Source organism: Diplotaxodon limnothrissa, linkage group LG7 (assembly GCF_057381915.1).
Source record: "Diplotaxodon limnothrissa isolate DT_005_m linkage group LG7, D_limnothrissa_male_GT1.1, whole genome shotgun sequence".
Classification (NCBI taxonomy): Eukaryota; Metazoa; Chordata; class Actinopteri; order Cichliformes; family Cichlidae; genus Diplotaxodon; species Diplotaxodon limnothrissa.
In genome coordinates this window covers 21,750,582-21,876,062 of record NC_140602.1, presented here as the reverse complement: position 1 = coordinate 21,876,062, position 125,481 = coordinate 21,750,582, and the positions used below count along the sequence as shown (strand labels likewise).

Genomic DNA, 125,481 nt, shown 5'->3' with positions numbered 1-125,481 from the left:
GTTCCAAAGCTGCACGATAAGTTAAGTGAAAGACATTTCGCACAGATGACTGTTTCTTAATACGGATGTTTGACTTTGTGAGTTGTAGGAGCTCTGTGCTTTAGCTTCTTCCTCTGAAATACCAGATGGTGATTTTTCAGTAAGGAATGTGTCACTTGATTAAGGGGAAGAGGACGTATAAATCTTAATAAAAAGTCATGATGGTAATTGCTGTCTTGTTTTTGTCGTCCATTCAGAAGTCACGCCCTGCATTAACATTATTCTGCACGTATTTCATCTCCACTATTTAGCTGTTGTGTTTCTATTTATTCACAATGACCTCCTTTTTAAAGAAGCTGATAACTAAAGCCTGCATTGCTTGTCCTGTCTTCCTCCTCTCAGCCCCCAACCGGATGGCCGCCCCTCCCTGAGCCTGGTTCTGCTGGAGGCTTCTTCCTGTTAAAAGGGTGTTTTTCTTTCCCACTGTTGCCAAGTGCTTGCTCATAGGGTGTGTTTTGATTGTTGGGATTTTTTCCATATTTTTATAGGCTCTTTTTTTATTGTGTCCACTCTGTGCGTCAGGATATTGGTGATAACAGGATATTATAACACATGCAAACAGTTTTCCCCCCTAAAGTAACCAAAACAAGCACTGCCGGGAGCTGTTATCCCAATTTTCCAGTTTGCGTAAACATACATAGACAGTGAGATGATAACAAAATAAATAAGACTCAAAGAAATGTATGAACATCCTGGCTAACCATGTGAAAAACTGGGGTTGGGGAATCTTTTGATTCAACAGCTGCTGAAGGTCTACTTACGGTGGGGATCCCCTTAACCTTTTGCATTTACACACATTCTGATGAACATTTTATGGAAAGTTTTCTTTAAAGAATGAGGCTGTCCCGTGGAGTTGATTCTCTGAGACATAGTAAATGCCAAACTATCGCCTAAAGAAGTATTACAATATGTTCAAGTGAACCCAGGCTTTTCTCTTTAATGTGTTCCAGATGTTTTGGAAGCGAGCATTTCATTTGGACAGCTCAAATCAACATGTTGGGTTGTTAAAGTGAAGGAGTTGTTGGCATTAATCTTAACTTCTGTTTTAACCCCAACGGCAGGTGTCTTAATAGTGTCTTAATGACACTACTTTGTTAACCTTTAAGTTCCTCCGTGATGACATCCTGCAGAGTGATGCTAACAGATTGCAGATACACCTCTGGCTGTCAAAAGCAGAAAAAAAAACATCCAGATGTTAAACCCAGCGCATGGCTTGGAGGCTAGTGTTTCAGGCTTGTGGGATGATGTCACCGTCATGATACGTACCAGGAATAGACATCATCCAGGTTCACTGAGAAACCTAAGACTGACAGAAGGATGAAAACCTAAGCGCGAGGCATTAATCACTGCTCTATAATTCAAGTTGTGAAAGTAAAAGCATCTTCAGAACAGTTGAGTGCATCTTCCACACTCCTGATGGTTACCGCAACGCATTAGCGAAGCAAAAAGGCCTCAATGGCAGTAAAATGACACCGTGGAAAAAGTTCCAAACCCTATTGCCAGAGCAGTGCTAACAGTGCACTTCTCCAACGTGACTCAGTTTATGTGAGTTAGGAAGTGGGGTGAAGGAGAGAGGAGGGGGTGAAAACAAATTCAACTTTGCTCTCTTTGAGGTTTTTTCCGTCAGATGCAGCTGAAGCCTGGATGAAGCCTGGATGAGCTAACCACCTCTTTCCAAAGAGAAGGAAACATTCGAAGTAGATCCAGCTTTTTTTTTTTTTTTATCATAAAAATCTTAAAATGGTTGCAAACATAGCAGTGTTTCATTTTTCACATACCTGTTTCTACAGGTACATGCTTTTGGAATCATCAAGTCACCTTTACATTGCGGCTCATACGTTGTTGTTTTTTTTTCTTCTTTCTCTTAAAAATCCCAAAGCAGCTCGCTTGGCTCATCATTGGGAAAAGATTGGACCTCTTTAAGGTCCAGAGTGGTGCTGCAGGGGCACATGGTAAAAACGTTATGGCTTAAAGTGCCAGCAGATGTCTATTAAAAAAAGGGAAAAAAAAAAAGGGGGGGGGATGCTGAGTGAAGGAAAGGTTTCAGCGTGCAGAGTCTGGGGAAGAAAACTTCTCCTCCAGCCCCACAGACAGCATACCTCAGAGGACACTGCATGCCCAGAGTTCTCATTTGTTTCCCTTAATGAAAAAATCAGTCAGAGCTGCAGAGCACAGAAGCTAATGTGTTTTATGTCCCAGCAACAGCACAACCAAACGTATATCACACGTTTAATAAAAAATAATACAAAATCCGAGGTCTCACAGTGAGCCGGGAGTGAGTTTCCCTGGAGCTTGCAATCGTGTGCACAGCGCATTTCAAAGGGATACACTGAGGATGCTGCTGCTTTTGTGAATGAGCTGTTTGGCTTCTGCAGCCACTGCGATGACATGGACTTGACCTCTACGGTGCACAAGGATTACAGCGTTCTCCTCCTCCTCGAGCATCTGAAGGAAACAAAGGCAACAGATGGTCGAATCAAAATACATGGTGGGTCTGGTAATCCCTCTTCCGGCTCCTCCCGCTTGCTGCTGGGGCCAACGTCACAACTGGGCCAAGAAAAAAACAGAAGAAGCCAACTTTAAAGGCAGATTTGTGGCTCCATGTATTTTCGTTTTGGGAGGCAAATCCTGGATTACAGATTTAACTTTATAGCCAGATAAGTTTGCTCACATTCAGTTCTGGAATTCAAATATAGAGACTTTTTTTCTGTTCAGACTGATTGATTTTAATGCAAAAATCTTTTTTTAAAAATTAAATATTGACAGTTAAATTGATACCTTGGGATCTCTTTAGGGTTGTCCCAAACCCCTACAGTAGGACCCAGCAGCTTAGCACTGCTGAGGATTTCAGTGTGTTTAACACGGCCACCTTAAATGTGGAATCACATCTTTAACAAGTTGGTTCGAAACGGCTCCAGAAACTATATTTGTAAACTGACACGTGTGTGGGAGCCACGCTTCTCAGCAAATGATGACTTATGTATCGCGAGACTAAACAGTGTACAGATGTAGTCAGCAAAACTCGCCGTTTAAAGTCCTCCACTGTTTGACGCGTCAGCTAATAGTTTCATTAAGAGATGACGGTGAGATGTGTGCAGAGGCAGGTGTGGGTTGAGGCTGATGAAAATATGGTCACTGTAGTGTTTCTGAAACATATGGGAATTATTTTTGAAGTACTCGTCTTCTGGGAAATTCTCAGGATGCGTCAAAACAAAAGAGGACCTTAAAGGGTCACTCACTGATTTTACACAATCATTTCTGCTACTGTGGAACATAAGAGGGAACTTTATTTGTTCATTAGTGAGCATAAAAGTATCAATTAATGTAACAAAATGTTAATTACCTGCACTGACATATACTCACCGGACACTTTATTAGGTATACCTGTTCAACTGCACATTAACGCTAATATCTAATCAGCCAATCATATGGCAGCAACTGCATTTAAGCATGTAGACAGGGTGGAGATGACCTGCTGAACTGTTCAAAGACAGCATCAAATTGGGGCAGAAAAGTGATCTAACTAATGTGGTTATTGCTGGTGCCAGACTGGCTGGTCTGACTGTTTCAGAAATTGCTGAGATGGAATTTTGAGACGGGATCTGCTGGGAGTTTCTCACACAATCCCATCTCTAGGGTCTGAAAAAGAAAAAAAAATCCAGTGAGTGACAGTTTTCTGGTTGAAAATGCCTTGTTGATGTCAGAGGTCAGAGGAGAATGCAGAGACTGCTTTAAACTAATAGGAAGGCGACAGTAACTCAAATAGCGACTCGTTTCAACCAAGATGTGCAGCAGAGCGTCTCTGGTCACACACTGTGTCAAACCTGTTAAAACTCTGGCTGGTCTGACGAGCCATGATTTCCGCTATGACCATCTACATGGTGGGTCAGAGTTTGGCATATAATACATGAAAAAAACTACTTTGTATCAAACATTCAGGCCGCTGGTGGTGGTGGATGGTTAACCACCACAGCCTACCTGAGAAGTGTTGCTGACCATGTCCGCCCCTCTATGACCACAGGGTACTTATCATCTGATGCCTGCTTCCAGCAGGACAACACACTGTGTCACAATATTAAAATCATCTCAAACTGGTTTCTTGAGCACCACAATGGACCTCCACTGGGCTCCACAGTCTCCAGATCTCAAAGATTTGCATCATGGCAATCGGCAGCAACTGTGCAACACTATCAGGTTAATATGCACCAAAATCTCTGTGGAATTTCAGCATTTTGTTGAATCTATGCAATGAAAGCCTAAATAAAGGGTGTCCAACTTGGTACTGGCAAAGCGTACATAGTAAAGTGTCTGCTGTGTTTAGTTCATAGCATGGCTCTTTCTCAGGCTTAATCTTTACCTCTTTGTGCTAAATCTCTGTTTGCCTTTGGCTGCTGTTCTGTCTAGACCTTTGTCTTGTTATGTCTCTCTGTCTGCCCTCCTTCATCCCTCTGTCTTCTTGCCCTCCACTCAAATACTGATAAGGGGGTGGGGTGACCTAGACTTCAGCCTGACTGGTTCCAGATGCATCACTCAAACTCAAACTCAAAGGCCTACAGGCTGCCTCAATAATGTGTAATTGTTTTGTGTAATTTTAACTTTGTTTGTTCGTATGTATTTGTCTTGAAATGTGCTGCCTCTTGGCCAGGACTCCCTTGAAAAAGAGGTCTTTGATCTCAACGGGACATTCCTGGTTAAATAAAGGTTAAATAAAAAAAAAAATCACTGTGAGAAATCAAAGTGTTTCTCAGATGGTGAACGCGCTTTCTTCTACCTGGTAAGCCCTGCAGATTAGACGTGTAGCTTTGCCACCTATAACAGATGTCAAGTCTCCTCAAGCCAGTAGAAATCGAAGTCTTTGTCTCTGTTGCTGCACAGAACGTTAGCCTTGAAAACTCCAGTTTGCTCCCCCCCACCCCCGCCTCTCTCTCACACACACATTATAGATACCAACACTGAGATTAGAGGTCACGTCTCCGTTGGCTTCCACATTTACTCTTCTGGTCCTTTTTTAATACTTCTTACTAAAACAGCATAGACTAAAGGCTGGTTGAGAAAGGACATTCCAGTGGGCTGGACTCAAAAAGCTTCTACATTCTTCTGGAAAGTCCCATTAAAATCTTTTGCCTTGGTTTATTTTTTTCTTCTTTTTTTCTATGTGTGTTTTTGGTAAGCCATCTGACCAGTCAACACAGCCTTACCCTCGGTGTGACAGCGGTAATGTCCCAAAAGACGGGGTTTATCATCCAAACCCAGTATCTTTTCTTACTGACAGACATTTTAATATTTGACTTACTTGTTAGTCCACTCAGCAGTGATACACATGAACAGTACGCTGGCAAAAAAATGGAAAACCAGAAATCCAACGAGTCAGACTGATGTACAGCCTGGAGCAACTACACAAAGAAGAAGTGATTCTGCGAGCCAGCATCATATTTCATCTGTACTAATGGTCTGTAAATGTGTGCTAATGTGACATCAGAATGCAGTTTGTGACTGGGTTTTGGCTTCTGAAAGACACGTGTAGTAAATACTCATTGCCATGTACATCTCAGTACTGTCACATTAAGCTTTATACACTGTGTAACATCTATTTGCTTTCATTTGTAGATGGCAGAAAAAAATGTCATTGACTAATCTTGTTAATCGAAATGTTTAATTGAGCTGTTTGTGTGTGCTGCAGCTTTAAAATGATAAGAACCTTGTTCCTTTCCACAAGCCCAAATAAGTAACACTTGCTTTAATGGCGTCACATGGGAAAGACCTGTTTCTCAAGACATGACAAAAGATCCAAAGATCATTAGATAGCAAGCGAGTCGGGCATGAGGTAGTTCAGGAAACCAGAGGGACTGCTTGGGAAACGACAACTCAGGCTTAGGTCAGACAAATACAGGGCACATAAAATGTTCTGAGATCGGGCAAAAACACGCTGTTGCATCCAGACTGCTCTCTCTCTAATTCAAACAAAATGTAGACACAGGACTGCTGTGTCATCACATGGAAACTGCAGTGATGGTAGTTCTAATTTGGGTACTTCTGTATCTGTTTAAACCTTAACTCGTTATTTTAAATCCAGCACCAGATATTTCCCTGAGCTCTAATTTAGAATTTGGCCTGTTATTCAAGTTCATGTGAAATGTGCAGCAGTTTCTTACTGCCAGAGAGCTAAACTGCTAAACTTCAAGCAACAGTAGTTTGTAATAGTGAAATAAAAACAACAGCAGTTTTTTAGGTATCTTTGACTTGTGACTGTTTTGTCTTGTTGACTCAATCTTGGCCGTGTGGTTTCCTAATGCACTCTTTGGTTTTAATGAGTGCTTTAAGTTGAGGTAGGTAGACTATTTTTTTTTGGTCAGACTCAACTCCAGGGGCAGGCCTAAAGGGAGGGCCAGGGGTGGCCCTGTCCCACATGAAATTTGATTGGCTCATGTTGCCCCTCCTTTTAGTGATGTTGTCATGACAGTGAGGAGATTAGACATGGGTTCTTGTTCATGCCCCCCTTGATGTAGTGTTTAAGATAAGATAAGATAAGATAACCTTTATTAGTCCCACACGTGGGAAATTTGTTTTGTCACAGCAGGAAGTGGACAGTGCAAAAGTTGAGGCAAAAATTAGAATACAATAAGAATAAATACAGTACACAACTGTACAGAATAGAATAAAATAAAATACTATATACAGTAGAATAAAATAAAATAAATATACAATAAGATAAAAATAGAATACAAATACAAATACTATATACAACTGAGTAAAAATACAACGATGACAGAAAGGATTATTGCACTTAGTATTATTGCATATGTATGGATGTGTGTGCTTGATCAGTTAAAGTCTTTATTATGGAGTCTGACAGCAGTGGGGAGGAAAGACCTGCGAAATCTCTCCATCCCACACCGTGGGTGCCGCAGTCTCCCACTGAAGAAGCTGCTCAGTGCTGTTTAGTAATGTTACACGTGGTAAAAGCCTTTGTTTAACTGTAGTTGGAAATGAAAGCATTTGTGTGAGACACCCTTTCCTTTTTTGTTTTTACTTTATTTGTTATCTACTCCATCCATCCATTTTTTTCTCATGCTTATCCGACTCAACATTGGCAGAGCTTATACCAGCTGTCACATATAGCTAGGTTGCCAGCCTGTTGCAGGTTTAACACTCAAACACGCTCAAAAGCAAAAGACGTTCCATCAGAGAAAACTGAACAAAGCAACACAATATTGGTGCTCTTTATTTGGTGACTTTGTTGACTTGATTGCTCTCTTGAAACTGCCTGGAGTTCTTTAACTTGAACAATGTGTTTGGACCTTTCCCACACTTTTCGATATCTAGAGTGGGATGCATTTACTGGAGCTATATGGAAGCACATTTGTGTTTGGAGAATTTCATCTTGTGGAAAATTATCCTCATCACCTTCAACAGCTGCAAGAGATTGCCCATCTAACAAGCTGTCAAAGCGATAAAAAGTTTCAGGATCCTGCAGGAGTGCCAGACTGATTTTTAAAATAATATTCAATTCAAAAAGTATGTTTAAAAAATGACTTCTTGTCAGCTTGAAAGTCATAGTTGCCTGATGAGGCCCCAGTGTAGGTGTTTGATCACATGCAACAGGGCAGTGTTTCTTATAGCAGTAATAGCATAGTGGTTTGGTGGTTAGCACTGTCACCTCACAGCAAGAAGGTCCTGGGTTGGAATCCAGGGTGTCATTCGGGTTCTCTTTAAATGATAATAATCCCATATAGAGCTATTCAAAACTATGTTTCTCACTGCCATTGTTTGTATTGACAACACATATCAATAAGGGGAGTGGCATATGGGGATTCCCAAATATCATAATATTTTATGACTTTGTTATGTACATTACACCAGCAGCTGATAACCATTTAAATACATACAGTAACAATAACATATACTGTAGCCAGATAAATACAAAAACAACAAATGTGCAAAGAATTAAAACATTAAAATTGATCCCACTGACAGGCAACAAGCTATAAAGGATTTGGATATTTTAGGCACCATAGTTTGCACCTAATGAGCCTCAGAAAAACTGAAATCAGTGCTGCTCATTAAGAATAATTTTCTATCCACTTATTCTTCTCTGCACTCTATAAGAATGATCTAAAGGGAAAATTGAGTTAACCAGCCACCGCTTTCTTCTATCCGCAAACCCCCTCTGACTCAACGTCAGGTTAATGAGAATTATGTGTTTCCATCAAACAGGATGAAACACCCAGCCTACAGTTTAGCAACCTATAACTCTCAGTGGGCAGAAAAGCAAATAATCAACTCTTGTTTTCTGTACTTACACAAAACCAAACCTCTCTCTCGTCATACTGAAAAATGGCACAACTCACTGGGCTGTTACCACTCTTTGTTTTCAATTTCAAGGAGAGAAATTAAACGAAATGCCAAGTCACCTAATAATGGGGATGCCATTAAATCTGAGATTGTATTCCTTTTCCTAGGAAACCTTTGAATGTGCCATTAAAGTCTCTCCCTGTCAACCTTTCTCCCTCTGGATTTCCAGTCAGCCGGTAGAAGTTCCCTCTGGAGACAACAGTCATTTCCTCAGAACAGCCTGCATTCCTGAAACACTGCCCAATCCATGTAAACAACATTCCTGTTATGGGAAACAAAAACCACAAAAAAACATTATCTCATTGTCTGAACTAAGACTTCAACCATCCTCTTTTATTCTACAGATTATCTTATACACTAATCAGTTGCACGTGCTTTTGCCAACATTCTCCTGAAGTTGTCAGACAAGTTAGAGTGCAAAGACTGAAGTGATGTGCACACCACGTATAGCACAGATTCTCATAGAACTTCATTTTAAACATTAGATGACTAAACTGACAAAACTCCCACCATGGCAACAGAAATAAGTAGGCTAAAGGACACACTTAGTCTTTCCTGAAACTGTTGCAAGTTATCCTCAGTCTGAGCATTGGTGTTGCCGTTGATGAAAACTGAGTGCATTTTAGCGTAAAATGTTTTGAAATTCAAAAATTTCCTAATGATCTTGTTGCCTGTGATGCTTATCTAGCATTTCTATAAACTAATTTGAAAGTTAGCCGCAGCTTTCCAGAGAATTTGTGATTACACAGTGGACAGATGTGGGCAGACATTAATGTCTGCACCCACTGTATTTACAGGCGAGGGGAAACAAAGAGAGCGGCCTGGAAGAAAATGGAACGATTAGCTGGAATTCATGGCGAGACTGAGCCGACACACACAAATAAGCAAACAGACTTCACACAGGAGACATGTTGAGTGTGTATGAATTGCCGAGTCTGTATTACTGCATGCCTGATGTTTCTGGCATATAAAAGTAATTGCACTAACCTGACAGTGTCAAATTCACCAAAAAGCTTCTTTTTGCATATGAACACATTTGAAACCTGCAGAAACTACTGAAGGTAGGTCCTGAGAGGAATGTCTGTCTCTTCAGCTGCTGAGGGCTCCCAGAATAACTAGTCCCTACAGTTTCACACTAGAAATGAAATATATTTAGAATGGTTGTGATACTTTTGGACCATATGGAGTTAATACACATCATAAATCCTGGTTTAAATGCTTTGACTGTTTGTCCCTGTCCACCTGTGGCTGAGCAGGTACTGTGCAGCAGTTCTTATTTTCCAAAAATGACACAAAGTGAGAGGGAGTGAGAGCGCACACATTTTGATGGAACATGGTGGAAATTATTAAACATAATTTTCTGACTCATTTTGGGCCATTTTATTGCCAGGACAAACTGTTTTATATTACAGACATCCCCTCTCCAAGATATTTGTGCAACAATGGTGTAAAACAAAAGAGAAAATTATTAACTCGTAGATCATTACACAACTGTTAGAAAGCAATACAAATATCAGAAAGTCTTCCAAACATTTTGAAACAAAGAATTGAAAAACACTTGAAACGTATTTCCTTATATGACTTGATACGGACTTAGGTTTGAATTGTCTGATGTCATGTTTTATTTATTCTCATGTTGTAAGACGCTGCTGTCATTCTGTGTAAAACTTTCCAAAACAGTTCTTCTGTGCTGTAAAACAGAGGTACACATGCCCACAGGAACCCTGCATCTTGCCGTGTTCAATTCAATCCAGTTCTACTTATACTGTGCCAAATCAAAACAACAGTTTGCCTTAAGGTGGTCTATATTGTAATGTAATGAACCTAGAACACTACAGAGAATGCCCTTCCTGCTACAGCCAACTGCTGTAGCACTTGGCTACAGCAGGAAGGAAAAAATCCCCTTTTAACAGGAAGAAAGCTCCGGCAGAACCAGAATCAGGGAGGGGTGGCCATCTGCCACGACTAGCTGAGGTGATGTTGGCCAGAGTGATATATTATATTGTATTGTCCAAGATAAGATTTTGATCTGGAATGCGAGCTGTGGATCTCTGCTTTTTTCTCTTCTTTTCATACTTTTAAGATATCCCACCACTGGCTTGCCCTATCTTCTTGTTTTGTTTTTTGGGATTGCACAGACTTTGTGCAATTTTATATTTAGGACCACATTTCAACTTGCCCCTACACCTGGAAGTGGTGGTTGGACAGAAATGTGATACTTTCCCAAACACTCTGATTGGTTGGCATCATTTAAGTTCACATGTACTGTCTTAAAAAAACTTTCTGTTGCCCTGGGGCAGTGCTGTGCTGTACAGGGTTAAAGTTTAAGGCTATGGCGTAACAATAGCCCTATTTCACAGTATTGAGATTTCCTGCAGTAGGACAAGCCAAGGTGGGGCAAATGTATTAATGATTACTCAAGTCGTCAAAGGAGCTTGCAAAGAAAAGCGTCTGGACTTCTTTAAGTTGCTTGAAGACGTTTCACCTCTCATCCGAGAAGCTTCTTCAGTTCTAAGGTCAAATGGTGGAGAGTCCCAGATATAAACCTAGTGGGAGTATCCCCCCAAAGAGGGACAAAAGGACCCCCTGATGTTCCTCTAATCCCCTGAGCCAAGGTGTGAAACTGGGTGTGGGACCCAATCAGCCAGAGTTTCGGGTGTGTTCATTGTGAAACCTGGCCCCACCTTATCATGCGAATTCCTGAGATCAGGTGGCCCAGGATGTGAGTGGGCGTTAAGGCGTCTGGGAAGGGATCTCAAAACTGGGTTATAGATGGCAGAGAGTTGGTGTCGTAAACCCCCGCCTCTGTTCAAAGATGGTCGCTCACAGTGGACATAGATGGCTTCTTTCACTCCTCTTTCAAACCATCTGTCCTCTCTGTCCAAAATGTGAACATTGGCATCCTCGAAAGAGTATCCTTACGATGCAGATGGACTGCTGAGTCTTGTCCTGTGGAGGTGGCTCTTCTGTGTTGTGCCATGCGCTTGTGAAGTGGCTGTTTGGTCTCTCCAATGTAGAGGTCTGGGCATTCCTCGCTGCACTGTACAGCATACACCACATTGTTAAGTTTGTGTTATGGCGTTTTGTCTTTCGGGTGAACCAGTTTTTGTCTGAGCGTGTTGCTGGGTCTGAAATGCACCGGGATGTCGTGCTTGGAGAAAACTCTCCTGAGTTTCTCTGATACACCGGCTACATAGGGGATAACAATGTTGTTGCGTCTGTCTTTCTTATCCTCCCTCGCTGGTGTCAGGTCTTCTTTTCTGTGCCTCTTTGCTGACTTTAAGAACGCCCATTTAGGATAGCTGCACGTTTTGAGTGCTTCCTTTACATGTGTGTGTTCCTTCTTTTTTCCTTCAGGCTTAGAGGGAACATGTTCTGCCCAGTGGTGTAGGGTCCTAATTACTCCAAGTTTGTGTTCCAGAGGGTGATGGGAGTCGAACAGGAGGTACTCTCCACCATTTGACCTTAGAACTGAAGAAGCTTCTCGGATGAGAGGTGAAACGTCTTCAAGTAACTTAAAGAAGTCCAGACGCTTTTCTTTGCAAGCTCCTTTGACTACGATGACCTGGATGACTGAGAACCTTCACAGACAGATTACTCAAGTCCACTCAGCAGCTTTCTCAGTGAATCATAATAATCTAACAGACTCTGCATTACAAAATGGGATAGTCATTTTAATGTTAGCGATTGATCCACAGCTACACTTTTTCTTCTAAGCTAGACATGACTGCAGAAAAATATCAGACCAAGGAAGCTGCAGTTTTTGAATGCAGCTGATGAATTACACATTACTGTATTCAGTTTCATAGATATTGAAACTTCAAAGGCACAGCGTGTAAAATCTCACCGCTACATGTCACAAGATTGTTGATTGCAGTAAACTGAATTCAGTTTTCTTACCTCTCTCAGTTCAAGTGCATAACCCTAGCTACGTTAGCTGCTGTAGGACAAACAAGTCTGGCCACTGTTCTTCTTTGAGTATATTTTTGTTATATGAGTATATTTGATTATTTTTTTGAGTATATCTTGAACGTGTCTGCAGGTAAGTGCTGTGGTTTTCGCCCCTGTTAGCTGCTGTTAGCCTCAATTTGGTGCTTTTAGCTAACATTAAAAAACTTTCTTGGAAGTGGATTTAACATTGTTGTAATCAGAAACTATTTAGAAAGTGTGATTTTTAGGACACTTGAGCCTAACATTAGCTGGTGTAATTTTAACTTATAACCACATGTTGTTGTTGTTTAACTGGCTCACTGTCAGCTGTCCAGAGACAGGTTTGCATGTGTAATCTAGTGACAATAAGTAATTACAATAATATCTGGAATAAATGAGCATGTTTATGCATGTTTTCTCCTGGAGAGACCTATTTGTGGAATACGGTGAGCAGTGCTTTGTGTTTGAGTATGACTAACATTATTCTTGTGTTTTCGACTGTGCATCATTCACTGTAAATAAACTCACCAAACTGAACCTTCAGTGAGTCCACGTACAGTATCTGGTGGTTTCCATGACAGTGAATATTCTACCTTCGCTGTTTTTTGATTTTATCTTATAAATAAAAAAAAATAAAGGCATAGACCTCCATGAAAGTAAATGTCACTGCATGTAAATAAATATGAAAATACAATCCCCTCCCAAAAGACAAGCAAACAAGAAGACAGAAGACAGTTGTGTGGCTGTGCAAACACAACTGACTGCTGATAACTACTTCAAGGGAATGAGAGGCAGGTGTGTTTGCAGGTGAGGTTCAAGTGACTGCAGACGAGACCTTCATCGCATAGCAGGGATGGAGGCATGGACTCGTTTTTTTAATGATCTCATATAAGCCTAATGACAACAGGCATTTTTAATGTAGCAACTTTATCTCTGTACAACTAATGGGCTAGTACCAACATATCTGACTGCACTGAATCACAATGGTATGTGCTTGATCGTAACACTGAGTTCTGTAACTTTGAGTATTGTATGTATTTCAAATAGAGTGCAGGAAAGAAAAAATTGTTGACATCTAGAGGTTTAAGAACGGGCCAAAAGAAGAATTCAATTCAATTCAGTTTTATTTATAAAGCACCAAATCTCAACAACAGTCACCTCAAGGTGCTTTATAGAGTAAGGTAGACCTTACAATAATACAACCCCCCCCCCCAAAAAAAAAAAAAAAAATCATCAAAAATCAAGCACTTTGGCAACAATGGGAAGGAAAAACTCCCTTTTAAAAGGAAGAAATCTCCAGCGGATTCAGGCTCGGGGATGGGTGTCCATCTGCCGAGAATGATAATAACAATAAAAAAAATCTATCCAGTTAATGAATCAGATCCTGCAGATATATTTTTGAGGCCCAAACCACTTAAGAATCTTGCCTTCACTTTCATTTTGAGTGTAAGATGAAAAACAAAACAAAACAAAGAACCACAGGCTTCTTTTAGACAGGCACTGGAATGATGATTTTAACAGTGACAGCCATCTATACACACACTTTAGCAAAGCTATCTCATACCAAACTTGCTCCTCGCTGGTCTCCCTCGGGACAGATAATCTGTTTGAGAAACAGAGCAAACGTCAACACTGAAAAACTAACACTAGGCTATAGAAATGATACAGCCAAGCGTAACTAAAAGGTTTTATTCCAACAACACAGACGTCCACGCTTTGTGATTCACTGCTCTCTGATGTACAGTACTCATTGCTTGATGTTTCCACTTTAGTGTTATTGACCACACTGTTTTGGGAAGAGTGTTACTCAGTTGCTTGTTTTTAATGGTGAATATGTATTGTTGGAATGAAACACTGGAATGTTTTCATAGTCAACCCCTCCATCATTGAACACAAACTCTGAGAATGAAATACATCCAACTGGGACTGGTTAACTGGTATGAAAAAGTTTTGGGCATGAGTTTTTTCCCCCTGTTTTCTTAAATATTGCCGAGGGACAAGAAACACAATAGAGTGTTAGTATCTGAGATTTAATCTCCACCAAGGAGGTTATTTGTCTGGTTGCCTGTTTGCTAGAAGCAACCCTCAAAAACATTATGGATGAACTGGCATGAACGTTGTTAATGAAGGCGGGACTTTATTTTTAAATGAGCTTTTGATCTGGATCCCAGAATCTTTTAAGGACTCATTCACGCTGTGAGATTTGACATTTTGCAACATAGCTTCACAAATATCCTCTAGATGATATTGAACAGTGTGTGAGGACTTCATCCTTTGGGGTGTGGTGTGTGGTGGTCCCTGTACAAGTGTAGGAAGAGCCTGGCTCACATTCTCAGAAGTAATCCAGACTTATTCTTCTCAGACAGAGGCTACGTCCACACTAGCCCAGATAGATTTGAAAACTGCGTTTTCATCTGAAAATTCTCTGCGTCCACACTAACGTTTTTTTTAGTCGTTTTCACAGAGTTGCGCGTCCACATTGAAATGGCTGAAAACGCTTATGTTCCAGTACTGCGCATGCGTGAAACACAAGAAGATTCGACCTGCCTCATTTAGTCTGCCGCTTATTTACTCCGCTATCTTAGTTTAATTGGTCACATGACTGCATCATATGACTAACATATGTCATCGTTTTAGTCCACACTGCGACGTGACAGCACCATTTTCAAATGTATGCGTTTTCGAGAGCGTTTTGAAAACGCTGCGTTTTCCATGAGCGATTAGTGTGGACGGGAGGCCAAAACGGAGATAAAATGCATTAGTGTGGACGTAGCCAGAGTTTGTAGGGGCTGCCAAGTGCAGAGGGTCTGCTTTTTGCAAATGCTGTGTTTTTGCTGACTTCACCAAGTGATGACCTCCCGCTTGCACACTCTGCAAGTGTGAAACAGCTGGGATGAAAACTTAACACCACCTGAAGTTTTCTCTGCTGGAAAACCCCACTATGGGTTAGGAGTAGTAATGAGTTGTGCCCCAAGTGGAGGAGTTTACATAATTTTAAATCCTTGAAATCCTCACCTTAGGACACAGCTCATTTTTACGTATGAGGAAAGAAGGGAGTGCGAGATTAACAGACAGATTGATGCATAGTTTTAAGTAATGTGGACAGTGTACTATTCTGCTGTTGTGAAGCAAGAGCAAAGCTGTCTGTCTACCCACCTCACCCCTACGGCCATGAGGTCTTAGTAGTGACTGAAAGAAAAATACAGCATGAAAAGCACAGACAGTGACTGCCTGGACAGTGACTGTTATAACTTCGTTCCTCTCCAGGGTGACGAACCAACAAGAACACAACCAAAAGTGCCCCAGAGACCAGTTGTATGACATACTTTGCACTGCTTCCACCTGAAAACAGAGCTTACTGCAGGTAGATGGGCCATCCCCGGACAGCCAGCAGACTGCAAACACACTCTGCATGAATTCTGCTTTAGATTTAGGTTAAGTTAAGGAGCTCTGTCAGTTGGGAGGGGCTCAGAGTAGAGCTGTTCCTTCTTCACATCAAAACAAGTAAATTGAAGTGGCTTGGGCATCTGACTGCCTCCTGGATGTCTGCTAGGTGACATGTTTCGAGCATGTCTGACTGAGGAAGAGACCCTAGAACAGGTTGAGCATACGGTGGACAGATAATGTCTCCTGGTTGGTTTGGGACACCTTGGTGTCCCCCTAGAAGAGCAGGAAGAGGTGCCTCAGGGAAAGGAAGGTCTAGAGGTCTATGTTTAGAGTGCTGACCACATAACCCAGAGCAGGAATAGCGACAGAAAATGGAATAAAATGTTCACAAATAAATATCACATTCCCAAAACATGATCACAGACTTATCCTGATCCTTCTGGATTCACAGACTTAATACTCAATGGTAAACGGGGAAATTTCAGCTTCGGAGAAGACATGTTGCCTTGAACGGTTTATACTAGTGATCCCACTTTGAGTTCTTAAAAAGAATAAAAGTAAGAAAACGAACAAAAAGACCTCAGTAACTGCGACACTATCTAAGGACTTAACAGGACACTTAATAGTAGTTCGTCGTAGACCTCTAGTCCCTCAGTATCCGTTCAGTGTAACAGGCAGACTTTATAAAGTTTCTCAGTTACTCTTAGAGGTGAAATTCAAAGTGGGAAAATACAAATCCCAGAAAGAGTCTACATTAAGAGTGTGACCTACAACACAGGAGTGAATGAGCTGAGCCTGGTTATCTGGTAACCTCACGCTCTGTGCAAATGCTGGAGTTTAAGAATGGACCAAAGGGAAGACGATAAGAGGGGGAAAAAAGAGACAAAAACGCTAAATCTACCCTGGTTGCTCAGCCATGGAGGCATGCCAAGTTTGTTTTCCTGTAATGTTTGCAGCCCGTGATTTTTGTTGTCTTTGTCCTCCTCTGACTCAAGCATTCCTCAATGGTTTGAGACTAAACTGTGAACAGATAGTGCCAGAAATTAGCCACATCCCAGCAAATCTTCCTCACCAGCAATGAAAACACCCACTCACTTTGTAAACAAGTCACATTCCTGGTGTCTAAACTGTCAAGTGAACTCACAGGAGATGTGTTAGTATGATTCAGGCCTGTGCAAAGTGCACATTGTTTTCCTGTGCCAAAACAAAAACAACGCCATGGTAGAAGCGAGGACAGTACTGTTATGTATGCATTCATATTAGAGTGTAGGACACTGCATAGCTGTCATTGACTTTTTCTTGACATAGTCAAACAAGAAAAATGTTTGATCTTCTTTAAATCAAGTAAAGCTGCTGCACATGTACAACACCGCAAAGAAAATGCACTTTTTAAAGCATTTATTCTTCAGTGGATGATGTAAGTGCACCCTTGGTCTCAGAAACCAGGATTGCCCCCTGCAATTGAAATCATTTCACCTTTTCTGTTGCAAGTCGAGGTGACCATGGAATTTCACAAGCTTTCGTTTCTTCTTTTTGAGCCATTACTTTGAGGATTTTGCTACTGCTCACAATATGGCTTGAAGGTCGATGTTTGCTTCAACTGGTTTCACATCACCTTCACATCATCTGACAGAATGGCATTAAAAAAAATTATCCGTAAACGTTTCTCACATTCAAATGGGAAAAAACATGAACTACTAGTAGGGATGGGTATTGATAAGATTTTCATGATTCCAATTCCATTTTCGATTCTGTTTAACGATTCGATTCTTTATCGATTCTCTTATCGATTCTTTTTAAAAAAGGAGAACACTAAGGTCGATTAGCTTAGAACTTTGTTTTATATCTTCTCTTTGAACAAGATAGAAATTTAGGAGTAACATGGCCTTACAAACCCAACAGTGAGATCTTAAGAGATCCAGCCTATGGCTCTTCAATGGGGTGTCACAGGGTCCCCAGGAAAAAAAATTGTAAATGTAAAATAATAAAATAAATATTCTTCTGTAGCAATAACAAAGTATAACATAAATTATTCTGTAGCAATTGCACAAGAATATCCAGTAATGTCCCTGCCTACAATTAAACACATTCACTTACTGAAAATCGGGGCATCTGCTGTGGCAAGCCTTTGACCACAAACTTAGTCACTGCTCGGTGACATTTGTCTATCCTGGCCTGAAAGGAGACGCTACCGGTAGACTGCAGCGAGAACTGCCAGCATCTGAGCCAGACTCTGTCTCTCTCATCATGGTCACCTAAATGCACAGTAATGGCAGGTTTGTAATAAGCCAGATCGCGCTAACATAATATGCACTGTTAGTTGATTATTTACCTGCCGCATTAACGGGAGAGGACGTGCAAACGTTACCGCTGCTGCTGGGTTGAGATTCACGAGCTGAATTAAAACCACGACATTCATTTAAGGTCATCGTGTGTTTTGTGAGCAAATGCTTTTGCATATTCGTAGTGTTTCCTCCCTTAAATGAAATATCTACTTTGCAAGTATTGAAAGTTGCCCTGTTGTCATCCGCTCTCGTAAAGTATAACCAAACTTTTGAGCGTTTGAGCCGCCGTGTTTCCTGCCAGGTAAATGACGCTCCGCAACGTGGTGACGTCATTCGGGCGACTGGAATCGATAAGGGAATCGTTTGCAAAAATGGCAAACAATTCCAAGGAATTGAAACAGTGGGAACAGGTTCTCAACAAGAACCGGCTTTCGATACCCATCCCTAACTACTAGGCTGCACATTTAAAAGTTTGTTAAAGGTTTTTTTTTCCAAGGCACACCTACAATACTGTCATGATCACTTGATCTGTTCTCAGACTTGTCAAAGCTGGAGCTAAAAAACAACATTTTACAGCTGTTTTCACAGGAGAACTCCCCTTGAAAACCTTTTATATTTTGCACTGGTTGCAAACATAAAGCTCATTGTTTGGCAAACAGATATTCAGTCCACACTCTCGACTGCTTTAGAATTTGATTAAAGAGCAAAGTTTTTCCACCCACTGGATGGTTCACATTGTTACGTGGTGGCCTGCGGAGCGACGCCGGTGATGAACAGCAGTGGAAGCAGACATTGCTGTTGAATTTCCAGAAGGGTTCTTGCTTAAAATAACTTCTCACTTGGGTCCTGCATACCACGTCTGGGCCTCCACCCTGCTCCTGCACCTTCAGGTCCACCTCAGGACCGCACTTCCTCGGGTTGAGTTACAGATTGGTGCGTTTCATTTCCAAAATCGACACAGAGTTTGCACAGTATTTCTCTTCTACAAACCCACCTTTGACTCAGAAGCAAACCGTAAAAATTTGTAGAACAACATCAGGTAAAAAAATTTTTTTTTGTTCTCTGGTGAGGTAACCCCCCCCCCCCCCCCCCCCCCAAATTGTTTTCCATTTTATTTTAATGAGTGTGTCTTAAAACTGATGCAATTTGTTTTTCTTGCTCCATGCAGTGACACAATAAACCCTGGAGGGAGAGCTCCACCCCACCCCAACAATCACACAACCCAAATCAGATAACCTGAGTGACTGGGAGCCACCCCGATGACTCCCTGTTGGGGTTTTGGCCTCTGTTCGTGATTTCTGGGGTGGGACGAGGAGGTGAGGTGGACTGAAGATAAAAGGAGGCTTGGTTGGAGCTCTCTAGTCTATCCCACTCCACTGTGGGGTATTACACACACATGTGCACACTCTCACACACAAAACAAAACAGAGATTTCCATGACAATAGTGTTCCAGCCAAAGGGAGTAACAAAGCAGGACGACCACAGTGCCTTTCTCACAGGCCAGGGTACTTGCTCAGTCCTGGCTTGGAGGAATCATCTGTTTTTCTGGTCAGGCCATAAGCCAGAGAAGCCATTTGAGTGACTTCAGAGGGAAGCTGCCCTGCTGGTGGGGCTGTGTAGTCAGCTGAGGAATGAACTGTATGGGATTAGAAAAGACTGGAGGTCAGTTGCTAAAAACATGTTTGCAATATAGAGTAGGTTGTCCTTCCTGTTATTAACTTATTAACTACATTATATCCAATAAGCTAACTGCTAACGTCTTGGAGCTAAAAAGATACTGAGCAACAAAAGGTAGAATTATTCTGTTTACATGGACAGTCAGGGATCATGAATTACAGCGGCTTTGCCAACACAACTGGACAATTCCAATGTGCTGTTCCCAGTTATTCCCAAATTTTGACAGTGAGTCCAAGGATTAATCCTTGGATGAAATTTCTTATAGCGGTCAGGGTGCTGTTGCCTAGCCTGTGGAGGTCTGTGTGGCCCTGCATGGAAAAGCCTCCCCAAACCACCTACTGGTCTTTATGAACAATGTTCCAGGCAACATAATGTTCTCCAGCTTCTCCTGACACATGCAAATCTGTCTCATGTGCTCAGCATGAACCTGCTCTCATCTATGAAAAGCACAGGGCACCAGTGGTGAACTTGCCAGTTATGGTATTCTTTGGGAAATGCCAATGCCAGTGTTCATCCTTGCAAAAAGGAAGAGATCCTGGTCCTGCTGATGGGTTAAAGACCTTCTACAGCCCTGTCCAGCTCTATTGGCATAATTGCCTGTCTCCTGGAATCTCCTGTGCTGTGCTACTGTGCTGGGAGATACAGCAAACCTTCTGGCAATGGCATGTATTGATGTGTCATGCTGGAGGATTTGGACTACCCGTGTAACCTCAGTAGGGTTCAGGTGTTACCTCACGCTACCAGTCGTGACACCGATCCTCGGTAAATGCAAAACCAGTGAAAAAGAGACAGAAAAGATGAGCAGGGAAAAATGTCATTCCTGTTTTGCTGCCCCTCTAGTTCACCCATTCTGAATTTTAACTAACCAGATCGATATCCCAGAAGTTAAAGTGATTTGATGCTTTAATGTGATTAAAAGTGTCCCTTTACTATTTTTGAACACAATATTAAATCTGTTACTATCTCCAAAATCTAACCTTTGCATGTTTTCTTGGGCAGGTCTCTCTTGAAATAGAGATTCTAACCTCAGTGATTTTTATTAAACCTGGATAAATAAACCACAATTAATAAAATAAATAATAAGTATATAATTAACAGACCAGGCTGTAACTAAAACTTTAGGGAATTATCATCATAGCAGAATGAGTGCCAATTTCTAATTGATATCATCCGCACTGTTTATTGTCACACGCTGGGCAGCACTAAGCAACATAAAACTATCATCTGTTATCTACCAGCTGTTTGTGTGTGAATGAAAGGCCTTTCTACTCTCAGGACCAACTGCTACAACAGGGTTGTGTTTCACTCCTCTGGCCCCGGCCCAGCATGTATCGGCCATACACGTGGCCCACGGGGACCACCTCAAAACCTCCTCTGACATCTGTGGGCAAGTGCAGAGTTGCTGTTTGTGTGTTCAGACTGAATCTTAGGCGATACTTTTACAATACGGACACATGTATTAAGTATCATTTATTTTAGTGCCGCATGCATGCAGTTCATTCCTTCCATTTATCATTATCATTCCAGGAGAGATAAATAAGCAATAAATCAAAATATGACACGTTTGGTGTTTACAACTGCATCAGTACTGCAGGAACTCCCAAAGGAATTTGAATCTTTGCAATAACTCAGTGACTTTCAGTTCCATGTGCCAGGGTCTAAATTAGGTTCTAATGACCTTAAACAGTCCCTGCTTGGGGCCAGTATAAGTACAGAACTTGGAGTTTGGCGGGCAGTGCTGAACACTTCTGATTGGTCAGGTACACCTCTTTGTGTTTTTTCACCGCTTACTGGATTCAAGGGGAGCAGCTGCCTGTGAAAATGGCGGGTAAAACCAGCACGGACTAATTTTGACTAATCTTTGCAGGTCTTTGGACTTTTGGAAGGGAGGAGGATATGCAGACAATCATAGTTCTGCAGAACCCCTGCTTACAATTTCAGAGCACTGTGGATGGAAACACAGTGCATTTGTTTAATTTCTGTATCTGCAACCCTGAAGGGAACAAAAATGCTAATCTGACTGTTTAATCATGGCAACAGGGTATGAGCTGCAGAGTATTCGTTCAGAAGAGGTCAAAACTCCAGCAGCACACCTGCCAACAGGGTTATAGCTAATCACATCCACATTTATACCATATCCTAGTTTAAATCCTGTCTGGGTTTTATGCTGACGCTGATCAAAGCCACAAAGCTAAATGTGTTGGTGGATGAAGCTGTTCTTTGTACTGTACTGGAAGTTTGGCCTCTTCAAAGGCCGACGTGTGTCACAACTTTCAGCACTGGAGTGGGAGATGTCATGGGAAGGTGGGAACAGCACGCCCTGAAAGGCATTCAGTATCAATACTGAATGCTGGTATTGGTATCGGATCTATACTGGTGCAAGAGGGTCGATACCTTACAGTACCTACCGATTAAGTTCAGTACTTAGCCCACTGAACCGTGTTAATTATTGTTATTCTTTTGGAAATAAAAAAAATATCCCTCAAACATGAACTATGAAAAATGTCCGGCCCTTTTTGTGTTGACTGACCCCAAATCAGCTTCTGCACATTTACATTTCAGGCCTCCAAAAAATTAATTAAAAACTGAAAGGTGTGTTTTGTTGTATTAACTAATTATTGTGGAAATTACAATGATTTATTAGTCAGTGAAATGTGTTCAGAATTTTCAAATGAATGAGGATTCATCTCATAAATCATGACACGCTGCTCGCTCCTATATAAGCTGCCTTTATTTGTTAGAAGTATCGGCAACACTGGCTCTGTATTCCTTGGTATCAGATTGATACCAGAATGAGCATTACCACACAGCACTAGCATCCAGTTTAGGTAAGTTCCTTTGTTGTGTGCTCTTTGCTGTGTGTCGACAACTGCTGGAGTCTGTAGATATTGTAACCTGAATAAAATCCAAAGCAAACAAAGTGACTCAGAGCCTGCGTATAAGAACTAAAACCAATGTCAACACAGTCCAACTCAGTCCCTTATTGAAGGTTAACACACAACGTTATGCTGTTAAACTCAAAGAGGCTGGAAATAATGCTGACTTAACTAGTTGAAGCTTTCATTATGAATTCACTTTATCTACAAGTTTTTAATAAAAGACTGGTCAAGTTTTGGACAGAAAAGGAGAAGATCATTTCTCCTCAAACAAGCAATTTTGCCAAAAATTCAAGTCCATGTCTTTGCGTGTTTTTCAGATTTGGCAACTTTGACTGGAGGAAAAAGGGTGCGTGTGCGTGTGTTTGTTCTCCAACTCTGCATGCACAACAAAAATCTGATGTGCCCCGTGAAATCGCAGTTGAACTTCAAGCATTTCTTTTCTTTTTTTAATGGTATCTCAAGAATGGTAACGCCTTCCTCCCTCCTTCATGTGTTTTCATTCTTGTAGGGCTTTTGGGAGGGAGGAGGAGCCAGCTTGTTCCAAACCAAGCAATTCTTGGCTTACTTTCTTCAACCTGGTCAAAACTTAAAAAAAGGAGTCCTGCTTTAAGAAACATCTTTAGGTTAAGATTGTGAAGCAGGAAGAGGGGATCTTGTGGTTACAGAGAAACAGCCTCTGCTGGGATACAATCAGATCTGTGGGTGGTGTCCACTTAGCATCAGAAGAAGGAAATGATTTCTCCCACAAAGAGGGTTTGCATGTTTTGGCAGCAGTGCTGAGATCTACAACACCGCAACCTTTTTGGTGCCAGAACTAAAATTCCTTCTCCAACAAGTTTGTTATCAACACTACAGGGCAGCACATACCCCAGTTTGAACTTAGGGGTTGGCTCGACACACACACACCAATCCAGATTCCTTTTCATCATTTCCTTTTCAGTTTCTTCAAGTTTGTTTTCTAAACTTCTTTCGGTTTTGGGGAAGTTATTTAGCAGTCCTCATTTTTTTCTGTATTCCTTTAAAAAATACATTTATCTTGCCAGAGCGCGCGACTTGTCATGCGCGGCGCTCCTCTGAGTTATGACCTAAGAACACACATGTGGAGGGACAGCTGTGCCAGGTAGCTTATGAAACCTGCGTGACGTGAGCTCGAATCCGAGCTGCAGCGGACCAATGAGAAGCCGGGAGAAGACAGCAGAGCACATGAAACGTAAGGAGCTCGGAGAAAGCATGAATGCAAAGGCCATTCACTGGAAAGAGTGACGGATGGAGACAGAGCGGGATTTTGAATGTGAGCTCACAAATTCAGGAACACTTCAGCCCTCCACACTGGCCACCTGCACCGTAACGCCACCTGGTGGCCAAAAAGGGAAACATTTCAATTCAATTTTATTTATATGGGCCAAATCACAACAACATAAGGGATCAGTCAAGGAACTTCTCTCTGCGGTAATCTCGTTAAAAAGAAAGTCTCTTTGTAGAAATCACTTTGTTTATGCCTGTAAATATCAAAACAAGCACATGAGCAGCAATGCAGGATGATTTGATTTCACATTTGTAACTGGCAAACTACTTAGTGGGAAAGTGCAGACTTCCTCTATTCCAGCATGCAGCAGAGTCTGGTTGGCCAAAATGAAATTTAAAGGGCTCACTTCTGAAATTCAGAAACATCTGTCATAAACATTTATGTTTATAGTTTTGCTTTATGGTTCAGCTTAGAGCCCAGTGATCCAGTAGTGTCCAAGAGTGTAATAAGCACTAACTTAATATTAATGTTAACTAAATATTAACTAAAGCATGGAAGAAGTGGGGTTACTGGTAACTGTATTTTGCAGTCTTGGCACTTATAAAAGTCAGACAGATTAACGAACACAGGTTTTGTTGCGCAAACATTTTATTTCCATTAGTACTGAGAAATAAAGTCCGAGACATACTGAGGCTTTAAAGGACATTTCTACTGTTCCAGAAACAAGTTTTCTCCTAATAGTGCTATTTATTGTTGTGAATGCACCTGCAGTTTACAGATAAGTTTCATCTCTGACAAAATACACATAGCCTGAATATGAATTGATGCGTGGGGAATGACAGAAATAATAAATAATGAATGAGGAGAGGAGGTGGTGATGAAACCTGCAGTAAGCAGGAAACAGAGGAGTGACGGGCACCTGCACAAACACACACACACACACGCACACGTCATATCTATATCATTTCAGTCTAGCTGAATGTAGTTACATGTACATACAGAATACCTTATGATGCAAAACATGATATACACTCTCCCCTTGCCACTTTATTGGTTATATCTGTGAAATCTATCCATGCCACTGCAACAGCTGTGCCTATTTTTTTCAGTGTTTTTTGACCTCAAAGTATTATGAAAGCATGGGACAAATATCACCCCACAGTATGTGTGTGAGAGCTTTGTAAAAGTGTAAAAGAATCAAAGGCTGAAGTCTTTTACTGGACTGGAATAAATCTCACAGTGTAAATAAAGTGGTCCACGGGTTTAGATTTCAAAATGTTAATAGGGCCCAAAACCGTACTCTAAATCACAATATTTACACATAAAACAGGAAAAGATGCTGCAGGAGGGAAACTAACTTTTCATTTACTCAGTACGCTACAAAAATAGACGATCAATAGAAGAAGAATACTCCATTGTATATTCAGTATATGACTAGAAAAACAAAGCTGTCATTGGTAGACAGCATGAGGAAAAATGTACAGCAAATAATCAAACAGTTTTAAGAAAATAAGTTGTTTAAGTCTTTTTTTTCTTCCTTTTTTTAGTGGATCAAAAGTTGTATCCAGTATTTTTATTGTGCACTTTCACTTCCTCTTGCTGTGTTTCATTTACCTTAAAAAAAATAAGCGTCACAGGTCAGAGTGACCAAAAAAATGCACATTAAAAAGAAGTTTCCAGTTTACAGTAGCACTCCTCTTAGTTTTAGCATACATATATATATTTATAGATAAAAGTTGAAAATAACTTCTATGTATTCCACTTACATATGGAATGCTTAAAAGCGAAACTAGCTTCCAAAGACCTCCTGTCAGCTACCTCTTTAATCAGCATAACCTAACAAGTGGATTGTTATATTTATTATTCCCAGTACAGTACCAAATACACACTGTGTTCTGTTGATCTTATGTGACAGTAAATACTAAATGTTTAACATTTAGTATTTACTGTCATATTCCCATATATCATTGTGATGTTGTTTATTCTATTACTCTTGTTCTCTTCTGCTTGCTTTCTTTTTTCTTTCTCAGCAGGTGATCCAGGTGATTGATATATGCATTTTCTTTTCTCTGCCCGTTCTGTTGGTTTTTGTTTTTTGCCCTTCTCCCCCGTCCCTCTTCTCAGCTGTTTCTCTTTCCCTCTTTCTTTCTCCCCTTCTTTCCCCCAGTCAAGTCTGTCCCGTATTCAGTAAGTGAAAATAAAATAAACAATAAAAGGTGAATCAAATGGACCATTACGGCAAGGCTGGGATGGTCAGTTTGGTAAAGTAAATCCGTTGGGCATCTTTCTTTGCCTTTAGACAACAATTCTGATGGCAAAAGAGCCAAACGGGACAGGCCAAAAAAGAAAGAAAAAAAAAAAAAGAAAAAAAAAAGTACCAAATATTATTATAGCCAATATTTTATTCATTTCATAATTGCAAACCCAGGAACTGGAAACATCTCATTCTGAGATGACCTCACACCCGCCTGTCGGCCAATGCGGATGTCTTAAAGTCCAGCATCACTGAAATAACGTCCTGCCTGCGGTCTGCAGACTGTGTAGTGTGTATTTATGCGGTCAGTGCTGTGCCAGTCCAGTAAATATTTACAAGTATTTTGGAAGCATTTAGAAACAATAACATATGGCAGATGATGGCGTGACTCAGAGCTAAATCCAGTTCATTTTGTGTGCGCTGTCACAAGGGTTTGATTATAAACGCCTTTTAAATAAGCGTCTTTTCTCTGTAAAATTAAAGTCAAATCAAATCACAATGAGATTAAAGTTCTGCATTTCAGGGAAACACGTGTATTCAGTCACTAGATGGAAAGCTTGGTACAGCTTTTTTATTTGTGTATTCAGTACAGCAAGTAGACCATTAGCTTAGCTTTGCCTAACGTAGCATAAAGACTAAAAATGAGATGAAACTCGAGACTTTAGCTTTAGTTCGTGCTTTGATCATTGACATGCGATGTAGCGAAATGGTATCAGTCTTTTTATCTGTCTTTTTCAGTAAGAAAGTGAATGAAGGCGTGTTGGCCTTTAAACTAGATTTAGCCCTGAGGTGCAAGGACCTTTAAACAATTAAAACAAAGAGGCAGTTTTCCATCTTCTTGAAAATATTACATTTCATTTCATATTCATCACCTAACACGTTTAGCTTTCCTGAACCAAGAAAATAAATCTGACCAAATCCGGGACTTGAAAATTTCTAACCGCTCACTGAATAATGTCAGCTTACGATAAATATGGAATACACAGACAGAGCACAACCTAAATACTTCTTTTCAAACATATGGCATGTTTATGTCTTAACGTGCGACCTGTGACAAAGAGGAATGGTAAAACTAAAATAAATAGACATGGCCCGAGCACCTGTAGATAAGAAACTGCCTGTTTCTTTGCCAATAAGTATTCAGTGTTTCATTGCCTGAGAATCTGTCCAGAGTTATGCTGAGTTGAGTAAAGGGCTTAAACAAAATTAGCCTCGTATAAACTGCTGCTTTTAATACTGAGAGGAATGATTTGAGGAGACTTCCCAATACTCCCTCTGTGTCCGATCTCAGAGTGCTTCAGACCCAGTACTGGTTCTTTTTCAAGGCCGGGTTTGTTGTCCGACAGTGCTGCAACAGCTCAGGGTCTGCGTCTTTGGAGTCCATCTTGGACATTGGGATGTTATTGGCTGGGTCAGTTTTGCGAAAGGTCTCTGTGGTGGCCACCTCGCCGTTTTTGGGCTTGGATGCTGCCGTCTGGACATTGTGCTTACCCGTCTTGTTTTTGCGAATCAGATAGTAGGCCAAGACAGCCGCCAGTAGCAAGAGAATGAGGATTACCATGATAGGGATGATAATAGGCCAGATGTTACTGCGCTTGGCAGCTTGTGGTCTTCCATATGAGCCAGATCCAGAAGCTGTAGTGGCATCTCCGTGGGGCCAGAGAGGGCTAACTGGAGTGACTTGAGGGATCCCAGGAAGATGATCAATGTCTTTGGAGGGAATCCTCAACAGAGTGACAGGGTAAATTCCAGAGGCATTGTAGGGACCGGTTTGGAAGGAAAGCACACATTCTGCAGGAGGGACCCCGTGAGCTTTGAGCAGGAAGCGAGCCTCATCCTGAGTGGCACCACTAGGTGATCCAGAAGAGCCATTTAAGATTTCCATAGCTACACGACCCTCATCCAGGTCCTTTTGGCTAAACGACTTCACTGAGTCACCTGCGTTTGGGCCTCCAGACTTTACAAACCGAGCACCTCTCGGTTGCTGGATGACAGTGAACGTTGGGGTAACTTTAGTCTTGTTGGCGAGGGAAGTTGCATCTAGAAGCTTTTTATCCAGTTGGACAAGCGCACCCTGGGGTAAGAGAGGATCCCTAGCAATGTTGGCCAGAGGTTGCACAGTGATGTTGAGGACAGAGGAAATGTTAGCAGCCCGGCTGCGGGCTGTAAATGAAACACTGTCTCGGGGTGAAGTGGACTTGACAAAGCGGACACTGACTCGGCCTTCCTTAATCAGTTTCTGGGTAAAAGCAGATGTAGGCTGCCGGTCTACCATGACAGCGGCGTACTTGGGAGCACTTGTGATTTTATAAAGGATGTCCTCCTCAATAGGGCCACCAGTGCTGACCTTCAACATCTCTTCAGTCACTAAGGTCTCATCGTTGCCCTGCTTCACCTTGATCTCAGGGGCTATGTCAAGAAGCAGGGTGTGGGCCAGTACGACGATGTGCAGCATGTATGCTTCGGTTTGGTGTTCTCCATCTGATACTACGAATTCCATGACGCTATCTACAAGGCTGTTGTCACTGTAGAAGCCCACCTCTCCACGATTGACCATCTCTTGTGTGAATTCAGAGATTGCCTCCATTGTGCCTGAGTCAACTAGTCGACCATTGCTAGGTGCTTTGGTCACCTTGAAGTGCACCTCATCTGGAGGACTGTCCTCATCATGAGTGTTAAGTTGTCTCTGGGTCAAGAGGGTCATGGAGCCTTGAAGAACCTCAAAGAGTGTTTCTGTAGTGACTAGTTCAGGGGGGTCTGAGCCCCTCCGTTTGATTGAGATGTTAAAGACTTCCTCCAGGACCACAGACTTAGCAGGTGAGGCCAAACTACGGCCCTCAGACTTAAGACGGGCTCTGAAAGCAAAGCTGTCAGACGAGTCTGCCAGATCATCATGGACATACTCCACCTTTCCTTGAATGACATCTTCTTGCATGAAGGACGGGGTATTACGGGGCAGGTCCTGACCATCCAGCATGATACGACCACGACCGGGGAAACGCTTAATTTCAAAAATGACATCCACTTCCCCTCGGTTTTCTTCTGGTAGGCTAGCCAGAAGGTTTGAAGCATCAAGAATTGAATCATCGATGGTTTTTCTGTGACCCTGCACAATATCCAGACCTAAGCAGAAAAAACACAAACGAAGAGAAATGTTAAATTTAATCCAGTTGTTTTTTCCCCCCCAAAGATACCTACTATCTATTTTTGTCTCTCCTGTTGATATTTAATTATGCAGGAGATTGAATCTGGAATACATTTGGAGAGACAGATGGAGCAGGGGGCTTGTTGTTTTGGCAGCAACAGAAGTACGGCTGACAGGTCCCTTTGTGACTTCAGACTCTTAATAGTAAATTACTGTAAAGAATAAGGAAGAGAATCTAAAATGAAGAACAAGCTGCAACTCACCAGCACACTCCCCAGAAATAGAACTTTTTTTCTTCCCTACTCAGTAACAAACGCGTGGTTGCTGGGTGAATTACAGTATTTTTCCAAAATGTCTGAGCACAGTTTTAATTTGAATTTTTTAACCAAAAACAAAACAACATATCCTAGAAATAGCATCTCTTTTTTTGAAATGTATCACTAAACATTTATATGTAAAGTGTGAGAATGACAAACTGCATTCAAATCATCACTGATGCACATTATTTGAATCTTTGTGCTCTCTCCAAAGATATCAGCAATTACAGCATTGTGCTGTATTCACCAACATATTCAGTGACTCTTACAACACTTCGCAAAATGCCAGCTCCAGGATACAATAAAAAAGACAAAAACTATTTTAAAGTGCTGCAGGAACGCTCTGCACTCAAACACACAAAGTAACCCTTTTTACTTTTACAGCATACAACAATGTGTGGTAAGGATAAACTCAGCTAACTAACAGAAAAATACTTGAAATGTCTGTTTGAATAATGACTTCGCTGGAGTCTTCTAATGGTGCTTCACAGATGCAGACTCTCATCTCTGCTTCCTAACATCTGTGCACATGTATTCATAATATGTATGCTTTTGGTAAGTACCAGAGTGATCATTTAGGCAGGCTCTCATTTATCAGTGTGGCCTGTGAAAAAAAACATGCAATTTACTTAATTGAAAGTGTTGCATATGTCCCTCATTTCATCATTTACCTTTGTTCCTCCACAGCTGTGAGGAGATGTTGCTGTGAGCAGCATAATAAGACACGGTTATGGGCAGGATGTGATGGACGTCTGATGCTGACTGGGACAAGAGCTCGATGGTGTCCTTCACTGCCCAGAATGGTTTCTCGGGTAGCTGGTGCTCATAGTAGACCATTCCTGACTCCAGCTGTGCATCAGAGGAAGCGAAAACAGATGGTAAGTTGTTTCAAATAAAACCATTTCTTAATTTGGCGATCACTTCAAAGCAAGTTTTATTTTAGCAGATACTTTATTTATTTATTTCATTCCAACTAACTTTTGTAGAATCTGATAGAAATGTCGAGGATTCATTATCTGACATGTGGCTCACTGCAGTCAGTCACTTGTTTGCTTGACTAACTTTATAGGCAAAGACTGGTATTTTAGCTCGGTAAGATATTTTTATTTGGAGCAGTGGTTTGGCTCAGCTCAGCTGGATTGCCTGAAGTCACTGTTGCCTCTTCTCTCTCTCTCTCTCTCTCTCTCTCTCTCTCTCTCTCTCTCTCTCTCAAACAAACACAGAAAGGTGCACATATGAATTTCTGCATGCAGGAAAAAAGCAAACACACGCTGCCGAATAACTCAAATCATCAAATGCTTTCGGCTTGACGACGTGTTAGATTTTCTGTCACAGTCCAAAAGGAGCAGTTTTCGGGGAAAGAATTTGTTCTCATGCTCGTCCAAGCACGGTCAGATGTCAAGAATGGAAATGAACAGATAGTCTTGATCCGACTGTTGCCAACACAGCTGCACGTGCGGCGCTGCTAAACTATCGACGCCGTGTGCCTCATAGTCCTAAACCAAAGCCATTAAAAGCTAAAATTAGCATCAGTAAAGTTTCAATATTCTTTATTTTTTGTAATCTGAATATTTGGTTATATAATAATAATAATGCTAGACAAATAAACATAAACGTGGTTATGGAACAGCGGAGCTCTTTGGAATCAAGAACCCCACCCTGATGAAGGGTGTTGCCAAATTGGTTTTAGCCACAAAAAGCCACAGAGATTTTATTATACTCAGAAATCCTTACTTTCTGCCCTTTCCATCTCTGCCCATTGCATGTAGACTTAACAGTCATAAAGGTACAGGCAGAGCAAAGCTGCACACACCTACTCTTCAAACAATATTAAAAGGATTAAAAGGATATCAAAGAAACAAAAACTCCTAATACCAGTGAGACATCACTAGCAACGATGCCCCCTGGTGGGAAAGAAATGTTCATGCTTCACATGTTGTCAGTTTGAAAGAAAAATACATTCAGATTCAACAAACTGCAGTTACAGACATGAACGTGGAACAAACAAAAAAGGGAGTTTAGACAGCATTAGACAGTAAAGCTCATCATTCATGACTTTCAGGGCTAATAACTTTTGAGTTGCTTTCCTTATGAAAATACAGTTATTGCTATCATCATGAATATGCTTCCTATTTAAGTAGTAGATTACAATTAATTTTACAAAAAATACATATACATTTACAAATCATTCCTTATCTGGATCTGTGAAGATGCTGATAGGGAACGTAGGAAGGAAAGGAATGTGGATTGCAAAGTTATCTTCATATTCATTCATAAATATCTAAAAAGAGCATTATTAAATGCTACGTCCAGTTGAACAGAATCAACTTTTTGGGAGAGCGTTATTAAATTCTCCCCAAAACAGTCCAAATAAACCTTTGGAGACAAAGTTAGATCGGGAATCCTGAGGTGGAGAAGAGGGATAGTAGATTTATTGGACAAAGGATGTTGAACAGACAGGAGGAAAAGAAGGATACCATTCATGGATGGAGTGAAGGAGGACAGAGGGCTGGTGTGGCAGAAGAGGTGTTCTCAAATCTTGTTTGAACATTTGCTAAAACTGGACAGCATTGTTGCTTGGTTAACAGCAACCGACACCACTAATTTGTTCCTTGGAGCCAAAGTACAAACTGAAACATTTAGTGCCAGCAATCAGAGGGCTGTACAAGAGGCTGGTTTTCAGGAAGCAAAAACAACACCGAAAAATCAGCACTATTGATTGTCTGAGAACATTTAATACAGCAAGAAGACATTTTCTATCATGTCAAAAAGGTATGGGCGTATGCAGAGGAAATAAAACTGTACATAAAACTGCACAAGTTGATCCTGTGCTGCCAGCTTGTGCTGATAGGATTAGCTGTCTTACACGCATGGAAGCAGTTTTATGTCTTATATCTCCCATGTGCGCTTGATGGTCTGTGCAACAGATGAGTGACGTGCCTTTTACAGCTGTCACTTCTTAGACACGCGGACCTGCTATTAATAGTGATGTTAAATCTCAAAGTAAAGAGGATTTACTCTGCAAAAAAGAACAGAAACACATATTTTCACTGAACCCCGAAACTCTAAAAGTCATTATTAAAAGGAGATAACATTAAAGGATCTAACGTACATTTTTGTTTCAATTTCATTTCATGGTTTATTATGTCGATCTATATCTCCCTGCTAACATAAAATCATTTACAACTTCTGATAAACAGAAAGGAAAACGTGTTAAATGTCTCCTAAAGGAAACATATGCCAGAAATGCACATTTCGCAGCTCCTGCAGAAAAAGCAATCACCTGTGATTGTGAGAATTGACTAATTTCCTCGTACTGGTTCCTGTCATTGGCCAGGATGAGTCTTCCCAAACGAGGCGGGCGGAAAAGCGAGTAGCTTATCTCATTTCCATCCCCACTGGTTACAGCCCCCACATTGGCGCTTGTGATGGGCTGCCTTGTTCCTGTGAAAAGACAAACACACACACATAGACAAGCGGTCCTCTGATGAGTGCTGATGACTCTACTGAATGTGGCCTCTTTGCAGTCTAGTTCAGCTTGTAAAATTACAGCCCCAAACTTTAGAGGTTACTTTAACTCATGCACAGGGCAGATGAGCTTCCTGATGCGGAGAGCATGAAATGTGTCAGATGGAGCCACGTTTTAAATACACTATTGTCTGATTGTTTCATCTGCTCAGAAGCACAAACAAAGGAGAAAGGTGCCATATTTCTGGATTTTAATGTTCACAAATCATCATGACTACTCCTGTAGCCTCTCTGCTCTGTGTATGTGTGCAGCTCAGTCTGCTGTTGGTTAAAACCAGACTTTATAGAAGGGGTGTCAAACATGAGGCCCGGGGGCCAGAATTGGTTTGACAAAGACTCCAATAAGGCCCACTGGACGAATGTGGAAAATGTGAAAGAGTATACATTTTGGACTCTTAACTGTATTGTCAGATGTTTTTAGAGCCAAGCGATTCATACTACACCAAAGTAATTAAGTAACAAAAAAACAATGCCATGACAGAAATGTTGCTGTTTTTTCAGTCTGCTATTGAACAATCGACAACTTTTTTTCTTACGATTCGAGCACAAATAACCTACTACAGCAGCATTTCTTTGTCATGTATAAAAAGTGTAAACTGTATTGTTGAAACTGCAATGTCTCATGGATTAAATGCACTGATGAACTTCTTTATACTGACAGAAAGGGGTGTTTCACTGGCTCGATCCACTTAAGATCAATCATATGTGGCCCATGATGTAAAATGAATTTAACACAGACAGGAAGGCAAAGGAAATGGAAATAGCATGGACCCAGCAAGCTGTTACTGGCTGAGGGATTCACACACACCCACACACTTCCTAAAGAGTGTAAGCCCAGAAGCATCCCAAACAGCAAAATATGAAAAAAGTAAGAAGATTACACCTCAGAAGTTCATAATTGAAAAATGTTGTTTTTTAGGAACATCCTGTGTATTACACGTTAAATAAGTTTTCCACACACTTTTATTCTGTGTGTTATAAGTCTGACTAACAACCAGTTCTTAAAATAAAGGTTGTCGACGTAACTATACTGTGTGCGTGACTGTGCATTCATCATCATGGTTATCTTTCTATCATTGTCATCTTCAGAAGGTTTTTTTTTTTTTTTTTTTGGCATCTTACCTGGAAATACCATGAGGTTCGCCTGCGTTACCATGGTGATGGTGTGTGGCCTGGCTGTGACGACAAATTTGTAGAGAGGAGACGTGTGCTCGCCGTCTGTCACTGTGAAACTGAAGCTGCCAGAATCCTCACCTGGAGCAGAACAGATTGCACAGTTTTAACGGGTCACTTGTTAAGTTCGAGCTTTGAATCTGCTTTTGTTTGTTTCTGCCCCTTTTTTGTCTCTCTGAAACTTTATTGTCTTTACACTTGAAAAGGCAGAACATTGTTTAAAGCTTGCTACACCTTTATTGCCTTGTTAGAACGTAAAAAAAAACACCACGTATTTGTCACAATAAGGTACAAATAAATATTACATGTACTACTTATTTAATTATTTTTTTTACAACCTAGCCACAGTATATCTCTGGGGTTTAATTGGCCTATTGATCAATACCAGTGACATTCTGATTACATTACAAGTTTATTGAGATTTCTGCTTGGAGAAACATAAAGACCTGTGTTTCAGCTCGTCGTGTTAGCAACACTCTGAGGTAGACGCAAATAAAGGTCACAGAGTAATCAGCGTGTCAGCGGAGATACAGCGTGATCGAGCACTTAACCTCTAATTCTAATGATCTCACCCTCGTGGACGAAGACGACCTCGCCTTTGTTTACGTGAGCCTGCGTAAAATTTAGGATCTCATCATCAGGCGCCTCTTTCAGTGCAACCCTCCCATTGATCGGCATTTCAACGTTGTAAACCAGTTCCTCTGCGGGAGTGTCAGCGTCCTCAGTGCTCAGCATGCTGGAGGTGATATCAGCTTCCTCACCAGCAAAAACCTGTGAAATACCAAAGACAACAGGAGAGAGAAACACAGTTAAAGACACTTTAGGGGTTGGGGAAAAACATCAATACAGTATCATGATATTTTGTGCAGTATTTTTATTTAATATATGAAAATACATACATAAATAACAAATAAAAATAAGAGATGGATAGATGGATAGATAGATAGATAGATAGATAGATAGACAGACAGACAGACAGACAGACAGACAGACAGACAGACAGACAGACAGACAGACAGACAGACAGATTGATTGATGGTAAGTACAAAAAGAAAACCCAGCCTATCCGTGAAACATAAAGCAGCCAGCTCCAAAGTAAGAATTTAAAAGGTTAATTATTTCTCCATGGCAGTCTGCACACGCCTGTTATCAGAAGATGGAACACAGCAGTGCAGACTGAATGACTCTCCCTAGGTGGAGGGCCCTTAATGGACTTCTAATGGTCGGATGGCTGAAAAGAGCATTAATTGAAAGAAATGGGCCAGATCTCTAGAAAGACATTCCTAAATAGCTGGAATCAGTTGGGAGAGTGTGCTTAGGGTGCCTTGCAGTGAGAAGTAAATATCGATCTAGAAAGCCACTCACCCTTCAATACCACACTCCCTCTTTTTACAGACCCGGGATAAAGACCAGAAAGCCTCTGGGCAGAGGAAAAGAGGACACTTCGGTGGTAGATGTTAATGTGGTAAGTGTCAGTCAGTGGGAGACAGAAAGCGACAGATCCTAACAAAGCACAGACTCAGTGACCAGAAACTGGTAATCGAACTGGGGAGGACACAATTATTGCCCTCTGAGGACAAAACAGAACATGTGATCACTGTTTAATACGTGAGGTCAAACCAGATATGCATTTCCTCCTAAAACGAAAATCATTCAGTAACGCAAGGATCACTTACTTTAACTGATTCAATGCTGTAATTGCAAATTTCAGTGCGCTAAACAGCGTCTCTTAATAAAAAAAATTATCCATAGTAGAAGGAGACTGGGCACATCTGACTGGACCTGGTTTTTCAAATCTGTCTGTCAGTGTCACATAAAGTCTCAGTATGAATTTCTGGGTGGAAGTGCAGATTAAGACACACTGACAAGAACACAGCCAAAGCCTGGAGAGCGTTTTGGTGAAAAAAAAAAAAAAAAAAAGACAAACTATCTCGATGGGATTCTTTTCTAATGAGGATACTACCAAAGGAGAAAAAAAAGAAATAGTTGCTCAGCTTCTGTGACCGATTTCTCTGTACAGATTAATGGTGGCTGTTTATCAGAAACCCTGTTGCTAATGGACGATGTCTAAAGAGAAAACTGATGCTACTCTTTCTGCTATTATCACAGCCATGGTACTAAAATCTTTTAGTAAAGTGTCTACACTGCTTTCACATCTTCTGTTTTTTCACGAGGATTCAAAAACACACCACCAAATATTGTAAGTAAGGCATGGCACACAAACAGTTTCAGGTCTTAAAGTGGGATTTAGTTTTACTCTAATAGCAGGTGAAACTCCTAAATTAATAGTTAAGTTTATGCTGTAGGCAATTCACACATTTAAAACCAATACTGCTTTATGGTAGGAAACACTCTTAATGAAATATAAAGGATTATTTGCAACAAGATGAAGGGCCTGTGAGAGTGTAACTGGGTGCAGTAGTGCTTTTAGCATGCTCACACTGAATGTGGCAGACTACAGATGTTTAGCAGGTCTTCTGGTATAATACTGACTGTGCATGCTTACTAGGTTTGGTCTCAGGGTTTATGTGTTTCTCAATGGAGGGTCCTTTATGGGCTCATTTTAGTTTGGGTAACTGTTTGGATTTGATTCGTTACAGAGTTTGAAAATGTTGATTCCTTTTTTTGACTTAACATACTAATAGTGAGCTGGATTACTATGAATAGTCCTGAGTTTTCATTTATGTCTTTACTTCATCTACATGATTTTTGTAAACAGTTTCTGTTTTATGATGTTTTGGGTCATGATTTTATTGTTATTCTAACATGAAATAGATTTATTTGTACTGTTCAGGTTGGTGTCTCGGTTTCAAAGAGTTACTGATACAAGTTTACAATTTACTCTTGTGGTAAATTTTAGCATATAGGAAAGCTATATGCTAACAATGCCATACCGCTGTATTTAAAACTAGGTTCTTTACTGCTGTTGTTTGTATTGACAACATGTAAGCCTATGGGGAATAATATATAAGGATTCTTTTATTATGACTTTGTTACAGTAACAGGTCATAACCATTTAAATACAGAACAATTTCAGTAGCTGTACAATCTCCCAAAGTGTTTTTCTTTTCTTCTGGAAAACAAAATTAAATTAATATTCCCTAAATATTCGTTACAAAACATTCTAATGAATTCTGCTAAATAAAGAAATGAATTCCATATATGCACTACATAATTATGTCAAGTATATGGGTCTTGTCTCTTTGTCTAATATATGTATTTTGGCAACTTCCTGTTTTTATTTTGAAAGTTTTTTTTTATTTTTTTTATCATGTTCTGGGTTAGTTTTGCTTCCTGTCCTCCCATTTGCTGGAATTTACATTAAAGGCTTCTGTTACTGATGTCAAGCTAGCTCATGTGTTCACTGGACAAATTAAAATAATATGACTGTCAATAGAATTTAAGCAGTCACAGGCAGAAAATCATCTTTAGTAAGATGTGTACAAAATAATTTGCCAATTGAATCTATTTTTCTCCATATTCTCCAGAAATGTGGCGCTGCTGCAAATATCAGGGAATAGATGTTGAGGGAAAACCTTAAGACTCATCAAGCAATCAACATCCCCAGGGCCGCATTGTCTTCCATTTCCCTATTATAGACGCTTTCAGAGAAAGTTTAATCTTCAGTTCTGAAGCTTTTGTCTTTTTAAGTGCTTTATGTCACTTCTGGTTTTTCACATACCTCCAGAGTTCTGCAATATAACAAATGTTTTATGAAGTCTATAATTTAGTTGCCTTTCAGTCCAGTGCTTATAACATCCCACTCAATTTGACACTCCATCAAAGCCCTTTCAAAGCCCAGACTGCATCAAGAGTTCAAAGCTGTGATCCATCATTATACACTTACTGCTTTTTCTGTTGCTAGATTTTGTCTTTGTTGCTCTCAAACGATAACGCTTAAAAAATGGTGATGAGCGCAAAGATAAGTAGGCTTTGAGTCAAAGATAAATCAAGAGTCCCATTCATAACAAAAGCCCTATGTCTATATGTCTAATCTCAGTGTCGAGCGGCAGAAAAGACCAATATTTGTCGCTTGCATAATAAAAAACGCATTTAGAATATGCAGAAGTCTATTATTAACAAAGGAGACATAAGCAAGATATAAAAGAAGACTTATGTTTGCAACAGATAAAAAGGAAATAAGACGGGGGTCATTTCATGTGAAAGTTACCCATGTGTTGCGTATTTCTGCGCTGAAACATGTGCGTGTACAGTCAAACAGAATTAGCACCGACAAGTTCATGTGTAGTTCAAAAGACGTTTCGACACCTCAGTTAAAGAGAACCCAAATTTATTTGAATGGTAATGTTTTTGAAAGTCTAAGTTACACATAGTTATTGCTTCAAAGGCATCTATATGAGTATATGTCTACTCCTTGGAGAGCATAGTTGGTTGTTTTGAAGCAAATATGTGGCAAAATTTGGAATAATGCCCAAACTGTCAGCTTGAATTTCATGAATTTTGAGCCAAAAAAAAATCTACTAAACATGTATCTCACACTGTGGCACCACTGGCACTGCTGGCTGAAGTCCCTGCAGAGACTAAGATTGTGACTGGACCTGGTGATTTTTTTTGGTCTTTTCACCATAGAGGCTGTGGACTAAGAAAAAGGAGGGACAATAAGCTTACATGTGTCAAGTTCCTTCATGAGCAAAAACATGTGTCGCTAGGTAGGTGCTAGGTAGAATCGACAGCTCTATCACATCAGCCTACAACAACAAACAGGAAAGCGTTTTATCCTCGCTGTTGCAGAAACCTGCAGAGATCTTGTGATATGGGGCTTTAGAGGAGCTCGTTCTCCTTGGGGCAGTTTTCTTCTCGCGGCCTGCAAAAAAGCACAGTCTGATAGTTTGTCCAGGGGCACACCGATGGTGGGGGAGTGCAGACTAACCCAAACGTTCCCAGCCAAATCTGGACTCTATCAGAGAGGTTTGCAAGTGGATTGCCTTAAGGCAGAACACCCACTTTTCCTCTTTGCACCATGGATGAGACGGCTGCTCAGTGCATGCCCACCCCTCTATTTTAGCCCTATTCTCGCAGAAGCCTTCGGTGTACAGTATGCAGACATGACTCAGCTGAAAATAGCACCACCCACCTGGACAATTTCTCAGCTTTGAGCAGCACTGCAGACAAATTTGGTGTCCCATCGTTCAAGCTGAGGGGACAAGCTACTGGCAATTATCTGTGGGAATAATCATGTTAATGCTGAAAACTGTTTGCTCGACAGCAGCCTAACACATCCTCAAGAAAAGCTCTCAAGTCATCTAAAGCCCAGGATTTATTCACCTTTACAAAGAGATTGCTGTTAAATGCCAGCTCTTATAGGAACTAGGTTTAACTAAGGTTTTCCAGAGGCTGACATGAGAAGCTTTCCTGTTGGTCTCCAGCAGGATTTAGTACACAAACAGTTTTTTCCCTGTTTCCCATTCAAATGTTTTCTGGTGTTGTCCAAGAGCCATCAGATACTAATTAAATGCTGAAATGTGTACTGTACCTTTTTCACAAAAAGGCATATGTTTGCTAATGGCAAACAGAATTTACACTGTTAGAAGGCTGAGCGATGCTATTACAGAGCAATTCCCGGTCCTTTACACTAGATGGCCACATTAGCCCATTCTCAACCACAGCCAATCTAGGACAGGCAATCTGAAAATGGTCTCGCAAACTGATAGTTTATATAATAATCAATGCATTTAGCACCTAGGAGGACGGGCCGCAAATTCAATCTGATTGGAGATAATGGCTGGCATTTCATTTTGAGGGAGTAATGAAGTAGCTGCCATAGGCAAATGACTTTGTTTGCCAGTGACTCAACATCATCCTCTAAACGTCTGAGACTCTGAGGGGCGCCAGATGTTTGCAGCTGCATCCAAAACTGCCTAGGCATCATGTTTAAGTACAAATCCACCAGTGTGTTCGTAATTCTATACTCGGGAGCTAAAGTTGACAGCGGGAATAATGCTATTTAATTTCGATTTCTCCTCCCCTCGTCCAGCCCATTCCTCTCAGAGATACAGGTTAACTACATGCCCTCGCTCCTACTTTGTGTCGTAATGAGAGATTAAACAAAAGTACTTAGTGAGGGTAATGAGGCTATCACTCAAAGTCAAAGTAATCTTGTAAAATGTGAGAGATGCAAAAGCAAAATAGATTGGCAGGCTGTGTTTCTGCACAGAAACACAGCAAAGTCAGGCGGAAGCAGACAAAGACAGACAGGGTTTAAATTCTAATCAAGACCAGCTGTATCCTGCAACACCAGGCCAAATGTGATCAGACTGAGCAGAACCCGATCATGGTCGTGTTAGTCATCATGTCTACAGAGGTCACTACACACACACAGAACACACACACACTTCCTGCTCTAAATCAATCCAAGTGCCACTGGGCCAGCCCCTTGCTCTGTGCGGGTTAGACATCCACATATTATTATGTTACATTCTGCAGCCGCAGCAGAGGAGTCGCAGGGATTGGATGCTGGCCTCACTCTGCCAGAAAGCCGCGGTCTCATCGACCATCTTGGTTTTCCAAAAATACGGGTTGCCAGGGAGACGAGGAGCCACAGGCAGAGCGGGGAGGGCTGAATGACACAGTTGGTTTCCAGTTCTGTGAGCTGATTACTGTCAACTTTTTCCGACTGCGTGACTACTCCTGCTGTAGAATCTACGTTATTCATCCCCCTAAACGTTTCTTTCATGACTGACGTAAATCAGTTTAAAAGCTTGCCACAAACTCATTATAAGCCTTCAGCAGAGTCATTCAAATATACACCTTTCTTCTTACAACATAAAGTTCTAAGAATTCAGTGCGGAGGTGTTTCGTTCTTTGACAGTCTGCCACTACCAACTTATGAAACATTATCCAAATCGCCGGGGAGAAGCAAATATGCACATCCATCAAACTTCTGTGTTGTTATGCTGTGATTTCACTTGGAACCCAAGCACAACTTACCCCTCAGAAAAGTGACAGTACAGGATCAAAATGGAAAATCTAGACACATACTCAGAAATGTATACCTGAAATTCCGCCTGATGCTTTATAGTGGGCACAGTGGTGAATCACTGCCCTTCTATTGTAACGTGACTTTGCACAACTTACATTCTGAATTTTCACTTTATTAAAAAAGCAAATACTCTTAGGGAGACGGTGCATGTCTGAGATCTGTATAGTTCAGACTCGATGTACAAATTCCATGCATTCGTTTGCCTTACTGCGTGGAGAACATTTTATATGCAGGTCATACAAGATTCATGATTTTGGACTGTTACTGCGGCTGAAACTATAGTGTATGGATGTGAGAACTGTCAGCAAAGCATACACATTTCATTCAGAGAAGATTAATCTATCAGCTTCTATAGACAGATTGATCTGTCTGTTATTTTGTTGGAAAATCAAACTAAATGAAGACTAAAGCACAAAGCACTATGGGGTAATTCTGCTAAATTGACCGCCTTTCAGCACGCCAGAATCTCATCAACCGTTATAAAGCCATTAATCTGTCATTCTTTCATATTTTGCGCGGCTTGAGCATCAGACCAGAGTTTGAAGCAGGTGGTAATGCCTGTAGCCTGTCAATCACGCATGCACGAGTCAAACTAGGTCTCTCTTCCTGCATACTGCAGCAGAGAGACCAAATACATACACTTTCATCTAATAACTTGCTCCAATAATGTTTGAAATACTGCAATAAACATGTGCTCTTTTCTCTTTCACAGGGAATGAAAGCTGGTGGTCAGCTTGAATTGATATCGGGTAAAATATACAACACTTTATAAGCATAAGGGAGTTTCAATATGTTAACTTTTCTGGCTTGATGAGCATGTGGGAGAATTGGTCACCTATCACACATTCATAAGAGCAAAGTATTACCTCTGTTCCGGTGTTGCGCGTCAGTTTCGGGGGCTCGTCGTTGACAGGTATGACAGTAACCGAGATGGTGAAAGGGAGGCTCCTGCGGTCAATGTCATAAGCAGAGAGCGAGAGTGTAAAATTGTCCTCGGTGCTCTCTGTGCTGTCGTGCATGTAGTAGACTTCTCCACGTCTCATCTGCAAGAGACCAAAAGGATGCCAGTTGTTATATAGATCTCATCATGATTCATGAGTGGCAGAACACATAATAAAAGGTTAGATGAACTTCAAAGGTGGGATTCAATTTTACAGTGTGATTGTGTCTCTTAGCATCTGTACACAGTGGAAACCAGGGAGCCGTAACTTCTCTATAAACCTGGTTAAATCTTTTAGGAGGAATTCAAGATCATGACCTGCACACAGCATTATTCAAAAGTCTTGAGCCATTCCTCAAAGTGATCTTGAACAATAGCTTTCTCAAGGTATTTCAAAGACCTTAGCTACTGGCTCCAAACTTTGAACCAAAAATGTATCACTCCATATAATCTATTGCCACTCATTGTCAGACCAGTACTTATAGCTGTGCATTGTCAGAGGAATGCTTTTTCTTCTTTTTTGTTTTTGTTTGTTAAGCCACTTAACACCTATCATTTAATTATAACAAAATGCAGCTAACTCAAGGTGACAGGTCAACATATGACAGACAACAAAGAACCATTCTTAAGGAAGAGACACAGAGAAAAGGACAAGGAATGCAAAATTAGACAAGTACTGGAGTAAAAATCAGTGGCAACAGATTTGATGGAGTGATGAATTCAAATTTTTGGTTCCAATTGCTGGTATTGCTTCAGCAATTATCTCAGTATTTTCCTGACTGAAGTTTGGTCCATTTACAGCATCCTGCCATGCGATTGCATTTGTCCCTAACCACCAGGAACCCTCATGTTAACTTTTATTGAATGGAAAAAAGTTAGCTTTCATCCTCCAGCTTCAATGTGTTTGCATTATGCTAACCATAGCTGCGTAGCTAGCCACCATGTGGCACATCATTATATCAGCTAGCCCAAATTCAGTAACCATACAAACGTCACTGCTGTTTTCTGTCTTCATTTATGTCAGAAGTGATAGCCGAGCTGTACGTTTAAATTTTTCAGAAATCCCTCAATAAGAACATGCTATATTATTTAATCTTAATTTTTGGGGGGAGACTTCCCGCAAACCACTAGAGGGAGCCCACGTACCACCAGTGGTGCGCATACCACAGCTTGAAAATGACTGCGATACAGAAAATGACAGAAAATGTCTGATTGGCAACAACTTCATTCTTCATCATGACAGTGATCCCAAACACACTGGCAATGCAACAAATGATACCTGGAGAGAAAAACAGCAGTGTGGGATCATCTTTTTCAGAGAACAAAATTCAGAAACATCCAAAGAAGAGGTTTGAATGTCCTTCAAGAAATCTGGAGAACTATTCCTGACTACTGGTTAAATAAATTATAAGAAAGCTTGCTTGAGGGAGTTCAGATTGTGAATAATGGTAGTCATATCAAATACTGACTTTCAAGCTTACTGAAAACACTGTTTTTGCTTTGTATACTGCATTTCCATTTGTGTTTGCGCATTTCAACAAAATCGCTGCAGCTATTTCCCATTTTCGTAGAAAAATAAAACAAAATGAGGGTCGGCTCAAGAGTTTTGCGCAGGGCTGTAGTTTGAAACGTGGATGGATTCAACGTGTTCGTCACATATGAAGCACAATATGCTTATTCTTCACAGCAAGTGAGACAGTAAAACTACATCCACAATACTGTATTATTACAGTCAAGTGTAACGAAATCAAGGCACTGATAAGGGTAGTCCACCAAATTGAGCTTGGAACAATTTGCAACTGCACTTTGTTACAATGCTCTTTGTAACTTTTAAAAGCAGTCTACAAATAGGCTCTTTTGCTTTCTTGCCTGGAGTTACTGTAGATGAGAAGATAAATACTATTCTCTGGTCTGGGTCATAAATCAATTGGTTAAATATGCCAAATTTGCCAGGAGACAGTTTCCCCAGCTCAGCATAAAGATCGGTCTTTTGCATTGATTAATTAAACAACTTACCGTATGTAAGCGGGCAGTAGAGTTGCTGGTAAGTGGAGTTTTTGATAGACTTTTTTTTAATGTGAAGCCAGACCCACTGTCTTCTAGATGTAACCTAATATTCATTGGACACATCTTTGCAAAGAAAGTGTTTCAAAGTATAGTTTCAAACATTTTCTTTAAAAGGATTATATTTTAAAAGGATGAGAAGAATATATTGTTTATAGCGCACCCTGTATTATTTTTGTTTTTCTCCAATCAGATAATATGATACCAGCTTTCAAAGTCGAGAAAAGGCTATAATCAGGATTTAAATGTCTGTCTGATAGCAGCTCAGGAGCAAGTGAGCTGACACCTTGAGAGAAACCAGATGTAGAAAAGAGTCAGTCATCCATTGTTAAGGGAACTACATAGAAAACAGCGGCTGTGGCTGGGCCGAACAAAGAGCTTTACCTTTCTGCATTCCTGTTTAAAATCTTTGCCGAATGGCTCGAATAATTTAACTTAAACATCCGTTTTCGCTGATACTTTTTGACACATTTACAGATTCAGAACACTTCTCTGCAAAGAGAACAATTAGATCTTTGTCTAGACAAAAGCCAGAAAGCCACAGAGATGAAGGGACCTGCTTCAGAGAGCAGCAATTGGCGAATGGATTCCATATGACGGGCATCCTTTTGGAATAACAACCTTCATCATCATTACTGATCAGGGAAAGTCGGAGAGAAAATCAGTCTGCTTGCTGGAACAATAAACAGTTGCTGGTAATTGGACACTTGGCCAACTCAGCAAGGCTGATGTGTATGGTTGTGTTTATTACTAGCTGCAGACTTTATGTTAGTCTAATTTTAGGCCGATGAAAAGTCTCTTGGTCTGGTTGGCTATTGAACTATGGAGTATAAATGGCAAAGGCATGCTTGCAGCGTTCAGAAAACATGCACTGTGTGAAAATATAAAGAAGACAATGCAGACTTTAATAGGTTACTGCAGACCTAATGGAGACCTGATGGAAAGCTGAAACTGATTAAAACAAAGACATATTGGAACAAAGTGTTTCATGTTACTGGATGTTCATATGACAGATTCTGTGCTTATGTCCCATCTGGACCACATGGCACATAAAGTAAATTGAAATTATTGTGGCAGGCGTTCCTGTGAATCTGTATGAGTCACAATTTTTTCTCAAAGTAGACTCTTCTGTGTAACCGTAGGCTTACATAACCTCAGTGCCCAAACTGATGTCTTCATTGCAGCACTACTACTAATAAGTCCAGTGTGCATTCCCAAGTGACATCTGGGGACTTTCCTACTTGAGCTTCAAATAATATTGAACTTAGCAGAAAAAAAACACAGCTTTCCCATGTGGCACCTTTGGGATGGGAAAAATTAAGCCAGTGTACAAAGTCCCCAAAAAAATGCAATTTGTCTAATGGCCACTTGAGGCTGGCTCCAAAAGCTAGTCAGTCCTTGTCGACTGTAAATTTCCTAATTTATGTAGGAATGTTTAAAGCGTAGTACAAAAGCAGATTTGGTCATTAGTGTGTAATAAAAGCACGCCTGCTTAGAGTGAAAGGTGACTGTCGCTGCGAGCTGTCTACTGATCATCACCTCGTCTAATTCAAGTCATTCAGCTGGACTTCTTGACTTTATGTTTTGGATTATTTTACAATTATCTAACGAATAACATGACCTGCTGTGTGGCTAATTGTGCTAACAGATGGCCGAAGAAAACGGCACTAGTTTTTTTCCCCTCTAAGCTGTTTTCATTTATTATTTTATTTACCGTATATATTATAATGTTTATATATATATTTAAAATATTTATTTTATATTTATTTTATAATAATTGCGGGTTGACCCAAAAAATATTCAAAATTAGGCTTGAACCTGAATTCCTATTTGGGATAACTAACTGGACTGGATTCTCTGAGTATAACATTTGAAGAAAAATTAAAGAAAAAGTACAAATATGTCAAAAAAAGTATCACGATTTTTTTTTCTCCCAGCGTTCATTGCAGCAGACTCATTGGAGCTGCACATTAGACTCTTAAAGACACAACATGAGTGAGTCTAGTAAAGTGTGGGAGAGCTTGTGTGCACTCACATATTATTATAGGAATTTAGCAAGCCAGTTTATTTTGGCTGCAGGCGCTCCAAAGGCATCGTCAGTTTTTCCACAATGCTTCAGCAAAGTAGAGCAGAGCAGTGGGTTAGATGTAGGAGCTATAAGATATATGTCTAACTAGCTCCACTCAACTATGCGGTCCATTCAGAATGCATGAGGTTTTTCCACCGGTAACTACTCATGCATTTTTCATATTTTCCTAAAGCTGGGGTGTCTGAACCACATGGAGTGAGACGAGCTAGCTGTGCTGCAGAAGCTCCCACATTTTCTCTCCTCTCTCCATCTGGTGTAGCTACACAAATCCAAACAGCACCGAGTAGTAGCTGAGAAAAGTTCCAAAGTGACGCATTGTTGTGGTAATCCTCTTGAACAACTGCCCTTCCCTACTAGTGTGAGAAAGATGTTACACTGCCCATTGATGGCTTTTTTTTTCTTGTGAGAATATTTTTGGACCCAGTGTGACAAAAATATATGAATCTTTGTCCAAATGAAATTCAGGTTCCTTGTATGGACACAAGACACAAAGAAATCTGTTTAATCCTTACAATGTTATACCGAAAATCAAATGTTTTGGGCCACTTGGCACCACATGTGTTGCACATAAGCTAACCATTTGGTGCAAGCAGCCATTTGGTAAATAAAAAGTTTGCACTGCTTCTTCCTGCCAATTTGCAGGGCAACAACAAATGTCAGATTTTTAATAGAACTTCAAAACCCACTTTCCGAGTGGCTACAATAATGATTCTTCTTCCTACACGTGCTCGTTCCTCATGATGCTGGCAGGTTAGACATTTCTGGCAGGTAGTCACAGTTAATGGAAGTGTATCATTGGTATACGCATGTACTGCAAATAATGAACGTCAAAAATGACATGCATAGAGCAGAAGAGCTCATTAACGATGTGCTTTGTCTGCTTACCTCTTCTAATGAAAAGTAAGAAAGATCCTGTCCACTCAAGGAGCGGATATCCCCGTGTTTTGGTGGTTCATCCACAGAAATGTCAATGGTTGATGAGTTGTAGAAGGGGTCCAAGATGTTAATAATGTCTGCATTAATTACTCTGCTGAGGCCCTCCTTCACAGTAAAGTTGAGGGCTTGGACAGGGATTATCCGGGGCACGATGTTCACAAACATGCGCAGGTTCTCCACTGTGTTAAAACCATTACTGACATCCAGTGTGAAGACATCATGCCGCTGAAAGAGATAAATGTAGGAAATAATTTATTGATGTTCAGAGAAAAACCTTGTACCTTAAAACTGTCAGAAGCTGTGGTCGCCTTTCGTCTAGTTTTAGTTTCATTGTGAATATGAAAGGGAACGGGATTAAGAAGAAGTAATTGACTAGTTACAACTGAATATGTTTAGTGAAAGAAAGGAAAAAACAAAGCAAAACCTGGGTGGGTGCAGACACGTAGAGAATGTGTCCTTCATCAATATCTTCCTGAGTGAAAGAGTGGATGTAGTCGAGGACAGGTGAGGCCTCAGCGTCTGGACTGGTTGTCAGCTTGACCACATGACCGTGCTGAGGCGGTTCTTTGATTGTGAAGATCATTTCACTGGGCAAAATGTCAGCTTGCTCCACCTAACAAGTCAAAGGTATATCCTGTTAATTTAATATTCAAGATTTATATGTATCCTAAGTGTTTGGTAGCTTGACAATAATGCAGACTGTACATAGCGAGCATTGGAAGAACCCTGTACATTTGTAGCATTGCATGTGTAAGAAAAAATGTTGAAATCTTTTGCTGTTTCTAACTCTTTTGAAGTATGGTTTAGATATACTTTGTTCTGGGCAAAATGTAAAAAATATTGCACAACCTCAAGAGTTAGCAAAACCAAGAAATTAGCTACTTGTCTAAAATTCTGGAAAATCTAGATTGGAAGTGGCAGCACTGAAAAACTGCAGCTATTTTGTTGTTCCCCTGTTTGAACATCCACAATTGCGTACACAAATATACAGTACAGTTGTTCTCTGTAGCATTAAAACAGTTTAGTTGTATTTTTAGTTCACAATATATAATTAATAGCCCTGCTATAGTGTCTAATATAGACTTAAGACACATTGTTAGACAGCATTGTGAACAGAAACTTCAATAGACATTTGTGGCATTTGACAACAGTTAGAGCCGTGCTGCAGATTTACGCGCAGGCAGATTTATGGTCATCTCGCTTTGAGAAGTTTTAATCTCGAGCCTGCGCGGAGCCTTGGAGTCTGTAGGAGCCATGCTCACTTACGGCAATATTTCAAAAGATCATACCGCTTTTCATTTCATTGTACAGACACACACATTGGAAAAACTCCCAGAAATAAAGTCAATATTTTACCTCTTGTAAAGGCCATTCTGTCAAGGCTTTGTTCCATACATATTTCAGTACTGTGTATACTGTGCAGTCAGCACTGTATATTTAATATGCATCTCATACTGTAAAACCAGTGTATGTTCAGATTTATTATTTAGACCTTAGTCAAGGTCTTACATATAGCTTGCAATGAATGGATCAGCATTTTAAACTGCATTAATTGCTTCCATGATGAACTGCATGCAGGCTCATCTTATAAATTACAGTGGGATTCAGGAAGCTCCTCGGGGGATACTTAGTGCTCTGTTTTCTGCACTTAATAGAGTGCAATTTAGTACATAAACCAAATTAAAAGCAGCGACTGTAAAGTCATATTTAGCCCTGCTTTCATGTGGTTATAATATAGATTAAAAGCAGGGTCTGCTTGGTGACTCATGGGAAAGATCGTTTTCACAAAGAGAAAATATGTTTCTAAAGACGATATTTCTGTCATATGAAGATCATATCTACTACATAGTCTTTCTTATTTAATAAAAGCAAATACGTGCTGCACAACTTGAATGTCAGCAAAGCAAACTGTTGACTGTAGCTCTCTTAATACAAAAAAGTATTGTAATTACAGAATCAGTAAACAGTACCTTGAGATGATCATTGCTGATTACGGTGTGCTCTCCTTCGTAAGAAATGATGACCGCATTGACGACCACCTCAGGCTCAGACAAGTAACCTTGCTTAAATATTTTAATCCTGAACGTGCCCTCTTCGGAAAGTCCATTTGCCTGCACAGTGAAGCTGAAGGAGTCCTTGGACCTCAGACTCTCATAATTGTGCTCATATGAGACTACACCCTTTTTCAGGTCTTCCTCTGTGAAAACTGATGCCTCAATCCCACTCACAATAATTCTGCCATCCTTGGGTGGGGATGTAATCTGAAACGTAATCTCACTGTCATGTCTGATGTCCATGTTGGATTCTGCACTCAGCAGGGCGGTAGTAAGGGTTTTGGTGCTTCCGTGATCGATGACGATGATTGTGTTGTTCACCACTCGCAGGTAGGGTTCACCTGCCTGGATCTCAAGCACCGCAGTGGTCTTGTGGAAGCCATCTGACACCTGGAGTGAAAAGCGCTCCCGATCTGCTCCGTGGTGAATGAATAAGACTTTCTTATCTTTCAGGTCGGCTTGTGTAAAGCGGAAAAGGGGTTGTGATGGCTGTGATGTTGAGACAATATTGCCCGAAAGGATTCCCTCACGAGCGTAGACGATTTGACTGTCATTGAAACCCGAGTCATTGTCCTTGAACTGAATGACATCTGTTGTTAGCAGGCGCTGACTGTTACGGACCACATTGAAGACTTTATCCACTGTCCTCACAGGAGTATGCTCATTTTTGGGATGGATTGATATTCTGAAAACATCGCTCACAGTTCTCTCTGCATTTTCTTCATTTGCCAAAAAATGGAACTCATCACTGCTTGTCTTGGAGCCATCGTGCTTGTAAACGAGCCTTCCAAACTCAATATCTTCATTACTAAAAACTCTTATCGCCCCCTCAAATCTAGCAACTCCAGGTGGGGAATCCCTTATTAGCCGCCCATGCTTTGGCTCTTGAGTCACCCGATACAGGAAATTAACAGAACTTGAAGACTCCAGCCAAAGGTAGTTTTTGTTAAGACCATGCTCACTGCCCTCCAACACAACCAACTTCTTATTAGTCAAAACAGGGGCATCAGCGCTGGCAATGATATTGATCGGAAAGGTGTACAGAGGAGAGTGCTGATCCTCAGCAAAGACTTTGAACTGGAACTGATCTGTAGTATCCACAGCTCTTCGCACTCGGGCCCTGTAGCTAACGGCATTGTCTAAAATGTCTTTTTGGGTGAACATGTCACCCTCACCCAGCTCTCTGTCTGACAACAGGAGGCTTCCCAGTGTTGGGGGTGTAATGAGGATGTATTTAATTGTCCTGGGGTCTGGGGTTTTGTCAATGAATTCAGCTTGAAGGTCTGTGATTGTTTGCTCTTCACCAGCCTCCATTTCCAGTGGTACCAGCTGAGAAACCTTCACTTGAGCAGGGGCAATCATGACTGCAAAAGTATTGTTCCAGAGGGAGAACCGCCCCAGATGAGCGCTGAATTGGATCTGCTCCAACACAGTATTTTCCTGGTCACTTGAGTCTGTGCTGACATACCTAAGGCGCTTCTGATCTAAATCAGACTGATGAAAAGTTGTGACTTGTTTGTACACTCCGTCATTTGTCAGAATCTGCAGTTCTCCAAACACTAGAGGTTGTGTGATGTTATACACAATATCGCCAATACGAGGATGAGCGAGAGCAGCCAACTTGTGATTGTCTATGGATGCATTGCTTCCTTGTGACAAAAGAAGGCCAGAGTTAGTGACCATAGTTAAATCCGGTTGTATCACGGACAACTTAAAAGTAGTGAAAAGGCTTGATCCTTCAAAAGGCACGTCTAGGGTCATCATACCAGTACTACCACCTCTGTGTACAAAATAAATATTTCCATCTTCCAGGTCCTTACAAGCGAACTCTGAGATGCTTACTCCTGGTTTCTCTCTGTCTTCTAAGTAACCAAAATCCTTGGGAGGCTCTGAAGTAACAGTTATAATTAAGTCATCACAATTCAAGTCGAAATCCAACAACCTCATGATGCTGGTATTCAAATGAGTGCGGCCATTTTCAGCGATGGAGATTTCATTTATATCAAGTTGTGGTGTATCCTTAACTGGAAGAATTTCAATTGGGAGGACATAATTGTGAGGAGTTTTTAAACATTCTGGAAGGTAGAAATCACTTTGAGCAACCACCTGTAAATAGATTTGATCTGCAAGCCTTTCATTTCCATCATGCATATACTTGATTCTCTTATTGACAATATCAAGAAGAGTAAACTTTTGAATGTGTTGTCTGTTAATGTTTATATCGACTAAGCCATATGAGGGAAGACTCTCGAGAGTAAAGGTAATCTGCGACTGTTGCATGTTTGCAGCACTGAGGTCAAATGTAGGGTTTAAGTTGTTGATATCAAGAAAAACCTCTCCACCTTCTGGCACTTGTAATGGGGTGACATCTAGAAGCTTGGTCACATTTCTAAATAACTCTGTCGTGTTTTCTGTTGGGTAGCAGTGCTGTTGTTGATTAAAGTCAATGTAAACATGTGGGGTACTGATTGTAGGGGAAGTTGAGGTTAATTCCCCGTCATAATTTGAGTAGTCATAGTCCTCTCCTTCACATTTAACATGAATATCTTTGGTCACCAGAGCATCCTGCAGGTTTCTGTCTTTCTGATTCACTTTAATTTCTCCCAAGCATCCAATGAAGGATTCGTCTGTCAAATCTTCCTGATAGATGCGACCTAATGAACCATTGCCATGGAAGAATTCCTTCCTTTTTGCCTGGATGCCCCCTAAATACAGGCTTCCGACCAAATCCAGTTTTTGTGATGGGTCAAGGGAAAGGGAGGAAGACTGGCTGTCTACATTAAGAACAAAAGAATCCTGACTGATCTCGATCTTAACTCTGTGCCACTGATCGTCATCCAGCCGCACTTGCATATTCTTCAGGGCCTCCATACCACTACCGAGGTCCAGTAAACCTTTGAGATAGCCTTTCACAACACCAACAGCAATGAAGTCCGAATCTTGGCCAGGATGGAAAACAAGTAAGGCATCTTCAATGGTGGTTTTCATTAGAAATTCCAAGGCCCTTCGAGAACCACTACCTCCACTCCAGGTGGAGAAGGATATAAAAGAATCAGGGGTGCTGAAACTGGTGGTCTCGCCATCTCCAGCCTCAAACTCATTGCTGCAGGCTTCCTTTGTGTCTTGGCATCGTTTAAATGTTGAAGTGAGAATATCAAATTGATGGGATTGAAATTTGACTTCAGTCATACAGCCACGAAAAGGAGTAATGGCATTGCTAAGGTACGAAGTATGCAGGTCTTCAGTTCCTCCAAGCCAAATGCCCTGGTCAATATTGAGCTGCCCCCCGTCATTGCTCACAGGAACATATGTTGAAAAGACATCATTAATTGTCATGGTAAGCCTGCCTTCTTTCAGTGTCAGTGAGACTTTGTGGTCCAGAAGATTGTTCAGGTATGCTCCTTCAGATGAGGACAGCGTGACCTCACCAGCCCCCATGTTCATCCGAGCCTACGTGGAAACAAACATCATTTATTTCATTTGAAAAATTACATTGCATTGCATCTTTTGTATATTGTGGAACACTGGGTATTTCTTTGTGTTCATTTAATTGGAGCTGCTATTATATGAATTTATCTCTGCACTCTTATCTGGACATGATACTTAACATTAATGACTTACTTCACTATGGTTTAACTAAAAAAGGTTATAAAAAACAACCCTATATACTGTGCAAAGGTTTTCAGTCACCCCTCGTTTTTGGTCTTGAGCAATCATTTTGTAGACTTTCTTTTTTGGCTGCGTTTTTTGGGTCATTTTCAGTCTAGTCCTTGTACCTGACCACTTTCAAAATAATGCTTTTTTATTATTTGTTTCTTGAGCTACTTAACACTAACCTATAACTCATTAAAGCATTAAAAAAAGCATCTAACTTAAGGAATGAGCCAGTACTGTGGCTACACAAAATACAAAAAATCCAGCAATGATCCTACACAGGACTTCAGAAATGCATCTAGTCCATCTACTGTTTGCTGAGGCATCATCAGAAATGGTCTTACTGGAATGTTGGGTGTCCTTAAGGAAAGGAAATGAGGAGAAAAGGTTGAGCTATGCCAAATCACACAAGAAATGGTTTGAAAATCAGTGGGAACAGTTCTTATGGAGGGATGAATCCAAATTTGTACATTTTGGTTTAAATCATCAGCATGGAGAGAGTCATGGCTTGGGGGCTGCATTTCAGTCAGCGGTGTTCGGGATCTTGTCAAAATTGATGAAATTAAGGAAGAAGAAAAGTACAGTCAGATTTGGCAGTTTACACCATGCAGTGACATCTTAAAGCTGTCTGTTTGGCAATGGCTTCGTTTTTCACCATGACTATGATACTGCCAGTTCACTAAAAGAATACCAGAACGGAAAAACACACAATGTGACACCGTCAGTCATGTATTGGCCTCCCCAAAGCCCAGACCTCAACGTTCTTTAAGCAGTGTGGGATCATCTTGTCAGAGTGAAAAGCAGTTTTTTTCCTTATATATTGTATTTTCATGTACGTTTGTATTTTCTGGGTTCAATAAGACACTCCACCAATTTCCCATTTTCCAAGAAATATAAAGAAATCAGTGGTTGCCTCAAACGTTTTGTCATAAATGAACTGTGGTCATTATCATTGCCAGATCCTGTCAGTTACAATTGATTGCAGGTTAATTATTTGGCTAATGAAAGACAAATTAAATTTTTTTTACAATATAGAACATTCAAGCAGTGTATGACAAAACCAAAGCAAATGACAAAGAAGTCATAATTAATAAGTAATTAACTCATTTAGAAAATGAATTAATTCCCAGAAGTTTCACTAATAAAATCAGAGATCTGAATGTTCTTTAAAAAAAATGTTGAACTACATGATTCTTTAACATCCCTCACAGAAAAGGCAATTTCATTTTTGTGGCACCTCGACTCTATTTGTTCAATGTATCTGATATCCCTGAAAAACGTCGACTAGTAATATTTCCTTTTATTACAAATAACCTTTGATTTCTCCTCACTGAAAATGAAGCAATATTGTCCCTTCTGGGAAAAGTCTGTATGTCTCGGTCGCACCGTAACTGATGAGAGTTTTACTGCTTTAATTTATTATTTATTTATTATAGACATAAACAGTTTTCATTTAAGTGAGAGAACTAGAGAAGACAAAACCCCCCAAAAGAATATAATCAATCCACCTGTTTTAGAGGGACTCACGATGAAGTAATCGTAGCTTATTGAATTGAAACAGAGTTCACGACTACTTTAAAGGTCACGTAGTTCATAACCCATTCATAACACATTCTGTTTCTTCTAGTAATTTCACTCGTGATCTCTTTGGGATTTTAATGTGTGACAAATTAAGCAAATTACCCTGATTAAATGACTATTTTGAGGTCATTTCTCCATGTAAATCACTTTAGCTGTTTATTATTTCACTATAACAAAACACTCTGAAACAGGACTCTCTGTACTATGCATAGGTGACTTTGACAATAACATATTTCGCACTGTAGCTGAAGTTGAAGTGTGGAACTACACTTCTCTACAAATACAATAAGTTATGCTGATTTCAAGGTGTTTTTGTTCTTTCTGAGTCCTTAGACTTGATTTTCCCGTAGAGCTGCAAATAGAAATGCAGTTGTCTGTTTTAGCCTCTTCTTTTGAACAACTGCTCTGTTTTTGAATTGGTTATCCAATGGGTGCCAACACTGCTTTGTTTAAAAAGAGTTTTAAGGGCTCAGATTATTGCCATTTCTAAATCCGCACCTGTATTTTCCCATTTTGGAGCTCAAGGAACAGGTAGTCCTCGTTCCCAGCAGCCAGGAGTAGCAGCCCACTTCGTCGACTTGTCTTGAACTTTAGTGACAACTGGAAGGTGGAGACATCTTGGAAGGCGTTTAAATGACAGAAGCTGTCCCCAAAGTAGGATTCTGTGAAGAGTGAATGTAGGTTATCTGAAAGTATAATATATGGATCATGTTATCCTATACATCAAAGACATTTCTGTTTTTATACCCCGGATACATACACGGACACTTATTTTCTTTCACTTTGCACCATATGTCTTGTTTGTCATTTCTCTAGGAAAAGGCACCAAAACTTTTGTAGCTAAACATAAAATAGCCTCATTTGCATGATCATTTGCATTGTCTGCACTGTGGAAGCATAACATGGCCTACTACAGTGGCCCACACAAAAAGACACCTGCACAGGATGACACATTATCAACTCATCCTACAGCTGTTGACTGGCAACTCCCTGAATTCTGATGTGGAAGTTTGGCGAAACCAATTAGAGGAGCATTTTTTAATACAGTCTCATTTTACAGTGCAACCTTCTCAGGCACTGATTTCTATATTATCAGGTGTCCTCCAGCTGCTCCTGGCTGAAGAGGAGCTCCTGTGGCCTCAAAGGGATTCTCTCACTGAGACATCAGTCATTACCCCTGCGGAGATTTTTCCGGGCACATAGAGTCATGGGGAGCAGGATTTCCCAGGCTTGAGCTGTCTCATTTTCAATGATATGCTAATTCAGCCACCTGCCCCGGACTGTGCTCTCTCGAGCCCTTGACAAAATGTAAACCGGGGAGGAAGTCAATTATTTTCCAGTGCACATGCTCTGAAATTAAACTGGACCACCTCCAACAACCCGTTTCCTCAGCCATGGGTTTTCCATGGCTTTAGCCAAGAGATATAGAATTAGTCGCCCACTTGCCATCACGAGGGTGATAGTCCAAGACACAGAAGCTCACAGTGAAGAAAGCAATGTTCTGATCGGCCAGTGCTAATGCTTTGGAATATTTGGAATAGTCCAGCAGCGAGATAGAGACAGTGTTGTGTCAAAGTTCATAAATTCCTGGGAGATCATGAGGGACAAAATGTTCCCTCAAAATCAGCAGCAGCATCAACTAACCTAGCAGGCTTCATGCGATAGGGCATTAAGGAGAGGAGAAGAAAATATGACAGGCTCGAGAATTCACATTCATAACTATAAATGGAAAAAAGTACTTTCTCAGGGCTGAAACAAATGAGTGTGTGTGTGTCTGTAAAGGACAGCCTATGTCTGGGTTGCGTCTACATTAATGTCATGCTGCCAACTTCAAAACACTGAAGGCTAACTTTGTCCTTTTGTCTCTCATCCTGTAAGTGAGCCTTTCCATTGCGGATCTGCAACAAACATTGAAAATGTAAACAAAGACAATCATTTTGATGTCAGCAAGAACGAAAGCAAAGCTTTTATCGTCACGCCCACGGTTCTGCGTTTTAGCTAAGAGGCATTTAGTTTTGGGTCCAGGGCTGCTCTGTCATGAACAAAGTCAGTGATGAATGGTCTAAGCACAAGGCCAAGCACACAGAGAGACTTTTTGCAGTCACAGAAACGCCACGGATATCACACGTGGATTTGACATTATCACATGTTAAACTTTGTAATACATACTGTGTGAATAACAACAAAGAAAAGTGAAAGAAATCACAATGACAATGAAACCAGCCCTGACAACTCAACAAGGAAATGTTACAGAACATGGAAATGTCATTTGTACAAGAGAGTTGGACGAAATTGTTGTAGTTACACATCATTCATTTGCAAAATGTCACTTTTTGGAGTCTATTGTCGTTAGCTGTTACTGACTGCGCCAGAGGCTATTATAGTACAGTTCAGAGAGTTTTTGGTAAAGCTAAGGTATTCTAAATGAAATACTAGTGCTAATTGCATAGGACCCTCTAGGCTGAAACTGAAAAATGGGGGAACAGAATCTTTTCTTACAGGCAATTGCAGTAACAAAGAAAATCGCAATGAGCTCCATGGTTCTTAAACCCGAGCTTTTGTTGGATTGTTCACTGAGCATGGGGATAAAAAGCTGAAGGAGAGAGCGATGCCAAGACAATTCTGCCTGGGGATTTTCTGGTTCAAATTCAGCTTGCTGCTGTTGCCTTCAGGAAAAAGGAGCACATTTTCTAATGATACACACAAAAGCTTTACTCTCTGCAGTGTACCTGGACTTCATTAGTTCTCCATCTAAGCTGTGTAAAGCTCTGTGTAGAATAGGCTTCACGTAGGAAAAGCACATTTTCAACATGCTATCTGTATAAATGTCTCGCTCTGTGGCACTTCTTTTGTCTCTGCACCCTTGGTGAAACCTGTTCAGTGTTAACAGTTCCTAATATGTTTGCAAAGAGATACCTCCAGGATGACAGAAAATGAATTGTACATCACACAAACCTCCTCTCTTCTCTTTTCCTGCAGTGTAAGACTAAGCCACAGTCTCCATCTTCCAGGCACTCAGTGCTGGATGTAGATGGGAACTAGCTGAGGGGATTTTGCTGACAAGGCATCATCATACAGAAAGGAACATCATTGCTCCCAAAGGATGTAAGCTGGAGCTGTGGCTCTTCTGCCACACTTGGTGTCAGTCTGTGTGTTGAAGTTTAACCACCCAAGAGCACAGTCTCTGATAAGCTTCAACTACCACACCTCCCCCTTAACACCACTTTAACACAAACCATTCTGTGTCAAGCAGAATCCTGGTCTCAGGCCAATGCAGATGGCTATAATTTGATGACTGACTGCTCTTGTATTTATAATGCTCGGAGGAAACTGAGTCTTCCTCCCTTTTAAGAATCGCTGGATGAATTACCCTTTTGTCTTCCTCTCCCTTTCCTCCTCCTCTTCTCTATCCTCTTTTGGTCCCAGGCTAGTGACACATGTCCGGAAAAGCTATAGGGAAGAGAGACACGCTGACCACAAGTGCCGGAGACAGTGAGAAGACTTTGTGTCCTGTGACATGTCCGTACTGATCAGTCAGAATCGCTTTAGTCCTACTTTAAGTGAGTGTGAAGATGTGGCAGATACACATGAACTAAGGATTCAGGGTGCTAAATGACTCATTACAGTCACTCAAGGAAATCTTTAAACTATATGCAGAAAATTGTGAAAACTGATATCCTTGAACTTTGTATTAACTGCATAAACAGAATAATGCTATTTTATTTATTGTACTTATTCTGTTTGTTTGAAATATTTAGCAGAAGAAAGGACCTTGTGTGTGGTTCTCTTCTCAAATTTTGTCATGGTAACACTGCTTGGAATCCAAACAAACCACCTACTTGCGTAACCCATGGTTAAGCTATGGTTAGATTGACTATAAATAGAGGTTATGTTTGCCATTTCTTTCCTTTGCTGGGTTTTGCCTACTGCAACAGGGCATGATGGCTCAAGGATATGAAAAATAGAGTCTGCTAACCACAGACAGAACCTGAGAGCTTATAAGTGCAATATTGTTTTTGCCACATGGCAACTCAGTCATTACCACGAAACAATTATAATCCTTTGCAAGGGTCAATAGCACTTAGACCTGTGGTAAACATTTGTTTTCTAATTGTGTCTGCAGACAGCTCAATGTACTGTTAGGGTTTGGAAGAGAACAGGAGAAGTTGCACATTACAACTAATCAGCTGAGTGAACAGCCTTGATAATTTATTGTTATTTATCAAACCAAAATGCCAAGTATCAGCTGTGAGTATTTCAAATATCATAGTGGAAGAGGATGGATGGCGTTTCAACACTGCACTAAAGCTGCAACCTTTCTTTAAATGGATTTCTTTACTATCCTTTACTACAGTTACAGAGCCTGTGTTTCATATGCCCACCATCCACCCCAGCCACCTCCCTCCAATTCTTTGCTTTGACAGATGCTAAATAAAATATGCTGCTGAGCATAATCAAAGCAGCATTAAATAATTAACATAATATTCTTAATATACCATAAGTTTGATATAGGGTGTGCTGTAAGTCATAACTATATGTCAGAACCAACTTGTTGGGAGCATCAAACTCCAGCTGTTGGCCCCACCCAGCCAGGAGGTTCAAATCAAGAATCTTCCTGTTGTAAGACAAGAGTGCTAACCACTGGATGACATTGTCATCCCTCAATAAACATTCAGATTCACTATATTAATACAGATTTCAAAAAAAAAAAAAATTTCCAACAGAAGAAAAATGTTCTTAAAATGTCTCCAAAAGTTCATTCTGTTCATCTGGACGTAACGTTTTCAGTGGGAGAAACGTTTCGTCACTCATCCAAGTAACTTCTTCAGTCTCAGCTGAGTGCAGGTTTCCCCAATCTTATAAACAGTACATTTGCATAATGACTGAAACCAGCCCACTGAAGGAACAAAACACTACGTCTAGATGAACAGAATCAACTTTTGGAGATTTACTTACCTGGATGATTGAGGATGCATCAAGACGTTCTTAAAATGTTCTCAGGAAGTGAGCATTTTGGCAAAAACATTTAGAGACTCTGAATACAGCACTCTCCATAAGACAATAGTCCTAGCTCCAGTGCTTTTAAACAGCAGAGAGCTGAGCCACAACTCTACATACTTTGACAGTGCTGCTTTATGAGGATCCCTTCCAGACTTTTCAGAAGTCACCAGGGACACACTTTTACAGGCTTTAAGGAGCCATTTCTCAGACCCAGCTATGCTAGTGTGAAAGCAGGCTGCATAATTCTAGCCCCCTCCCTCCCTTTCAAATCCCTATCCACTTCTGCATCCCTCTGAGACACTCCAATCACAGCCAGATTGAAGAGGTACAATACTTAAAAAAAGGCTTGTGGAGGCCACAGCTGGAAGCCTCCTCCCTGGCAATAACCTACAACTTTTCAGGCTGTCTCTCTATAAAACGCACGCTTACAAAACAGACAAGGGGTAGCGGCAGCAACGAAAAATTATGACCTTTCTCTGTGAAAAGAGAATGGAAGTGCAATGTAATTTTAGCTTAGGTAAATGGACTTGTGACAAAGCGTGGAGTGGAGGATGTGAAAGACTCATGCTGTCTGGATTTGTGCTCTGCTCTGAAAAGCTTGGTCTCCATGCAGAATGAAAGGAAAAGCACTCCCTTTGGAATGACATAAAAGTGGTAGTGTCTTTAATTAGTGTAACTGAAGACTTTCCAATATTCCAATAAACAAACAAACAAACAAACAAACAAACAAACAAACAAACAAACAAACAAACAAACAAACAAACAAACAAACAAATAAAAACACATAAAACTGACAGAGATATTTCTATCTGTCTTTTTATACCCATTTGTTTAGTTTAAGAAGGAAAAAAAGCAGGATAACTCAGGGCTTATAGGGGAGTACCCTACCACTGCGTAACATCCAATCCCATGACTGGAAAGCCAAAGAGCAGTCTTGTTGTATACTCCAGAAAGTTGCCACGAACGCCTTTTTACAGCATGTACACTCTCTTGCACAGCTTTCAGGGAAAATATCCCCTCAAAAGTTGGGCTTCATTACCCTGAAATGCTAACTGAACTCTTTCAGGCCACAGCAGACAAAGATATATTATGGTAGTTTAAAAGCACACAATGGGACATTCTCAAATTTTCAAGCTATGCTTTTCCTGAATTTCAATTTTCCAACCACTAAGGTGTTTGATTAATTTGCAGGCTCTTGGCTCCTAAAACTCTGCTAAAAGACTTGTGATCCTAATGACTTCAGTTGATGATCTCACTCACCAAACAGCATTGTAAGACAAACATAGCCATGAACGGATGCATTGTAGTGATTTGGGGCTCTGCTGTAGTTTATGACTGACTAATACAAAGCGTGCCACTGTCAGCCCAGCTGAGCTACGGAAACCATGGTCAAGGTCCCGCACAGTGAGTCCTGTTAAAATAATCTCTCCGTGACATCAGAGGAGTGGACCGCCCCATAGGATTTCAACCTGCAATCCCCCTAACAATAAATGGACCTCACTACGCCTGAGCACACACACTTTCTTTTGTCATGTTTTGAAAGAGATATTCTAATGTGTGATTATTTATACATGTAGCTATGCCTTTCTCTGTTTTCCCTCAGCTCCTGAAATTGTTTATGGAGCTGAAGGACATTTAATGAAGTCTCACATGTGAGAAGTGACTGCAACAGTGTGTCAAGGGAGCAGACAGGAAGGAAAAAATTGCACACAAACTATCAAATCTAAGACTTTTTTTTACAGTGATATCTTTCGCATCGTTCGGTAAAGAAAGTGTACTGTCCTTCTGTGCTTTCACATCTGAAATCTAATTAGAGGCCAACTGAGGATTTTCATTAACCTACAGTGCTTGATTGAAAAGAAGCTTAAAGGTGAAAAAAACAAACTGAGAGCGCAGCATGTAATGGATGGGTAGCTAGAATGGTTGGGCCTTTTTTCCCCCACAGCATTGATGGACCAAAGAGTAATAGCAGCAGGAAATTAGCACACAGTTAAGTACAGCCTCTTAAGTTTCTAACATTTACAATGTCAACACAAAATGGGAGCGCAAAGATGTTCTGTGTCCTGTTGTTGTGTCGTGATTAGCACGGATAATTAAACTAAATTATTTTAATGTCGGTTATTTTAAGCCCCTGTTTCAAAGTGTGATACCACATCATACCCAGGTTAAAGTCTGGATTTAATTAATAGACATCATAAACCCCTAATTTTCCCAAGATCACGGTTAATATTAAATGGAACCTTTTAGCAACTTTTCATCCACCTCTTGGGGAACTTCTCTTGGCAGAAGCCCTGAAGTGGGGCTTATGCTCGGTTTTGGACATACACAACTGCAGGCTCCATGGACCAGTAGCCATTCCTGTTATATTTCTTTTAAGTCCACTGGAAGACCAGCTGAAGGGTGCATGGGTAGTTGGCACATGGTAGTGCAGTCTCTGTGCAGATGAATCCAAAATTACCCAGTATGTGGCTGTCTGCTTGGAGCCTCCTGCTCATCATCTGGTGATGAAATTTGCATCACTGCACACTTGTTTTTTTACTTTTTATTTTTAATCTCTCTTGGGTTATCCTCAGAAACCAAAAAATCTACTGGAAGTACATGCATCAGCTTATTTCCTGAATGTACTGTGTTTACTTTAATGAGGCACAAGAGGTGTTTAGAAAGTATTTTTAAAAAAATATTTTTTATATACCGCTTTCTTTATTCTTTATCACACTTGCTATATATGTGTTTAAAAACAGTTAAATCGAAGTTTTAAATCTTAAACACACCTATTTGTTTTTTTTTGAGAGAAAGCTAATCTGCCTCTAAGTATGGTGGAGCTGGAGCCAGAGGTTAGTTAGCATAGCTTAGCATAAAAGCATGAAGCTGGAAAAAGTCATTAGTTTTGATAACAGTAAATGCCAACATATCTCTACCTCAGTGCTCCACAAACAAATTTTAGTTTGCATATAAATGCTACAAGTTGAAGGGCATATGGCTAATATATGTAGCAGCATAGCAGGCTAAGCTAAACAGCGCCTGCTCTCAGTTCATTTAGCTTACACAGAATTCAAATAGGCTCTTGCCCCCAATTTTTCACTTATATCAACTGAGTAGAGAGCATCTTGGTGAAAGGAGACATTTTGGCATTCTTTTCAGTTTGCAGGCTTTGTTAGATAAGTAGTCACAAGGGGCCTGTGTTTCTATGTTGCACCTCAACTCTCCCCCTACAGTTAATATTTCTCTTAATATCTCCAAACTATGCTCTTGAGGTTTGTGTCTTCTGTTGTGCCTTGGGTTTTAATGTTTTCACAATACATATGGCTGGTATGCTGTTGCACACTACTGAGAGTGCCTAAGGCACTTTTGGAACTGCCACAATTGAAGTATGAATAAGAAGAGAAGACGTGACAGCACCAGCGTTTGGTCGTGTAATTTCCACAGCCACACTTTTTTTGGGGGTATTGAAAGTACATGTCTGCGTGTTTGCTCTCATCCTAATTCTTTTATCGTTAACAGTCATTTCTGACAGTATCAATAGCTCCATTCAGCTTTCGCACTGAGTACCCTCGTGACTGCAGTTATGAGTACGATTGCATGCATCAGTCACTCCTCCACTAATTATCAGCATGACATTGGCTTTTCAGTGCCTTGGAACGTACTTTGCTGAATAGCAGTTCACTGTCATAAATCATTCCACTTATATGTCAGCACAGGGAATGAGATTTAGCACCTTAAACCAAGAAACCTTGCTCAGCTGGGGTCCAGTGCCTGGGAACACTAGATAGAAATGGCTTTATGTTCCAGACAGATCAGTTAAATTATTTTTATGTCTTTCTCTCATTTGGGTCTCACTGATTCAAAACAGAAAATGACTTGTCAATTTTATGTGGTCCTGGCTGCAACTTCACCTCATGCTATATAGCAGACAAGGTATGTCATTTTACATTGGGAGCCACATACTTTGATCTTAAGTGGGCCGGACCTAGGATGGGAAAAAGTGCAATTTCAAAAGAATGCCTTGTGTACATTAAAGAAGACGTCTTGGCTTGTTTTTGCCCAGGTTGTCCTGTAATTATAAAATATAAAGTTTTTGTTAATTAAAAAAAAAAGTTCTACAGGAACTTTTCTGTCATTTAATTATTTAATTATTATTTAATTATAATAGTGTGGTTATAAAAAACCATGGAGGAAGTCTTTATGTAAGGAAGAAATACAGTTAAAAGTGCAAAAATGTACAAATTCCTTCACAGGCCTTATGGTTGACACCCCTGTAACAGACAATACAAAATTGGATTTATTTAGTTGTAAGGTGGATAGTATTCAAACTCTTGGTACCTTTTAATTTTATGTCAGTTACCCAAAACGCCACATTTTTCTCTCCTCACAATAGTTAAATGTTGAAAGGAGCCTTTGTCACATCAGTTTCAACCTTCACAGCTACACACTCTTTCCATGACCAAATCTAAAGGTGAGGCTTATCTGTAAATGAGGCCTCTAGTCTCTAAAGAGGGGGAACTTGTGATACAGAGGTTGCAGTGTAGGGGCCTCTCAAAACCCATATCCGGCTTTAAACCAGGTCTGCAGACTCAGTGTGTGTTTGAGATCAGAGTGTCACATTAGCTCCATAATGAGAACCAGCTGAAGGCACACACCACCAGACTGACCCTTTCCAGCTCAGACTGCCCCCACCTTCATTTCCCTACCACCCTCGCAGCCGTACCCCAGATAAATGCTTTATCCAGATGCTTTCTCTGAAACCCTTCCATCAACTGGCGTTACTCTAAACCGTCTTAGTGCACACACCCAAAAACAGAAGTACACGGTGCAAACATAAACACCCATACTCACCCTTGCACCTATTAGTGGCTATGAGCACACGCACACACGCTTTCCCTCCCTTTGCCACGGGTTAAGGATCTCACAAGCTAACAGCCATTCCTTCTGTGCCCGCTGGCTGAGTCAGCCCTCCGTCTCCCGCCATTCAGATAAATGTTTTCCACCAGGCTACCGTTGAAGAGGCCCACCCTGCTCCACCCAGCTCCTTTTCTCCAACTGTCTTTTGGGAAAATGTTACTAGCGCTCCCTACCCCCCAACCCCAAACCTCTCTTTAGCATCCCTCTGTGCAGAACTCACTCTTCCTCAGCCCCACAGCCTTCAGTCCAAAGTAAACAGCATTTAACATGGAAAGCCCGGAAACGCTGCGCAACAACTTAAACAGCAGTCTAATGTCCCAGCTCCAACAAATACATCTATTTCATTTTTCCACAGTTCTGCAGGGTTTGGTTTTATTATTGAAGCACTGGCTTGAAGATGGATAATACTGGTTCTTAGTGGAAAAATTTTAGTAGCAGGCATAATAGACGAGGAGGAACGCACAGGGGATTTGGACTTTATACTCAACTACATACTACAGTACTGCTCAGCTGGTAAATTTGATTTGTAGAAAAAAAAAGAATACATTTTAGGATTTTATGTAATCCTAAGATTTATTGTGTCCTTACAGGATTATTTCAAGCAAATACAAATATGGCTGAAACCAAAATATTCAAAATAGACCAGTGTGAAAAATATATTTATTCAACCCTTTATTAGGGCTCCAGCAATGCTGAGCATAATTAGATACACACACCTAGAGGGTCTCTCTCTCTCACTCTCTCTCTCACACACACACACTTGCCCAGATCTGTCTTTGCGCACAAACCAGCAACCTTCTGATCACCTTCTTTTTCTCAGTGAGAACACTGACATCTGTCCAGTCACAGCACGCCTGCCTACACAAAACAGGGAAGGCTACGCATTAAAGGCAAACACTGGTTTTGCTGGATCTTAACATTCATGCCACATCAGTGGTAATGGTTTAAACATGTGGTGACAAAACTGACCCGGGGGAGGGGAAACAGAACCCGTGAGCTTGCCAAGTCAATCAATGACGGCGGCCACTCCGCGCACCGCAGTTAGCCTGAGGGGACGTCGTGGCAACATGCATCCTCTAACACAAGCCACTGTTTACTGTACATAACTCACACCCTTTGGCAGTTGTGTCGTGCGTGGATGTAGCAACAGTACAAGTCCAACACTATAATCTGTGATGACTATAACAACCCTTCATATTGCCCTTCTCTCATAGAGCCATCTGCCTTTCAAAGCAAAATCTTTAAGACCACTTTTAGTTGAAATATCTGCCGGCCATTTTTCTTCACCTCCAAATATTGTTATTCACATATAGGCTTGCAACATTTGACACTACAGTAAAGGATAAAAGCAGGGTGGCCACTGTGTCTTACCCATAATCCAAATGTGTTATTTGAGCAACAAACCACTACCATCTACTGTGTAACCAACATGCTATTCCTAAAAAGTTTTTATATTTAGACAATATAGAGGGCTGTCACAGAAACCAAAGAGTCTAAGAGAGAAAGACAAGTAGGCCAGTCAAACGATGTTGAGAGATCATGTTCAGGCAGGTGAAACAACCTAAGTTTGAAACAGAAAGACTGGCTTAAGAAAGACAAAAACGATACTAATGTTTAATGGAGTTTTTGATGCCATTCAAGATCCAAGATATTTTGCAGTTGCAAACAAAGTGACAAATTAAGTTTTCCTTTTAGAAATTTGAATGAAAAACCCATGCTACTTTTTTTTGTTATCAGTTGAATCTGTTTGGTTTCTTGTGTGAAAGGACTAACTTGTGACAAGGGTCATGAGTCAGAATTGACGCCACAGTGCCACGAGTTTGTAAGCAGCATAGCTCACCGCACCTCAGGGATGCCTTGCAGACAGAAAGCAGAAAAAAACAAAACAAAAAAACTTTAGAAAGACAAACGCTTTCAGAGGAAGAATATGATGAAAAAGAAACCGAGTGAATGTTGTATCTGGAAAACAAAACAAAAAGTCTTCAGAAATCCAAAGAGTGAGCACAGAAAGAGATACATCAGAGAGCTTTTTCTGTTTGCTGTTTCTTCAAGTTGGCATGGAACTTCAGCAGATTGACAGAGGTTCTTATTACCTATAATTTGCATTTAGATGACAACAAGAGCAGGGAGTTTGAATTGAGTGTTGTTCCAACAACTACTTCTCAGCTCCAACAGATGTAATTACAAGTAATGCACCTCATTGCATGTGTCTGATTACAATGCTATTTCTTCATTTTATCTGAGGGAAGTTGCTCATAAGCATCCTTTGTGCATCATCCCCCACCTCCCAACCGTGCACGGCTGATTGAGCTAAATGCTTTTCACTCTGTTAGAAACTACCATATGTATTGCAGATGACTGAGGAGAAATCAAACATCCTCCCATACTGTACCACCTACCTCTTGCATGACAGCAGATCACAGCAGTTACTGTTGGAGTTGACTGCTTTTTAACTTCAGAAATGATCTATGGTAGTGTGTGTCCTGAAAGTGAAACTCTTTTAGAGCAGTCAAAGATATGTCTGAATTGCCAGAACCCAGGATACAAAGTCTTACAGACTGTGACAGCTGAATGTAACCACAGGTAAGCTCAGAAGTGATCTTAAAAGAGACAAAAAAGCCTTTGTTGGTGCATGAGAAGTGAACATTTGAACCTTTTTTTATGGAATCATCCTGTGAAAACACTTATTAGAAAACTATTAAACATTAAGATGGCATTTATAAAGCATTTCTCCTCCCTAGTATGTAACTAATAGAATGGATATAAAGTGTTGCTTAATAAGCTTATAGACAAACAAATTATTTAGGCTATGTCAATGGTTCATCATATCTTTAATAACTAAAGTGTGAGATGACAGTTTGTTGGAAGTGTGTCTTGGTGAATTTAGCCCAGTTGAGCTGTGTTGAGCTAACCAGCTAATTAGCCTTGCAGCCCTGTTGTCCATTGTTGTGTTAGCACGGCGGCATCTATTTTCCCAATTTTGATAGGTGAAGTTGACTTTACATTATTGTCTTTAAATCTTTAGTTAATGTTGCATATTTCTGCCTTAATAAATTGAATGGGAATTTTAAATATGAATTGCAACTTTGTTTATTTGATGATTAAATAAAAGATCAAAAAATCATGACTGCTGCACTAAACACAAGTACTGTATCAATGTGTGGATTTACTAATCTATTAGAGTGGTATTTTGAGAGTTGATTTTATATTCCTTATGGCCATTTAATATAGGTAACTATTTATTTCATGCAGTAGTAAAACTGGGGTTTTGATATTCCATGCAAATACCATTTGTTTTGGGATTGTCTTTGACAAAGGAAATAGAAAGCCATACCTGAACTTGATCGATTTCTTACCCCGAGGAGCTGCTCTGATTTTTTATTATGCTGGAGAAGGAGACCATCCATTACTTTTTTACGCTTGAATTCACCTGTTTGAACACGACTGGACAACTTCACTTCTTTGTTTGATTTAGGAGCACTTTGGAACTGAACCATACAGGACACTGACTTGCCTCGCCAAAGCTGTCTACATATCAGAGGAAACTTGATGAATAAACTAATGATATTCCAAACACTTTACAGCACTTTGCATTTAATCAGACCTATTAATCTCTGACTCTCCTCCACAGTCTATATGTGCCCCGTCTTCGTCCCCTCATCCCCAACCGGTCGTGGCAGGTGGTTGTCCCTCCCTGAGCCTGGGTCTGCTGGAGGTTTCTTCTTCTTTTAAAAGGGAGTTCTTTCTTCCCACTGTGGCCAAGTGCTTGCTCACAGAGGGTCATCTGAGTGGGGAGTTTACTCCCATATTATTGTAGGGTCTTTAAGTTACAATGTAAAATACTGTGTATATAAAACAACAGTTGTTGTCATTTGGCACTGTACAAGTAAAACTAAGCTGAATTCAGTTGAGATCCAAGAGATATTTTCCCACACAGTTTATTACACCTACACTTGTGAAGGTCTGTGAAATATTCCCCATTGGTTTGGGATATTCTTATTCATGTTTACTTTAAATGAAGATGCTTCAATATATTTATGTCACGTTACCCTGGAGCTCTCATTGTACCTACAATTTACTATTGCAGCATTTTTGTATGTTCTGCATCACTTTGTACCTTGTCTGGTTCCTTTTTCAATTAGGAAGATAGCTGAGACTTGGCTGAAATTATTCAGATTTATGTATAAAAAGAATTGAAAAAAGAAGCAGTTCATGGTAATAAAATGGGTCAAAATATATAGTTGATGAAAGTTTTAAAAATCCTATGTTTAGTTTAATGAGGCACTCTTTTAGAGGTAAGAGTTCAATAAATAAAAGGATTTCATGTTTGTTTATTGTGCAGCGGAAGAGAGTTTGGTTGATATGAAAAGGTAAAGTTCATTCGTCTTTAAAGGTATAAAACTGGGCATACACTGTGCGATTTTTTTTCAGTCGCGTTATTCAGCTCCTGCTCAAACTGTACAATTGAATTGCAGGGGTGAGAAGTTCTAAGGTCACGATGCAGGGTCTCACACTATACGGCCCGACACTCTGATGTGACCTGAGTGCTCAAACTGTGCGTCCCCAACATGAAGCTTATAACACAAAATCTGTCTCTCGCTCTCCCTCTCTGTTTTTCACTCACACAGACACGCACACCACCACCATCAACTTTGCTAAATTGCTAATGAAAAACATTGACCAGGTAGCTGTGATTGAGCAGCAATGTCCATCCAACTCTTTTCACGGTTGTTGTGGTCGTGACAATTTTGTGAGGCCACATCGAAAAGGCTCTGATGAGCTTGCCAAAGTTCTCCAAGTTGTACCTCCATGGCTTGTGTCCAGATCACACGCTGCACTGCCGTGCTGCTCCATCTTTCTACTTCCATTTCTGTTTGCGCATGCGCAGTGTGAGAGGCTGCGTTGACACCCTCACGACGGCCGACAGGATTTCAAACAGGTTTGATTTTCTTAGGACCAAACGACTGATGATCGGGAGCCAGTCGTGAGGTGTATACCTCATGTATACTACATGATACACGACACAAGATTGAGGCGAAACTCGATCCCCAAAACGGTTGCACGACTGAAAAATCGGCTCAAAATGGGCCAATAATCGCACAGTGTATGCCCAGCTTAAGGAAAAGGTTTTGAACCTTAAGAAACCTGGTGTTTTATTTTGAAAATCTTTATTGCTATCCAGTGCATTAATTTTCACATTGGTTTCTTTTATTTTAAATTATTTCATAAGAGAGCGTAACTGTCTAACATTTCATTTGATTTATTTTTCTTTCATCAAACAAATACCTGTTGAGGGACAATTTTTGTGGTCCTCATTAATGTAATCAGAAATATACATAGTAATAATAATAGATACAATGCATGTATCTATATTGTATATTTAATATTGATATGCATCTGCAATTATGGGACATAACATTTTTAGTTGAAAGTTAAAAAACATAATCATTTATACAACCAGCAATTTAAACCAGTTCACATTTGGATTTGGGGTAAATGTTAATGAATTTCCAAGCGATCAATTGATGATTATTCTCATTATCAATCACTCTTGAAATGATTTTCTTGATACATTGTTTGGTCAATACGAAAAAGACAGAAAATTATGATGAATGACGATTATCTTCTCACACGGCCCAATCATTAATCAATTATTAAGATAAATTGTTTTATGTTTTGATGAATGACAAATCAATTAACCAGATTGCTGAAGGTCTTGAATTCCACACCCTGAAAAACTGAAGAAGAAGAACTGATGATTCTTTTAGCACAAAACAATAAGGTACGTGCTTTCGGCTGCTGGAGAGATTTCCGGTTATTATTTCTCGCTGTAGAAACAAGAAGACTTTAATCTACAGGTTTTGGCAAGAGCTTAATTATTTTGTTAGCTGTTCCAGTGCTTTTGCAATGATCCATTAGCAACTCTGAAAGCCTCATGAAACCTACTGTTGAAAGCAACAAATACTATAGCTGTATTTGAAACAAGTAGGTTAATCAATACCCATTTAACTCTTGACTGTAGCCAGAACATAAATTGGGGCAAATAAAAATAACAATGCACAGTGATGAGTTACAGATCAATTTGTTTTCATGTAAGCTGCTTTTAATACTAGAAACTTTTGGCTAGGGATTGTTTTTGTGTTTTCTGTACTTTGAATACACAGTAAAGTATAAAAGCATCCCTAAAAAGAGTCCTTAAAATTAACCAATTACACAGTCTATGTATCAGACTACATGTTCCTTAGACTTGTGTGGAAATGTATCTGCTAATCTAAATCTGGTTCATCTTCTGAGCCTTTCATCCATCATCACGTCGGCAAATCTTTAATCTTGGCAGAGCATAATTACGCGTACTGATGAAAGTGCCACACACGGGTGAGTAATTTGATGGCATAAGACATGCCCGGCCACAGATGGCTTGCACAGATTCCGTGCATAGTACCCACATCACTGCATATAGCTTTACATACAATCCTGACAACTCCTCATCCATATTTAGATTTATGACCACATTTGTTCCTCCCGTTGAGGCACAAGATGGCTTTTTTCACAGGATATTGACAAGGCTGTCAGACTTTGATGAATGCAAGGGTTGGAGGAGCGCATTGTTTGAAATAAGTGTCAACGGGAGCGAGTGAGAGCGAGATCATCAGTGGGGCTGTGCGAACGAGCGCAGGCAAAGGAGGAATATGTTTTTTATTCACCGCTGGAGGCGAAAGCTCCACCGAGACAGAGTCACTGTCTTGACTGAAGACCAAAGCGAAGCCCAGGACTAAAATCAATGCTCGCCTTCACAAAACCCTGCAGCTGTAAACAGAAAGGAACTTGAGAGGGGCAACCATTGTAAACTCTGACGTGGAAGATAAAACAAAACAAAACATAAATGAAAAAACAAAAAAACTAAAGCTCTTAAAAATCGTTCTGGATAGCTGGCGATGCTAAGTATTGATTGTATGAAAGGTTTTACTTGTTGTTTTTGTAATTTAAATCTGAGTATATACTTCAACTGTTGTCCAGCTTCACAGACACCGCTGGTAAGTGGAGATTTTAATTGCGTTGACGGCATGTTGTGGTTAGCACCACAGTAAGACGGTACTGGGTCAAGCCTATCGATTGGTTTGAGAGCCATTGTGTGAAGTTTTCCTGTTCTCCCCATGGGCTCCCAACTGGATACTCTGGGGTTTCCTCCGACAGTACATGCGAAAGACATGGATGTTAGTTTAATTGGTGAGGTGGCATTGCCCATGAGTATGAATAGTTGTCTGCCTCGCTCTTCTAGCCCTGCCAACCTGTGTAGGCTGTCACTCACCTTGTGTTTACACACCACTCTCCATTTAATTATGTGTTATTATTAATGTCTGACTCTCTTCCACAGCATGTCTTTTTTCCTGTCTTCCTCCCCTCACTGCAGATGGTTGCTCCTCCCTGAGCCTGGTTCTGTCTGAGGTTTCTTCCTGTTAAAGGGGAGTTTTTTTCTTCCCACTATAGCCAATGTGTGGGCCTACAGGGAGTTGTCTAAATGTTGGGGTTTCTCTGTATTATTGTAGGGTTGTTATCTTGCAATATTGAGGCGACTTTTGTAATTTGGTGCTATATAAATTAAATGCAATTGAATCTAGGGTTGGTGCAGTTAGTGGGGTTAATTGGTATATTGGTAAATCGAAATTGCCCATAGGTGTGAATGGTTGTCTATCTCTATGTGTTAGCCCTGCAGCAGACTGGCGATCTGTCCAGGGTGTACTCCACCTCTCGCCCTAAGACTGTTGGGATAATGTGGTGGCAGATTTCTTTTCTCATGTAGTAATCACATATTTAATCATATCACATTAGTTATAGTAATATCACTTTCTCACTTTACTATAGTAAGAGCACTCTTGTCACTAGTTTACATGCATGTGGAATGTTAACACAGTGAGGCCATTGTAATGGGAGACGTTAAACAGATAGTGGGACTCCCTCTGCTTATCAGGGATGTAAATCCTTAGGTGACAGCCAAGCAGAAAACAAGGTCATAATTCTCTCTATGAGGGAGGAGGTATAGCCCCCTGTGAGAGGGGCCAGCATGTAAGAGTTTGTGGAATGTTCTTTGTCTGTGTCTCTGTATATAAGATGTAAGGGTGGTGGCCACGATTCAGAGATGGTCCTAGGGTTTCACTGGGATGCTCTCTCCACATTGCAATGTGTTTATTAAACCCACTTCAAATCAAGCTCACTGGGTGTGTTGCAGGTTATCGTTAAATTTTCCACAACAATAGGCTCCAGCAGCACCCCCCCGCAACCCTGACAAGGGTAAGCAGAAGAGAATGGATGGATGCGTGTACCCTACCTCTCACTCCAGACTCCAGACCCTCCATGATCCTAAATTTGGATACATTTAAGAAAATGGTGGATGAACATTAAAAAAACAAAAACCCTAGAAAAACTCTTAAAGACCCCAAACTGTGGGTAAAATTTCAAAAAGTGACGAAAAAACGTTTCAGTTTGCACACCAAGTAAAAAAACATACTGTTTAGCATTCAGTATGCTAATAAGAAATGTGCTTTCTTTAAACTGTTTAAAGATTTAAGTTCTCACAAACTTTATTGGCATTGTGTAAGCACAATGGAATTGAAATGAGTTTCATTATAAGTCTGCTCACTCCTCCCTATGCTTGAGTGAAGGTATGCTATGATTATAGCTCCTTGTCGAGCAAGCGCTCTGTCCTTCACTCTTTTTCTGCACATCTTTCCTATTTTAGGTTTTATGAACATGTGCACAACATGCTGTCATCTGGCACACAGTGTTGCTAAACACATGTACTTCATGTTTATGGTTTTGTAGATCAGATATGTCATCCTGCATATATACTGGATCACCTTTATTCTTGCAAAGCAGACTTTCACTTTCTTATTCTTTCTTATTTTCTACTTTATAATTCAAGCTATGTAAACTCTGAAGTTATTATGTAGCCATAAATGGTAACAAGTAGTGCTTTCTACCTTAGATAGAATCAGTAAGCTGATTTCATCTAGTTTCTGTAGTTTCATATCAAAACTCTCATGTGGCCACAATTAGCTTTTCTACACAAACAGAGTGCTATGTTATTAAGACAACAACAGAATTCATTGCGACACACTCAGCAGATCTGGATGATCTGTCACGATGGAAACTAAAGCTTCATCACTAACCAGTAAATGTTGCTTAAAGCCAGTACGCAATTTTTTCTGTAATAGTTTTAATGTTTTACTGAACTCGCACATCAGAGTTAGATGGAAAACTCAGAAAAATTGATGTAGGAAGTTAAAACACAGGCTGCACTATTCAGAGGGTCCTGTAGTTTACCCGCTGCTTGGAAACATCTCTGTTTTTTATCATGTTAGTTATTGTTTTTACCAGTTTCTGAACAGCTCTGAGGAGGATCATGTTGTAGTCTTACAGCCCAAGGGGTGGGGCCAGTATACAGCATAAAAATCATTAACTGTAGTACTACAGCATTGATCCAGTGCTTTATCATACTTAGTGTGCACATTGGTAATGACTTCTTCAAGTTAATGCCTCTAAATTCCTGGCGTTCCAGCTCTGGGTAGGAGTCTTCCATTTCAATGATGTGTCTAATAGGTGCTGGGCTGCCTCAGTGACTGCTACTTTAGGCTAATACAATAGGAGCAAACAGTCTTGGCAGGTATTATGGGCTTCATTTAATAATGAGCGTCTCCAACACCAAAGAGCAGGCCCGTTAAATCGGTGTTGCCTGTGCGCTGCCTCTTGTTTACATAGAAACACACAACTCAACCTTTCCTCTTGTGTGAAGCCTCTGTGCGGTATAGTGCTGACACCTGCATTCAGCCAAGAATTGGTGAAGCACAGTACGGAGCAGTCTGCAATATCCTGTCAGCTGTTGATAAGCAATTCATCAAGCTTATTAACCAGGGAGGGTGCATAACACAGTAAAGTGCTTGATGTTTCCGTCTTAAAAGCAAAACAAGAGTGCCAGCTCTTTTGCCTCACTTTCTTGGCTGTAAATGGAATTTGGGGCTTATTTTGTGCCAGCTCTGGTATTCATGGATCCAACAACAAAGTCACTTGTAGAAAAGATAGTCACTGGTTGGTAATAGACCATGATGTCTCAGATATGTAGTAGAACCAGGTTTACATATTTGAACAAGCTTTCAGCATAGTCCACAATAACACAACAGACAGACTAAGAAACAAGGAAACATCTTGGTTCTCTAAGACGGTGCTGTGTTGAACACATGCGTTTCTGGGACTGTTTAGCCTGACCAAAAATGTATCGAAACATTTATTTAAAGGTGCAGGGTGTAATATCTCACTGCTAGATGCCAGTAGATTGCAGGCAGCTGAATACTGTTTTTTTAGTCCCTCCCAATTCAAGTGCGTAATCCTAGCTATGGTGGCCCCTGAAGGACAAACATGACTTTTTCAGTCAGTTAGCGCTGCTGTTTTTTCCACTGCTAGCTGCTGTTAGCCAGTGTTAGTGAAACTTTCTTTGAAGTGGCCCTAACATAGCTGCACTCTGACACTTAGTGAATAAACTCTCATACAATGTCAGAATATAATCAGAGTATTCATCAGTGGGACACTGTGACTCTTACGATGCTTGAGCCTAACATGAGGCAGGATTAATATTAGCTTTTAACCGGCTATTTTTATTGTTTAGCAGCAGTTGGTTGCAGAGATGGGAGGCTCGTATGTCTAATCTGCCTACAATAAGTAATTGTAAAAATATCTGGAATAATTAAGCATGTCTGTGCACGTTTCTGTGTTACAGCCCTGCCTTTAGTTCAGGTGATGAGGAAGACGATGACATTTTATTAAGATGCCATTCATGTTGTCTCTTTCTTGAAGGTGCAGACGCAAACTGAAATTTACCTTCACGACACACGAAAGCCTATGCGTGCTCTTCTCCTCTGCCTTTGGTGTAATATGTGGTCAATCTCTTGCCATGTACATAGAAGTCGATTAGGTTTGAACGGTAAATTTGTTTCTTTGCTGTGCATATAATAATACAAACAAACAAAAAAAACAAACAAACAAACAAACAAAATACTGACTCTACCTTTAAGTGTAAATGGTACAGTCAGTTTACACTGTAACATCACCAAACAAGACAAAATGTGCTTAAAAGCTAACTGCACAATGTTTCATGGAGACAGCATTTTCTAGTTGAAAGCACCCTTGGTGTTTTCACTCAGTTGATGAATCTTTTTGATTTTGACAAACAACCAAAACAACCAGTGTGGCAGTAAACACATTCGATTAATGTATAAATTATTCCTGGTTTGAGACCAGGAGAGGACAAAAGCCGCTGGAGGACTGTGTGACGGAGGGCTTCTGATGCAACAGTCGGCCAAAACCAGTACGCTGATCCATCTGCAGAAGCATTTTTGTCACATTATTTCGATTTACTATTTGTATACACACACTTACAATTGGCCTAATTTACCCTCAAACAATACACATATTTCATATTAACTAACTCTGATCCGTCTCTGCTGACATATGAGTTTCTGAGCTCATTCGAAATCACAATATGCCATTAAATCTCTCTTCCTGGGATACACAGAGGAAAATATCTATGGAGGGATTACAGTCCTAATCAAGCCAAACTTTCAAACTGCCAGAAAGCACAGAGTAAGCCTCTTTTTAAAACTTTTTTGTACTGACAAGGCTTTAGGTAGACTTTTCCTCATAGCCTTGCTCTTCTTCTGACCTCCTGCAGAAGTCCCTGTTGGACACCTGTATTTGGGATGTTCATTGTGATTCATTAATTGTTACCTGAGTTTCGATAATATAATGAAAATAAACTTTTTGAACTTTTTCCAAAAAAGTACATTAACATGCACAGTGGTCTGTCTGGATCATTTGGGAAGGGGGAGAGTTTGTGGTGATTAATATTATTCATTCTGCTTTTGGCTCGGGGAAACTAAAACTGACATTTCTGTTAAACAAAGAGGGAGGCAAAATAAGTCAGGAGGCCTCCTACAGCACAAAATCCAAACTCTAAACAATCTACAGATGTGCTTACCAGTGCTGAGTAAACAAACTCTGAGAATGCGTATATATGCGAATATATGTGAGAAGCGATGCACCACATGGGCTGAGGATGCACACATCTCATACCTCACAGGGAGATTAAATTCCATGTCAGTGGATATGATAATCATAAATCTGAGGATTAGCTTTTTGAGTATTTCACAGATCTGGATGATCTGTCAAGCTGGCAACCAGTTTTCTGTGGCAGCTCTCGCAAAGCTTCTGTTTCACACATCAGACAAACAAGTGATAAAATCACAAAGTTACTTTATCATGAAAAAAACATCTGCCACAACAAATCTAACCTCTGATGAATGGAGGATTTTGATGTTTTCTGAAATTTTATCCCGCGTTTTTTTGTTGTTTTTTTTAAAGTAAAATGAAATATGTGACTCATATCTGTCAAACACAGCTTGAAGACACAGAAATGCGCAGCGGCAGTGTCTCACGAAGACTGAAAACCTGACACAGACACAAGTTCTCGTGATGTGATATGTAGATTTACTCTAAGGCCGACAAATTGCTTTATATTTTTATCTGTTTTTTAAAATTATTAAAATAGTTTTATATCACCTGTGATGCTCTTTTGTACTTAATGTGCACTTTCAAGGAAATCACATGTAAAACCGTTAATTTGCCACCCAAACTAAACAAGCAAACCCAGCTGAAAGCCATCTGAGTGTAATTAAAATTTCTACAGATTTAAATACATTCTCGAGTGCGCATGCTAACAGCCCTTTTGGGAGCTTCTTGGACTAATCGGAGAGAGTGAGAAGTGTGTTCCTTTTACTAATGGGTGAGCACATGATTTCACAGCTCCCAATGCGATTATGCTCTTATTAGGGTCAGACATTCATAAAGGCTCATTAGCAGCTTTTTCCCCATCATGCGTGTGGGTGATATCATCTCTATCTCTTTTTGGTGTGTGCAATATTTTTGCTTTGATTTCAGTGACTCAATCCCTTTGAACGCATTTGTAAGCCACTTTGTTCTCACACCCAATCTTAATGCAGACTTAAGACAAAAAGACGAAGAGACACTCAGCTGGTTTGATCTCGCGAATGGCCTGATGGTTTGGCGTTTAGGTGACTTAAATAGAATAGAATAAACAAAAAAAAAAAAACACAGATCAATTAACATGCTTGCTCCACTTGGTGGCCGATTTGTTAGGTACTGCTAAGAAAGTGACCTGCGGTAAATCCATGTTGCAAATCTCCTATTAAACCACATCCCAAAGGTGCTCTATTGGATTTGGGCTCTGGTGACTTGGGAGGCCATGTTAGTACACAGAACTCAATGTCATGTTCAAGAGACCAGTTTGAGGTTATCGGAGCCTTGGCAACATTATTCTAGTCTTGTGTTGTCCAATTTTGATGAGTCAGTGTGAACTGTAGCCTCATTTTCCTGTTTTCTACTAATAGGAGTGGCACTTGGTGTGGTCTTCTGCAGCTATAGCTCATCTGCTTCAAAGATGTTTTGTGCATTCAGAGATGCTCTTCTGCATAACATGGTTAACGAGTGTTCGTACATAAATTATAAATGTTGCCTCCTACAAGCTCAACGCCATCTGGGCAGGCTCTTTTGACCTGAACCATATACAGTGGTAACTCGTTTATTGTGGGAGTTACGTTCTAAAAATGACATGCGATATGTGAAATCTGCGAAGTAGCCAACTTTATTTTTTTTTTTTACAATTATTATAGGTGTTTTAAGGCTGTAAAAGCCTTCACTACACACTTTATACACTTTTCTCAGACAGGCATGAAAACTTTTCTGTCTTGTTTAAACACTCTCAAAGTTCAAACCTTTGTAGAAAAATAAGTCCAGTATTACAGAATGAAACCAAAGTTTCAGTAACTAATTACTGATTACTTCCCCCCAACAGTAATCCCGTTACTTTACTGATTACTTATTTTCAAAAGTAATTAATTACTTAGTTACTTTTTAAAAACACAATTTACAGCCTGAATAGGTGATAAAGCGATAGATCTTTCAGCCCAATTCTACTTTTTCTACATAATCCATCATACAAAATGTAATCAAATGGAAAAGTCTCTTTTTAAAACTAGTTTTTTATGCATCAAGCAATAATTTAATTATATGCAACATTCTCTGACTGGAAGAAATTTGTTTAATATAAATTTTTTTGTGTGTTTACACTCAGTCTTTCAAATAGATGCAAGTAAAACACAGCAGAAAATAAATAAAGTCAAAGACTCAGCGGTCCTGTTGCTCTATTTTCACCTGTAAAGCAGGACCGCGGTAGGCGGAGGTTTACCCTGGTGCAGGTGTGCCGCGGCGGTCAGTGGAAGAATCCGTGAGTTTCTCTGTGAGTTTCCCATTACGTCATAGCGCACTCGGTGCTTGCTTGGAAGTTTTCACTATAAAACGAAGTTTTCTTCCCACGCACGATGGACGCTAATGTTTTTGTCACTTTTTATGGAATCAAACTCAAAGTAAGGTCAGTACTTCCACGCTTTAAACGCTGCACGCTCATACTCTCTCCCGCACTCGATATATGATCCATTGTTGATCTGCACACAGCTGTTGTCACGACCGGCGCACTCGCTTACGTCACTGTCATGAGACATTCTGCAAAAAAATCACGGTTTTAGTAACGCAGTAACGCAGCGTTCCTACGTTACGTTACAAGTAACGCGTTACTCCCCATCTCTGATCAGGACGCAGAACACAATACGCTGTAAAAAAACAAAACAAAAAAAGCATGCAAAATTGAACAAAAAAAAAATTTGTGAAACAGTGAGGCCGCGGAAGGTGAACCGCGTTATAGCGAAGGACCACTGTATTTTCACCCAGAAAACTGCTTTGTGGGACCATGCTCTATAAACATTAGGATGGTTTTGTGGGAAAATCTCAGTAGATCAGCAGTTTCTGAGAAAACAACCACATCACGTTCAAATTCACTTACATCTTCTTTCTTCCCCGTTCTGATTCTCAGTTTGAACTTCAGCAGTCTTGACCATGTCTACATGCCTAAAAGCACAGAGTTGCTGCCATGTTATTGACTGATTAGATATTTGCGTTAATAAGTAGTTGCACATGTATATCTATAATGAAGCGGCTGGTGAATGTAGTTATTTATGGCAACAGCAACACGTACCCACGTTTTCAAACAGGATTACTGCAGGCAGTGCTCTCCTGCTTTTGCTCTTTTTAAATAGAAAAAACTGCTAAGTATAAGGAGCCAAAGATTTGCAGAAAACTGGAAGCCCACCTGCTAAGATGGTTTACATTCAAGATAATTGAATAATGTGCATCTGCTCAGCAATGGCAGCATAATTAATGGTTAACAAGGCACTGCTGCAAATACTTGGCTGTGTATGTGGCTCCTTCTCAGACAAGTGGGGCTCTGTCGTTTAGACATGTTACGTGCAGCCGGGTCAGTAGTTTTGTAAAAGCTGCATGACATTTTGTTTCCTTTCTTTGAGTCACTTGCAGGGTGTGGTGCTGGGTTTTACCATTAGTTTTATACGTTTTTTTTAGTTCCCCATAAAGGTAATGTGTTCTTTTTGTAACCTTTTATAACCAGCCTTGGTATATGGCAACCATGTTTGTTTTTATTCTAGTAGTACAATGATGGGTAAACTCTTATGCTATGATTTATGAGAAGTTTAAAATAAATGAGTCATCTGTTTGTCTCATGCTACAGATAGACACACACATGAAGAAAAACATAAACACACAAACACACGAGGACTCCCATTTCCTCTTCTCACAGAGTCCGTCCAATGAACCACAGACACACTTAGTTCAATCCTCTCAAGCAAACACACACACATGCACACACATACACAGCTCTTGATACAGAGAAAGGACCACCTGATGTGAAGTGAAAAGCATATGCATGTGCTGATGGCATGAAGGTTATAGAGGAGGTTTTATGACTGCAGGGATGTCAGTTTGAATCTCCAAATGAACTCTGGGTTGAGTAATGCCGTTTCCTCCCACTAAACAGGTTCAATGAGGTGCCCTTGAGCAATACTTGTAAGCTGCAGTTACCAGCGGTGGCTCCCTGGTGCGAATATGCCTAATGATGTGAATATCAGGCACAGTGTTGCTAAAATGTTGAAAAATTCACCCGTCATCCTCGACGCACCTGCCATGCAGAGAATCCAGCAGCAGCTGCGAAAAAGCAAACTGTTGCGAAGATGCATCCTATAAATCCAGGCGGATTTATGTAATTATCAAATTAGCAGTTGAGGGTGAAGTGACACTAAACGACTGTGCAGCCTTCGCGTGGGGCTGCGGGTGGGCAGAAGCAAGGTGATCTTTGGAGAGCTTGAAAAAACTGTTTAGAAATGAACAACCTTTCGCCTGCACAGCCAACAGGGTTTTCTGTGGCTGATGACATGGAATGTGTTTGATACGTTTTTACTGCATTCGCCCTTTAACTCTGCCAGGCTTTGAGGTGGTTTTGGAGCGAGCAGAAGGAGGCTCTTTTTTTAAACATTTATAAGTTGCAGGGCGACTCGGTTGCAAAAAAGGGAGGAGCTGTCCAACCCGGGCTGTGGAGGAAACTGCCTCCTCCTCCAAAAAAAAGGGAAAACCAAACAAATGGCACAGAAAGTTATTTTTCAGATGGCTACTGTAAAAGGATCCTTTGTGTCCTCAAAAATCTGTTCCAACCGACACTTGACTAAATGCAGCGAGGGAAAGGACAAATGGAAAGAAAGACTCAAAGAGAAAGTACGCAGTGTACCCGATGGGAGGAGGGGATTCTGTTTTTCGGGGGGCAAAAGAGCTCGTTCTGGAGGCTTCTGAGCCGCTGTTTCACCAGAAGGCCTTGGCGTAGCATCAGGGTGTTGGTCTTATTTCCAATAACGTCACTCTCTGTGTGACAGCAGCTTCATAAGATCTTAATAATGTGTTTTATTTTTAACTGCTTCAGATATCTGATGTGGCAACAGTCATCCTCGGCAGGAAGCTCTAGTTCAGCCGGAGCATACACACACACAGAAATACAGAGGGTAGTTTTATCTTGACAAAGAACTTGCCAACATCAAGATCAATCACTCCAGCCATTTTTGACAAAATTATACTAATCTTAAAGTTAAGTCTTTAAGACTTTGGTGTTCTGAGCACCTAATAACATGCTTCACTCTTAGAGCTCTCAAGCTTCCCTTCCAACTGTGCCGAACACATGCAGACTGACTGAATTATACATGAAAATGAATACTGCTGACGCTGTAACTCAGTTCATTCACAGGTCTCCCATTTCTTCTTTCCATTATTGTCAAACCTAGACTTATCAGCGTCTCCTATGTTACCACCCTGGATACAATAATGGGTTCGAGGCATGCATGTAACACAACATATGTTGTTGAGAAGTTGTTCAGAATGCATGGCGCTGTCCCCATAGATCAAATGTAAATGAGTTCTGAAGTTAGTTATGAATATATTTACAGTTGTTTATAAGAATTTAAATGAGGTTGAAGAATTGAATTCCACAGGCTAAGAGAAGCGGCGCGTGTATTTCTGACTGCTAATGAATGCCGCTCCGTAGTGCACTGATTCTCGTTAATCCCGCCAAAGGCATCCACTACCATCCAGCTGGCATTCAGATGCTGTACAGATGTGCTCGATTCAACCAGAATAAGACCCATGGAAATAAACACATCCAGAACACTGAACTGCAAAGTACAAAACGGGACAATGCTGCTTTTTCATGAACATGCTTAACCGCTGAGCTTCCAAGCCAGCAGTGTGAATGTGAAGCAACACTGTGACGACACAATAGCTCATTTGTTATTGAGCGGGGCTTATTCACTCATTTAATGTTTTTTGCCCATGTGTTTTGATATATATACATCATCCATCCTTTCTGTTATTGCTGCACAAATTTAGATATTTGATTGCATATATTTTGTGATTTTGTTTTAGTCCTGATTTCTCCATTTTAAAAAGCAGAAAGCTAGCATATCGGAGTGAGGAAGGGTGAAGCAAAGCGGTACAGGACTTGCCTTAAAATGTCAAACTATAGTGTCCTCCTCACACAACATGTGTTCCATGTCTTCATATTGATTCCCTAAAATCATACCACATGCCCATATGAAACGATACTCATGAGGTTCTATGGTTTAACATTATTTATCTCTTTTTCACTCAACAAAGCATAGTACCACTTTTTCCCTCCCTTGACAATATACTTGTTGTAACTCAAGACTCACAGGAAAGACGTTTATTATATCGGTAACACTGGACACCTGCTCATAGTTAAAGCCTCATTCATAAATCCAATACAGTGGCCTCATGTGGTATAGCTCCCCTTTTCCCCCCCACACAGACTGACTATTTTGGGGCCACTAAGTTTGTTTCCAAATGACCTCACTCCTGAGTGATGTGATTCAGGAGTCAGCAGTAAGTTCAAATGCGGACCACCATCAATAGTTTATGACTAGCATTTGAAAGAGGCCCGAGGAGGTCTTTTCTGGTCAAGGAAAAAAAAAACCCCACCATTGTCTGTAAATGGATCATGCACTCCATAGTTACATTAAACATAACTGACAGCATAGCCCTTAAAACACATGACTTTGGAAAAAAAGAACTTATTGTCAGGGGGTCGAATGGAATATATGACACCATGTTCTTCATAACTCACAACATGGAGGTAACTGAAAAAAACAAACAACAAACAACAAATAATATATGAGCAGTTATGCATCTGTTCTAGAACTTTACCCATGAAGGGTTTAAAATGTCACTTACGTAACTTTCCCTGAAGAGTGGTGCTGCTCTAAAGAGTAGCACCTTTATGCTAACCCCACACCACCGCCACCAATTTTCTCATTAACACTGCAGCAATCAATGTTGCGCTTGATAAACATAGTACAACCTAGTAGTTATATTAAGGGAAAGACACAGAAAATAAGCCACGAATTTCACCGAATTTCAGCCATTAGAGTCTGAAATAACTTATCTTGACCAAAAATCCATAATAACCTTTCAGCATGTTGTAAATCAAATGGTCTGAGAGGGAACCCGACTTATGCACCTCCTATATTAAGATCAAGATTAAGAGGGTGGTGCGAAAGGTGTTAAAAAAAGGTTACACAACACAAAGTTAATAAAAGAGAAATGCATTTACCAACATTGGTGGAGACTTTTTGGAAGGGATCTAACAATAATCTGTAGTAGTCATCACATAATTGCAGTATAAATACACTAATATCCCAAACATGACCTAAAGTCTATTTCCAATTGAAAGGAAAGGAACAAAGGAAAGGAAAGCCTAGTCGTAGAGGGAGAGAGGTTGTCTGTCTCCCGAATCCAAATTGGGAGCTGAAGGTTCGGCCTCCCATTTTACTTTTAAATAGGAATCACAATTAAGGTAGTGACGATGTAGCTATAGACTGTAAATTTGGATATATTAACATGGGAGTAACTGACTTACATTTGGACCATTTGAGGCACTGCTGTTTTTGAAACTTAAGTGTTGGCTTCATTTTTCAGCTCCAACTTTCCTACTTGTTCACAGCATTTCCATAGTAGGACTGTCATCTATCATCTAGCTGTCATTTCTTTTTCACCTCTATTACATTTCTTCCGATCGCAGCCGTGTGCTGTGCACGGCAGAAACTCAGAGTTTGCTGATGCTTTAATGTAGCTTTTTTGCATTTGATTTCTAATGGCAGGTCCTGCAAAGGTAAAGCAAGGTTTGCTACATTAGCTCCAAAGTTTTGCGCACACAGCACATACAGAGACTCAGGAATGCTGATCTACATGCACAAAGACAGATGTCAGGTAATAAGTGAACATTCCCTGGCAGTAATTCAGTATTCCAAACTTCAAGAGACAGTACCGAATCATGTTGTTTCCAATCTGGACTGGATTTCACCTTCCAGCACAGAGCTGAGCTATGGATGTAATGTTGAAAACAGCCTCTTCTCCAGGAGCAGAGTGCGCCCGGTATGAAGAGTTGGCTGCTTGGGAGAGGCTTTTTTGCAGAGTTAGTCAATTTTGAGAAGCTGGAGGTTTCCCATTTGAGGTGAAGGGAAAGGTTAGAGCAATGCCAACATGTGTTTAACAAGCACAATCTGTAATATGGTATGGGCTCAAAGCTGCAGTGTTCATTAGTACACCTAATCAATGAGTCAGAATTTGAGTCTATACTTGAGTCTATACTTGAGTCTATACTTGAGTAGGTGCAATTTCAGTAATTATAACCTCAGTTTTTCTATCATGAGATGTTTCACTCACCAGTGCTGCTATCTCTGCTATTTACCATGTAAAACACTAAGAGCCTTTAACATGAAGCCATAGCTTTCCACATAACTGACTGTGTACCTTTACATCTCAAAAGAGATCCACATTGCCTTTGGCAAGACAGTGGGTTGAGTTTATTCCACTTTGAGCTGCCAGGAAAATATTTTTCCTCACAAGTAGCTTGCACGTTAGACGACAGTATGAGTTTGCTGCAGCAACAGCTGCTGAGCAAGTTAGTGTTGAGACCTCCACCAAAATAGACAATATGACAAATTACTGAAAGGAAATCTTCACTCCTGCAGAAAGATAAAAAGGTTTTTTTTTTGTTTTCTTGTTTTTTTCTAACTGTGATTGATTGTATCAAGCTCCATTTTTGTCCAGTCAGTTTTCGAAGATCGTCCCCTGTCAACAAACTGATTTACTGTCTGGGCTGATAATGTCTGGCTGCAAAGTGGAAAACATAAATTTTGTTTAGAGAAAGTTTATTGTGGCTGTGATACTGCTTTTCAGAATCACGGGGGGATATTCTTATTTTGGCCTACACTTTCCAGGGATCAGATATTTCAGTTTTAAACTCTTAAACTCTCCTTCACTGTCTGCTAAAGTATGGTAGTGCTTGTTTGTATGTGTGTGTGAAACCCAAGACACACCCTTCCTAATCATGCTTCCCCATCCATAATGTCTCACTTGGCTCATACTACAACTGTAACTCACCTTCACCTACTTATCTCATTTGAGACAGAACTCAGACTAATTACTCAGTAAATGATGATGATTGCTTTTTCACCTACTGATGTAGAAAGCTGATGTAACTGGTTGTATATTACAGATATATAGACATCCACAGATGGAAACCAGTGACCCAAATTATTAGTTCAACATTTAAAAGATCTAATCCTTTTCAAAGTTAGAAGGAACTACAGTCTTAAACTACACTCCAAAGCTTCCCTCCAGCCTGCTTCGACTAAATGGACATCTGTTTATATAACACAGTTTGTTTACTTGACCATTTTGCCTTTCCATATATGTACAAGATTAGTTTTTACTGGAAGGGCAAAGGGCAAAGAAGTACTGTGAGTTCGGTAATTTAAAAAAACAAAAAACATTTGTGTGCATTAAAAAGCAGGAAGACAGAAAAACAAGTTCAGTTTTCCCCCCATTAGGCTGGCCTTGAGCTAATTGCTATCCAGCAGTTATTGGTTCCCTTATGTGTAGCAAATGTTCTCTCTTTCACTGCAAATTCACTATACAGCCTCTGGGGAGTATTCAGCAAGGATTGGACCACATTTCTAGGAGATTTTCATACTTAAAATGGGTTTTATATATATATATCATTGGTTAGCTTTATGAAATCAAGTGGAAACATTCTTTTACCTGCATAATTTAAACCTTACGCTTAACCTTCCCCATCAGAAGACCATAAAAAGAAAGCAGCAATTGTGAGAACACAAGAATTCAGTTCTCTTCAGTCATATTTCTATAGCACCACTTCTCAGGTCACTTTGCATTGTAGCTTGAAGACTGTACAATGTTGCAGAAAGAAACCCAGCAATTTACTACGAGTAAGCACGTGGTGACAATCAAGCTACCCAAATCTAAACCAAACTCAATAACATTTCAGATATCTGAAGTATCTCCTCTGTGGTAAAGTACAATGAAGCGTTGCTCTGAAGAGAAGCTTAGGAATGTGTTTTTGGCTGTTAGAGGACAGGATGCTCTGGGGTCACACATGGTCAGCTTCCCTTTTTCTGTATCTTCACATTCCCATGGGGACTATCCAATGGCCCAGGCCGGACTCAATATAGTACATCAGACTGCATAACTAGCCACAAAAAACAGGTTGTTCTTGGATCACAGTAATCCTTCCTTATCATCTGCATTTTTGGTTTGGCTGATTACTTGTTGACTTCAATGCACCCGCCTGGTGCTGTCAGTTGCTTAGAGTCCCGATTTGTTTTTCTCATTTTCTAATGAGAAGTTAAAGGGCAATATATATTTACTTCTTCTAATTGTTTTTAATAAAGCTTATTGTTGTTTTTGAGCTTGATCTCCCTCCCCTTTGATGACACGTTAATAATGCGTTGAAATGGGAATACATGCTTAGTGATGATAGAGAATTATTGGGTAATGTAATGCAATGGTTCAAAATGATATGTGTTTTATGAGTGTGTTGGTCGTGTTCATGTAGAAAACGCTGCAAAGGCTTTAAGCTACTAAGTGAAGATGCTTCCAAAACAAATACAGCAAACAAACAACCTCTAAAGAGCTTTATAGACATGGGAAAGCCAATATTGTTACCATCAGATCAAGCCCAGCTAAGAACAGAATATTTTCCCATCATCAAGAGGTGTCTTGGCAAATGTGAGATGAGCCTTTGTGTTCTTTTTGGTCAGCAGTGGATGCCTCAACTCTTGCATGGATGCCATTTTTGCCCAGTCTATGTATTATTGTTGATTCATGAACTCTGACCTTAACTGAGACAAGTGAGGCCTGCAGTTCTTTAGATGTTGTTCGGGGTTGTATTGTGAACTCCTGGTTGAGTTGTTGAATTTTGGTTTTCTCCATTTGATAATGACTCTCACTGTATAACTGTGAAGGTTCTCAGTCATCCATGTCATCGTAGTCTAAGAAGCTTGGAAAGAAAAGCGTCTGGACTTCTTTAAGTTGCTTGAAGATGTTTCACCTCTCATCCGAGAAGCTTCTTCAGTTCTAAGGTCAAATGCTGGAGAGAACCAGAGGACTTAAATCTGGAGTCCCAAATCCTTAAAAATGGCTTTGTAACCCTTTCCAGCTGGATATATGTCGATGACTTTGCTTCTCTGTTGTTTCTTTAGATGGTGGCATGATGTGTTGCTTTTAGAAGTCTTTTAGCCTGCTTCACTTTGTCGGACAGGTTGTATTTAAGTGATTTCTCGATGCAGCAGGTCTGTCGGTCATCGGGCCTGGGCATGGCTAGTGAATACGGTTAATCACAGTTAATTCATGATTCATGAAAAACTGAATTTTCCTCAATATCCTGAATCATCTAATTGTGACAAATTTGCAAATAAATAAGTAATCAGGAAGGGAGCAAATACGTTTTTACAGCAGGTTTTGAGGATCTGTTTTGCCATCACTGTGTGAAAGATTCAACACATAATTGCACAAGGAGCTTGTGTAACTTGGCAAAGCAGTGACGTGTGTTTCAGCTCCTCTGTGTAGCTGTTCTCTGCTTCATGCTACTGCAGACAGTCAGTCAAACTAAACTTCATGGGACACATCATTTCCTCTGGTTATTTTAAGCCTTCGTAACCAATGTAATGACGACATTTGCTCTGGTCCCTCAACACTGGGATCTGTGTGAGCCACAATGCATAAAGAAAACACACATAAACACTTTCTCTTACACGCACACATACACACAGCCAAAATCCCCACCCTGGATCCCCTTTTCCTCCCTTCCTCCCTTCCTCCCTTGTCTCTTTCGTCAGCCTAGTGTGAAGCAACATGCTCTTGCTTGGCGCTACTGTCTAGCTATATTTAACTAGGCCATGCTATTCCAGAATGCCAGATCCCAGGGCTGGTGCTATCCCCACCCCCTTTGATTCTGTATGAACCCAGCTTGTAATGAGGCCACCTGGCTTCAAATTGCTCAGGTCCCTCTGTGGTGTTGATCAAGATGTTCAACAGGATGAGATCTGGCGCTGGTCTGCATGCTGTGAAAAGTGTCTGTCCTAACCGCAGCCCCCCGCTGCTGTGTTTTTGGAATAATATAGCAGGAGACTAGCTATTTGATAGCAGGAGACTAGCTATTTGGATAAAAAGGGGAATTTCATCGCTGAAAATCATGCATGTGGAAAAAAACACATCTGTGTTAAATTTTTTGGAGAATTTCCCACGTCACATCTAAGGAGTTTGCAGGAAAAACTCTAAACTCTGTCAGTCACCAAATGCGCCAAGCAGAACTATGCTGTTTGTCCCTGGAGGTTCTCGCACTGCAGCAACTCGTCTTGCCGTCCTGGAGCAAAGGCTTATAACAACTAGGAGTGGACGACTAATTAGAAGCGGAGGGAGTCCCCACAGTTGAAGTGGATTTCTCTATATTTAAAACAGTGAGTCATATTCATCTGCACACTACCACTGATTCACTTAAAAATAGCATGCTCATTTCTCTAAGGAACAGTGTGAACAAAACAATTATACTTGAGAAATGTGCAGTTCGACATATAATATATTGCCATCTTTTTTCATTTGCTGTACAGCATTTGATGTATTTTGTTTGGCTGACTGTATACAAAACTTCGTTTTCAGGAAGTTGGAGGGCTGCCAGGAGATTAATAATGGCTCCTGATAACAACCCAGTCTGTACATCTGTTTCAAGCAAAAAGCAACAAGCAACCCTGAGAATACTTCAAAACTTGGCTAATTGACATTCTTCCACCACAGATGTTTTGTCTATATTCGGTACGCAAAATCAGTGGGACAGTCTGATTAAAGCCTCCAGCTTTGCCTCGCTCCTAACTGACCAAGCCAGCTCCAGATGTTGCAGTGGAAACCTCAGGCTTTTCCCAACATGTCCTCATATGAATCAGCTCAACACTGGAAACATTTTTCCCATGATTCATGCTGCTTTTCCAGCGCCTGTGCTTGCCTTTTGTTACCCTACTGGCAACATTTGTCTGATTCCAGGACATGTGAGTAACAGGCAGTGCAGTGTTCAACAAAGAAGGCACTGTTCCCCAATAAAAACACAGACATAATTTACGTCATATGATCATTAAAAAGAAAAAAACATCTGATGAGATGATCAACAAGACAAACAAAGAAGAAAGATTTTGAAAACTGATTTAGAGGGAATAAGTGATTCCACAAAAGGTCTTTGGAATGAGAAAAAATTTTGTTAATCCCTTTCCCCTCCTCCTTTTCATGTATTTTCAATTGATAAAGGAAACAATGGCAGCCAGAACAGAATGGATTCTTCTTTATTCAAATGATAAAATAGACTGTCCTCAAAAAAAAAAAAAAAAAACCCCAAACAAAACAAGAAAACCCCATAGAGGCGGCTCATATCGAGACATCTGGTCATGCATAATTCCTGCTTATTGAAAACTTGGCCGTTCTGTGATGATGAGAATTTTCTCTAGAGTTCTCATTTTGGGCACTAAACTCCCCGACAGCTCTTATCAAAAATAAACACAGTTCATTTGGTGCAGCCAGTTAAGAATGCAAGTCCATCATTCTCAGGGTCATAACACACTTTGAATGTAAATGTCCCACACAGATTCTGGCCCCATTGCGGTCCTACAGGTATCATAATGTGCATAAAATTATCACATTATTACAGTTTTGTTTTGTGGGCTTTTTGGGGGGGATGGTGGTGGTGGTGGGGGGGGGGAGGGGGGGGAGCAGTACTTTACTGTACAAGTTTGCCTGCTCCTATGCCAAAAATGTATTTTAGGGTGTGTTTAACACGCTGGTTCCTTAACAACGCTCATAAAAAAGTTTCAGTTCCTTTGACAGACTGAACCTTAAGTTTTGCTTTTTACATTCATAGCACCAAAACTGGAGTACACACAAAAAGTATCTTCAGTGACAAGAAGAAAAACAAGTACTTCAGCAGGTGGTTTGGACTCCAAAGAGTCGTGGTCTTAATATTTTTGAATTAGCCTGAGGAGACAGAAGGCACTCTGACAGCTTAAATCCACAAGGACCCGGAACAATCTACCTGCCGCCACCTTAAAAAGCTGTGTGTAACTATTTTGAGGAGTTTGGCCACAAACTTGGGCATCTTCATATAAATACTTGCCTTGAAAATCTCATCCATTTCAAACAGAAATGAAAATTTACACTGTCAACATGCATCAAATTTGCAGGTGTTTCTCAGTTTCAGTGTCTCAAGGTGTTTCAAATCTGGACCTTACTGTATGCGTGGCTAGATTCCCACACAGATATACAACCTCTAGTAATTTAAGCAAATGACAAAGCATGGCAGCAGGATGTAAATACAACACATTATGTTGCAATGAGTGTAATTAAATATTCCATCAATAACCTTGGACAGATTTAAAAGGAAAATATATGTTTTAGCATGTGATGTTTCATAATTATTGCAATTTTTTTATCCTTTGCCTACACCTCCACCACCAATATCTCTCTCAAGCCATTTAAATAATATTTTTTCTCAGTTATGTCTGCCAGTGGTATTCATTCACTACTTTGTTGTTTTTGTCATGGTTTTAGAGAAAAATTATTGGTCACATTTTTTGTACAGTGTGGTGTTTTGATAAATGTCAGCTATTTTCCTCCCTTGCCGGCGCAGCTATAACCCCGTGCTGTTGCTGCTGTAGGTAAGAATTGCCGAAAATTGTATGGCGACGAGGTAATTGTAACAATCTGAAATTCCAAATAATCACCTACAGACCTGAAATCTGGTTACAGAATCTCCATTACTCAACCGTACCACCAACTTATCTGATTGCCTTGAAAGGGGTTAAAACAGCACAGGAAGCCCTGCTGGAATAGCTTCTGAACGTCTAACTAGGGACAAAATCTGGGCCTGTGTTTATGCACAGAAACTCTTTTGTGCACACACCCCAAGCTAAATGACTTCTGTGTGTGGGCTGTCTGCCTGCTCTGAGCAGATCATAACCCTAAAAATTATCTGAGCCGCCTTCCAATGACAGCCAGCAATCTCAAAGAGAACAATGTTGGAAAGATCATCTGCCAGAGGAGTACAGAGTCTTCAAGGTAAGGGACATGTATGTATGTTTTGTTTTTCAGGGTTCTCGCATCACACTGAGAATAAAGTGATATGTACTTTATCACGTGTGCTTTTGAAGACACTGAATGCCTCAATGTCAGAATTTCTCTCTTACTCCGGCATTGACATCTACAGCTGCATAAAAGACAGCTTGATAAACTTGATATCTTCATCCTATGTTATGATTACTCTGTTACTCAGATTTAGTTATGTATGGCTCATTTTTTTTTGTCAATGTAGTGATCTTTCCTGTCAAGACCTATGACAGGAACAGAAGGATTTGCATTACACGAGCCGAGCTCAAACTAGGACTATCAAAAATGTAACTCCAGATGCTCTCATGGCCCCTCATCAATTATATTTTTATTATCATATGATATTTTAGAAGCATATGCACTAGACGCTGACCATCTGGGGCTCCAAGATGGTTGTTCCAAGGTCATCCAAATTCTTGGGATCCCGCTAGCTAATGCAAATGACGGAAACTATGAAAACACCTTGTAAATTGGCTGGGGCTGTGCTGCTGAGGTGAAAGAAAGGATAAGGTGGTCAGCAAGCCCAACTGTTCTAAGGCCTTTTGTATTTTACATTTCTTGCTTGCAGCTGACTTGCTTATCTGACCACAGCAGCACGTTGTGAATGAGCACCAGTGTCTTGCTCAAGGACAAGCTGACAGAAGTTATTGCTTTTACAGCAATCAAACCTCTAAAAAACTCTATTATTGGCCCGCCACTGTAATCACTGAACAGACATGCTGTTCATTCTGTAGCTGCAGGTCAAATATAAAATTATACCTGTAGTAACAAGATGAAGCTATAGAAAGGAAAGGAGCAGGGTAAGGCAGGTTGCCTATACAGCTAATTTTGGATTCTCGCAATGATGTTTGCCTCAGGCCAGAATCCTAAAAAAAAAAAAAAAAAGCAGTTAATAAACCACGACTCACTGAAACTTTCTCTCTGAAAGTGGCAGGATGAAACATCAGGCAGGCAGAAGTGAGGAAGGTTATATCATACGAGAAACATTATCAATATTGATAGTCGTCCATGCTTCGAGATGAAATAAGGGTCTCATTTCCATGACGCATTAAAGAAGGAGCTTGGCAGTGAGCAGAATGTTGTCTCAAGTACAAGGGCCACTCATATACTGCACTTAAGTTTTTGATGACATGCACTTCGTCTGCAGTGCATAAGCAATCAGAGTTGAGGTTTTTTTTGTTTTCTTTAAGGCAAATGTTAAGATAAAACAACATAACAAAACCCTGCTTTCTCCTCAATGATGGGATTTGTATTATTGTGTTTTGAAGCAGATTATAGCTCATATTTTCTTGGGAAATAAAACATGGCTGTGTCTGAACTGTCCACCAATTCGCTATGTAAGTGCATAAGCCTTCTATATCTTGACTGTGAATTTCCCCTATAGTGCACTACAAAGCAGTGAAGTGACGCTATGAAAGGTAGTGTACAGAAGAAGGAGCGCTACATCCATCGAGACATCATGTGTTGCAGCCTGTTTATCTGTTATGAAACAAACAACCCCCCCCCCCCCAAAAAAAACCCCCAAAAAAACAAAACAAAACAGAGACACCAGATATGGAGCTAATTTGATTTTCTTACTCTTTGAGAGTGCCTGGCAAGCATAATGCTCCTCAGATGTTTCAACCGTGCAGTGGCTCATCTCCTTCTATGCCAGAGCAGCATGACTTTCAAATTACAGATTTTAGCTGGTCAATTTAAACTGTAAATGTGTTAGTGGAAAGTAGCTTGCTTATGAAATGAAAAGCATAATGATAATTCATAAAAGATTTGTAGCACAGTTGCAGTTTCTCTCATCCTTTTGTAAGTGGATACATTTACGGTAAAGTATGCAGAAATGAATAGGTGTGCATAGATTAATATGGTAGTAATGTGTATAGATTGTGCTGTTATCCGTTACAGTGTTTACTTATTCTAACTGTGTCCACTATGTAGCAAACACTATATAGTGGATGGGTGTGTCTGATGTTGGTCCACTAGGATCAACATGAAACTGATAAGTCATGTTGTGATGCCGTTGCCCTGCACTGTGGTGGAAAAGAGGAAAAAAGTCTTTCTTTATACAAAACTCTCTTTTGGAACAAATGGTAAGCATTTCTAAAGTTTTCTTTATGAAGTTATGCAAAACAACAACTATATTACCAACTTAGCTTTGCTTTCAGCCAAATTTAGGTTACTTATGTTGGTTTGCTTGTGATAGCTTTTCATCGCATTAGCTAACTTCTTGGCTAATGCTAACTCTAAGCTTAGAGAACGTGATTGGTCAGCTGCAATGTTGAACCCAGCATTGTTATGACAGTGTACTAACAACACTAACATGGATATAAGACGCTCAGTTTTAATACAAAAGCATTTCACTGTGAGCTACAAGCACCTGGTCCTCCCTTGAGAGAGAAAAGGCAGATGAGGAGCTGCGTGTTCTTCCCTCCTTTTATAAACACAGATTTTCTTGTTTACATTTACTCCAAAAGCTACTTTTCTATCCTATCTTAGCTTTACGTTGTGTTTAGACTAAAAGTTGAGGGAAGGGTCATGAAGCATGTCTGCGGGACCAGTACAACCTGGAATAAAGGCTAATCTCATCAATTTCCCAGCACAAATATTGGATTTATTAATCTTCTGTGCAGACACTTGTAGTCACACCATTTTCCCTGCCAACTCTCAAGGAACATGTGGAGGCCTTGTATACGGACACTTCACAAAGCCGAGGCAAATTCCATATTTATTTTTTTTTCTTGTTACCATAGTAACATTATACCCATGGGGAGATAGCTGGCTCATATGCAGTCTTGGGATGCAAATCCCTTCGTTAAGCTTTGCAATTGAAAATGCAAACACATTCAGCAGAAAGACATCTCTGAAACACTTACAAATGTGCATAAAATATTTGATATTGTTTGTAGTAGATGTTCTCTTAATGTGTGTTATCTGAGCAATTTAGGAAAAGCTTCCTCAATTAGGTATATGGGAATTCAAACAGTGCTTTTGCGATGATAGATGGTATGTATTTCATAACATATTCATTGGCAGCAATTTGCACAGCAGCATTTGTTCTGCCAGCAGGGGCTTGTCTGTTCATATCTGTATTTTAGAAATGCCTACATCTCATAAAGGGATTTTCAGAAAGCAAAACAAGACAACAAACAAGATACCTAATTTAGAAAGATTTGCAAGAAAAAAGGAAATCAGTAAATAAGTAAATAACAGCCAACAGTGGGAGTGGCAGTAGATGTGACTTCCTTAGGAACATCAAACTTTGTGCACTTATCAACAGACAGAAAAATGAGGAAAAACTCTATTACCAGGGCAACCAAACAACGTGTATGCACTGGGGAGCTATTTATGATTTGGAAATAACTACCCATCCAATTTTTCCAAACTTTGTTAAAGGGCAGCTTTAAAGTCTGCTGAACAGATAGAGAGCTGCAGGGTGTTTTAAAGACTCAGAACAGGAACATGTCAAGTCCAATTTCAGACACAACCATGATAAAGCGAGTTTCTCTTGATATGAAAAAAGTGCTCTCATAACGAATGAATACAGAATACTACAGATTTTCTGGCTGTGTGTCCAAAAAATATCGCTTTTGTTGCAGGAATTTGTATTAGAACTGCAGACATTACTTGCCACTGGCCTTACAGATAAGGTCAGAGTTCATGATTCAGAAACAAGAAGGTGACTGGGCAAAAATGGCATATGTGGGAGTGTTTCTAGGCAAAAAAAAACAAAACACTGCTGACCAAAGAGAACACAATTTCCCACATTTTTAGAAAAGCATCTGGTTTTAAACTAACACACCATTTAATAGAAAAAAAAGATAATAGTAACAGTCAAATATAGTGGTGGTAATGTGATTGTCTGGGGCTGCTCTGCTGCTTCAGGATCTGGATGACTTGCTGTAATTGACGGAACCATGAATTCTGCTTTCTATTCACAAATCCTGAAGTAAAGAATATCTGGCCATCAGTTTGTGCCATGAAGCTCAAGCGCACTCTCATTTGGGTTATTCAGCAGGACAATGATCCGAAACACACCAGCAAGTTAGTAGCATGCAATACAAAATGGTTTTGGAGTGGCCTAGTCAAAGTCTGGACTTAAATCCAATCAAGATGTTTTGGCATGACCTTAAACAGGTAGTGGCTGAATTAAAAGTATTCTGCAAAGAAGATTGGGACAGAATTCCTCCAGAGTTATGTGAAAGACTTTTTTTCTGCCTTGATAAATAAAATCATCTTTTAAAAACTGCATTTTTGCATTAATTCACATGTCACGTGAGTACTATGAAAAAATTTGGGGTGATTTTTGGTAAGTGTGACATTAAATAAAAAAAAAAAAAATCAGAAACAGAGCAAATACTTTTTCACAGCAATTTAAGTGGATGAAAAACAGCAGCATAAGACTCAATTGGAAAATGGGATATTGCACCACAGAAGAAAGCTCATATAAAGTGTTGTGATAGTGGACGTCTCACTGTGCTGCTTGCTTCTGCTGTTGTGGCAGAAGTGATTATATTTCTCTGGACTTGGAGAACTGCAATAAAAGTGACTACAAGTCTACCACTTCAGTATGGGCATCCCCAGTAGAAAGGTGCAAACGACTACAAAAAATACCAAAGCATCTGGACACTGTGCATGCGTGCATGTCCCGTGACAGCTGAAGACTTAAACACTGGGAGGAAATGAAACCCTCTGTAAGCCTTCTAGGATGCCTATGGAAGAATCCCCCAACAGCTTGTGGCAGGCATTTTGTAGAGCAGAGGGGGCCAAAATCTAATCAGTGACTTGGTACATCTGGTCAACATTAGCATTTAGTTCTCTAGGGTCAGTGGGTGAGTGCTGTTCACACTGAGGCACAGAGGATTGTGCCAGCAGAAAATTAGATGAGGAGAAATCGTTCCCCGGTGCAGTTTTTGTGTTATATTCTGCCACATTTTCAATCAAAGGAACATTTCATCTTAAAAATGTGGAGAACTGCAAAGCTACTGTAACTATAACACCAACATGTGAATGTGTACTTTATATCTAAATAAAGACGGGGCGATCGTGGCTCAAGAGTTGGGAGTTCGCCTTGTAATCGGAAGGTTGCCGGTTCGAGCCCCGGCTTGGACAGTCTCGGTCGTTGTGTCCTTGGGCAAGACACTTCACCCGTTGCCTACTGGTGGTGGTCAGAGGGCCCGGTGGCGCCAGTGTCCGGCAGCCTCGCCTCTGTCAGTGCGCCCCAGGGTGGCTGTGGCTACAATGTAGCTTGCCATCACCAGTGTGTGAATGTGTGTGTGAATGGGTGGATGACAGGTTGTGTAAAGCACTTTGGGGTCCTTAGGGACTAGAAAAAAGCGCTATACAAATACAGGCCATTTACCAAAGACATAAATTACAGTTATGCAAAAGGCTAGCAAATAAATCGCTAGCAAATCATATTTTTCTGTACTCAGACAGCACTGTTTGCTCAGTGTAAAGCTAATTCTTCAGCAGAGGGGTCACTGTCACGCCCGTCAGCGGGGTTTATCTAGAAATGAGCAAACAGAATGGCAGATGACTCTTTTCATGCTTGCCGTGAACAGATCACAGTGCCGAAGAACCGAGTCCAGCTCCCCGGCCGAGCTTTGACTATGTGCCACTAAAACAAAGCAATACTCCTACATGCAGATCAAGGGACACTTTTTCACTTTAGCTGCCAATGGAGACATTTGTCCAGACTTAATTGGAGTGGAATTTTCAGCGAGGGTTTGAAAATCTGACAGCAGGGGGAAAACAATGGGCCCAACAGCTGCTCAAGTCCAAGGCTGAACATGCCAACTTGCCATGTGTACAACTTTGTGGCAATGTGAGTTATTTAAGCTGTTTGAAGACAGGGGGGTTTCATTTCCCATTAAGACACACAGCACTCTGCATCTCACACAAACTGCACTTGCATCCAGCAGGACTAAACTAGCTCATCATAGTGAGAAAGTATATCTGTACCTCTTTACTCTAAGGGATCATTGTATAATCCTTTGGCCATCAAGCGGCTGCTTCCTGTAAACGCACACACACTGCCTCTCTCACTCGTTTACTAGCACCTCTCTCTCTCTCTCTCACTGCTACTTTCATCTCTCTTCTCTCTTGTTGGATAAGGAGCGGCTCTGCCTTCCACTGTGCACTTCCCCTCTGAAAGAGCCATTCATTGCTGCCGGCAGCAGGACCTCAGCTAAGAGGGCTTCAACTTCTCTACCTCCTGCCTTTTGGCAACACGCTTTCAATGCAAACATTCCCAAGGTAAATGCGCTCACTCATTCAGCTCACCACAGACTTGAAAGCAAAAAAAAGAAAAAAAAAAAAGAAGAAAAAATGCGATAGAGGAGAAGCCGACAGATGTTGCCCCAGCCTTTGGACAAGTGGTCAGACCATTGCTCATCTTTTCCTCAGTGTATTGAGTTTCATCGAAGAATATAAAAGGTTTTACAACAGTGAGTGACATGTGTCCCCACTGCAAAAACTCAAAATCTTACCAAGTATATTTGTCTTATTTCTAGTCAAAATTATCTCATTACACTTAAAATAAGACACAATCAGCTACAGGGCAACATTTCAGTAAGCTAAAGGAACTTGTTTCAAGACAGTGAATCTTGAAACTAGAGAAAAACTAGAGATTTTTCACTTGTTCCACTGGCAGATTTTTTCACTTAATACAAGATATTTTAGCTTAAAATAAGTGAAAAAATCTGCCAGTGGAACAAGTGAAAAATCTCTAGTTTTTCTCTAGTTTCAAGATTCACTGTCTTGAAACAAGTTCCTTTAGCTTACTGAAATGTTGCCCTGTAGCTGATTGTGTCTTATTTTAAGTGTAATGAGATAATTTTGACTAGAAATAAGACAAATATACTTGGTAAGATTTTGAGTTTTTGCGGCCGTGAGAATGAATAAACAACAGTAAAAGGGAGACAACTGAAGATCTGATGTGGAGTTACTTAGAAAGTTTGTAGCCCAGTGCAGCATCTGTAAAGGATAACGTTGATACTGGGTTTGTTTTGAGAGATTAACTTGTCAGCCAACCATGGTTGGATTTATGCAGAGGGGAAGCCTCAGACAGAGATAGTGATCTGATCTTTTTCTGTGGATCTCTGACAAATGGGAGCAGAAGGGGAGAGCCAGGACACTAAAAGAGGGATTTGCAGTGGCACTTACCTCCATGACCAGGGCTGGGGAGGCAGAGCAGTACACTCAGGAAGGCACCAACAAAAACCAGATGCAGGGCTCTCATATTTTCGTTGCTGAAGAGTTAAGTCCTCCACTGTTGTGTTAAAGACACTCCATTCAGAAGAGACTGAATGAGTTTCCAGTTTTGGGACCTGCTACAAGATACTTCTCTATGTGAAGGGGCAGGGCTGGGGAGGGACCGCTAGAGGGACGCCTTCTTTCCAACCCCAGCCCCTACCCTTCTCCAGCACACTTGCACGTGCACACGTTACACACACACAGATCTTCAAAGAATGGAAAATCATAACCAGACTCTCTTTGCTGACCCGACACTTACATATTTTTACAAGTACAATACCCGTTTATACATATATTTGTCTCTCATACGCACACACACGCACACAACAAATTTACACGCATCAATTTACATGGCTTTTGTAACACCACACAAATCAAAACTCTGACACGACAAGCTCACTACTCCAGTGGATTTTTTCCCTTTTGTCTCAGTCTGTAATTGGAGTGCCCTTTAGAGACCAGCAGCTCCCGTTTGCAAGGATAAACCCTTTACTTTTAATTAAAGACAACTCAGGTTGCCATTGGTGCTTTATCTTTCGAGCCTTTCCCTTGATCAATGTCTGACTCTTCATGTTTTTGTTCAACAAACCTGCTCCTGAAGCTAATTAAGCTCACACTTGAGTGTGGAGTAGAGGTTGGTTGCTCTGGATTTGCATTCTCTCTTGTCTCCCTATTGATAGGGCAGGGACAATAGAAAAGTTTTACTGCGCAAATAAAGCACTCGGGGAAAGACTTTATTTGTGGTGAGTGCTGTCGCTGATTGTTCTCCACTTGGCTTATACTTTCATTTCTGGTAATGAACATGCATACACTCATCACAAGGATTAGTATTTTCTGGCTGGATGCTAAGATTAAACCTCAAATTCACTCGCAAAGCTTGAACGTTCAATTTCATCTGTCTCACAGTCAGCAGATTGGCAACTTATTCGTCACTCTTGCTGACAGCTGAAATGGGAATACAATTAGAATATTCTGAACACTTCCTCTCAGGTGTGGAATGACTTTACAATAGCTATTCGCCGTTCACTGCAGCCCGTGCAGATTAATTAGACTTTTGTTTTTCAGCTGAACAAACAATGCCTCTGAAATTACCTTCAAATTAACTGGCATGTGAAATATTACAGATAATTTCAAATGACTTATGACAGTCAGGAGAGCTTTTTGCATTAACTGTGGATTGATTGGACTGCATATTTGTTAGTCTCAGACTTGGTGAACGGACAACCTGAAATGTTTAAAATAAGCACTTTTTGTCTCTCAGTTGTATTTCATACATCTGAGGAGAAAATAACAAGCTTCCTTTCAACCACATGGTCTTGTATGTGTAAAACTTCCCATCCCATAATGTGGATAGTGCATAATCTTAGCTACGGTGGTCGCTGTAGGACAAACATATTTCAGTTAGCCAAGAGAGACCTGTTCCTGTGTTTCTGCTATTGTTTAGACTGGTTCTGGAGCTGCCCCAGAGTTGTCTCCTATCTGTAGGAGTCTACTGTTTACCTCAGCTGTCAGTGTCGGGTTGTTGCTCTCTCTGTCTGACCCTTACTGAATAAACTCTCATATGATGTGAGAATGTAATCAAACTGTTTATCAGTTTATCAGAAAATATTATTTTTAGGATGATTCAGCCTAATATTAGTTGGCAGAATGTAGGCTTATAACATGTCACTGTTGTTGCTTAGGGTCGCATGTCTAATCTGCTGACAATAAGTAACTACAACAATATCGGGAATAAATAACATGTTTATGCACATTTTCATGTGTTAGAGCCCTGGCTTCAGTTCAGGAGATGAGGCCTGAGGTTATGAGAAAGAGGATGACATTTTCGCTTCTTTGGTGTAGAGTACCCCTTCTCTGGCAATATGCTAGTATGTGGCCAGTCTCTAACCACATACCAGCCACTATATTCAAATATGATGCTGGGAACATGGCGGCCTCCACAAACCGCAAACCTGCTCCTGTGTATTTTCAATGTAATAATTCTAAGTTTGAATGCATTGTACACATAAGCACTTTTTATTTAAATAGCATAAAAGCCCAATTCTCCAAAACACGATTGTGTTGAATAAAACAAAGGCGTAGATCCATTTAACATGAAGAAGACCTCATTTCTCCACATTTCAAAAAAGAGCATGAGCCACTGTAACCATTGGAAGACCTGTAAAAACATATCATACTTGTAACACAACACCATTTATTGCTGGCAACCTTTTCTGTCACCAAAGCCTTACTGACTATTTCAACATGACACAAGCTACAATTAAAACGCTCCCTCTGAGCCTTAGCCAACCGTTTGCACCAATGACATGCTCTCACCTCCCTGGGGATGCATAACTCTCCCTGGAGGGATGTCACCCACTGATATGAGTGGGCTCCTGCAGTATGTGAAAGCAAAGGCAGGCTTATGTAACCCACAACACCAGGAACCCCTTTACCATAAGCATGACAGATGATGTAAGTAGATATGTGTGAACTTGTCTATATTAAAGTAAATTGATGCTATTTATGAGACTTTTTTTTGGTAATAATGAATATGGTCATGCAGTGATTAAAGGTGTCCTGTGGAGGCTTTTAAACAATCAGGTTTTTGTTTACATTCAAATATGCTCACAAAGTACATAATACGTATCCTCGAGGTCTACAAGCATGTTGAATGTATTTCCAACCTCGTAAAACATCTGCTTTTTGTTTACATCGCTATGTGTAATTCTTTATGCCTATTTTTACAGCTGTGCTGTGCTGTCTGCAATTGCTGTCTCTTTACATTATGCTGATATTCTGCATGTATGCATTTAATGTGGTGCAGCACAAGACAAAAGCAAATAAAGATTCACTCAAACATTACACTGCAAAAAAAAAAGTGAAAAAAAAACATGATATACCATTAAATCTGTTGGGTTTTTTTTTTTTTGCCACCATAGTCCAGCAGGACTACCTTGAAGCACAGTGTCTGTGATAGGGATGCGGTTATTGCTGCGGACTTGTTAGGAATCATTTGCCTGTGAACATTTCAAGGAGCAACATTAGCATTCATTTAGAGTAATGTTTCTGTCCAGAAGGTGAAGATAAGGTTCTCCATTCACATGGATAACATGGTTTAGTTCATTCCACTGGCTGGGCCATAGCTCAAGAGGTAGTTGGTACTCCTTGCAAAGTACTTTTTGAGACATAACTAAACAACTTCATTTTATTTACAATTGCCCTTAACCCTGTAAGACCCAACCCATCAAAAAATTAGCCCAAAAATTCTGATTTTTTGGAACTGAGATGTTTATTGACCCTTATAACAAAATTCACAATTTTTTTTGCTATATCATTTTGTGTATGATATATTTTTGTATCACATTTGATACATTAGGTGTTTTTGGCAACTGTTTGTTAACAACAACAATGTTAATTTTAGAATAAAAAAGAATTTTGTTCCTAACATTTTGAAATTATGGCAAGTATTGATCATGTTGATGAGATAGAGGTCTCAGAAACTCATGTGTCAAATATGATACAAAGGGCATTATAGAATTAATTACAGTTCTGTCATTAAAACAAGGGAGAATCTGATGGGTTGTAATTCAGCATTCTGGTAAAGAAATGTTTAAATGTACGTGAGACAGTTTAATTTTTTATTTGTTTAGTCACAGCCCTGGTGATGTTTTTCATAGCAAGTAAAGAATCAATGTAAAAACAAAAATAAAACAATCTAATAATTAATCTACTTGTGATATCTACAAGTACATATACACTTTACTGCCAAAAGTATTCGCTCATCTGCCTCCACACTCATATGAACTTGAGTGACATCCCATTCTTCATCCATTAGGTCCTAACCTTTGCACCTATAGCAGCTTCATCTCTTCTTGGAAGGATTTCCACAAGGTTCAGGAGTGTTTATGAGAATTTTTGACTATTCAAGAAATGCATTTGTGAGGTCAGACATTGATATGTGATGAGAAAGCCTGACTCACAGTCCCCACTCCAATTGATCCCAAAGTTGTCCTATCGAGTTGAGGTTGGAAATCTGTACAGGCCAGCCAAGTCCTTTTACACCACATTTTCTCATTAAAACTTGCACAGTCATATTCTAACCAGAACGGGCCATCCCCAAACAAAGTTGGGAGCAAATTGTCCTAAATGTCTTAGTATGCTGAAGCATTTAGATTTATTTCCACTGTAACTAAGGGACTAAGCACAACTCCTGAACATGCAGAAAATATTTTTAAGAAAATCTGAGAGCCATTTTTTTTAACCTCCTAGGACCTGGCGTTCACATATGTGGACATCACATTTTGGGTTGTCTAGAGCAAAATATTACATTTTGCTCTACAAGGGCCTGGTATCCACTTACGAGGACATTATACTGCCACTGTGCTATTGAAATTTTAAACAAATATCCTCATATGTGAATCTCATTTTTCTCAGGAACAAAGATTTGGTTAAAAAAAAAAAAAAAAGAAATCTGGTAATTCTTTGTTTTTACATTCATTAGGTGCCAATCAACCCAAATATTGAAGAGAAATTAAAAATGCATGCCATTGAAGACTTCGGGTCTTAGGAGGTTAAAGAAAGTAGAGATTATTTGCTAACTGGGGAAACAGTGAAAATGTTTTGTTTTCCAACTGTCCTCTCCAATCTTGAAGTCACAGTGGCCACTGATTTCACTCATTGCCATGTAACAGTAACGAACCAATATGAGTGCACCTAGTGATATGCCAGGTAAGTAGCAGGTAAGTAAAAATTGCCACTGAATCAATCTTTTCCTCCCAGCATTTGAATTTCTGTTTAAGCTAAATTAGGGCATTTAGCAGACCTTTCAATGTTGTCTTATTGTACCATCCTTTTACATCTGCAAAGACACATGAAACACAGATTGGAAATACTGAACTAAAATGATTCTTATTTGACTTTGACAGGTTTATGTTAGTCTGATGAAAATTTGATATTGAAACATTTTTAATGTAAAAGATATTTTTATAAATGAACACTGTAGATTGTCTCCCTATCACTTGTATTTGTGTTAGTAGCATTATCACTGTGGGAAGGACAAATGATTAATGTATATCGTAATATGTATCTACCTCAAAGGATATCTACCTATGTATCTAGAAGTGTTTATACTTTTCTGCTACAGTATAACACACATTGCTTTTTCCTGTTATATCTCACTAACTTGCCTGAGGTTAGCGTCAGTTCAGGTGACAACAACAAGTTTTATCAGATGTCATTTGTCTTTGTTAATGCAGTCTTTTCATAGAGCAGAAACTGGACACATATTGCAGAAATATCACCTCTCAATTCATGCTGGAAAGAGAGAGCAAGCTCGACTTTCAACACATAGTCTCAAATATCACCTTCGTGCATTGCTCCAGCCGTCTGGCCAGACCGCCCCGCGCTCTCAAAACTCCAGACTTGATTAAACCACAAAAACTACGTCAATGTTATGTGAAGCCTTTTTTCCAATGTCAAGATAGAGACTTGAGCTTAATGCCAGATAATCGCAGTGGTCTGTTTTGATCACCATGATTTAATGCTTTTAAGACACACTGTAATAATCAAGCACCCCCTGAACAAAGACAGCAGTGAGAACCTTATAGACGAGAAAATAGAAGAGAACTGCATATCCTTAACTTTTTCCAAGAGCTATCACTTCTCCATGCCTTTTTAGCTAATACGAACCCACTCTCTTTTGGTTTTCTTAGTGAGTATAATAGCTCACTTTTTATTCATTAGTTCAATTAATTGACTAATGTTCACTTTTCTGCACATTAATCTTTGTTCTTTGATTCTTTAAGTGCCATTCAAAGTGGAACTACATGAAAATATAAAGCAAAATGAAGCTTCATAACATTAATCTTTTACTACCCAGTCATTTTTTTTCATTGTAATTTCAGTTTAGATTGAACTTAAAGTGCCTGTCTAACATCAATGATCACTATAAGGTGTGCAAGTCTTTTACAAAATACTAGGTTACTTGAAACATGTAGTACAACATGTAATTATATTTTAGAAATTACAAAGGTTAGCTGCTAGAATTGAGTGATTAATAATCTCTGCATCAGAATGTATTTTTTTAAATGACTTTCTAACACTATTCATGACTCAGTGCTTGGATAAGATTTTGTAAATTTTAACTGTTTCTGTTGAGGAGTGAGCACCAGAGCCCAAAGTGGAACTTCTCATATACCGTGTTATGATTAGATTAGCATTTGAGTGTTTTTATATAAATGTTTATACTGCCAGTTTAATAAATATGTCCTGCACGAGAGATGTTAACAAGCTTCCACTGTCTAGATATATACTGGTGGGACATCAGTTGAGATGTATTTATTTTAAGCTATGTCAAGCTATGTCTCCCAAAATCCTTAAAGGTAAAGGTGTTACAGCGTGAATAACACCCTTAACACTGTCAGAAAGGTGTTGATTGGGCTCATATTTTGAAGTTGAGGCCTGGTGTTTATTTGCTATATTTTTCAGATAATGACAAAAGCATGGAGAAATGACTTTTTAGGCTTTTATTTTGCATTGCTGGATTAACAGATGCTAGCTGTCAGAAACACTTTCCTCCCACAATAAACCCATTACTCTCCCTTTTTAGACAATCCATCAGTAGTGTCAATTTAATTTGCTCTTCTCACCAAGCCAGTATATGACAGCACTGGAAAATTTGGAATACACATGTGTCTCATATGTGTAACGTGTCCCAATTTATTGATGATGCTAATCATTTTTGACAATATTTGTGTCATGCCCTTTGTTTTTGTAAATATTATTCTCAGGTTATGGTGACATGCAGTCATTTTTTACAAAAAGAAAAAGATGAATAAAAACAGGAATTTGTATTACCCCATATATCACAGCAGCACATCTTTTTTACCCTTTTGTTTTATCTCCTGTCTGTTATCCAGTCTGGTGTGACCAGCTGGCCTGGTGAAAACAAGGTAAAAGGACATGTGTCACCAAATTCAGTGAGTGTAGTTATCAGCTGTACCTTACGATTTTTATCCAGGAAACATATTCAATTATCATGTGATGATTTAAAATTGATATTTCATTTAATATGAATTTTGTCTGTCCCTAAATATTAGCCTGGGTCACAGGCTATAGCTAGGTTATAGCTAGTCACAGTAATGCTAATAACAGCCACAATAAAGTCCTACCACAAAGGATTTTTCTAAAGAAAAGATGATCTTATATACTGGGAGTATAACACACTTGAATCATACATATACAATAGTCAACAAAGCATTTGCCATGCTTGTAGCTGAAGACAAGCAAAAACTACTCCCGTCAAAAAGTAAAAAGTGATTGACTAGCTGTTTAATACTTGTTTCTATGGTGACATAAATAAGTGACATGGGAAACATTTCTCTGGGAGATAATTTTTCACATTCTTTTAGAATCTGGGCTTGGTAATTTTTACAGAGGTTTTATATACACAAAAAGGTACACAATAAAAGATAATCCAAATCAAAAGAATCGCCCAGCCTCTTTAAGGTGATGATGGTGATGAGTTAAGCTTGCTAGTCAAATCACTCGACATCCTTTACAATTATCTAACTTAATAATAAGTGGCCTGGCATAAACTTTGTTTCAGGCTCCCTAACCTCTATTCGTATCTAGTTTCCTCAGCACAGGGCTCCTCGGCTAAGCCCTCCCTACATCCAGTTTGTTTATCTATTCCCTGCCTGTGGCACAATGTTAGCAGATGGATGGCAATCCTCAGGTTTTAGATGATGCTTCTGAATAATATATTAATAAACTGACCTTAGAGGGAAATGAGGGATAAATAACTAAGCAGAAGTAAAACATTAGTTGCCTGGCCTCACCATCAACATGTTTATCAACCAGGTTAAATTAGCTATATATTCAAAGAGAAACTAAGCATATTTGATAGGATTTAACACTCTGATAAACACACTTGGTTTGCTACAAACCTCCCCCAGTCTTATTTCTGGGCACATGTTTAATACTGTAAAGCATGAAACCACAGCTGATCATGTAAAACTGGATTTTCTCTCCATCAAAGCCGTGTGACAGAGTGGGACAGAAATCTTTCTAACAATCAAGTGTGCGCCAGAGTCAGCACGTAGTCAGAACTAAAATCTGAATTTCATGCACTGTTTCACTTGATAAAGAGGAAGGCTGTTTAGCTGCTCATATATGCACTCGCTAAATGGTAGGAAGGATGGAAGGGTGGCAAACATTGTTTCTGTAACACTGAGTCCCCCTGCTGTGAGTGAAGGGCCTCAGAATATCGCAGAGCTTTAAAGCAGAAAATGTGCAGCGTGAAGTAGACAACGCATATGAAGCTGCCAGTTTTCTTTAGAGAGAAAGTCAGGTAGTGATTGAAATGGAAAAGAAGAAAAGAGTCCAGGCTTATGAGACTGTGAGGCTTTTATATTTGAAGTAATAGAAAACATTCTTTGATTTCTCACCTGAAATCAATAAATAATGCGTTGTGGCATTTTTCTGAAAAAGGGAAAGTGCTGTGAGCTCTGCATGAAACACTTGTTTCTACAAAAGTAGAATTTGCAATATGCAAATTGCTTAAAAAAAACTTCATGGGGATTTTGCCATAAGGGTGGACTCTCACCGAAGAGGAAATTCACATTAAAAGGAATTCTAAAAGCCCCAAAGTCAATGTTAGTATGACCAGCCAACAAAGTCTGCCTTTGTCAATATTAAATGGAGCTTAATAATAAAACATGCTGTAGCTAATAAGAAGAAAAATGCATATATAAATTATACTGTTAGGCCACCACAATTGAATTATTCTATGAACTTACCTCACAAAGTTAATTACATACATATGCTGTTGTCACACTAGGCTGCCGACTAATGTGAGCTCTCATTTCCTTAAGCCATGCTTGTACACTTCGAGCCTCCTTTGATTCAGACACTTCACTTCCTGCCCTTAGGTGTTTCCCGCCATTGTGATCTTTGCGCCTTTCCTAATGTGCATCACCTGTATTTAACCATGTTACCAACTTTGTGTACTTGGTCTGTGTCTTCCCCTCTCTGTCTGTGCCAGATGGGCTGGAGTGTCTTAAGCACTGAGACAGCCTTTGTTGTTGTTGTTTTTTTCTTAGTCTCCTAGTGTTTTTTTTTCTTCTTTTTACTCTGCCTGTTTTCCCTGGTTCCTCCCTCTGCTCACTCTATGGCAGACTTGTTTTCCTCCCTCTGATTGATTACCCATATACAAACCCTTTTTTCCAAGTAAAGTCTGGCTTTTTGTGCTTTTCCTCCCGAGTCTGCGTTGCTCTCTTGAGTCCTGTTTCCATTGTTACTAGCTGTTAGAAGTATTGGCGATGCCAAGATGTTATTGCACCCTTTCAAGAAATATCGGTAAAAACTCAAATTTACGCTTGTGTTTTTTTAAATTTGAACTAAATAGACAAAATGTTGTTTCAGTCCAAATCAGTTTAGCTCAATACAATTCATTTATATAGTGTAAATCTCAATAACAGTTGCCTCAAGGTGTTTTATACTGTAAGATAAACAGAGAAAACCTTAACAATCTGAGTACCCTCTATAAGCGAGCAAACATAGAAAAAGCTGGAAGGAAAAACCCCCTTTTACCAAGAAGAAACCTCCAGCCCCTAGCAGCCTCGGCGTATTGCAGGGTAACTAAGGGAGGGTTCAGGGTCACCTGATCCAGCCCTAACTATAAGCTCTATCAAAAAAGAAAGGCTTAAGCCTAATAAAAGTTTGTTTTTATCATTTCTCTTTCCCGTATCCAAACAGGGAATTGGTTCCACAGAAGAGGGGTCTTAAGGCTGAATGCTCTGCCGCCCATTTTATTTTCATATAATCTAGGAAGTCTGAGAGTCTCCAGTCTGAGAGTGCTCTGTTGTACTTTAAGATTAAATACCTTAAAGTACGATGTTGTATGCTAAGATTTAAGATCTTAAAGATAAGATGTATCCTGTATCAGGTGGTCTTTATCCTTCAAGCTCGGGCCTGGGAACATGCGAGTCGTGGGCAGTATCTTTGTTGTTCCTAGGACTGCGCTCTTCTGGACAGAGATCTTGGATGTTGTTACTGGGATCTGATTGAGCCACTCGCCTAGCCTAGGGGTCATTGCACCTAGTGCTCAGATTATCACTGGGACCACTGTTGCCTTCTCTTTGAGTTCTTCTCTCAGCCAGTGGTCTTTCTTGAGCTTCTCGTGTTCCTTCTTGCTGATGCTGCTATCACTCACAATAGCTATATCTATCACTATGGCCATCATCCTCTCCTTGTCCATCACTACTATATTCTGGTTGGTTAGTGATAGGTTTGTAGCTTGAACCCATCCGCTGGAACGTTGAAGACAATATAATTACACTGCTAAGCAAGACACAAATAGGCAAAGTTCTTCATGTTACTCGTGCACGGGAGAGACCGGACAGAGCGCCGTCCCTTCGCTTGACCCCAGTTGCTCTCGTCCGTCCTCCCGTAACACTGTCCTTTTATTGAGGTTACATGAATATGCATAGGTTCATTAACATACGACGTCTACATACAAACAAAGAGTACCTTGCCTGTGTGTGTGTGTGTGTGTGTGTGTGTGTGTGTGTTGCTGATCAAAGGGTCAAACATCCTTGGTCAGGAAGAGGGTAGACTAGACCCCCCCCCCCCGGTGAGGAAGTCCAGCAGTTCATCTAAACAGAAAAGCACTTAGACTAGAACAGACGTAGCTACGTTAATCCTACCATAAAACAATTAAAACAAGATGCGACCTCTTCCCGTGCTCCCAGGATGTAGGTGTGCATTCTAGTGTGGAATGCACACCAAGCCTCTGTAGCCTGTTAAAGATCACACAACTTATCACTACACAATTGATTATACACCTCTAAGCATCTATGGTTAAATATTTCTAAGCATAAATAACAATCAACAATACAAACTCTAACATTCCCCCGTTTTTGACCTTTATGCTAGAAAGTTCCCAGTTATGCATACCTCATGTCTGACAGTTTCAATGCAAACATTTTTTTACTCAGCATCTGTCAAATCACCCTAAATTACTGTAAAAGTTACACAGTCTAATAAATGTATTAGCAGTTACCCCATTCATTGAGCTCATCTCATGGCAAACTGCATCTTACGAGCAACCAAAGAAATTGTTAATTTAATAGTGAAACTAAGAAAGTAACATTTTCAAAAACATCTCAGCTTGGTGATGCTTCCTCCGGGTGTGCAAATCACATGTCTCTCTGCAGAGTGGTTTGAGTTCTGCAGGGCGTCATGAATGTCTCTTCTAGTTGTTTCGTTGTCCATAGGACCAGAGTCCAAATGTATGTAGAATAAACATTCAAACATACCAGTTAGTTTTGTTGTTTGTCAACATGGGTCTCAGCTATTTCCAGAGCTGCAGACCTCTCAGCACTCTAGTTTTATGGCCTCCCATCACCTCACTTCAGGCCTTCATCCTGCGAGGGGGATATTTATGACTCCTTCATTGTCCACGCTCTGCAGAGAAACACCTCTGTGGAAAGGGTGCAGGGTTCTGTTGTCTTACTGCTGTTATGATCCCAGCAGCCTTCAGAGTGTCATCGTATGCACAGTATAGTGGCACAGCATTAGGTGATGTTCATAGGAAACCGCTGTCATCACCACCATAGCTTCTGGTTCCTGTGCTTTCACAGAATCATGATGTCATCCTCAAACTCCTTCTGCGCTGTCGATGGAGCTTGGCACGCTCCCCTCATCCCACGAGTTTTCATGTTCCAACGCTGCTGAAGGTTTAAGGCAGAGCACGTCGTACACCTTAGTTGTCTTCCTCAGCGTCAATATTGAATCTTTCATTTTATTTAAAATCTCCTGGAAGCTCAGTAGCACAGCTCTCTGTGTGATGTCTGCTGTGCTGAAGATGATCTCTGATCCTCCTGAAGCCTCTCTCCTGGCCTCCCATCTTGTGGACGATCCTCTCCTCTATTTTGCAGGCAGTTTCATGGTCCTTGCTGTGGCTCCAAGGTCTGATCTCATGATGGGCCCCAACCAGCTTGACCTTTGACCTCAACCACTGCCTGGCTGTCGGCTATGCCTGGAATGGTTCACGCTTCTCACTGGGCCTCTGAAGATTTCTCAGGAGATTACTGCTGCACCTGTATTTCAGAAAGACTTCTATGTGGAGAGCATGTCAACAATCATCAAACCACATTCTTTAGTTCAGTGAACTTCACTTATAGGCCATCAAAGCCTCATCTGAACATGGATGCACCACTTGCATAGGTTTAATACTTGTAAATAAAACGGCTAATCACACAAATCACTGCAACAATAATAGTAAACATTGTTTAATGTTAATCCTTGCACTCCACCTCTTGACGCATGGACATTCCCATGCGTCAACTCACCAAACCTGGATCCCTGTCTTAAAGAAAAAGATTAGCTAGATCATGTCCCAGGCAACATCAGGGCATCTCCTCTGGAGTAGCTCCGTAACCCTGCAATAAAAGATGTTAGCGTGTGTTGCATATTAAGTTTGCTTAACACCTGGCTCTCCCAGGAGCCTGCATACACACCATCATGGCCTGGAAAACAAATCTGGAAGTGAAATCAAACTTCATACCTGTAAACAATTGTATCATAAGAGTAATAAGCATTCAACATCAGCAAGACAAGTGTCTTCTCTTAAGCAAAGTCACTCCACTCATATATTATTATTATGGGTTCAAAAGTGGCCAGCAAATGAGCCCATAATAAACTATTCCATAATTACCGTAATCTCTTATTTGTTTTACTCATGTCACTTGTCCGCTTCAGCTGAATCTACTACAGCATTCTCAAAGAAACAAACATTAGCAATACACATTGACTGTGGTCAGACGGAGGTCAGACACAGGTCAACAGATTCTAGAGGTGCCATAAAACACCATAAAGTTAACACTCGCTGTGGAAACAGTAACACTGGTCTCATCACAGTATGTCTCAAACTATATTAATTTCTCCATCAACATATGCCTGTAACTACAGTTTTCGTCACACATAAACCCAGAAATCTTGTAGTAGAGAAACATTAGCCAGTATTCCTATAAATCACATGATCAAACACATGAAGAACCGTAATGCTGTAAAAACGAAAATGCAAATGTTAGCGCTTGCGCAGGCGTATGCATACTTTGTCACAGCTATCTCTGTGAGCACACAAGCTAGTGAATGACGCACACATAGTAAATTCACAGACACAGAAAATGGCATTTAAAATGTTAAATCATCACGCAACCTCGAGTGTTGCTGTCATCTTTCTGCTTCTGTAAAGGGAAGCACACACAGACTCATCTGCACCCCTGCCAGGCGGGGGTCAACTTCACACAGTCGTGTTACATCAGTAAAGTCTTGTCAGCTTTTGTCAGCTTTTACCAGTCAGTCAGTTTGTTTTCCTTTCACTCACTCATTCATGCATTCATTCTTTCTTTCTTTGCTGATAGTGGAACCTATCGTCGCATTTAGTTTCCACTCTCAGCAAAATGACGTCATTTCAAAAAGAAAAAGAAGAACTTTAGTTTGGATTACATCGCTGAATCCTTTTGGACTGGGACTGTCATTTAATAATTGTCCCAAATAAGTGGCTTTCTCCAGAGTCCATTTAAATGTGGAGAACTCACTTGGCACAATTTTCTCGACGACGTGTAGCGCTTTTAATTCCCGACGTGCAGATCTGCTTAAAGAACAGAGATTATCAAACAAAACTTTCAGTGCACTGTGAAAGTATCAAAATAAAAAGGCCTTGTTAAGTCATGACACAAGCTCCTCATCTCAGGAGGGTAAATCATACCATTAGCATGGTTCATCATACCATCATACTAATCGGCAGGCTCAACTTCACAACAAAAGAAAAATCATCAGCTAGATTCACTCCAAATCAACCATCAGCTGCACAAAACAACATAACCTTAATGCCTTATTAGCTATGAGTTTAATCCCCAGGTCTGTGCTCTTCACTCATTTAGGTCACAGATCTATTTTATTCAATTTTCCTTTTCCCTTCATCATAAAACATGTGACATGCTGTCATGCACTTCACAAAACAGTCTGTTCTGACGTATTCAGAGTTGTGTATCTAAATACAGGATTCACTCGCACATCAAAGCAGGAAACTCAGTGTTTTAGAGTCTCCACTCAACACACAACAACTCCAACACATCTCATTCACTCATACTAGAATTCAGTCACCTTTCATTAATCTAAAACCGATCAACTAATTTGCATATCAGCTATTAACCCACTAAGTTGACAGGACGACAGAAAAGCATGTTCAAAATAGTATCACAAAAGACAATTTCCCTCATACAGTAAATTACATGTGCTGCATTAATCAAGCAGGAAGCTTCTCCCAATTTACTATATTAACAACTAAATTTATTGTCTGATCACTGGTTGGTGGTCAACCCAGGATCAAAGGTTAAACTGTTGTCCTGCAACCCAGAGAGTCAATTTTTTGCATTGGATACATTCAGTATTTAATAACAAGTGTCTGCTAAATTGACACTAATTTAACACTGATGAAAGATAACAAGCTAATTTTCATTACATGTGTTTGTGTTATTAGGCAGGTCTAATGCATGTCTGTGGAGCTGCATCTCCAGCAGAGCATGTTCTTAAAGCTGCCTTTCCTACACACTTCTCTGCTATTATTTAATCATTTCTTAACTAATGTGCTATGAGTCTTCATGAGTCATTTTGTGTTTGGAATTGTTAGTAGGGTTAATGCATGTTCTGCTTGTGTGTGTGTGATTTTGTATATGTTTCTATTTTCGCAATGTTTCAGACTCCGTCTCAATTTTCCAACTTAAGCAGTCAGTTTTCTTTTCCCCAGGTTTGCTAACCCAAATTTTGATTTCCCACATTAAATAATTCCTATGTGTTCTCACCTAGTCTTCTCACTCTGTTGTCCTCTCACTCTTTTGTCCTCTCCCACTTCAACAGTCCCGGCAGTTCTCCTTCAGCTTTGTCCTGTCTAGTAGCTGAAGTGCTGCTGCTGCCTTCTTGGGCGACTTCTTAGCAGCTGCTGCCGGTTTCTTGGCTTTGGCCGCGGCGGGCGTCTTAGCTTTGGCCTCAGTAACCCTGTTCATCTTGAAGGATCCGGAGGCCCCGGTGCCCTTGGTCTGCACCAGAGTGCCCTTCGCCACCAGACTCTTGATGGCGGTCTTGACACGGGCCTTGTTCTTGTCCACATCGTAGCCTCCGGCAGCCAGAGCCTTCTTGAGGGCGGCCACGGCTTTCACAATCAGCTCGCCCACACTGGGGCCGACCTTCTTGGGATTGGAAGTCGTCGTCTTCTTCTTCTTGGCCTGAACCTCTGCACAGGGCGCAGGGCGTGTTTATGATGGAGCCTTTCCCACCACAGCGCCGGCACGTTGAGCGCATCATGAAGGGTCCATTTCTTTCATGTAGCTATGGTCGCTAGCCAGCATGCTAGCCGCATGTGGCTTGCCCGAGTCACTCAGTCCTTTCTGAGCATTTCGACATGCTGCCGCCGCAGAACCTGGCCTCAAATCCAGCAAGCTTAGCGCGCTGATCTCCAAAAAAGTCCCGAAAGCCAGAAAGACGTCAAATAAGTGTCTCGTGCTAAGCGCTCGAACAAAAACTCCTCTTCACGTCGCCATCTTGCTCGCCCTTCCGTGGAATTCATTCAATCAGACAGGAAGATGGGTTTGCTTTCTTCTTCTGCTGCTTTTGCTTCTGCAGCCTCTGCTCCGATACTGCCGCTGCTGATCAGGTTTTTTCAGGGAAGAGTGAGAGTTTTGAGACAGATCGTGCTGTAAATAAGTCAGCCAGAAACTTGGCTTGAACGTTTCCAATTGTTAAACTATAACTTTTCTTCCGACCGCTGCATGTGGAAAATTGATTCAGGTCTGCTTTTCACCTGAAAGTGACAACTAAGACATTTTCATTATTATCATCAATGCTTAATCAACACATATCTCTCTCTCTCTCTCTCGCTCTGTGTTTTTGTGAACAATCCTTTCTTAAAAGCAGAAAATGAAATTATAGTTGTTTTTTTGGTTGATCAACACAAAACCTTTTTCCTATGATTATTTTTTTTCTACAATATAAATTCTCCCTCTTATTCACTCTTTTTTTTTTATTTACAATAGCTGGTGACCTGCAAAATCACCGCTGTCACTCACAATCAAAGGCAATTACTCTTGCACAGTGCACAAAAACACTGTGATGTCAGACACATTCACACTCACTTTGTCATCTGCATAAATAAATCATATGGCTGGAGATATGTGCCATGGTGATCCATAGGCATGATCACACGTTTATTTAATTATTTTCAACCCAACAAAACAAATAAACAAAAACATGATGCTGATGCTACACACACGAGTCAAGGTGCAGGAAAACTGCTCACGGGAACGGTGCACACTCATAGCTCTGTTTCCCTCTCTTTGAGTAGTTCTCAGACAGCTCTTGATCTGATAATGTGTAGCTTGCTCATCAGCTCAGAAGAAAAAAAAAAACCGCAACGCAACATCACACAGTAGTTGCTCTGCCCACAGCGGCAAAGTCTTACACTTTCATATTCAACTCAGCTTCTCCATCATGTACTTTTAGATGTTTCATACAGGGTTCAGCATATTAGTTGTTTTCACAGGTGTGCTCTACATCTCAGCAATGGTTCATAATAAGACGAAAGTCTTCCACACAGGTCAAGTGCCTCTATGCACTTCATTAGTTTAAATATTTACCTATATCACTTCACCTCACATGTCATCGTACTGAATTTAAGCAACCACAAGCGTAATGTAGATGACTTTTAACAACTATCCACCTCAATTACGTCTATGGTCTGGCACACAGGCTGAAGAGTTAACGTTTTGTGTCAGCAAGGGGTGGGGGGACAGCCACCCACCAGAGCATAGCTGCTGATGTGGGCTGGCCTTCTCCACACGCTCTTCAAGGCTGGTGTGTTTTCTGAAAACTTCTAACATTTTAATCTCTTCCATTTTTAAGCCTGCGATTAACCGCACGGCTCAGGTCCGCGTGAAACCCGCGTGACCGCGCTCGCGTGAACCCGCGCAGCTGTGGAGCCGTCGCTCCCTCTCTTTTTTACATAAATACTTTGTGCTGCCAGGAGCAAAGTCCAGCACAAACGTCTGTCTCCCTCCGACTCACTCTTGGTTGCTTAGAAACCCATGATAACAACAACAGTCGGTGTCACAGACCACGTGTTCTGCTACGCACACACCCACACAACAACAACAACGATGACAACAAAAACAACACAAAATAGGCCTACTGTCCAGCACAGTCTGGACCCCGCGGAACTTCTCAACGCCCCACAAAGTGGCGGAGAACTCACCTCTCGCCACACAAAGTAGCGAGGAACCTCTTGCTCCACAAAGTAGCAAGGAACCTCTTGCTCCACAAAGTAGCAAGGAACCTCTTGCTCCACAAAGTAGCAAGGAACCCGGGTATCGCTCCACAAAGTAGCGAACTTCTCAACGCCTCACACAGTGGCGGAGACTGCACAACCACACGGTTATAGAGTCGGGCTCTTCTCAACGCCTCACACAGTGGCGGAGACTGCACAACGACACGGTTATAGAGTCGGCCTCTTTAAACTTACTTGGCGTTGCTTAGAGTGTAATATCAGCCCAAATCCCGCCGACCGTCATTCATCGAGGAGAAAAGACAGACCGCGAATCCACAGGAACTTCCTGGCTGACGTCAGTCTTTCAGCGTGCCTCTCCTCCCCTCGGTGAATGCGATTCCAGGGCTCCGGCTCGAAGGACCAATTAATGATAGGTTTGTAGCTTGAACCCATCCGCTGGAACGTTGAAGACAATATAATTACACTGCTAAGCAAGACACAAATAGGCAAAGTTCTTCATGTTATTCGTGCACGGGAGAGACCGGACAGAGCGCCGTCCCTTCGCTTGACCCCAGTTGCTCTCGTCCGTCCTCCCGTAACACTGTCCTTTTATTGAGGTTACATGAATATGCATAGGTTCATTAACATACGACGTCTACATACAAACAAAGAGTACCTTGCCTGTGTGTGTGTGTGTGTGTGTGTGTGTGTGTGTGTGTGTGTGTGTGTTGCTGATCAAAGGGTCAAACATCCTTGGTCAGGAAGAGGGTAGACTAGACCCCCCCCCCCCGGTGAGGAAGTCCAGCAGTTCATCTAAACAGAAAAGCACTTAGACTAGAACAGACGTAGCTACGTTAATCCTACCATAAAACAATTAAAACAAGATGCGACCTCTTCCCGTGCTCCCAGGATGTAGGTGTGCATTCTAGTGTGGAATGCACACCAAGCCTCTGTAGCCTGTTAAAGATCACACAACTTATCACTACACAATTGATTATACACCTCTAAGCATCTATGGTTAAATATTTCTAAGCATAAATAACAATCAACAATACAAACTCTAACAGTTAGCCATCACCAGTTTGTCCGTCTTTATCTGGAAGTCCCACAGGATCTTAGCTCAGTTATTCTTGTCCTATTTTGACCATAGGACTTCCAGGCCATACTCGGAACAGATGTTCCTGAATACTATGCCGGCCACTTGGTTATGGCGTTCCATGTATGCCCTGCCTGCTAGCATCTTGCACCTTGCTGTTACAGTGGCTTGCAAAAGTATTTGGCCCCCTTGAACTTTTCCACATTTTGTCACATTACAGCCACAAACATGAATCAATTTATTGGAATTCCACGTGAAAGACCAACACAAAGTGGTGTACACGTGAGAAGTGGAATGAAAATCATACATGATTCCAAACATTTTTTACAAATAAATAACTGCAAAGTGGGGTGTGCGTAATTATTCAGCCCCCTTTGGTCTGAGTGCAGTCAGTTGCCCATAGACATTGCCTGATGAGTGCTAATGACTAAATAGAGTACACCTGTGTGTAATCTAATGTCAGTACAAATACAGCTGCTCTGTGACAGCCTCAGAGGTTGTCTAAGAGAATGTTGGGAGCAACAACACCATGAAGTCCAAAGAACACACCAGACAGGTCAGGGATAAAGTTATTGAGAAATTTAAAGCAGGCTTAGGCTACAAAAAGATTTCCCAAGCCTTGAACATCCCACGGAGCACTGTTCAAGTGATCATTCAGAAATGGAAGGAGTATGGCACAACTGTAAACCTACCAAGACAAGGCCGTCCACCTAAACTCACAGGCTGAACAAGGAGAGCGCTGATCAGAAACGCAGTCAAGAGGCCCATGGTGACTCTGGACGACCTGCAGAGATCTACAGCTCAGGTGGGGGAATCTGTCCATAGGACAACTATTAGTCGTGCACTGCACAAAGTTGGCCTTTATGGAAGAGTGGCAAGAAGAAAGCCATTGTTAACAGAAAACCATAAGAAGTCCTGTTTGCAGTTTGCCACAAGCCATGTGGGGGACACAGCAAACATGTGGAAGAAGGTGCTCTGGTCAGATGAGACCAAAATGGAACTTTTTGGCCAAAATGCAAAACGCTATGTGTGGAGGAAAACTAACACAGCACATCACTCTGAACACACCATCCCCACTGTTGAATATGGTGGTGGCACCATCATGCTCTGGGGGTGCTTCTCTTCAGCAGGTACAGGGAAGCTGGTCAGAGTTGATGGGAAGATGGGTTGAGCCAAATACAGGGCAATCTTGGAAGAAAACCTCTTGGAGTCTGCAAAAGACTTGAGACTGGGGCGGAGGTTCACCTTCCAGCAGGAGAACGGCCCTAAACATAAAGCCAGGGCAACGAGGGAATGGTTTAAAACAAAACATATCCATGTGTTAGAATGGCCCAGTCAAAGTCCAGATCTAAATCCAATCGAGAATCTGTGGCAAGATCTGAAAACTACTGTTCACAGACGCTGTCCATCTAATCTTACTGAGCTGGAACTTTTTTGTAAAGAAGAATGGGCAAAGATTTCAGTCTCTAGATGTGCAAAGCTGGTAGAGACATACCCTAAAAGACTGGCAGCTGTAATTGCAGCAAAAGGTGGTTCTACAAAGTATTGACTCAGGGGGCTGAATAATTACGCACACCCCACTTTGCAGTTATTTATTTGTAAAAAATGTTTGGAATCATGTATGATTTTTGTTCCACTTCTCACGTGTACACCACTTTGTATTGGTCTTTGACGTGGAATTCCAATAAAATTGATTCATGTTTGTGGCTGTAATGTGACAAAATGTGGAAAAGTTCAAGGGGGTCAAATACTTTTGCAAGCCACTGTATGTGCTGAATTGTCTCAGGGGCATCCTTACACAGCCTGCACCTGGGGTCTTGCTTGGTGTGATAGACCTCAGCCTCTATGGATCTTGTGCTCAGAGCTTGTTCCTGTGCTGCCATGATTAGTGCCTCTGTGCTTTCTTTCAGTCCAGCTTGGTAGGATTTTTAGATATCAGCCACTTCCTCTATCTGCTGGTGGCACATACCATGCAGGGGCCTGTCTTTCCACAATGGTTCCTCCTCTTCTTTCTTGGGTTTCTGCTGCCTGAGGTATTCACTAAGCACGTGGTCAGTTGTGGCCATCTTCCTGATGTACTCGTCGATGTTTGTTGTTTCATTCTGGACAGCTTTTCTGACACTCACCAGTCCTATGCCTCCTTCTTTAGCCCACTTCGCATCGGTGTGTCCTGGCTCCTCAACACCTGATTCCTGTTAATTCGGCCGACGTCCAAGCTGGTATGGCTTTGGCATTACCACTATAGTATCCAGTGTATCCAGTGTGTGTGTGTGTGTGTGTGTGTGTGTGTGTGTGTGTAGACCAAAGTCTTGCAAGTCTCCTCTCTGGTATATTGTATTTAAGCAAAACATACCATATGTCTCTTAATTTACACCCACTAACGAGGAGATAATATTCGCTTCAGAGTTGAACTTTATTAGTATCTGAATTGAAAACGTACAGAATATTTATATCCAAGAATGTGTTGCGATTGTGCAATCTCAGTGTCAGGCAGTGGGTGTTCAGACACTCGTCTTTCTAGAGGTCACTGCACAGCTTTGCCATACCATTGAATAATCAGCCTTCACATGGTTTAAGAAAAAAAATATAGATCCTACTGACAAATGCGTGGTTTACAGAAATACAAATTATTTATGGAAGTGTCACACAGATGGCTGGCACATTAAAGGAAAAAACACAACACACAGTATCTTAGTAAGGTTCCATCAGAGTTCAAACAGGGTGCTCCCATGAGAATAGGAAGGCTTCATACTATAGGTTTATAGGAATAAAGTGATCACTCATAACAACTTTGCACTGACTTGCTTTAAGGGACCAGATGGACCAAAAGCATACCGACATGCTAAAGCAAGGAGGTCATAGGTTTCAGGTTTTTCCCTGTCATTTGTCACATTCCTGCATGTTTCAGCGCTTTTATTTAAAAAAAAAAAAAAGAAAAAAAAATTAGGCAGCAGAAGCAGAAGCCTGAGCTTGATGGTGCACACTGGAGATTACTTTATTGCCTTCTATTCTGTAATGCTGACTGAGGATGCCATGTGGAGAAGGGGTATTATTCATTTTTAAAACTTTTAAAGAATCCTGCTGGGAGCCTAAAAAATGTTTGAATGCCTTCTGTGTTTGCGTCGAGCTTGTTCAGACACAAAAGATACACTCAAAGCTTACCACAGTGCGACAAGGCGATTATTAAAAAAAGATCCATTTTGGTGTGCTCAGTGATTTTTGTGCATCCTCTGTTCTTACACTCCTTTTGGCAGAGACCAAAGCACATCCGCGTCTTTGCTTTGTGAAACGGAATGATGCATTTTACCGTATGGAGTCAAAGGAAGAAAAGTTTCATCCTACAGTCTGCATGTTCAAGCTACACAAACAGCACAGAAATCTGCTGGACAACATTTGAAATTATTCTGTGTATGTATGTGTATCTGTATATGTGTGTGTCTGTGCTGAGTGCCTCTACACACAGCTCTGAGGTAGAGTGCTGAGATACGAGTATTGCACTACTGGGGAGTTAAGAAGAGCTCTGAGGTCAAGAGAGCACTTCGCAGTGCCCTCTGGTGGAGGATCAGATGAGCTTTGATGGCCACCCATCAGGCCTCTACTCCTGCACATACTTAATCGTGTAATTACAATCACGGTAATGAACAGATTCTTGTGAGGGGCATAAGTTTTTCCTATTAGTTATGTGACTCACCGGGATATCTTCCAAGGGAAAATTCCCACATTCACAGAGTGGGAACTTTTAGTCTTTTTCAGTGACTTTAAGCACTTGATGAGTTTTTGTAAACAAAAACTGTAGATGAAGTGGTCAGAAATGCAGGGTCAATCTCTGGGTGCCTGGGAAAAAGACAGTGTGGGATGTTTGAACAATGAAATCACGCATGTGAATAGGATGTCCGCGGTTAGTTGTGATCAAAGGTTATCATTAAATGGGAGCTGAATAAATGAGCGTGTGCATAAAACTGCATGCAGCCATGCCCAGTGCAATGTTTTTAAGTGATGTTGATTTCTTATCATTTCTAAAGGACAACTGATTATATCCTTCGAACCCCATTTTTATTAATAAGAATGATAAAAAAATGAATCTCATCACAGCTCATAATTTCAGTGACATTTAACAGCGAGTGTTAATTTCATACCCGCAATCAATCTGAAGAAGATTTCCTGTTGTTTTTCTTATTTTATGAGCTGTGTAACAACACACGGCGGTTGATTCTGCATTTCAATGATACACCGCAGAATGATGTGAGGAGGTTCTGGTGAGCTCCATGGCGAGTGCTGCATGAATCGATTCTAAATCACTGTTCTGAAATTAACAAGATGGCCTCCTGTCGGGTGGTGCAGGATCTTGATAACTTGAATAATGCTGAAGTCGTTTGAAAGGAGGTTTTGTTCATATCCCCCCTCAAAAGAAACAAAACTGTCCCATAGACACTATTAGGATATGTCTATGTGTGTAGGCTTCGTGCAAAATTGACACCCACTCTTGTGTCCCACCAGTGTTGCAGCTCAGCTCTATGAATTCAGCAGCACTGGGCCTATTTTTTAGGTGTTTATGTGAGTTACGATGTTTCTCCCCAACAGACCTTGGCTGTCTTTCTCTCTCGATCGGTGCATCTCTGTCTCTTTTGTTTCTCTTCCTTTGTCTCTTCATCTCACTCACTCTGCTTTTCTCTTCCTTTCTTTTTACTCAGTGCACAGGGGCCATTGTAAAACACTGGCCTGAGTCCCAAGCCCTCAGGAGGCTCAGAGGCTCAGGGTTGACTGATCGCTGGATTTCACCACAGGCTCCCAGAACGGGGATTGTTGAAGAAGCTTTTCCTTCCCACTGAGACCCCTGTGGATTAAGGATTCCTGGCTTCTGTTGCAATAATAAGGCCTCACACACTGCCAAAAGAAAAGACTGCAGCAAAGCTCTGCACTGCTTTAACCGAACATTCTGTACATTGTCACATTTTGCACCTTTATAATTTGTTCTTTTTATTTTGCGATCTGCTCACGTTGAAAGAGTGCAGTTAAATCTGTGTTTGCAATTGAATAATCTAATTCCTGACATATTTTCTCCATGAAATATTAAAAATATTAGAATTTCTGTAAAAATGACAATAATATGTGAAAATGTTTAAATATCATGTATAATGCATAGATATATAGACTACACATTGTTGTTAGTGTTTGATATTTCATCTTATTATTGATAAGTCATACATTTTTGCAGCCCAACATCACGGCCATATTCACACTAGCAGGAAAAATGTAAATGTTATGGCATAAAACATCCAAGCTAGGTTTGAAAAAGTAATGAAAGGCTGATATTTGCATTCTTAATATTTTTATGACTGAAAAGGAGAAACCAGGTGATCTCAGTTAAACCGGAACAGCTTTAAGCAGTTTCACTGACAGCTGAGCTAGCACTAGCAGCTACACAAATCGCTGTTGGTAGCTGTACCTTTACACAGCTGTACAATAACAACCATATGCAGCAATTTAACATCTATACCATGTGGCATTTTCAGGTAAGCTGAGTGGCATGTTAGATTTTTAGCTCGCAAACTGACATTAGCCGTGCTTGTTCCTGGGTGGATGTTCGTTTGCTAGCTGATTCAGGAGATCAAGAGAAGCAGTAGGCACATTTCCGGCTTGTGGAAGGGGAAGTATGTTTGTGTTCTGCATTTTCATCTTGGTGTAGAAGGCAAACCGTCTGTAAACAGTGTTAAGCATTTTTTAGAAATCATTTCCCAACAAGCAAGTCCCACATCAAAAGTAATTCATCTGTTTTAAAGGATTTATACAATATGCTGATGGACTGTTGCTGTGTTAAAACATAAAAGAATGAACTGAGACTGGAGAAGTCTCAGTTGGATAAGTGATGCAATATCTCTCCCACTGAAAACAAATTTCCTAAGTAATGAAAACGGGGGACTTGGTATCCATCTATCTCTATCTAGCGATGCACTGCACCAATAAATATCCATTAATTTGAGCTCTTTCTATTTTTTTTAAACTAATTGAGTCTATAGGAGAAACTGAGAAACAAAGACACAAGGGACAGGATGGAACAACCAAGATAGAGACTGGGCCTAAGTCCCTGTTAGCCACCTCCACACAGTGGGACGCTTATGTGATGTTGATTGGCTTTGGTACAGTAGCAGTACTCATTGCTAATGACATATCCAGGCAACTGCAATTGAGCTGTAGTTCCAGATGGCTCTCTGCGGTGTTTTTGACGCCACAGCCTTCTCCATGCAAATTAGTAGCAGAGACTGACCACCATTAGCTCTTTATGGAAGTCAGAATCCATTAACACCATTGTGTTAATGGAATCTGACTTCTGAATTTCAATCTGACTTGGCACTGCCTCAAAAAGCCACTGCTCTCTCATCATCATGCTGTCCTTCTAGCCCTGCAATAAAGCGGGGACAAAATGATCTGTGTTTTGGACACAGTTGTGAACAGTCAAACAGAGCCTTCTGGAGCCACAATTTCTACCAGTTAATACAAAGAAATGTAATTTAATGCAGAGAAAGAATGTAGTAAATGAACAGTAATGACAAAGTTGGACTCTAACACAGCAGCACTACTGATGCGACCAGATGCTAAATTCTGCACAGTTTAGAGACTTGACACACTGCCAGTTAATTAATTGTGTCTCTCTAGTGCAAAATACTACCAACACACCAACCGACATCCTCCAGGCTGAGTAGCTCAGAAAGCATCCATCTTAGTGGCCTCCTTCAACTTGAGCAGTATATTTTAAAGTAAGCTGGACAAATGACAAAGGGACAACTTTCCTATTGTACAATAGCAGGGATTACAGAAACCCTCTTTCCTGCTCTCCCTAAGGTGAGGGGAAAAGTAATTGCTGGACTTTTGGACTTGATAAAACCAAGCTAGAGATAAATGGGCAGCCTCCATGGTTGAGTCTCAAAGGAAAACTAGACAATAAGTCTTTTGTTAATCCTTTCCCCTTGCTTTGCGATCTCTGAAAAAGCGGTTGACAGATGTTTAAGAGAAGGAGAAAGTGGTAGATGTGGTGGTGGATCTCAGTGCTGTTAACAGTCAGATACTTGCTTTGAGTTATTCTTTTATTTGGGTTTATATTTTGCTACTGCAAAAATGTGGATCAAACATGATCCTACAAAGGTCTTTCAGTATCTGTCTACAGGCTATGAGCTACTGTGGAGAACTTGTTTGTCTTTCTACTGATATTGATCGGTCAGATTTCATAGTACCACAAAATTGATAGACTGTATCCCTCAAAACATGATGGAGATACATGAGCTGATACATAAGTTATGAATATTAGCTCAAATTCACACAGATATGCAGCAAATCAGCCTTTTCCACTGTTTACAATGTCTGCACACCAGCAGGTGCATTGCAAAGATATACAAAAAGCCAATGCTATTAGGGTTTTTCACTCTGTTATAGCTGCAAAGGCCTGGTTTCAAAGCAAAGAGCTAGAAAATGAACACTTTACACAAATTTATGAGCTGGTTAATTATTTAGACACACCTCCACCAGTTCCTTACTGAGGTAGTACTTGCTGAGAGGCTGGAGTCAGGAAGCATGAGTAAATAGTATGATACTATCCGATGGTAGCAGGTGCTAACCTACCTACAGCTAGCTTGATCGGTTAATAACTTCCTGATAGTCCCTTGAACACCAGCAGAAACTGTGTTGCTGGTGTTTGACGTCAGCCTCCACCGCTATTTTCAAATATCTATGTGGTGATATTTGGAGAATTAGCAAACACTAGTTGATAGAAGTTGCATATTTGTGGAGAGACCGTACCATGCACAAAAACAAAACAATTTAATTTCAGTCCTCATTTTATTGGGTGCACAGGTCATGTGGCACAGTAGGTTTAGTCTAACTCAGACCCAGAGCAAACAATATTGTTTGACTGATGGCCCTTAATATAAAGACTTCGGACTTTACGTTTCCCAATTTTTGCTTTGAGTTATTTTGTTATTTACATAATAATGTAAATAACCTAATAATTATCCTTATTGCTGTTTTAGAGGAGCGGTGCTTCAAAGGATAGTTGCAGATTTCTGTCAGAATCTGCAGATTATACAGTACAAATAAAATGTTCACGTTTCTCCAATGTTGTCTTCCCAACAGTTTCACTAACATCTACACTTATTGGCCAGGAAGCGTTTGCGATGTCTTCTCCGGTGCTGATAATTGGCGTCTGTCTTGTGTCAGTGACGTAAAAGACGGATTTAATGCGACATGACCGTTTAAACAGCAGTCGCTTTCTAAAATATCGGATATGTATCGGATTCAGTGCCACATACGAAAGTGACCCAGATCGGATTTGAAAATATCGGATTTGTGCCGTTCACACTGTCATACTACGATCGGATAT

General features: G+C 40.5%; 1 protein-coding gene and 1 pseudogene across 1 annotated transcript; both read right to left on the bottom strand.

The window, feature by feature from the left end:
- Positions 1–26,196: 26,196 nt before the first annotated feature.
- On the bottom strand, positions 26,197–98,733 carry cspg4 (chondroitin sulfate proteoglycan 4). The gene is made up of 11 exons (XM_085359427.1): positions 98,620–98,733; positions 55,030–55,193; positions 49,213–52,746; positions 47,667–47,855; positions 47,192–47,467; positions 42,080–42,256; positions 34,786–34,984; positions 34,163–34,294; positions 32,796–32,956; positions 30,184–30,361; positions 26,197–29,173 (listed from the first exon to the last, which is right to left on the bottom strand). The coding sequence occupies exons 1-11, from the start codon at positions 98,693–98,695 to the stop codon at positions 27,348–27,350; spliced, it is 6,912 nt and encodes a 2,303-aa protein (XP_085215553.1). The 5' UTR covers positions 98,696–98,733; the 3' UTR covers positions 26,197–27,347.
- Positions 98,734–113,352: 14,619 nt separating this feature from the next.
- LOC146628236 (histone H1 pseudogene) lies at positions 113,353–114,057 on the bottom strand (annotated as a pseudogene).
- Positions 114,058–125,481: the final 11,424 nt, after the last annotated feature.

Bases quoted from the DNA above. Each gene is read 5' to 3' on its own strand.
- cspg4 (XM_085359427.1), bottom strand. From the start codon at position 98,695: ATGAGAGCCCTGCATCTGGTTTTTGTTGGTGCCTTCCTGAGTGTACTG. The intron at 55,194-98,619 runs GTAAGTGCCACT...CACTCTTCACAG, and splicing joins CCCCAGCCCTGGTCATGGAG to AATCCTACTTTGGGGACAGC. The intron at 42,257-47,191 runs GTAAGCAGACAA...GGTCTCTTGCAG, and splicing joins CTTACTTTTCATTAGAAGAG to ATGAGACGTGGAGAAGTCTA.